Below are 117,302 nucleotides of genomic sequence, written 5' to 3' on the forward strand. Positions count from 1 at the left end.
GACAGCAATTGACAGGATTAGACAGTAACTGGGGCAATTTGTGAAGCATTTAGCACCTCAAGAGAAATATTTCCCTCTGGAATTTAAGAAATTCTAAACAGCACTAGATTGAGAGCGAGTACTGGACCTCTATTTGTCAGGTGACCAGAAAAACAATTCCCCTGCTAAAGTTGCTCTACGTTGAATTTGTGAGTATATGTTAACCTCTTCAACTTATATATCAGTATGGTCAGAATATGTCAGTGTTGTGTTTACAGCTTGCTATGTTACTCTCCGGCAGTCCCCCCAAAATGACTTAATGCAACTTTAAACATGTTGTACTTTAGCCTTTGTGGCTGTGGTGGAAATATTTGAGAAATTGGCAGTAGCAGTCAGAGCCGACTAAACCACTACTGATCTAACCATCATCCATCACATCACAGTGTCATTTCAACTGCAACCATTGCACAAACATGTTTATTTAGCTTACTTTTAGTTACTTTAGCTACTAGGCAGATGCAGAGCTCCATATGGCTGGGAAGAATGACATTAACCACTGTATTACTTATAACTCACCCTGTTATTCAGATAGGACACAAACAGTGTGAAATTGTGCTGGGTAGAAGTCACTGCTCCTCCAGTTATGCAAGCCTTCAAGCATTGCCAAATTAACCAGGGTATCTGTGGGAGCCGCTTGCAAGTGGAACCAAAATGAATAGAGTTTTGATCAATTAGAGCAAAAACATCCGCCTCCCCACGCCCATCCATCCGTCCGGCTGGCTGGACCGCTCTCCACCTGTGGGTTTCATTCAACCACCGAACTGAACTGGTGCAGCCTGGCATCTTCAGGCATTTTTCATTGCTCTCCAAGAGCACTGGGATCACAGCCACCAGGAAACCAAACAAACAAAAAAAAAGGAGTAGGAGATCTTACATAACCAACAGCACAGGATATCACACTGCACATGAGAAAGAAGATCATCCATTAGAAAAAAGACGTACCACTAGATTAACATACAAACCCAGTAGCACAGTGTCTTTGAAGCATACAGTGCATGCAATATTAAATTACTATGTAAAGAAGGACTCTTATTTGCAGTCATTGCATTATCTTTTATTACAATGTTTAAAATGATTAACTGGAATTTAGGATTCCCTTTGTCCTAGTTAGGAAAAATATTGATTATAATGGCCAAGCATCTATTTGTAGTTCAATCAAGGTTTCCTCAGACCTGTATCTGTATATTGTTAATCAAACAGGGCATCATGCAATCGATTATAACACATTACTTTAATAAGAGTCTAACATTTGAACAACACAGTGAAGTTTGACCTTAATATCTTCCCAGTGGTGTAACTGTGTGATGCAAACATACTGTACATATCCATGTGTTAAATGATGTCTGGAATGCAGTAAAGTGGGCTATGCCTGCTTCATGACCAATCAAATTAAAAGCATCTGCTTCCCTACGCTCCCCGCATTTCAAAGCACTTAGGTTGTAGGTGGAATGCAGTGAGGTGAGTAATGTCAAATTTCTCACTGTTGACTTTGAGCATTCAGACAGAAGATGATAGACAGTTACATTTTTTGTCATAGACTTGTTATTTATCCGGCAATAATGATATTTTGAATATAGCTGGTACACAGACGCAAAGAGAACAGTCCTGTAGTTCTTGTTCTGTCTCATTATTCCCACAGGTTTTTGTCCGGCCTAAATATCTCATCCTAATAATTCCCTTTACGATTTCTCACTTCCCTCTATAGCACATATCTTTGTTAATTCTCTTCCTATCTTTGTTGTCTTGTGTTTTTTAGTTTAGAGTTTTCTTGCTGCACACCAGAACATTTTGCACCTTTCCTATCCCATTCTGTCGATCTCCTTTCTGAACCATTTTCTGTGTGTTCATTATCAATGCACTGCTGATTAGCACATCACCACAGAGAGTGCCGGCTGGCCATTCATTCAGATTTCAATGGGTATGACGCAAATCCCTGGCCTGCTCGGTGCCCCGTGGCCTGAACCTGCTCTCTTGGACGGAGGCTCTCTTGCCTCTATATGCCTCAGCTGGCCCTCAGACAGGATAGAGCAGCTGAGAGAGGGCCAGAATCTCCAAATGTACCACAGGACGTCTCTTAAACACCTTTGGAGTCCTGCTGAAGTTGTCCTGGCACAATCTCATGTCTGATGTGACCTAAATGTGTAACACAAGCCGGGTCTCTTACATAATTGCTTTTTTTGTAGCAAGGGGTTAAAGTAAGATGTGACAAGGCTCTTTGAACCAAGCTTGTCCGTGCTACCCTTCAATTTGAATTTTGTTTTCCTCTGTGGCTTCAGTTTTTCATCAGTTTGTGTGGTATTACATTTGGCTACTTTTCAATCCATCACTTTTAAATGCAAGTATGGTAACATGCATTTCTGACATTATGAAACAAAGACAGTCAACAACAGACACCTAATTTTGTTAATGAACTACTAAGCTATTTTTTGTATTTCAGTTTGAAGTCAGTCTTCACATTCTACTCTATATGTGTAGGCTACAGAAATCTGAACTCTCATGAAGATCTTACATTAACATAAATAGTGTATTTTAACATCCAATAGCAGTAGAAGACAAATCCTTCTCTAACCTAATGTCTGGACCTCTGCCATTTACTACATTCACATACAAGTATAGTAGAATCATACAAAACAAATGATCATTGATCAGTTTCATAACAAAGTGAGAGACATGTGATGATGATGTTCATGGCTTGTGTCATTAAACTCAAACACTTTCCTGCCATCTACTGGCCTCACTAGGTATGAGGCACGGAAATAGAAGAAGGAATAAATAAATAAATAAACTGATGAGTGTACAGGTCATTTGGAGTTTCCAGCTCCTCCTGCATGCTACACAGTGGAGATGTGTCAGGTGACAGTGCTGCCAACAAACTCTATGATGACAAAATCCTTACAGTTACTGCTGTCGGTGTTTTTTTATAACTGTTCCACTAAAAGCTACAGTATGTCATTAAGACACACACACACTGATAATTTAAATAGACCAATTAAAAGCCAAAATGCAGAAATAAATTAATAAATATTTGTGAGAATTAAAGACACAATAGTTTAATTGATCTGTTCATGTGAATTCATTTTATATTTCAACACTGTTATTAATTAATTAAAACATGGCAGTGTTATTTGGACCATTTAAAAATATAAAGTGATATGTAGAACTAAAGAAGAAGAACCAAAGCAAAATATATTAATGACAGTGAGTGACTTGTTTATTCATGTTTTTTCATTGTAAAAGAAGTCAGTCAGTGCATTAAAAACCTGTCCCACACGCTTCACTGAGACACATTCCAGTGATTTAACTGTTCTACATATATTACAGTGTGGTGTTATCATGGGAAAATAACCTGTTATTAGTTTTACATAAACGATACACTGTGGACTTGAGACTGAATAAAAACATAAACACACACTGTAACATGTCCTGTAAAAAAATTTATTAGAAAGAAAGAACACATCCAGTCAAAGTCATGACATTTAAAGTACACAGTGGTGATAAGGAAGTAAAAAGACCAGTTGCAAGTGCGCTGTCAAAGATCAGACTGAAGCCAACAGTGTTTTTATCAAATACTTGACAACTGATGATGTTCAGGTGTGTCTGTGTGTCTGTGACGATGCTGCTGCAGCACAGGAGGAAGACGTCTGAGGAAGGTCATCTGGAAATGGAGAAAGAAGCAGAAGGAGGAGGACCAGTTCATTAGCTCAGTAACTCCACAAATGAGGTTTTGGTCATTATATCATATTTATACTTATCTTTTTTAAGTTGAAATACGTGTTGTCTCCGCTCCTCTCAACTCGTCTGCTCTATCTAAAAGATAAAAGAAACAGAATAGAGAACAGAACACTTAATATCAAATAATACCAGAATAATATTAAAATACTCATTTGAAGCACAAAATGTGACAATAACATGTGAAAATATGATAATAAAAGTGTATTTATCTTTTTAAACGATAGGGTTCACTGTCCACGCTGTCTCCTCTGGTACTGTTTCTTGTTCTCTGTCCTCTTTTCTCTAAAAGGCAAATGACAAACAAGGAGAGACGATGTAAACAACTTGGGCAGTCAGAAGGGTTTCTGTGTAGATGGGTTTTAATAATAATTCTGTTGAAATGTAGACTTATCTTTTTTTAAATGAGGGTTTATAGTGCATGTTGTCTTTTTAAAGTTGAAATAGGTGTTGTCTCCGCTTCTCTCAACTCGTCTGCTCTATCTAAAAGATAAAAGAAACAGAATAGAGAACAGAACACTTAATAACAAATAATAACAGAATAATATTAAAATATTCATTTGTAGCAGAAAATGTGACAATAACATGTGAAAATATGATAATAAATTTATATTTATCTTTTTAAATGATAGGGTTCACTGTCCACGCTGTCTCATCTGGTCCTGTTTCTTGTTCTCTGTCCTCTTTTCTCTAAAAGGCAAATGACAAACAAGGAGAGACGATGTAAACAACTTGGGCAGTCAGAAGGGTTTCTGTGTAGATGGGTTTTAATAATAATTCTGTTGAAATGTAGACTTATCTTTTTTTAAATGAGGGTTTATAGTGCATGTTGTCTTTTTAAAGTTGAAATAGGTGTTGTCTCCGCTTCTCTCAACTCGTCTGCTCTATCTAAAAGATAAAAGAAACAGAATAGAGAACAGAACACTTAATAACAAATAATAACAGAATAATATTAAAATACATTATTCATTATACATTTGTAGCAGAAAATGTGACAATAACATGTGAAAATATGATAATAAAAGTGTATTTATCTTTTTAAATGATAGGGTTCACTGTCCACGCTGTCTCATCTGGTCCTGTTTCTTGTTCTCTGTCCTCTTTTCTCTAAAAGGCAAATGACAAACAAGGAGAGACGATGTAAACAACTTGGGCAGTCAGAAGGGTTTCTGTGTAGATGGGTTTTAATAATAACTCTGTTGAAATGTAGACTTATCTTTTTTTAAATGAGGGTTTACAGTGCATGTCGTCTCTTCTCTTCTCTCCTCTGTAACCGACAAACTGTAGATAAAGGGGAATAAAAGTCAGCGACTTCACTAATGATGTAAGAATAAGAATTAAAATGCTGATAAAACAAAGAATCAACGTATACTTATCTTTTTTTATGAGGGGGTTCACAGAACACACTGTCCAGGCTCCTCGCTCCTCGTCTCATCTGCTCTCGGTTTCCTCTTCACGTCTGAAAGACACAGAACACAAAACATCTTAGATAATACACAGGTTTACCAAACACAAGATTTAATTAGCGTTTGTGCATGAGAGGGGTCACAGTCCACTGTGTGCTGTCTCCTTCCATTGTCTCGTCCAGGCTCCGTTCTTCTTGCCTTTCTTAAAGTCAGATACGAGGAAACAGCTCACTGCAACAACAACATAACAACTGTTGTAAATCCTGGTTTTCACATTTTCACCACTGAAGGATTTACAGTGATTGTGAACATGTTGAATTTAGACATTTGTTCAAAAGGCTGTCTTACCAGTCTCTGAACTCTGGACCTCTCAGGGTGGACCACTCTGTCCATCACTGGCTGGTCTGGTTCACTGGGAGAGAGAAGTGCAGGTGGGGTCAACATGGCCACTGGCCTCTGTCTTGCTGTTCAGAGCCTGTTCTTCCTTGTTGACCTGTCAGTTGTGATGTTGTCTGCTCTGACTCTGTCCCTGCAGCTGATGTGATAGTTCTTCTCAATCCCAGTTTAGACTTCAATGTGAATCTTGTGACTTCAGTGATGAATCAGTCCAGTTAGTAGAGTTGGGTGTGTTTGGAGCTCCAGAGACAACATTTAACCTTCTTTAGGTTAAGAGAGTTCGTGTCTCAGGAGGTCCTTGTAGATCCCTCCCTCACTTTTTCCACCGGTTCAGATACAGGCCAGCACCAAGAAAGAAAGAAACGTGCAAGACGCACGCAGCCAAAACACTGACCTGTCCGTCCCGGTGGAGCAAACTATAAACTACTACTACTAACAATGTCCAATAATAACAGAAAGTCTGTATGGTCCCAGGTGCAAGACGCTACCAGAGGCCCTCAGGGGGCTGAACCATCAGTCTTGTTGTCGGGCACAGGCCAGCACCAAGAAAGAAATAAACGTGCAAGACGCACCCAGATTGCTGACCTGAGCTCCATCATGTAGAAACTATTTACAAATGTACAACAATAGTCCATCAGTCCTGCAGGTCCGTGTGGGCCTCGGAGCAAGACGCTACCAGAGGCCGGGGGTCCTCCAGGAACTGATGTGGGATGACGCGTCACACTCTCAGGCGCTTCCTAGGAGGAGAGTGGCCGTCATCATCGGGCTTCTTCCTCTTGCCCTCCGTCGGAGCCGGGACACCGTCAGCACACTTCTTGGTGAACTGACACAGCACTGACATGAGAACGTGTCCGTCGGCATCGTAGTCACTCACTCTCCAGCAGTTGCTCAGCTCGGTGAGGTCTGGCCGGTACACCGTGGAGATGACTCTGGTGACAGTGCTCCCACCAAACTCCATGCTGCGGACACAGTTCCTCTGGTCGGTCCTCAGCACTCGGAGCTCTGCCTTCTCAGGATGAGGCGGCATCAGTATGTTTGCAGGAGAAGACCTGGAGCCCGCAGCGGGCACCATCAAACCTGCTGGTGCGCTCGTCAGACGAGTTGGTGCGGTGTTCTCCTTCGGCTTCTGCTCGCTCTTGGGAAACGGCGTGGCCACCAGGGAAGACAGGAAGACTGCCTGATGTCGGATCACAGGGAAGTCCTTCGAACCTGTCACCAAGCAGTGGTACAGGCTCGGGATGGTCTGGGACATGGACTCAACGTTGGACTTGCTCAGTGGACGGTTCCTCACGTTGATCAGACCCATCTGAAGGACTGGTGCTGTTGGCGGCAGCAGAGAAGCTACATGGAAAGACACAAAGGAACAAGTCATGAGTGTCAGTGTCAATTAATCACAATCAAACTACTGAGTGAGCACAGACGAGTTCATCATGTATCAACAGTGAACTTGGGTTCAGTGAGTTTCCCACTCGTCACCAATCACACAAACATCTGGATTTGCTTTCTACAGCTCAGTGTTATGAACAGAAGCTGGTTTGTCTCTGTCCTACTTCTAGTTTGGATTGTTTCACTTCAACATTGGATGCTCTACTCTAGCCACATCAGTGAACACACGCTCTGTCATCCGCCTGCTAAAAACAGGACACCGCGCTCTGACGTCAGACGTCGGACTCCTGCTGGTTCCGATGTCTGACGTCGTTCCCATGGCGCGTGCCATATATCTCATTTTTGGCATCTTTTAAAAAATGGCCCAGTCGCCATCTTTGTCCTATACTTTCAATGTTAACTCCAAGACACCTGTTCACCCCCTAAAACTGACGAGTTTCTCAAACTGCTCGTTCAGAATCACACATTTCCCAACCTCTACCTTAAATCTCGTGACAAATGACAGAAACTGTTTTAATGTTGGCCTTAAACATTAAATGTGCTCTACTGGGTTTTACCATAGCGGCGGTCCAGCACACGGCCGATGGCAAAGGTCAGCAGATACTTCTCACGTCGTAAACGACTCATTCTGAACTTTGCTGCCTGCAGATGTTCACACTTGGGGTTGTTTTATTAAGTCGGTAGATCAGCACTTGTTTCACAGCTCAACACTTGAACTTTGACACAGCTCCGCTCCTGTCAGCTCTCAGGTGCAGAATGAAACTAGGAGAATGTTGGACTCTGCTTTTATAGCAGCACGTCACCGCGTCACTGCTCATCACCATGACTACGGGGACGTATCGGTGATGAGCTCCAAACTAGTTCAATGAGGAAATATTCAAATGTCTAATTAATCCACTTAAATAAACAATGTGGTTCATTACAGTGAAGTCTGCCGTGAAGGACATAGTACTTCAATGTTGTAAGTGGCTTACGACAGAAATGACAACTACTCATTTTGTTGTACACGTAGCTAGCTAGCTAAAAACATTAATATTTAACACAAATATATCTAAGTCAGTTTTATGTAGGACAAATGTTAAGTTGTAACATTAGCATTCAGGTTAGCTACCCGCTACCGTTAAATAACATTAACTTGATAACGTTTTAGGTGACACGTCGTTGACCTCAACTTTAATGTAACTCACAATAACCGGAGCTTTTTAGAACGAAACGTTAGTTTAAACCTCAAAGTTACCTCCACAAAAGGCTCCTCCAAGGTAACATTGCTGTATTCAGTCCGATCTCCACAGAAGAACCGCGGCGCCAACTGTTCAGTGTCCGTTAACTTCGAACCAGTGTCCCGCTCTCTAGATACAGCCGTCCTCCGCCTGTTCGTCTTTAAATTGCAGTAATCCAGACACAGTTTGAGATATTTTTGATACATTTACAACCAGTATATTATATGTTACGGTAAATCACCATATTTTCAGTGAAGACCCTCTACATAACTCATAAGTATTACGGTAATGCAGCTCCATTGATATGAATGGACCTGGTCATTACCAGTATGGAGGCTGATCCCAGTGTGGGCCGCATTTCAAATCCTATTTATTATATTTCCAGTTTGTGGTGTAGCTCCATTAAAGCCAGTCAGAGGTCAACAGCAAAACCAGTAACAACACAAGTAGGACAAACCTTTCCAGGAATTAAATACATGAGATTTTTGGCATTTTTTATGAGTTTCCCACCAATTATTTTAATTTCTTCAAGAAATGCATTATTCATGTTTTAGTTTTCCATTACACATTGAAGCCTTACAAGTGTATAACATAAACTGACATATAATAACAGTATATGTAAACATATATTTTATTTCAAAATCTACATAAATACCATATTTTTAACATCTCCTTTCTGTAGAAAGAAGGAAATGTTTTTGTTTAATTGTAAAAGGTTTTAAACCGTAGATTTCAATGTATACTTCAACAAAATTTGTAATTTAAACCAAATTATACGATTACTTTTACGGTATTTACTTGCTTGTAGCCTTATGATATTTTTCCATTAAATTTTAGCTAAATGTTATGTTTTAACAGTAAAACTGTGGGTTTTCTACATACTATCACAGTAAAAAGTAAAGTTACGTACTGTTTCTCGATTAATAATAAAGTGTATCTATTACGGTGATATATTGTTTTGCATTTAACGAGGATATACCGTTGCTATTTAACTGTTTTTACCCGTAATTTCTACAAACATTTCTTACTGTGTATATTTTCTTTTTTTTTTTTTACATTGATTTTCATATTGAAAAATATCACAGCGTAAATTACAACTCAACATAATAATACACAATTATTTCTTTCTCATTTAAAATGTTCAGTTAGTTCCACCAGGTAGACGCCACCAAAAAGTGCATGTAAGACTGAGAAGAACGACGAAAATATGAAAGATGACTGAAGACTGAGATAATGTTTTCTTAATACGTTTCAGTTCTAAAAAGAAGTAGAGCTACACCATTATTTATGAATTACTTATTACCATTTATTTAAATTTTTACTTTACTGATAATGTTTTAGAGGACAAAATGAGGATAATGACATAAAGCTACATGTAGTTAAGTTATGTGTATTGTAGAAAATAGTAGATAAATAAATAAATAAATAAATGGCATGTTGTTGGAGGTGTGCTGGTCACAAATAATCGTTAGTACAACAATTTCGCGTTAATTATCACTTCATTGATGCTGGAAGGATTTTTTTTATATTATTATCATTTATTTATAATTTCTAGGAAAAGGGTGATGTTATTGTTTGTGACTTCGGGGTTTTTACAGAAATTGGTCATAAAGTGTCATCTGATCTTCACCAAAGTGATAAATAACAACAAACACAATATTCTTAGCTAACAAAACACAAACATTAGTCATGATCGTTCATGTCTTTGTTAAATAAACCCCTTAAACATGTACAGAGTGCAGAAAAGGAAATGGCAACAGTACAACAGGCAGCAATGTCCTTTCCCTTTAAAAACTTCCACAGATGGTTAAGCTCAAAACTAAGTTGAGTCACACATTGTGGCCAGTCAGCGTTCTTCAATTAAATTTCTTTCTTCTGACTCATTTTATGGTAAAAGTTATAGAACAATAATAGTGCACATTTAAAACAAACTAAAAAGTCAATACAGTCAATAGTTTTGGTGCTGCGTTCAGGTCACAGTCTCCCCTGCAGGTGTGTATCTGAATCCCACTTTTGACGTGAAAGTAGGGAAAGGTGTGTTCTTCCCTACACCCACCTTTTGCATATTGAACATATAGCTAACAATAATTCTACTAACAGCGAAACCACAGAGCACTAATTTGAACATGACAACTTGTGGTGAAGACATGTTTCTCACAAAACAATTAAATGCAATAGTATATTAGAATAGTATATTATTGCACTGTATTTTTTATAAAAAAGAAAAGTTATGTGCAGTGTAAAAACTCTATAAGATCAAATTAGACAGCAGTTTTAGCACTTTACATCATACTCAACACAGACAATATGTAGCATATAGGTGTTGTGTTCTTCTCACATGCACTTTTTGGTGGAGTCTACCTTTTGGAACTAACTAAACATTTTAAAACGTATTAAAACGTATTTAAAACGTAAACTCACTAATACTGAGAAAGAAAGTATTGGAAGGATAACTTGTCATTTACGTTTATTTTATGTAGGCTAATTGCCAATAAAGTGAACATTATGAGAAAAAATAGAGAAATGATTAGAACAAAACATAGTTCAGATGATCCATCAGATAAATTGAATCTCTGAATAATCATTGTCCGATATGAACGAACAGCTGCTCTGTGTAAACAAATGAGTTTAATTAGACATTTGAATATTTCCTCACTGAACTAGTTTGGAGCTCATCACCGATACGTCCCCGTAGTCATGGTGATGAGCAGTGACGCGGTGACGTGCTGCTATAAAAGCAGAGTCCAACATTCTCCTAGTTTCATTCTGCACCTGAGAGCTGACAGGAGCGGAGCTGTGTCAAAGTTCAAGTGTTGAGCTGTGAAACAAGTGCTGATCTACCGACTTAATAAAACAACCCCAAGTGTGAACATCTGCAGGCAGCAAAGTTCAGAATGAGTCGTTTACGACGTGAGAAGTATCTGCTGACCTTTGCCATCGGCCGTGTGCTGGACCGCCGCTATGGTAAAACCCAGTAGAGCACATTTAATGTTTAAGGCCAACATTAAAACAGTTTCTGTCATTTGTCACGAGATTTAAGGTAGAGGTTGGGAAATGTGTGATTCTGAACGAGCAGTTTGAGAAACTCGTCAGTTTTAGGGGGTGAACAGGTGTCTTGGAGTTAACATTGAAAGTATAGGACAAAGATGGCGACTGGGCCATTTTTTAAAAGATGCCAAAAATGAGATATATGGCACGCGCCATGGGAACGACGTCAGACATCGGAACCAGCAGGAGTCCGACGTCTGACGTCAGAGCGCGGTGTCCTGTTTTTAGCAGGCGGATGACAGAGCGTGTGTTCACTGATGTGGCTAGAGTAGAGCATCCAATGTTGAAGTGAAACAATCCAAACTAGAAGTAGGACAGAGACAAACCAGCTTCTGTTCATAACACTGAGCTGTAGAAAGCAAATCCAGATGTTTGTGTGATTGGTGACGAGTGGGAAACTCACTGAACCCAAGTTCACTGTTGATACATGATGAACTCGTCTGTGCTCACTCAGTAGTTTGATTGTGATTAATTGACACTGACACTCATGACTTGTTCCTTTGTGTCTTTCCATGTAGCTTCTCTGCTGCCGCCAACAGCACCAGTCCTTCAGATGGGTCTGATCAACGTGAGGAACCGTCCACTGAGCAAGTCCAACGTTGAGTCCATGTCCCAGACCATCCCGAGCCTGTACCACTGCTTGGTGACAGGTTCGAAGGACTTCCCTGTGATCCGACATCAGGCAGTCTTCCTGTCTTCCCTGGTGGCCACGCCGTTTCCCAAGAGCGAGCAGAAGCCGAAGGAGAACACCGCACCAACTCGTCTGACGAGCGCACCAGCAGGTTTGATGGTGCCCGCTGCGGGCTCCAGGTCTTCTCCTGCAAACATACTGATGCCGCCTCATCCTGAGAAGGCAGAGCTCCGAGTGCTGAGGACCGACCAGAGGAACTGTGTCCGCAGCATGGAGTTTGGTGGGAGCACTGTCACCAGAGTCATCTCCACGGTGTACCGGCCAGACCTCACCGAGCTGAGCAACTGCTGGAGAGTGAGTGACTACGATGCCGACGGACACGTTCTCATGTCAGTGCTGTGTCAGTTCACCAAGAAGTGTGCTGACGGTGTCCCGGCTCCGACGGAGGGCAAGAGGAAGAAGCCCGATGATGACGGCCACTCTCCTCCTAGGAAGCGCCTGAGAGTGTGACGCGTCATCCCACATCAGTTCCTGGAGGACCCCCGGCCTCTGGTAGCGTCTTGCTCCGAGGCCCACACGGACCTGCAGGACTGATGGACTATTGTTGTACATTTGTAAATAGTTTCTACATGATGGAGCACAGGTCAGCAATCTGGGTGCGTCTTGCACGTTTATTTCTTTCTTGGTGCTGGCCTGTGCCCGACAACAAGACTGATGGTTCAGCCCCCTGAGGGCCTCTGGTAGCGTCTTGCACCTGGGACCATACAGACTTTCTGTTATTATTGGACATTGTTAGTAGTAGTAGTTTATAGTTTGCTCCACCGGGACGGACAGGTCAGTGTTTTGGCTGCGTGCGTCTTGCACATTTCTTTCTTTCTTGGTGCTGGCCTGTATCTGAACCGGTGGAAAAAGTGAGGGAGGGAGCTACGAGGACCTCCTGAGACACGAACTCTCTTAACCTAAAGAAGGTTAAATGTTGTCTCTGGAGCTCCAAACACACCCAACTCTACTAACTGGACCGATTCATCACTGAAGTCACAAGATTCACATTGAAGTCTAAACTGGGATTGAGAAGAACTATCACATCAGCTGCAGGGACAGAGTCAGAGCAGACAACATCACAACTGACAGGTCAACAAGGAAGAACAGGCTCTGAACAGCAAGACAGAGGCCAGTGGCCATGTTGACCCCACCTGCACTTCTCTCTCCCAGTGAACCAGACCAGCCAGTGATGGACAGAGTGGTCCACCCTGAGAGGTCCAGAGTTCAGAGACTGGTAAGACAGCCTTTTGAACAAATGTCTAAATTCAACATGTTCACAATCACTCTAAATCCTTCAGTGGTGAAAATGTGAAAACCAGGATTTACAACAGTTGTTATGTTGTTGTTGCAGTGAGCTGTTTCCTCGTATCTGACTTTAAGAAAGGCAAGAAGAACGGAGCCTGGACGAGACAATGGAAGGAGACAGCACACAGTGGACTGTGACCCCTCTCATGCACAAACGCTAATTAAATCTTGTGTTTGGTAAACCTGTGTATTATCTAGGATGTTTTGTGTTCTGTGTCTTTCAGAAGTGAAGAGGAAACCGAGAGCAGACGCGACGAGGAGCAAGGAGCCTGGACAGTGTGTTCTGTGAACCCCCTCATAAAAAAAGATAAGTATACATTGATTCTTTGTTTTATCAGCATTTTATTTCTTATTCTTACATCATTAGTGAAGTCGCTGACTTTTATTCCCCTTTATCTACAGTTTGTCGGTTACAGAGGAGAGAAGAGAAGAGACGACATGCACTGTAAACCCTCATTTAAAAAAAGATAAGTCTACATTTCAACAGAGTTATTATTAAAATCCATCTACACAGAAACCCTTCTGACTGCCCAAGTTGTTTACATCGTCTCTCCTTGTTTGTCATTTGCCTTTTAGAGAAAAGAGGACAGAAAAAGAACAAGAAACAGCACCAGAGGAGACAGTGTGGACCCTATCATTTAAAAAGATAAATACACTTTTATTATCATATTTTCACATGTTATTGTCACATTTTCTGCTTCAAATGAGTATTTTAATATTATTCTGGTATTATTTGATATTAAGTGTTCTGTTCTCTATTCTGTTCCTTTTATCTTTTAGATAGAGCAGACGAGTTGAGAGGAGCGGAGACAACACATATTTCAACTTTAAAAAGATAAGTATAAATGTGATATATTGACAAACACCTCATTTGTGGAGTTACTGAGCTAATGAACTGGTCCTCCTCCTTCTGCTTCTTTCTCCATTTCCAGATGACCTTCCTCAGACGTCTTCCTCCTGTGCTGCAGCAGCATCGTCACAGACACACAGACACACCTGAACATCATCAGTTGTCAAGTATTTGATAAAAACACTGTTGGCTTCAGTCTGATCTTTGACAGCGCACTTGCAACTGGTCTTTTTACTTCCTTATCACCACTGTGCACTTTAAATGTCATGACTTTGACTGGATGTGTTCTTCTTTCTAATAAATGTTTTTTTACAGGACATGTTACAATGTGTGTTTATGTTTTTATTCAGTCTTCAGCACACAGAGGAAACTTATCACCTACTGTACATTTCAACCACAGTGTATAGTTTATGTAGATCTAATAACACGCTATTTTCCCATGATAACACCACCCTGCAATATATGTAGACCAGTTAAATCACTGTAATGTGTCTCAGTGAAGAGTGTGGGACAGGTTTTTAATTTAACTTCACAATATGTGAGTGGTTCTCACCCACATCATCTTTCTGAGTTTAGTCCGGTTCTACACCTTTCTGAAGGTCTGCACTGACTGACTTCTTATATATATATATATAAAAAAAAAAAACACATCTAGCTACAAGAGCCCCATCTGGTGGAATAAACAAGTCGCTCACTGTCATAAAGATTATTTGCTTTGGTAATTCTCCTTCAGTTTTACACACTGACAGTGGCGACTGTAAGAACTGTGTCTGCACTTCTTACAGACACAGTTTGATGGCAGCACTGTCACCAGAGACATTTTCACTATGTAGATGTAAATAACTTGTTTTCATCAGGGTTCATTCCATCACTGTCATTTCATGATGCCTTCATAGATGTGGAGAATGAGAAATATACCCCTATAACACAATTGCTTTACTTTTTAAACAAATAAATATAGATGCTTTGGAATGTAGCTTGTTAATTTAATTGATTTATTTATGCATTTATTTCTTTATTTCAACATATCTTCACTCATTGTCTTTATTAATATCTTTTTTTGAATTTCTACTACTCTAATACAACTTCTAAGTTGTTTTCCATCCTGCAGGTGGCTGAACTACATGCAGCTTTATGTCATTATCCTCTAAATGTTTTGTTCTCTAAAAGATGATCACTACAGTAAAAGAAATAAAGCAATCAATACAAAAAATACTTAATTAGAAGGCTCTTAAAGTCCGTTTAAAATAATGTGAGATTGAAGCTTTTGACGCTGAAAAGCAATAACAACTAATAAACACGAAGACCATTCACACTGACGCACCTCTTGCTAATCTAAGTGCGACCTCTGCCTTCAGTGATTCCTGTCTCTGTCTCTCCCCCCTCGTGTGTTTTCAAAAGTTCCCCTGCAGCTGCCGAAACCCGGGATCGAACCAGGGACCTTTAGATCTTCAGTCTAACGCTCTCCCAACTGAGCTATTTCGGCTTCTGCGGTACGCGCCGTGCGCTAATGACTGCAGAGGTCGCCCTCGTTACGCGTTGACTTCCACAGCTGCTTTCATTTTCGGAATTAATGTTGTATTTCATTGTCATCTGAAGCGAAAGATATCATTAAAGGAAGTACATGCAATGGTCTGATTGTTTTCGCCAGCTTTAAGCGCTGCAGGCTTCATCCCACATGGATGACCTCTTTAGACCTTTTTCTTTTTGTCCTATACCGCCGAGGCGCTCCCACGCAGCTACAAGCCCACGCAAGTTTCCAAACAGGACTGTGGCAGCTTTTTAACTAATGTGTAGCATTAACTTACTGGGAGGGAAAGCACGACATGAGCACCTCCAGGTAGTAAGTGATTACATGTAGACTGAATGCACTGAAACAGTAAAGGTAGTTCAGCAGTAAAATGGGATTTTAACACACCAGCAGATACAAGACTGTGAGAATTAACACATACAAATAGCACCACCTACTCACTATACTATTGTCAGCCTTCTGATTGTTAGAAGTGAACACATGCAGCCTCTGTTCTGCACAGACCCCAGAGAATGGCACTAACACTACGGTGGTTATTTATTGCAGTAATGTATGGTTGTATCCCGGAGGATTTGGTGTTCCATCAGGTACAGAGGGACTAATCATGTAAAGGACTCTATATATGAGCCTGCTTTTTGACCAACTGAGCCCTGTAAGAGCTCACTGTTTTGCGCTTTTGGACTAAATAAATATTAATATATTGTATTTTTCTGAATATCATATGCAGTAACGCATTCATAGCTGAATGCACACAGTAAATACAGACCTCAGTATTTCATTTTTATTGATATAATGTCACTTTGTATCCTGATACATTCACACAAAAACGGCACCATATAGACAATTTTGTAAGGAGAGCATATTCTTGGTATAAATACAGTATGACAGCTTATGTATATTTTTACATTCAGGAGCGAAATCACGTGGCCTCTAAATTGTCATTGCTCTGTTGTAGAGATAGTTACTCCCTTGTGTTTGCTTATGCACTAATGTTCAGTTGACCTATGGGACCAGATGTCTGTGTACTGACAGAGAGGAACTGCGTGCGACTGAAGAGCTCCTCTAATCAAACAAAGTCAGTCTATAATCACATAGACTGAGTGACTCACACTGTAGGCTTCGCATGGAATAAATCCAGATCTGACCTGTATTTACATCATGTACGTGTGTTATTTCAAAGGAGGACTGTTGCCAAAATCCCAAATTAACCACCAGGTCCCCTAAATATGACACATTCCCAAACAATATGCCTACAGTACATATTACTGGTGAGGCTGTAGGCTTTGGTTGACAACGTGAGGCGTTGACTGAGCTGAACAGAGAATATTAATGGGGTAACCGAGGAAAATGGGCACATTTATAAAATTAGTATAAGCTTAAATTGAAAACCCTGCTTTTATAAGCTGCATATTATTAGTCATGAAAGTGTACTCTGTTATTAAATAATAATAATAATAATAAAAAATACAGTTTGTAGAAATGTGTAACTCAAAGAGTCATCAAAACGTTGCATTGTAGTGTGACAAAAATATGAATTCACCGTGAGGTTAAATATTAAATAATCATTAGGAATATTTAGGCCCTGTGTATTTCAGCCTCAACTTTGGTTCTCCTCCTCCTTGTACTAAATGTTCTACATTCATTTATTCACTCCTAATTACAAGGCAAGTACATGTCACCTTTTGACTCTGGCAGGGGTAGCCAAGTGGATTTTTGAGGGGTTTACACCAGAGCTAGCTACTCCCGATTATTAATTATAATTTTCTAAATATTACAATAAAAAATTATTTTTTACTATTTAAAGGATGGTTAAACATTTCTATCCAAAGAGTCAAGAAGACTAATACCACTGTCATGTCTGGTGGCTGGTTTAGTTTGGCTTAGCATAAAGACTAGAAACAGGAGGAAACAGGTACTCCAGCCAGTTGATGTAATACAGCTACCAACACCTGCAAGTAAGTAGCTCATTCTATATATGTTTGTTTAGCTCAGACAAAAGTGGAAGCATAAAAATGATCAAAGAGTTTTTTGGAATATCATGTGCTTGAAGGGCATCCACAATGTTTAAAGCTGCCTTGGAGCATGTGAGCGGGGTCCTCTTCTCGCTAAACACATTCTTTTATAGCAGTTATGTAAGCACCACTATGAGAATGCTCTATCACACAAGTCCACATGTAAACAGACTTCAGTCTTTGACAGAGTGCACTTTATATACACTTTTCTCCAGCTCACTGTGCACAACAGCGACGTCAGTATCCTGTTTCCACTGCTGCCTGAGGTTGAAGTTAGCTGTTACATTTAAACATCTCCCAGAGGTGGAAATGTGTGGAAATGTCTTACTCCAGCTTCACACACCAGTGAGCTTCATAATGAAACACACCTGTGACTGGTTTTTAATTGTATAAGCCTAACCCATGTGTGTTAGTCTCACAGGGCTTCTGCCAGGCAGCGGTCAGTACCTTCACTTGCTTCCAGCCGCACCTGCCGGCTCGGTTTTCTGTTTTCTACCCAGGAGTTGTGTATGACAGTGCCGTCTGGCGAAGGGTCTACTTGGAGCAGGGAAACCACCCTCTTCTTAACCTTGGCACGAAGGGCACGCCGCAGCTTCTGTCGGGTGAAGGCATAAAGCAGGGGGTGGGAGACAGTAGTGCCATAAGCCAGAGCTAGGAACCACAGGCGCAGGCTGACCAGGGCGTCACTGGGGCCAATGCCAAGTATTAGCATGTTTGTTACAGAGAGGGGAGCCCAACAACCCAGGAAGGTAGCGATGATGATGAGGGACATTCTGAACACCCGCCTCTGTCGCTCTCGGCGATCCCTATGTCGCCGTACTGCCCGCCGCAAGGCAATGATGGCTGACACGGATGCCTGGACACCCACGGTGGCTGGCATGGGGGTAGCTGCATTCGTGTCAGAGGTGACCAGCGGTGCAGATGAAGATAGAGCAGGAGGAGAGGCTGCTGTTGGCGTGGGAGAGGGGGAAGAAATGAGCGGAGGGTGACTGAGCTGTTTACTACCATCTGTGGTGCAGTGCTCCCGTCCTACCTCCGCACCATCAATCATTCTGATCCCTGCTTTCTTTTTCTTCTGCCTCTTGTGATGCCCCGTGCAGGAGGAGCCTCTGAATCGTTGGCTCTTCTTCATGTGGGAGCCAATGCGGATGTTTAAAGCCCTCAGTATTCTTGAGTAAGTGAACAGCATGAATGTCACAGTGGTGAAGAAGATGGGCACCTGCAGGATGAGATGGTAATACATACTCAGACCTGTATGATAGTTCCGCCCACCAACACACAACAGTGTCATGTTGCGCCATGCTGGCACCACTGTTGAACTGATGCCATTCGAGGATGAAGACAAGGTTGCCACCTGCCTTCTCTCCTTTGAGCCTTCTCCACTGGACCTCAGCTGAACCTCCAAGAATGGGAGAAAAAACACAGCCACTGAGGTGACCCAAACAGCAGTCAGGAGCAGCGCTGCCCTGCGTGTTGTCAGCAGTCTGTTGGCCGGCCGCACTGAAATGTCATATCGGTCCAAGCTGATAACCAAGATATTGATGGCTGTAGCGACGCTGGCAAAAGTCACACAGGCTTCATGGAAGCAGCAGAGCAAAGCCAAGTTTTGTCCTGGGGGCAGGAGCACAACCACTACGGTGAGGGGCAGACACAGCACACACACCGCCACATCCAGCACATGCAGATTTACAGTGACCATATTGCTCACTGAGTCCACTAAATTGGATTGAGAGCAGTAGAGCACAAGAACGGTGAGGTTGCTGCTGAAACCCAACACCAGCTCCAGCATCAGGAAGGCAGTGAGCGACACCTGGAAGTCCAAGGAGTATGGCATGTACCAGGATGCGGAGCTGCTGGAAGAGGCCTCTCCTCCTTCCTCCTCAAGGGCTCCCATTCCCTCCACGCCGGCAACCATGCCAAGCCAGTCAGTGGTGGCTGGGCCTGAGGTGTAAGTGTCACCGTCCATGATGACCTCTTAGTCCTCATATGATGTATCTGTCATACCATTGATTAGCTCCCATGATGCACCAGGCTGAGCCTCCTTGATGCATAGATGAATAACAGCTTGGTAACAACTCTAGAAGGAAGAAACAATACAGACAGATGAGAAATTAACTGTGGAGCAGAGAATCCAAACTCATTATTCTCTGTCATAGCATCTCAGACATCTTAACATAACTTTATATAGAAAAGATGAAATCTAATTATCTATCTATCTATCTATCTATCTATCTATCTATCTATCTGTCTATCTGTCTATCTATCTATCTATCTATCTATCTATCTATCTATCTATCTATCTATGCCAGCCAGCATCTGCAGATTGAACAGGTGCTACATTATGCATTTATCCAGTCTTCAATCTGTCTCCTATCAGTGTCCCTGATTACCATTGTGGCTCCATCACTGCACACAAGACCTGCACGCATGCTGTCAGAACTGCAGGCCGCCACAGTTGGCCATCGCTAATGTGTACTGGAGCTCAGGGGACGAGGCAAATTGAATGAAGCTAAGTAATCAGACCCGCAGGCAATCAACTGCCCTCTCAGTGGATCAGCCAAAACAACAAACTCAGCAAAATTGGTTATGATCTCACCTCTGCCAGCTGAAGCAGGCCACATGATTTATTTAAAATATGTCTGTAGCCAAAGGAATATTAAGTAAGTGCTGCAAGGTCTTATTCAAACTGACAACTACTTTAGTTAACTTATGGCAGAAGCAGTGTGATATCTAAAGAGTTAATTCACTAAAATATACTGTGGAAGGACGTCTGCAGGAACACTGCAGAATAAACCAACAGCAAATGTCAAACACAATGCAGATCACAGGTAGAAAAAAAACAGATATGGTGAATTTTAACTGCAGTTAGACTGACTAAAACAACTTACAAACGTTTTACTGAAGCACATTTTACATATTGAAATATTTTGTTCTGTAGTTTAGGAAAAAATGCTTATAGCTGCAGTCAGGGGTCATTTAGCCTATCTTAGCATAATGACAAAGCACTGAGAAGCAGCTAACTCTATCTGTCCAATTCAATGCTCTTTAGTCATAAGTAGCAGTAGCTGCTGTTAGTCATTGCTGCAGTTTGCAGGCCACTGAGGACTTTTGTTATGCTTTTAACATTAACACTTTTTGTCATTAAAACAAAAAACCCTGCTCTCCTGCATGGAGGGAAGAGATCTTAACACTACACTATTGAACCGCTGTTTGCTGTAGCTTTTATAAAAAATCGCTACTGCACACAGATAACTACTGATTGCTACCTGCAGGATATCAGCTGAACTATTTAAATCACAGCTTCCTTTTGCCTGAGCTCACAAAGAGATAGAAATCTCTGCATCAAGGGTTTACAACAGTTGATGGCAAACCAGCGAGTGAGGAGCAAATCAACTATCAACCGCTGCACAACTGCACCATGGCAGCAAGACACTGGGCTGAGTGATGGACTCATTTTCTCCCTGTTACTGTTGTCACGGCAACCACGCTACAAGGGTCTTGATTAATGAGGGCACAGGTGCTATAGCATTTAAGCGTGTGTGACAATGAGCTGTTTGGTGACACCATGCTAGTGACAGTGAGACAGTGGAGCAGTGTAGCAGAGTTAAAACGTTTCTTTGCAACAGGAAAGAGGACTTGTAACATGTTGCATTCTCACAGAGAAGAACACAGGAGCCAAAAAATGCACATACTGGTACATCTTATATGTCTGCTGAGTGCTGCGGGAAAATGTTAACAGGAGAGTGAAACACCAAAAGCTTCTGTTACTTCTCTATGTCCTGAATATTGCCTCTCATGTTGACTTTCATATATTCCTGTTCTGCCCGGGCGTTGGCAACAGCAGAACACGGGAGGAAACGAAGTCCCCTGAGACTACAAATACTCTATAAACTATTGTACCACTGTGAATTGTAAGATATATCTAACAGTATAAGGATAAATAAAAGGATGGCTACCAAGGGGAAGTAAAGTAAAAGAAACAAGGAACCAAAAAAAAAAAAAAACAGCAAGTGAAGAATAGACTCATTTTCCTGCTGGTCTGGGCGTTAGCAGACCGGCTGATTGCCATCAGCGGCAGAATGAGAGCAAAAGGCGGGTTGATGGAAGGATGCTAGATGCAGATGGATAGAAATGTAGTAAGTGTAGAGAGTACAGAGTTTTAGAGAAGTCAGGGATTCGTTTCAGCCAGTAATGTATCACCTGCAAGTAGGACATCTGAAATGTCTGCTAAAGCACAAAATGCGTGAATCGGAAGGAAGTAAAAAGTAAGGCAAGCTCGCAGCACTGGTAAACAAGTCCCGGGGAGCAGAGGTGGCAGAATTTTTTTTCCACTCTAAAGTCTTACATCAGCCTTCCCCTAACTGCTGCTGGTTTCCTGGTTTCCTCCAGTCCCTAGCAGACTGCACGAGTCCCCAAAGACTCTGCTCATGATTACTTGAGTGAAACGCTTTGTGATGACTGCACAGGTTAGACATTAAGCACAGGAAAGGTGGACAGATAGTGCCATTGCTCTATAAAAAGGCACGGCAGCTGATAGAAACTGCAGGTCATAAACAGGTTTCCCTCAAATAATTTAATAATTTAATCTGTTTTTACAGGTTGTGCTTTTAGTGTGATTTCCTTTTTTAAGAGTAGGATTTCCATTTGAAATATAAGTAATTTAATTACATTGGTTTTCTCAGTAAGCTGAACTATACATCAGTGTTTTAGTCTGTCATTTCAAAGCAGAGGTGTGAAAAATCAGTCGATATAAACCTATTTTCAGTCAAGCAACGTCTCACGTCAACCTGTTTTTCACCATAAGATAGATATTATAAAATGTTCTCTCTCATTAAATGTGTACCTGGGGGTTGGTCTGGGTTAGGTGTTCTGTTCAGTTTCAAATCCAGATAAAACCACCACTCCTAATAACTAGCTGTGTCAGAGGCAGGCAAGTGTGAAAGTGCATTTCTTAAGATGGCTTCCTAATTAAGTTGTCCGTGAGTGCAAGACGCTCTTCAGGGAGCGCTCCAGGTGACTGTGACCACTTAAGAACTGACTGTACCATCTCAGCAACAACTTTAAAAACTGCTCACAAGATGATGCAGTTCCAACTGCACTTCGGGTTTCTTTAATCAGGATGAACATTTACATACATATACAGTATGTGTGATGTGCCTTTAGTTTCTCACCTCATTTTGTTATTTGATAATAAACTGATCTTATTTTATATGTCTGCAGGTGATGCCTGATATTTTCGATGAGGTTTACTGTGTATGCAAATGTACACCTAACCATATGCAATATGTAAACATATTCATTTTATTCAACACAGTACCTGACATCAGATCTGGATTCTAATCCCTAATCCTTTGTTTTGGATTCTTATTTGAGTTGCATTTCTATGTAAATATTTTCTATCTGCAAAAGGTTATTTATTCATGTGACTTGTTTATGAATGCAGCAAACCTATAGCAGCCCCAGTGGCTCAGAGTGCAATTGGCATAGTAAGATGTGCAGTATTTTCACCAATTGGAGCGTCTGACTGCAAAATCTGCTTTGATTCGACTCTAATGTTGCTGATCACTATTGGCTTCTCCACCTAAACAGTCAGTTTTGGAATGCAACCATTTACATCTGTTCCCCGGGGCTTGTAGACAGTTATTCTAGGAAGTGTAGGATACTAGCACGGGTTTAGAAAAAGCAATCAAAATTTAAATTAGTACATCACAAAACCCCACAGTCTGTGTGATCAATCTGATACTATAATGCATACGTATTCACTTCAACAGTGCAGCAAGGCCTCAGCATAGAGGGGTTGAATTGACATTCAGATCCACTGTTTTCCACAAAGATCTAAGTGATGCTCTATAACCTTTCCCCCTGCGGTACAGGGAGCCTAAAAAATTGTGTGACAAGAGCCTGTATGGCATGTATAATTGAACAGCTCCAGTCGCCTCAGCATGTCCCAGAAGTAGCAGCGCAAAGATTAAAAAGATGAAGGGCAGTGAGGATAATCTTGCTATTCATGTGAGACCAGCTGATGTAACAGGTTGTCAAAATCGAATGCAGTGAGAAGAAAAGTACATGAATAGAAACAGGGAGTACATTTTAATGTAGAAAATTCGAGTTCTTTCAAACACATTACAGGAAAATGGTGTTTATTGAGACTGTGTGGATGATGGGTTGAATATTTTAATCTTTTGCTCTTAGTGACAAGCAGATCCAGACAACTCTTAGTGATAACGCCATATCATTATGGTGATGTAAAAAGGTAACTTTCAAATTATTGAATTATTGTTGTTATTGATAAATTATGCAGCAATGGAGGAGTCTCAATGTGTACTGTCTAGTCACAACAAGTCTTTAAACTAGCTGCGGTCATTTTTACTATGTTCATCATCTAGCATGCTCGATTCCTTACTAGCAGGTGGCTTCCAGCGTTAGGTACATGAACCTTCAGCCACATTTCTAGCAATGCTGCTAGTAATGTGACACCTCTACCATCAATCATCAAGCATAAATGTGCTCCTCCTCTCCTAGCACATACATGCTGACATGAACTCCATACCATCGCACAGTTATAACAGTTTGAGGAAAACAAGTTTGCACTCATTAAGATGCAAAGTTATGCAGCAAGGTGCCTGAAAATATAATCAGATCATTAAACTCAACTGAGGAAGGCTGCAGGAGAAGTATGGAGTTTCTCTCATGCAATGTTGTTGGGAGATTAAGGCATCACTGGGATGGCAGGACTATAAAGGGAGTGTTCAGAGTGGGCATTTAATAATTAGACTTTATTCTAATGCAGGTGTAATGAGCTTGAGATTGTATATACTTGCAGATGCTTTTTGCAATCACTGCAATAGGAGAGTTCTAAAAATCTGTCTTCAGCGTCTGGCCTGCATGAGTCTGACTATTGTCGCTTTTGTTCCAAAAAATCACTAGTCAAGACAGTGCCACCCTAAAGCTCGACAGAGCTCTGATTCTAACAAAACATTACTTAAGACAAAGCAGTGCACAAGAATAGAAACTGCAGCATTCATGCGTGAGAGTCTGTAGTGAGTGGGAAACGAGTAACAACAAAACAGCAAGGCTGGAGCGATGAGAACACAAAACATGTAGCTACATACTCTGTCTACAGTAAACACTCACCAGCATGTAAGCAGATGTACCATTTAGTTGTGATGGTTAATGTTAGTATAAGCGACTAGAGCTTGTATTATGTCTATACAACTAAGAAAAGACCTGCGTAAATAGATGTAAATAGACTCCGTATTGAGACATCAAGCTGGTATTTGAGTGCCGTCTCCGGTCACAATGTCAGGCTGGGAGAGCAAGACACAAACAGACAGACACGACTACATTGGAGCACAACGCAGTGAGTTGTACAACTGGCCACCTGCTGAGTCCAAGTGGTCTAAGCTGTACGGTGAATACAGAGAGGACAAAAGTCCCAATGCCGCACTGGAATATATAGATTACAGGCCTGTAAATGTTAGGGGATTATTTCTCTATCAGCAGATTAAATGTAAAAACAATACAGGGCGTAAACTGAATTCTATACTAAATCTGACTTCCAGCTGGTTGTCTGCATTAAACACGCCAACTCTTAAGTGCACTAAACCTATGTATGACTAAACCCTAAGTATGGCTCTGACCTTCAAACATAAAGACAACTACAAAAGCAACATTATGTTTACCATTGCCGAGATTAGTGCCATCATGTAAAAGTGCTTACACCGTAAATCTAAACAAATGGTTTTATGTGCCAGTTTCATGTGTTATGGAAAAATGATGTACAGCCCTATACAGTTCAAAGGTTTGGGAAATTGCATTACACAATAGTAAAGAGTTTCCTAATGATCAATGAATGATTTAAATTGATAAACTTGCATTATCGAACACGAGGTGCCACTAGAACACAGCACTGACGTTTGCTGAGAAGTTATTCAGTCAACGCCTATATAGACAGATAGACCATTAATAAAACATTAGTTTCCAGCTAGAATAGTCAACTACATTTACATCTATACAGTGTTTCTGAATAATTTAAAATAAAACAAGGACATTTCTAAGTGACCCCCAAACCTCTGACTAGCAGTGAAATGTAAATTTCAGCAGTTATTAGACTTGACTTAATGGCTTATGCCCTCATTGCGAAGAAAAATAAAGTCCAGTATGTTTGTTGTATGTCACATGATGGCTCTAGGCAAACATAAATGTCCTCCAGACACTGACTTATCTCAGCACAGAGAGGGCAAGAGCAAGGTCACAGGTTCTGCTTCAATCTGAATGGTTTATTGACTGTTCCAGGATTTTTAAAAGCCTGTATTTTGGCTGTTGTTAAAGATGCATGCATGCCTTCTGGCCAATTAGAATTTCTGTCCAAGCAATTAATATTTTGGCTACTTTCATATTACAGCTGGAAACGGTCATCAAGACTGGAGGAATGTGGACAAACATGGCGACTGTGAGGAGAGAGAGGAGCTAAAGGTTTTTGTTTTTTTTAAGTTCTAGATTACATTTAAGTATTTAAGGTACTGTTTACCTTTAAATGGCAGCTAGGAGAAATGTAGCCAATAACTTACACATGGTAATTGAGTGCACCCATTGCCATTTGAGTCACTGACCAGAATACACTTCCTATTTGGCAAAGAAATCCATTATTCAGGCTGACTTTCCAAATGGGCTATTCAGGTTTGAACAAAGCATCCCGTCTCTCACTGAGGGCCTTTGTGTTGTCCTATTAGTTGAATTATTTATTGCTGAACTGAAACATGGACCTGAAATAGCCAGTTATTGAAAACCTAAGCTCAGTAAAGAAGCGGGAAAAGGAACAGATAGAGACAGAAAAGGAGTGCGCTGCAACTGACAGATGTTGAACAGAACGCCACTCGGTGAAAAATGATGATGTTGCTTAACTGCACAAGAAGGAAATCAGTGGACAATCGATTTGTGTGTGAGCTGGTGGCAGCAAGACACAAATGGGAAGATGATGCATTGGCATGCACACACGTGCACGTGCAAACTGGCTTCCTGGCTTCGTGTGTCCAGCAGGACTTTGTGTCTTTCCTTTATGTTCAAAATCAAAGCTGTGAACAGCAGAGACACAGCTCGAACCCCAAAGCTTTGATCGAGACTTTTATTTCTTCTCAGCCTCGACACTGTTCCAACCAACGTCCTTCTCTGTTACTCCTCACCTCGCCGGCTGCGTCTCACTGCTTCTACTTTGGCTTTCATAGCTTTTCCTTTCCTTCCTTTCTTTTTCCTCTTTGTTCCTGTACACATCACAGTTTGTCTTTTCACTGTTTTGTTCTATAACAAGCTGCCATATGTGATGGAAAAAACAGCTCAGAGAGGCACTGCACAAACAAACAAACAAACAAACTATGTGGACTGAATCAGAGTATAAATATGAGTCATTCGACGATATTGGGTTATGCTGCAGATCTGATGTGTGGAGCTTCATGTTGTCCCATCTGATAAAACGCTCATGTCCACTGTTTTACTGTAAATGCTTTACAAAAGGCAGATCCAGCATAAAGCATGTTTTTCTTATTCTTTCATTTGGTGAATATAAAATCTCAGAAAATTGTTTGCCTTTTATTATTATTACCATATTATCAGTGGAACAAATAGGTCTTCATTCAAATGGTTGCTAAAACTGTACAGCAATATTTTGGATACAATGAGTCAAAACAAGCCTGGAGGCAACACACTCTGTGCATAGTTGCACTAACTCCAAGGGGCAAATGAGGATGATGATTTAAATTGATTCTAACAAACAAAGGTTATGTTTAAATAAGTGTTAACAGTTTAACTAATGCATTTAAACTGTTGGGTCATTTCTCCCTTAACTTCCACATGCAGGGAACAAATGTATCCAGACGGTCACTGAGACTAAATTACATGTTAAAGGGAAGTTTAAGGCATTTGAAATATGTTCATATCATGTTTTTGCCCTGGGCACACAACAAACCATAAATGCAAAACGCAAGCAAACCATCCAAACAGATAACTGCACTCAGATGGTGAGATGTTTCTAGCGGACTGCAGGGAGGACTCCCTGGGGAGCGTGGGAGAAACACACACAGCCTCAGAGCCCGTAACTGTGTCAAGCACCTACTCCCACGCACAGCCCGAGGTTTCTAATGAAACCCAGATACCTCGGCTAAATCGATAGGTTATTTCGTTGAGCTCAGTGTTGAGCTCGGTGTTGAGCTCGGTGTGCCAAACAGCGCACGGAGCTGTGCGCTGCGCACTGCACATTAAGACGCGCAAGGACCAGTCGTCTCATCAAATAGGCTCCGCATGTAAAGTTGGTCATATAAAAGGCAAATTGTCCCTATAGTTTTTCCAGTTCATAAAGATAAGCAAAACATCCGCGCGACGGGTCATAGATTTGGATCAGCCTGTAGCTGCTGCGCATCGCTCAAATATAAACCAGCATTTTTATTTCAACATAGGTTAAAATAAGAATATTTACCTGCACATTCTTTTCATGCCAAACTGCCCTTTGTTACTGCCACATAAAGTTGTTAGTTAGTAGACTGGGTCGGTGGAGGCTACCTGTGTGCCAACTGATGCGTACACGACATTAAGATGTCTCTAAAGTGCGCACGGAAATCAGCGTTATGCTGCTTTTATAGTAATAAAAAAAACATTCTTTGGCAAAAAACTGCCCTCTTACCTCCGGCGCCGGAACCGTGCTCTCATCCATCCATGTCCGCAACCTGTGTGCGTGTGTGTGTGTGTGTGTTGGTGGGAAGCGTCGGGTTTGTCTTGTGTAGCAGCGAGCACATGCTCAGCAGCAGCAGCAGCAGCAGCAGCTCTACAGCACAGCTGAGTGGGACGGACACACGGCTGCTACTGTCTGCAGGAAGAGCTCCGGTTCCTCTTGGATCCACTGAGGATCCCGCTCACAGGATGACTACAGCTGACTGACTGACTGAAGCAGGATACACCAGATTTCATTAAGATGAATAAGATCAAACCAGATTTAAAGCTTCACACCTGTCTCGATTCATCTTCGTTGAGTTCGAACTTTATGTTGTACAGATGTTGCGCAGCTTGAGTAAAATGACTTTCTCTAGATGCAGCTATTTGGCTGCCACTTTGCACAATAAGACACAAGAAGGTGCGCAGAGCCTAATTGTCCTGTTAACATTGCACAATCATCCCTGTCACCTCCACAAAAGTGTTTTATGAAAATTCATATAGTACCACAAATACGTCTGTCATTGGTAGCAACCCGAGCTGCTGTTAAATTTGTTATAAACACAGTTTATTATAATGCTTCTGCCTCCATTCATCCATTAGGATGAACCACTGGACACCAACGACGCAGCTGCGCCGACGAGCTATGTGCGCATTGACATGACCATGTACACAAGGTGCGCTTCTGTTGTCAGAGTAGCAAACAGCAGACGCAGAAGTTTCAGCTGAATGTCTGTTGAATACCCAACTTCAAGATCATCCAAGACACCAGCAGGTGGATGTTGGTTTCCTTTTCCTGTCCAGCAGCACAAACTAAACGTGCTGCCAAACAAATGTGGTTTAGAAATGAGCAAATGCCCACTACATGCAGAACGCGGTGCGGATACAAAACACCATACTGAGCCCTTGGAGAGGGCGCGTGGCAGCAGGCACCTCATTCATTTCAGTGCAAACAGGCAGTGTATGGTGCATGTTCCTTTTATGATGTGTTGCATGTGGGTGTGCAGCTACAGTGCATGCATTCATGTGTTGCAGTGTGACAAACAATAGGAAAATACAGGTTTTTTTATCTCGTTCCACTTACACATCCATAGCATTCAATACATTAGTCGAGTTACTGTCTTTTAGGAAAATACAACTAAAACTGAAATCCTGTTGGAACCATGTTTGGCCTTGTCCTTCTCATAACATCTTCTTTAGATGGACAAAAGATGCCAGTGGACAGGAGAATGATTTGACCTACTAAAGCCTCTGCTTCAGGATAGATCAGAACCAATTTGGCTAAAATCTGTCCCCGGCTTTTTGCTACCACCATCCAAGACTTGACGGTCAAAGTGGCACTTGCCCCACCAGCTGTACTCGTCTTTCTTGGAATAATGGTTTGCTTCCGTCACTGCACCTCCTGCAGCTGCTAGCTCTTCCTCTGATTTTCTGAGGAAAGGGCAAGCTGCAGCTGACAGGACAGTGCAGGCCAGGGGACAATTAGGGAAGCGTGGGAGATAACTGGGCCTGTTGCCAATTACAGAGACTGATCAGGAACTGTCACCCCCCCACCACACACACACACACACACACACACACACTTGTGGATCTTAAATTGACTTTCAGGAACGGCAAAGTAAAAAAGTGTTAGTTTTATTTATTTATCTCCATAGGAAAAAGTTACAGTTGTGAGTAAAAGTGCTTTCTGAGGAATAAGTTGCAGTGTTGGCTTCTACATACATGACACAAAAACAATGTAACAGATCAAGAAAGTGACTGTGAGAAGAGACTGTTGCAATGTCTAACATGTTCCCAAAATGCACAGGAAACTGTGACATGACCAGGTAAAGATCACCTGTTCGTAGAAGTGACATCTACTCTTTGTCCTAAATCTAAGAATGGACAGTCGTCAGCATCAGCTCGAGTCCATCATTAGTGGGAGATCCTTCGCAGCAGCATGCTCTGCAGCTGCCTGATCCTGCTTTCCTGTGGCAGTACCAGGCTCTTCTCTGCCTGCTCCTCTTCCTCTAGCAGCTGCTCAATGTAGCAGGAGGAACCCAGCAAGATGTGGCCTGTGGCCTGCATGGAGAAGATGGTCCATCGCAGAGCCTCCCTGGAAGCACAGAGAGGGTAAGAGAGATGATACATACAGTATGTATGGCAATAGAACATGTGTTTTATCGAAGAATTATATATACAAGACAAAAGCACGAGAGACCAACAGCCCAAGGGGAAATGACAAGGAATGTTCAGAGCCCATGACGGTCATTTCTCATATCTCATAACACTGACATTAACAAACATCTTTCATGGCATAAATGCCTCATATTTGACTAGTGTGTAAATTTAATCCTCTCTGACAAAGCTCTGAGCCAAGCTGAAAACCAGCAGATCTCAATGGTGATGACATAACTCCTCCCAAAATTAATCTCAGTAAAATCTAGCCTTTGTTCTGCTGTAATCTGACTATTTTAAACTCTGCCACCCACACGGGTATACATGGTAAAATACGACTTTATACTTTACATATTAGAGGCTGCACTCAATACTGTAACTGGTGTTGATGTGTTATAAAAGCAGCCAACATACAGGAAAGGAACCGAATTGTTAGATGGTGGTTGCCCTGCAAAATGTGATGTGCTCTGTATTATGGATTAGAAACTGATCATCTCTAACAGGATGAAAATATTACTGGGGATCAGTAAAGTCACCAGAGAGATGCTTTAACATGAAGAAAAACAGACACATGAATTATATAATAGTTCAAACAAAAGCATAAAAATATCACAAGGTCTTGGATATTTGGCAGCCTCTTTCACTCACTTCAGCATCTTTTTGGCAGCGTAACAGCGCAGGTCATAAGACACAGAATAAACACCATACAGTGTTGCCTTTACATTCAGACATCCAATGAAATCCTTGGGGTTGTTCTTGTAGAGGTCAAAGGTCAGTTTGGCCAAATCTGTTCGGTTCTGCTTCCTGTGTTCACAGAGTTGATTTCTGGGGGGGCTGTTCTGTGAGGCGACACAAGAAAACACGAGGCAAATGACAATGAAGCAAGGTCAGTGTGAGGTCACTGGGAATGTCTCTTTGGAAGAGGGAGCGAGGTGCAAATCACTGCTTGCAGTGAATTGATTGATGTTAGGTGAACACCATTCACATGTGATTATACCTCTGGGACTGATTAATATTCAACCCCAGCCTTTATTTTCTCTCAAATAATTATGAAGGAAGAAACTAATCCCTGGTGTTCACCCCGTATTCTGTCTTTGCAAAATAAGCGACATGTTACTCCTTCATTCAGTTTTGAAGGATAACACATTTACAGTTCAGATTTGTGTCCAACCCATATTTACTGCTGCTGCAGTAAAGACCAATGTATCTGTATCTGTTTCGTCACTACATCAAAGAATCATTGCCATAATACAGTCAAAAAGCAGGCAGTCAATAGCTTCCTACTGCACAGTTCAGTGCAGCAAATGTCCAACAGTGTCACCTAGTGGGAAATGTGAGAAGGGTTAAACACATACAGGATGTGGGGTCCACTTCTGTCCTTTGTCCAGCACCATGAGGACAGCGTTTTCAGGAACTGTCTGGAAGAACTCCTCTGTGTCCACGCCTGTGCCGTCTTCATCCAGCACCAGGGCGCTCACACATGGTACATTCAACGAGTCACTGACCTGGGACACAAAGAGACAGCGAGTGCATCACTGGGGAGGTAAAAGTGTCACGGGGCCAGATTCACATTACTCCAGAGGCAACAATTCTCCCAGGGTTCTTTAGAGAGATTGAGAACGTTGCAGCAGTAAGTGAGTTACAGGCCAGGTCTTCTATACACAGTGTGTGGTTTTACTATTCCTTCAGCTGTCTGAGTCACTGACTACCTTAACTTTAACCCTAACATTCAACATCTCCTGCCTCTTTCCTCACCTTGTTCAACAGGTCTTCTAGCCCATCTGCCATGATGCCCTTTTTCACGCTGCGGTCAGCTATTGTGACCCTGAAGGGTCTGGGCCGAGGACCTCGACCAGAGAGGAGCTGCTGGGTCATAGAAGCACTGGCTGACACGCTGGCTGTTACACACCTGAGAAGAAACAAAAGATACAAGTCAATACAATCTGTACATGCCAAATGGGAAACCTTTCAATTGACTAACCAACTGAATGTGTGAAGCACTGCTCTTACTTAGAGAGGGAAGACGGAGTCAGAAGGCTGAAAGACTTCATGGCATAATCCATCTGAGACCTGCGACTGAAAGCAATATCAATTTAGCACCTAGTGTTTAAAAGCAGGGTACCAATGTCATCACTGACAATGTGTATCATTATTAATAGAGCTCCTAGGAGGTGCTAGATATTGTTCTTTAGCAGTTGTTTACTGTTCTCAGCTTAACATTTCCCTGTTCCCAACTCACATGTGATGTACTAACCAATCCAAGCAAAGAGGACTAAGAGTGAAATTCAAGGGAAACTACACAAGTAGAATTAGCCAAGATTATTTTAAACACTTTTAAAAATATTAATACTTGTAAATATATATATATACAGTTTATTTATACAGTTCATTTATATATAAATGAACTGTATAAACAAGGTTGTATCTTGTTCATAAGGAAAGCGAAGGTTACGCATGAATAAACCACACACATTTTACAATAGTGTCCTGATTTATAAAAACATAAAATAATCTTACAGTTCTAGAGATGAAATTCCCCAGCTGCTGTCCTGATGCAGTCCTTATTGTGGTGGTTTTACTCTTGAAGTGCTGCTCCTAACGCTGACTTCACCACTAAACCTGTGTGATAATGTTCACTCTCTCCCCGTTGCTGTTTCTTGCACCACTTGGTCACTGAACTTTGTGCTCATGACTGTTGAGCTAGTTGCAAGTCGGCAGCTTAATTGAGTAATTCTCCATGAACACTCCCACTGACCCTCCCCACTGAAAGGCCTGGATACCAGTTTGTCATGACATTTACATTTTACATGAAATACGTCATGGTTGTGACAATGTACAACTGATTACATTAACCCCCCACCCCGCATTTACCATTGAGTGTTATGTTGCACATAGTTTTCTGCTATATTCAGGGTTTTTTTGTTTTGTCTTTTTTAAACTAAACTACTTCTGTCCTTATGAAAGCAACTCATACAGAGTGTGTGTGTGTGTGTGTGTGTGTGTGTGTGTGTGTGCGTGCGTGTGCGTGTGCGTGCGCTCTGTGGATTATCTACATTAACCTGGCCATTGTTTTTGGAAAGGCATTAAGGGTAATTACCCAAAGCTTAAGCCACCATTATTTATGATGTCAGAAATCACTGCGTGGCTAAAGAGCAGTTGGTACAAGTGGTAAGAAATGGTTTATCATTTTAATTTTATTCTAGGTCTTGTTTCATAAAATTTTACAAAGTTTGAAGATTTGTCAAATCAAATTTAAAGTAAATTTGATTTTAAATACAGTTTTGACTTAGCTAAAATGTCATAAGGCAGAAAAGTAGAGATGTTGCTGATTTTTCCCTTTAATACTGGAAAATAAAGTAAATAACTCATAAATACAGGTATTCACTAACCAAAAAAAACAAAAAAAAAAAAAAAAACAACCCTGTGGCTGCTTTGCCATCCTGTATACTGTAGACTTAAACAGGTAAAAACTAGTAGCTAATCTGATTGTTTGTTTGGGTCAGAGGTTAAGAGTTTATGTGACAGTGCTGATCACTGAAAAGCACCACCTTTGTAAACTTCCTAAATGAGGTCATCATTAAATGTTCACGTCATCTGACACGTTGCCTGCGTTGTGCCTGTTTATGAGGACGAGGTGTGCCGAGCCCATCACATCACATTACATTACACAACTAAAGCCACAGGTGATCTGAGATCAGCCGTGTACGCCATTAAGGATTGAACTTACAAACTGAGACAGAATCTTAATGTCATTTTTAAATCTACACATTCAGCTGAGGTCTGTAAAAAGTTTAAAGATAGCTGAGTGTTTAGCCTTTTACCTGCTGCAACAACAAACCCAGTGCAGTTAATGGCACCAAACTTTAGTTCAGTGCAGTTCACATTTACAGCTGAGCAGCACAATGAATTCAAAAGTAGGAGTTTTTAAGTACAACTACAAAGTACAACTAAGAGAACATTAGGGAGGAAAAAGCCCCCAGAGAGGACAGTTTGATACGAGAAGATGTCGGACAAAGAGAAGTCAGCGTGTGTTTCTCTCCTGACGGAGGAAAAACACGGCGCCACAGCTGAACGCACAGGTTTCTGCTGCTGTTCGAGGTGTTAAACTGCATAAAAGGTGAACACACGTCGACATTAAATAACTCAAGCAACGTAAAGCCCCGCTGGAAAAAGGGAAAAGAGTAAAACCCAGCCACTTACTTTCCCCGGTGTACTCCTGCGCTCAAGTGTCTTCACCGGCCCGTCGCCGCCTCACTGACGCCAATTACCAACACCTGGTCTGACTAATTAACGCCATTTAAACGAGAAGCTGCCAGCGAAGAAGAACCCCGATAATTAACCTACAGCAAGACTCGTCTGTGCCACATTTCTAACTAACAGTCGAGACTAATAACCTGGTTAATAGTGAGCAGACTGATAACCAGGTTATTAATAACCAGGTTAATAGTCAGCAGACTAATAACCTGCTTATTAATAACCAGGTTATTAGTCTGCTGACTAGAAGAAACCCGACGAGGACGCCGTGCGGTCAAGCGACGAACTGCAGGTAAGAAACACCTGCTCACATGACAAAAACATAAACATAAATATAATTATTGTAAAATTCACTGAACTATTAGAGATTAAAACACAGTGTTCTCAAACCTGTTAAAGTCTCTGTAGGACAGAGTTCAGACCCCTTGTCGTGTGTTCCCTGGTGGTGTTGGAGGCACAGAGACATCAAATGATACACAGACAAAAAGGATGAATGTTAAAAACAGAAAGTGAGTCAGAAGTTGATTTGTCTTCTTCTTCTTTATAAACTCATTCTCAACCCTCACGATCTGAGTATATTTCATCCACCTGACTCAAATATAATCTTCAACAGGAAAATACTGCATCTGTATTCACATTCACTCCCTAGACAATGTTTGGGTACATTTAGCTGTGAATACCACTATACTGTCATACTATTATATACTAAAATTTTATATTTTTAAATTATTCTCAGCTGGTTTTTAATCTTCTTCCACCACCAGTAATGTGTTTGCGGCATGTTGATGTTAAACTTGCTGAAATGTTGAGTAGTTTAATCTGTGGCATCACATTTTATTAGATTCTTCTTATGTTATGGATGAAGTTCTCAGTTAAGCCTTAATTTAAAAAAATACTTTTTATATAGTATATATAGTATTAGTATACTAATTCTGCTACATCATACGTGCGATGGTGCAGTTGAAGCAGCTGTATACTGTGTGCTACCAGTGTTGACAACATCAGGTTTATTTCTTGTTTTATCAGCAACTACTGTAGCAGAAATAAATGTGTCCAAGCTAATCTGTGAAACAACTTTGAACACAACTGAAAAGGCTAAAAAAAGACTGTGGTGTCTCAGAAGTCGTCACTCATTACATAAAACACGGTAGCCCTGCAGTTATATTTCTATTATGACAACGTCCTAGTGATGAAAGGAGGGCTGCTTTTTTTTATTATTATTAAGGATTGTAGTGCGGTTTTACTCCTTTATTTTAAATATGCAAAACATAACTTCTAGAAAAAAACTGTCAGGTTTTGTGATAAGTGTATTAACAGCAGTGATAGGTGCTAATGTCTAAATAATTGCTTTATTATTTGTATATTTTCTGGAGTAGTTTCTGTTGTTCAGCACTGCATAGTGGCTAATTTATATGTGCTGTATTCTGTTTCACAGTAACAATTGTTATTAACAAGTGTGTGTGTTAGATTCAGCGTGGCTGCATATTTGATAAAATATCAATTATATATATTATTATAGTTATATCTGCACAATATTGGCCAGAGCTACAGTATTATTCAAGCTGTAGTAGCTAGAAGTGATACATGAAATACGTCAAGGTCACGACCAGTGTAGAACTGAACAAACTGAAATGTAAATCAGATGAGCAGTTTTTGCACTGCTGCTTCACATTTCATGCTCAGTGCAGGAGCACAGATGAATCACGCCACAGATATTAGTCTAATGGGGAACAGATAATGCATGAGACTTAAAATAGCTGTGACTTGTTTGTGAAACGTATCCAGTATTAGTGAACAAAAGTCTATAGAAGGGGTCTGTTGTCAATATCCTGCCCATGTTTTTGTCCTGTTATCACACATCAGACCACGCTGTGGGTGACGCAGGCTCATTTGGCTCAGACCCATTCATTGGTGTTTTATGGCTTGCTGATGCTTGTAATTATACTAAACATGCCTGATATCTCTACAGAGTAAAATGAATTGGACTTGGGGAAAAAAATGTGATGATCATATTGGATTTAATTGAACAACCTTTTCTTTGAATTCAAGATTACGCATGCAAACACAGAAGACAGATTTCAGAACCTGATCAGAGTTTCTGGTGAATAATCTTTGAGACAAAAGACCAGCTTCATCTTACATTGTTTGACTTTGTTTGCAGTGTCCTTCCATTTAGGATGTTTGAAATTATTCTCAGTAAGTCCAGAGTGTCTTCTTTGTGTATTGAGGTAATATAATTATTAAAGACAAGTATAAAAGTAAAGCTAAGCTCTAAAGAATAGATACTGACTGCAAGGACTGTTTTCACCCAAACTAACATTGTTTCTAACCAGGTGCCAGTGCCACAAATGTGTTAACTCTGCTGTGAAGTGAGATTTTCTCCATCAAACTGCTCCCAAGGGCTTTTCATTTCCTCTTGCCTATTCGTGCCATCAGTTCTGCATTTGCCGCAGCCTTGGTCCTCATGTCCTGATTCTTGGCCAGATCGATGAGGACACTGAGGATGCTGGTGGGAACATCGAGGGACAGGGCGAAGCGGGACCCCTGCTGGGCTCTTTTTGGCACCTGGGAGGCTGGGCGGGGTGCTCGTGCCCGCCTCAGCACCCTGTGATGCTCTGACCGGAGCAATGAGTTCAACACTCCGCTGTGGTTTAGGATGTCGACAGCCAGCACATCCCTCTGTGTGTCTTCATCGAGTTTAGCAAGAGCAGAACTGCTTCTCTGGCTCTGGACAGACAAGGGCAGCAGCAGAGCCAGGCAGAAGCACGCATAAACACTTAACATGGTCAGCACTGTCTGCAGAGAGAGACGGAGAAAACATCAACCAGTGGCTCAAAATTACACAACTGTGACACTGCAAGGGTTCGCTCAGTGATTGCAAATTTGATTTACCCAATAATTACACTGTGGCCAGTTATTACTGAATTCATATCAACACCCCACTCAAGTCCTAAATGACAACAGTGAAACAAATGGTGTGAACAGTGGGGATGCCACACAACAGTAAAATAATAAGAGTTGAACTGAAGTGGAATATCAACATCCATAACCTGTAAAATCCAACCAAGACTTACATTTGAGCAGCCCCGACCAGTGCACATAAAGTAGGCATGGTGCAATAACTGGCATGAAGTAGACATTTGTGCAAGTTTTAATACCCCATAAATAATGAATGATTAATACACCAAAATATTTACCCACTTCACCTATGAAACAATAATTCTTTGACCAACTTTTTTTTTTATATATCATGCAATATTTCCTGGACTTACACACAGGTAAACCTGTGTGTGTGTGTATATATATATATATACCTATATATATATATATATATATATATATATATATATATATACATATATATACATATATATATATATATATATATATATATATATATATATATATATATATATATATATATATATATGTATATATATAGGTATGGTCAAATGTTATAATCACAGTCCATACTTACTCGGTGTCACCCGAGTGAAAAGTTAGTAACTTGACAAAAGGCACTTCTTCCTCTGATCCAAAGCTTGGCTCAGCTGAAGTTCTCTTTTATGGGAGCCTCAGAAATCCTCTGATACGGCCTCTTCTGTCGCCCGGCTGCTGCTGCTGCTGCTTCAGCTATTGGATGAGCGACCTGTGCAACACGCCGCTGGATGTTCAACTGGAGTTCTGCCTTGTCCACGGCTTTGTCTTCCACCACGTTGGTCTTAGCTGTGACACTGCCCCTTCCACTCTGTTTATCTTTCACATCTCTACACCCTCCCCTCGCAGCATCTAATTTCCTCCACGTTCATTGCCATCTTTCTTTCTAAAAATAACACTATTATCACGATAGTTTCCCTATAATAAGGTGGATAGTTGTCTCGTTCTGCAGTCAAGTCACAAACCCACCAGATCCGTTCACAAATGATTAACAAGCTGCAAAAACAAAGCAATTATTAATTAGCTAATTATGTCTTTTATGTCATACAGGGGACCTCAGCTGAGTTGATGGACTTTTCTGTAACCTCCAACCATACCTGTAGGATCATGCAGAAATAATCTAGCCTGTCACCTGAAATACAATATAGTGCTTCCACGAGAACAAACAATATCCTATATCACAAGTTCACTGGAAAAATATAATCAATTCAACACAATTTAAAAAGTGTCACAGTTTTACTGTATCAGGACCTTGATCAGAGATTCTCAGGCAAAGAGTGAATCTTTCGAGCATTTACTATACATCTGTATAGTTGAGCAGAATGTGAACAAGCAGCCTCTGTCCCAAAATCCACAAAGAGCAGTGTTACATGAGTGAGCAGGCCTGAGTTTTTTAACATTACTGTGGTTAAACTCTACAAGTATTTAGTCAGGAACCACAGCCATGTGCAGTGTCACCTGTTAGTTTAGGGAGAAAACTGCATTTTTAAAAAATGTGTTCTTAATAATTAAGTAGAAAAAAAGGAACTGAAAGATGTGTTGCTTAAATTTGAGATTTCCAATGACAGGCTTTCTTCAGTATCTACTAACCAATATAATCACTTCCTACTGCTGTAAAATTCTCAGATGTGATCTTCAGTATCTTTCAGCCATTTGTGTTTTCTTGCATGTCAGCTTGAAATACTTGCTGGGTACAGAATGGAGGGGGGAAAAGACTAAGGAACAATCACAAAGAAAGTCTTCTGGAGAACAAGAAGGAAGAGGCAGCCAGGCCCAGGAGGGAGGCTCAACAAGACAAAGCCTACCTCCTTTTCTGAGTCACCTCCAGTACAACCCATCAAGGGAGTTATCCTCATCTGACTAATGATATGAATAGTGTACGAACAGCCGGATCTTGATAGTTGGCCCCTCAGGAGCCCCCAGAATTATGATCCATCTCACTTACCGATAAACAAACATGGGTCACATAAATGTCATCCAGAGGCAAACCGAGATCTCCAAAGTCATACCAGTAACACTGTTGTCAGAGATACAGAATGACGCAGAAGTATGGAGGTTGTTATTCACAATACAACATACAGTGCATAATCATCGCAGGTCCTGGCTTTAACACTCACGCAGCCAACTGATGTAGACTGTGTACACTCAAACATTTGAACAGTGGAGTCCTGATCCCTCTGCCAATTTGAAATATTTTATAAACTGAACTGTTACCAAATTATAAATGGTAAATGGTCTGCACTTATATAGCGCTTTTCTACCTAGATGGTACTCTAAGTGCTCTCAGTGCTTTTACACTGTCAAAAAACTACAACAAAACCAGTATGCAGATGAATATTACACTTAAATGGTCTGCTGTCTTTGAGCGTAACGTGTTTTGTATTAGATATTTTTACAAGCAATCTGCAACATACCGTGTACACTGAATGAGAGAACACGCAGGATGTGTTTAACAGTATTTTATTTTTGTCAGAATGGGATCTTCTGTTATGTACAATAGAGGACAGCAACACGCTAGAGAAAAGATAAATATACTCCTGCTCCAAACTGGCTGTATTCAGTAACGTGTACTGTGTCCAGCAGATGATAACTCTAAATTCAAGTCTGCCCACTATCCCCTCCCCTCCAAGTCAGGTCCAGGTGATGCCCATGGCTAACGAAAGGAGTAATCAGTGGGCAGGCAGGGGGAGGGACTCCAGGAGAAGACAGAGGATGGGTGGTTGTCTGTGCTGTCAAACCAACATCTGGACAATTCTCAGGTGTTCACTTTTACAGTGATAAGAGAATGAAAGCGGGATGTGGTTGAGGAGGGAAATGAAGAGCAAATGTGGGACACACGGAGCAAAAAGACAACTTATCTTAAAACCTGAGCCAGTACATGGCACTGCGCATTCTGTTGTAGTCGGGCAGCTGCTCAACAGGGCCTGGTGGGACAGAGACAGAGAAGAGAGATCAGAAGATGTGCTCACAGCACAGACTGCGACTTTCCTGCAAAAACAGTCAAACCACAGCAGTACTCACCAACAGCTGCCACAGCAGGGCACTTGTCGTAGATGTATTTAGAGCAGACATCACGTACCATCTTGGGGGTGACAGCCTGAAGCAAACATGAAGTGCAAGTCAGAAGTCATCCTGAACAAAGACCTTAACAATTTAAAGAATATAATGTTTTTTGTCAACTCACATCAATCCGAGCATCCCACTCTGCCAAAGGAATACGACGGCCGTAGTTCAGGATGTGTCTACCAATGTCGTCGCTAATTGGAGTTGTTCCTAAAGGACAAAAAAAAAAAGTGTGTTGGTTATGGTAATATGCATGTGTTTGTGTATGTGTGTGTAAATGCATAATAAGCATGTTACATACCATTGAGCTGACCAACCAGGCTGGCCTTCAGGGCGTTCTTGCCTCTGGCAACATCACTCTCTGTCACTGTGGTGCACAGGTTCATCCTACAAGGAGCAAAATATTGAAGAGCAAGACTCAACATGTGCATCATCTTGCTGTATACCTGAAAGTTGCACAAGCTGTTTTGTTCAGTGTGTGTGAGAGTTTGTGACCTCATCCTGAAGTCATTACTAACCAGGCATTCTGGGCCAAATGCATCATGTCATCAATGTGGTGTTTATCAGACACAAAGTAAATTCCCAGTAGGCCAGTGTCACTGTAGGAGCAGTGAAAAGTCTGGAAGCTGTGACACAGGTTCTCCTCCACTGCCAGGCGAGCCAGGCGGCTGCTCAGATGCTGCATGTGAGAGGATAAAACAAAACTTGTTATTTTACTGTTCTTCAAACTGTGCACACCAGAATCAAGTAATGGGTTGAAAATACACTGCCCTGTCTAGAAAAAAAGTCACCACTGAAATTTAACTAAGAGCCTCTCATTGGATAATTACTGCATGGATGATTATGTTTCAGCTCACAAGTTATTTACCCCTAACTGAAGCAGTGAGTAGCTTCTCGTTTCTTAAACAACCATGAATCTAAAATCAAGAACTGCATTATTAAAAACTTAAAGGATAGTGAGGAACCATCATCTTTGAGGGGGAAAAAAAATCTTGAATGATCGTGATCAGCAAACGTTTTTGGACAGGCAGTGTTGATTTATGTTAAAAATCAGAGAGCGGGGACTGACGGTACAGTGATACTGTTACCAAAAGTATTCTATGACTTATATAAGATCTTGTTCTTCACCCCTGACCCAGCTTATTAGAGAGGACCATGATTTACTCCTCCATAATGGTCACTCAGGACATTAACAACTTCAAGTTGGCAAAACTTAAAGGGTAGCACTAAAACACACATTCACATTTTTTACCATAACAGCTGTTTATTTTATCACACTTATCTTTTATAAGCTGCATAAACTAAAACACACCTGTACAAAAACATATTTCACCAACCTTTCCACCACCATAGGTGAGGTCATAGCTGCCAACAATGGAGTTGGCTAACATGAGGGGCACAATGTCTGGGCTGGCAGCACTGGCCCCCTCCACAGCAATGGCAATGTGAGCCAGTGGTAAAGCATCATCACGCACACGGATCTAAGGGGATCAGAACAAATAAGAGATATCTGAATAAGAGAAATAACCTGTGAATATCAATACAGGTCTTCCATTTTCATTAACAAACCAAAGAATTGTTTTTTAAAACTTTAGGTTACGGACATGTATAGTAGCGGAGATACTAGAGGATTACAATAAATAAATAGCCAATCAGCAATCTCACCTCACTGCCTGTAAATCGGCAGGGTGACAACACAGGGACGGCATCTCCCTCATATTGAAAAGACACTCCACTGAAGTGATCTTTGGCCAAACTGACCAGCTCCTCGTGCTTCACGCCTTCAGATAAATAACATGGGAAAACAGAAAATCACAGGCTATTAGAGTACCTCCTTACAGTGGGTGTTATTCCAGATCATAACTACACAATATTTCTGTCTGACACAACGGTCATTGGCCATTAAAACCCACTGCCAGAGACCAGCTTCATATAATGTGCTTTTACGTGTGACTATTCAAGCGTTATCCATACTTCAGAGCACATTAAATCAAGTGATTAATGCAGCTTAATGCTAATGGCAGTATCAACTGGGTTCCACCTTGACGTAAGAGCAGCAACAACTTCACCATGTTTACAGTTGTATCCAGCTCTCTCTCAATCTTACTGATCATTGTCACCAACCAACATGTTATGGACAGTGGAAAATATTCACAAAGAGAAGAGATCCTACCTCCAGCAGCAGACAGCACCATGCGAGGGGCTTTGTAATGGCTGTTGATGTAATCCACCAAGTCCTGGCGGGTCAAATTCCTGAAGGAATTAAATACGAATTCTGTCAATAAGTCAAGGATGTCTTTTTGAATATTACAGAGGATACTATGATGCAAAATGGCTAAATAATAGTGTTGATGTTACTACTTCTGAAAGCATAGCCAATGTCATTACAACACTGCACTGTTTTAACAGAAATATGCATTTGATAAAAGCAGTACTGAGCTGTTTGGAGCTTAAGGCTAATGTTGAAATGCTCTGTGTGTAAAGCAAGCAGTTCCTCCTACCTGGCATTGCTAGGTGGTCCCAGCACACTCTGTGCCAGAGGAGTGCCCTGGAAGGCTGTGGCATGCAGCAGGTCCAGGCAAACTTCCTGCAGGTTGCCCTCAACTTCCTCTAGCTCATTAAGTACCACGGCCCTCTGCTGTTCAATCTCTGCCTCATTCAGCGAGCAGCTCTGCACCACCTCTGCCAGCAGCTCTACGGCTGAGAAGCATAAAGGAAATATGAACGCTCACAGCTAAAAAAAAAAAAAAATACAGTATGCATATGCTTTGTGCCAAGAAACACTGAAAAGATACAGTAACTGCCCCATGTAGGACAAGACTGAGTAAGAGAGAAATACTCTGCTAAAAAAAAATTAAAAAGGAACACACATCAGATTTCAGGGGGTAAAAAAATCATGCTGGATATTTATACTGATATGGACTGGGCAGTGTGTTATGAACGAAGCGATATCACATCGTATGATGGGAATTATAATGATCAACCTATAGACGGCTGAATTTTTTTTGAAGACACCTTGAAAGTGTGGAAAAATGATGCAGCTGATTAGTTCATTTTACTGACAACAACAGACGATGTCCAGAGGTTTATCTCCTCCCAGATCTGGTCCAAGACATAGCTGAGCTCCCGGACAGTCTAAAGTGCAACCTGGCGGCACTGGATGGAGCAAAACATAATGTCCCAGAGGCCTTCTACTGAATTTTGGTCAGGCCAGGGTTAGTCAGTGGCATCAATTCCTTCCTTTCCAGGAACTACCAGCATACTTTCACTACATGAAGCCAGGCATTGTCACCAGGAGCAACACAAGACCCATTGCACCAGTGTAGGGTCTAACAGTGCGTCCAAGAATTTCATCCCGATACCTAGTGGCACTCGGGCTGCTGTTGTCTAGCCTGTAGAGATCTGTGTCACCTGTGAAATGCACAGGGGCCCAGAGGCACACCTGACAATTCTAGTGTTCCATGGCAAACGTCCATCGGGCAGTGCGCACAGAGCCCACAAGAAGACGTCTGGCCCTCAGGCCAACCTCATGAAGTCTCAATTGTTTGGTTAGAGAGATTCACACCAGTGGCCTGCTGGAGTCATACAGTAGGGCTCTGAGAGTGCTCATCTTGTTCCTCCAAGCACTAAGGAGCAGATACCGGTCTTATTGATAGGTTAAGAACCTTCTACGGCCCTCTCCAGCTCTCCTAGAGTAACTGCCTGTCTCCTCTACTCTGTGCTCCTGAGACTGTGCTGGGAGTCACAGCAAACCTTCTGACAATGGCATGTATTGATGTGCTGGAGGAGCTGGACTGTCTGTTTAACCTCGGTAGGGTCCAGTTCACCTCATGCTACAAGTAGTGACACTAACATTAGCCAAATGCAAAAATTGTTTAAAAAAAAAAAAAAAAAACATTTCAGAAAAGATGAAGAGAGAAAAAATGTTAGTGGCCTCCACCTGTAAAATCATTCCTGTTTTGGGGGTCGTCTCATTGCGGCCCCTCTAGTTCACCTGTTGTTCATTTCATTAACACCAAAGCACCTGAAACAGATTAACAACCCCCTCTGCTACTTAACTGACCGAATCAATATCCCAGAGGTTTAACTGACTTAATGCTAAACTGAAAAGAAAAAAAAAAAAAACTAAAAAGTGTTCCTTTAACTTCTTTGAGCAGTTTAGTAAAGTGCATCTTCAATGCAAAGGGGAGTTTTAGAAAATCACTCATACCCCAGAAGGAGGTGACAGCTGTTTGTACGTTTGTTGAGAGATTTCAACATCATCAGCAATCTGTGCATTTTCCATAAAAACCATGCAGGTAGACTCATGATACAATTTGTGAAATTAAATCACAGGCCCTATTCTTAAAAACCATCAATTACTTTATTCCACAGCTAGGGATGTCTTCTAACCTTTAGGCAAGTCTTTGGCTAGGGTCTTCATGTAGTATGCAGTGTGCTCTCGGGAGGTGTAGGCACTCAGGTGAGCACCCATCGACTCCACCTGCTGCTCCAGGGCTGTCTGAGGGTGCTTCTTGGTTCCCTGGAGAGCAAGAAGAAATGTTGATGCAAAGAGCTATGATTATCACTGTTTAGCATCACTAGCTGTACCTTAAGTGTACTAATTTTAAATATATGCAAGTGACAAAAAAATGAACAAATAGTGACTATACTCTGCAACACTGAAGGCACTGAGTAACAAGCCAATCAAGGTAAGTATGGCTATGAGGGCTGGATCCAAATATAAGGATATTTGTTCGTTGGAGAGGTATTTGGTTTTATGTTTTGATATTTGAAATACATTTATGATTGATAATAATTTAACTGAAACTGCACTGTTAAAATGTGGAAATACATAGGCTACATAGGCTCAATCACTGCAGTGAACATGGGAACTTGCAATATGATTTGGATTTATTAGACTTATTTTATTGGGAAAAAATGTTCTGCTTATTAAAATGTGCATGCTGCTGCAAAACTATGCGTTTTCTCTTGTATGAAATGTTGTGTTATGTGAAAGGTCACTGTGCCTTGTACCTCATAAATGAAGTAGAAAAAAAATTATCTGCAAAAACAATTTAAATAGGAGATTTGAGGAATATGGGGTCTACCTTGAAAGCCAAGTGCTCCAGGAAGAAGCCTGCCCCATTGTTCTTCTCACTCTCATAGCGACTACCGGCACTGATCCACAATCCAACCTATAACAAAGAGACATTTAAAAAATGGGAAACATATTGATATGCAACAATTGCCTAAGAATCTATGGTCCAAGGTGGCAGGCTATTGCTGTTACTTACAGTGCATGTTGCATGTCCAGTCTCCTCAGATGCGACCCTCAAGCCATTGTCCAGAGCTGTGAGGCGCGTTTCTGGGACTCCCAGCAGGCTCTGGGCATAGCTGACAGAGGCCTGTCCACGCCTCAGAGACAGCAGGATGGGCTAAAGAGGTGGAGACACCAGAAGTGATTTTAAAATCCTGTAATTTAATAGTGCTGTTAACATTCATTAGTTCATTAGGCACGTCCACGTTTCTTGTGCTTCATAGCATGAAGGCCTACAGATATGTGAGCATATTTGAACGCTTTTCCAACATCAGCCATAGACTGCTACTTGTTCTTAGATAACAAGAAAGGTACGTTTCAGGACAGGTCCTATTTGTCTGTTATTACAAAATACTAACTCCTCTAGTAGTACATGTATTGCCTGTGTCATATTGCTATCACTAGGTAATACATATTTCAAAGTTTTTTTAATATTAAAGTAAATATTGCATTTGCAGCATATGCTCTTTGAAGGGTCTATTTTTTGCACTGCAAATGGCTACAAGTTTCAAAGCAAAGTGAAAGCAGTAACTGAGCAAAGAGAAGCTTATTTCTGGGCTCTACTTTTGATTACAACTGCATGACTCTGTCTTGTTGACCAGTTCACATGCAAAGGTTTGACCAAAGACATCTAGACTGACAGCTGAGTCCACTTTATCTACCAAATGATACTCCTCAAAAGAAACCAAACCAGAGCACAACAACAGTAAATTATTATTTATGTTGTAAAAATGTGTAAAAACGTGCAGCTTTGTCTACTTTTTGTGTATCACGTGGGATTGTAGGAAAATGGGAACTACTTTAACTATTTTGGAACTACTTTAACATATTATATATGTTTTTACATTATATTTAACATTACCACTAATCTAAAATGACACTACAATAACACGCCATTAGGTATTCTCAATAATTGCAGTTAATACCTATCAGTAGAGTCATGTTTTACATTTCTAATCACAGATACTAAAAATACTTTATTAATAATCAAACATTATGGTGATCAACAAAAAAGACAGACGTGTCAGCATCTGTCTTTCCAAAGTCAAACGCTACATAACGCTGCTAGCCGCGGTTAGCCAGGAGGCTCAGCTGCACTGTGAGGACAAGAGAGGGCAAGTAACAAACACCACAGCTTCTGACCTTGTGAATGAATATCGGCGACTGAAACTATAGCTGGTAGATCTCAATAACACGCACATAAAGTGGATGCTAAACACCAGCTGGTTATTGTAAGCCACAGCCAATTATTTGACAGTTGACCTTGTATTCGCTGCTAGCTAACTGATGCTAACCGGTTAGCTATCGTTAGCCAGTTAGCCTGTTAATTTAGCAAACTGTCGACACTCTTACTTCAGTTCAGCATAGTACCAAAACAAAAACAGTACTGGTAGTGGCTTAGACTTTTTATATTGCAAAAAGCTTTATGCCTTAAAATGTATTCTTACACTGCGGGTTTTGGCGAGGGCTCGACCCACGGTGCTCCCAACTCGGCACACGGACGCCGCCATTTCTCAGTAGGCTCACAGAAAGCAGGACAGTGGGGGCTGAGCTCGCTTCTTCTTCGCCGTCATCTGAAAACGCGTGTTTCGTCTTCAGCTGGAAAATATCGCCGCCAGCTGGTCATTATGTGTTCCTGTTGAGGAAGAGGTCCGTCATTGATAATGAAGTATATCCATTATCATCCAGTATATATATGAAGTATATCTACTTTGGATTGTCTAGTTCCTATATATATATATATATATATATATATATACTTATTATCTTTTAACTGTCCCCTCTAAATATTTTCAGTGTTTTTTCTGTACTACCTGGCCCCTGTATATGTATATGTCTTTTCTGTATTTTATGCAGTTCATTTCTGTATTTGATTGTGTTTCCTAATTTTGCTGCATTGTTTTTCACCAATGCACCCTGTTGTCAAATTGGTGAAGTTATTTTCATAATTAGCTTCTGTTTGTCTATTTCCTGGTACTCTCTAAGTCGCTGTGCTTTCAGTCACAGGGCCACATATGTTATTCTGTTTAAAAACGTGTAAAATGAAAAACAAAACATAGTAAATTATTAACTCCTGACTTTATTGTGAGGTAGGCCAAAAAACCCTGCATAAGCAAATTTCAAACTGAATGAGCATGAGGAATATTCAGTCTGGAAACCCTCTTTTCATTGTTCTTTTAAGCAGTCAAGGTGCATCGTGGCTGCTTCTTCGGACTGTTTTGACACCATAAGCTCCAGAGAATGACCTTCATGCTTCTCTGTGGGACAGGGATGGACTTTGTCTGAGCAGATTTTTGTGACTTCATCTTTTTTCTTCCATGAAAATACAGGCTGCCCCCCAGTGGGTGGATGAATGGCCTTTATAGTCATTGGAACGTGAAGTGCAAAGGTTTCAACGGGGTCAGTCACAGGAGTTTCAGGTGGAAGAAGAGGAGGTGGTGGCAGAGCGCTGCTGCTGTTGTTTTTGAGCTGAGTCTCTGCACTCTTCAACAAGACTTTTGCTTTTACTTTTTCTGCTGCTGGGTCCCTCTCCTTAATGGCGCTCTGGTGTTTCATTGCCGAGCGGTTCGAGGGCCGTTTGATCTTGAAGCCCTCAACAAGTAGGTTGACTCCTACATACTGTGGTACTTCTACTGCTGCCTAGAGAACAAAAGTGACACCTGAAGCATCCTGTGTAAGTATGACAGTTTGAGCCACTATTTAAACTAAAAAGAGTAAGAAAACTCTTCCTCACCTGCCTATATATGAGCTCAAAGTCTCCTGTGTTTGCGAATCGATCAGCTCTGCGTTCCAGAATGACTCGTAAAGTGTCCTCTTGTACAGCAGTACAGAGGCGGGCTGTCACGGGGGTGGAAGGAGCCATGGTGGGACTGGCATTTATTTCTATCAACCACGGACGCAGGTCACGACCTAAGGAAGACATGTTGAAGTATCAAATCTAACATATGAACTTATTCTACTTCCATATTTCATTTTGTAGCTCCTAAAAAGCAGTTTGACATGTTTGTTGACACAAGCAGCATAACATGGTGTGGTGTGTCATTAAAAGTGACCGCATTCTACCTAACATGAAATCAGCACCATAGAGCTCAAAGGTGTTTTTGCGTGACTCCATCAGGTCCTGTGTTGTCTGTAATGCGTGTATGAGAGCCTTCTTCATCCCCGGGACTACCACTGTCTCCCACTGAGCACCCCGGCCCTGGCTGGACAGAAAGATCCTGAACTGGTCATCTGACCACATGTTGTCTGCTGGGATACCTCGATGTCTTTGTTGGGAGGGCCTCAGGTGCTTCTGAATGGAGTTATTGCACAGGTGAACAGAGCTGTGAGGATGAGGAAAAGAGAAGTTGAGGCAAATGACAGGAAACAGGTTACAGTTCATTTAAAGAGGACTAATTAGTCAGAGATATGACAATAGACAAAATGAGAATAATCCATCCTGTCATGGTTTCTACTGTATTAGTATGACCTTAAACTACTTCTGAATCTTCCTCATTTATATGTGATATCAGAACAAATACTATGTTATTATTTTGAAACTTCCATGTGAATAGGAAAATAGCTTTTTGGTTCACTCAAATTGGTTGTTTTCAGTATTTGATTAATATGGCACATATGTAATTTTTGATTGATAACCCAGCAACCCTACTTTTAAACAAAATCTGACAGGCAGTCCTTTACAATCAAGTGTTTTTTATTTTTATTATATTCTTAAGCAAATCCTGTTAGAACCAATAGTAGGAGCACAAGTGTATGAGTAGGTTCTCCAGCTTTTGATTGGACATTTTGCATGGCAGATGTCAAAGACATCAAAGACAAAGACAAATATACACTAATTTAAATATACCCTGAGGAGATGCCTAACTGCCGTTTTCAGGTTGTACGTGGGCATAAATATAGATCTCCCGCCTAAAATGATACTCATCATTTTAACCGATGTTGCCTTTTTCGATCTCTCGCTTCCCCTTTTGAATGTTCATTTTGTTTCACATGCACTTCTTACTTTTTTTTACTTTTCTCCCATCACTTTAGCGGTATGTCTGTCTCTTACCTGTCCATTGTATCTAGTGAGTAAGGTTGCGTAGAAAAGCGCAAGTAACACTTTTTGTAGAACCACACGGTCAGCGGGTTCCAGTCAGTGACCAGGAACCACTGGCGCACATCAAACTTGGTGCCATGGACCAGAAATGGACATTCCACGTACTTCTGCACCACCCACTTGCTTTCCTTGATAAGAGTTGGATTAACATTCACCAGCCTGAGAATCTGATCCAGACGCTTGACACATTTAATACCTTTAGGGCAGACACACATAGCCATAGTCAACCAAGGGTTGTCAGATATTATGTAAACTGTCTGACAATGACAACATCTCACCTCTGCCCCTGGACTTTGCTCCAGGTTTGATGATCCAGATGTTGTATATGCCATCTATGTCCAGCTGTGGACTGACCACTGCCAGTCTCTGCAGCATGGCCTTGCAGCACTTGACAAAACGATCACTGTCCTCAATCTGTGCTCCATCACTGAGGTAGAAAACACATGGAGCAGAGCTGTGGGTTACGATTAAGGACTCCTTATTCCTTTTATCTCTGTCAAACCCATACACAATACTCACTGAACAACAAGGCAGTAGTTTTTGATGAATTCTGCCCACTCCTCCTTTGTAAGTGTTTGGGGCGTCTCCAAGCTAATGTCTATGTCTCTGTGCTCTAGACTCTCTAGGAACTCCTGGCAAACTCTTAGTGCGCTCTCAATCATTTGGGAAAGGACGACTGGTCTAGACTTGCTTCTTTTCCTCTGATCTAATGGCAGAGAAACGCAATTTTATTTCTTATCTCTTTATTTAGCTGCACTGGGAGAGTATGCAGTTGTATGAGACATGTTTGTACCATGAATGGAGCGAATACTTGAGCTCATCGCCTCTCCACAAACACCCTGCTCCCTCTCCACGATGTATTTCAAAAGACTCGCGCAGGCTGTCCTCCTGTAATCCTCTACACAGAGGGCAGAGTTAGAAAGCTAATGTTTCTGATCTTACCCTGTAAGTGAAAGTAGAAAAGTAAAAGAAATAGAGCTCAGGTGAATAAGTGATAAGATCTGACCAATGAAAGCATGCTTTTCATCCTGTGCTCCTAGTCTGTAACAGCGAGGGAAGAATGTGTCTGGGTCAGCCGAGTCAAACCAGTGCAGGTTCCTCAGGTTCACACACAACCCCACCTGTCAGAGACAACAGGACTACTTAAAGTTGGCGTGACAGGTTGTTATGGAGGAAATCATTTTCTGTAATAATAGCTGCACATATACCTTGGTGGTTAGGGTGCCCGCCTTTGCAAAATGATTAATTATCTGTTCTTTTTGCAAACTGTTGGCATTGATGACGTCTCTACGGTTTGTCCAGTAGAAATAAACCATTTCGTTCCGCACCAGGCGTGACTGAGGAGGGGAGGGTCTGTTAAATTTTAATATTACAAAAGCTAAAGTTTTGCATGGTAATCAAGGTTAGCCTAGCCTCATGTCGGGGTACAAGCTAAAAGAATGGTTTTACCATGAGTTCATGTAGTCCGTCTCGATTCAGCCCTTTCTCAACTTCATCAGAGTTGTCTGAGAAGAAGAAGTGATCTTAACCAACTGAGTGATGTAACTACACTTACTGGAAAATAGAGATATAATATCTGAAAGTCCGATTTTAATCTACAGTGGCTCACCACCATCATCATCATCGCTGTCACCAGCATCAGTAGAGCTGGCTCTGTCATTGCTGTGACGCTGTCGTGCACGCTTGTTGGGGCGAGGCATTCGCTGCTCAACCCAGCCTCTGGCCCTCAGTGCCTCCCTGATGACAGGGTAAGGGCCCTGGACAGAGAATATCTTATGCATCTGAGAGAAATGAAAACAGCAATTTAAATAATGCATACGTTTGTGGATCAATGTTAACTACTGTATATGTCTGCAGATTTTCTTTTTTGTATTTAGTAATGTCAACTAACCTTGACAGCTTTTTCCACGAGGGCCTTGGCTGTCTTCAGTCTGTCTGGGTGAAGAACAGGCAGGTTCACAAAACCATGCTGAACTTTTCCCTCAAGAGCTAAGAGATAACCACACATATAAAGTAGAGTCAATCAGATATAAAGCTTGTTTTGTAAATTATACTTTACATTAGTGATGACACTGTTTGTGTTGTTGATGCAATATGATGAGTACTAAAACAAGAGCAATCCTCTTCAACATGTTGGTTCCTGACTATAGCTATACCTACTTGTATGCTGGCTTTTAGTTTCATCTTCGTTGCACCGTGGAGCCACAGCTATTACCTTTTGATCTTTGGATGGGCCTCCAGTTTTTCCTGCAATAAGAGTAACATCACAATTGTTGTGACCCATACCGTATAATAGTACTACACACATGTAAATATGTTTGCAATTTGTGGCAGAAAGCCATGTTGTAAGCCTAGTAAGATCACAGCATGTAGGAGTCCAGAACATTCACACTTGGATACAGTTGTTTAAACAGCATTTACAAATAGACTGATTTACAATAGGCTTGACATCTTTAACTTGAAGCAAAAAAGAGCAAAAGCATGAAACTTTAATACATGGCAGAGTTTAGACATTTAGGCTCCTGTGAGCGTGACCTCATAATTAATTCAACATTTGTGACCTGAAAGTCGACTCTATGAATACAGAGGCCATGTCATACAGTAGTGACTTTACAGATTTCAGTTTAGAAATAGATCCTATAACAACAGGATAGAACGAAACACACAGAAAACCTATGTTATTAGTCGAATAAATAACATTTCTACAATTTAAAGTGAATTTTGGTAGACCTGATAGAAGACCAAGTCAGTGAAGTAGAGCATAGTCTAAACCTGTGTTATACACCCAAGTGATTCTCAGTATTATATCACTGGAACTTCACACAGGGACATTATTTTGTTTGTTGTTCCTTTATTGTGTCTCTTGTTCCTTTTCGACTCTCACCCCTGTCTGGACATGGTGCACAGCGTTGGACACACTGTCTGGACCCGGCGGCCTCCATACTGACATCAGCTCTCATTCTTCAAGGGAACCTTTTCTTTTGGTCGGCTTCATGCTTTAATCGGACACGGACACAGTCTAGCATTCATGGAGAATTATACAGTGTAAATATGTGCAGTATGAAATAGTATGTAGGCTACATAAACAGTAATCCTAACTCAGAGGGCATGGATCTCAGAGAGTAGAGCAGACTCTCTCTCCAGGTGCAGTGGACTATAAAGTAGGTCAAGTAGCTGTGCAGGAGGAAGCTTGACTACACCTGTCAGGTTTGTACCTAACACCCCAGACGTGGAGTGATACCCTGGTCTGATTTCCATCAGTTACCTGTTGTAAAGAGTCCCAGAACTGGACACATATCCCAACAACACAAATGTCTTTGCTATAATCCTACTGCTTCTGTTTTCTATGGAGATCCATCACATCAGTCTACACAGCAGCTGTTTATAGTTTTTTTACAATACACCCACAGATCACAGGCTACAGCGTTTCATAACTAGCATCAGGTGCTCTGCAAACAAACGGCAGCCCTCTCTCTTTACTAAACTTGGACAGCTCAACGTGGCGTCTCTTCTGAACCTGTGTTCCTCTTACCTGCTGGTGTCCTCAGGTGGACTAACACTAACACTAACACTAACCCTAACACTAACCCTAACACTAACACTAACACTAACACTAACACTAACACTAACACTAACACTAACACTAACACTAACACTAACACTAACCCTAACACTAACACTAACACTAACACTAACCCTAACACTAACACTAACACTAACACTAACACTAACACTAACACTAACACTAACCCTAACACTAACACTAACACTAACACTAACCCTAACACTAACACTAACACTAACCCTAACACTAACACTAACACTAACCCTAACACTAACCCTAACACTAACACTAACACTAACCCTAACCCTAACACTAACACTAACACTAACACTAACCCTAACCCTAACACTAACACTAACACTAACACTAACACTAACCCTAACACTAACACTAACACTAACACTAACCCTAACACTAACACTAACACTAACCCTAACACTAACACTAACACTAACCCTAACACTAACCCTAACACTAACACTAACACTAACCCTAACCCTAACACTAACACTAACACTAACACTAACACTAACACTAACACTAACACTAACACTAACACTAACACTAACACTAACACTAACACTAACACTAACACTAACACTAACCCGGCTCCCGGCCTGTTTGCTGTTGCCATGACAACGCCTGGTGACGCTGTCTGTAGACAACAACAAGGTCACGGGAGCTCAAAATGTACAGTATTGTGGTTTATTATTAAACCCTGTTCATGCCGTTGAGAGTTTGTCACGTTATTTGTTGTCGTAGTATGCGATTGACTCTTATTAACGTTATATTTCCTTATGATTTTTTGGTGAATTTAAGTGTACAATGTTGTGCCTACTCATGTTAAAAGGATAAATACTTATTTCTGAATTAATACAGTACAGTTCAATATTTGAACTCTAGTCTGTGTTTTAAACCACGTAGCTACAGTTTATTTAGACCATGTATCAATGAATCTATGTATGTTTGTATTTAGTCTATTTCTTCTTCTGCACGGTCGCCATCTTGCGAGGGGCGTGGCTTGTGTACGTCAAGGTATCCGCCCCGGAATAAAAAAAAAAAATCCCGCACAACATTTAAACGCACACAAGTCGCTGAGGACTCGCTACATATTTAACAAAGCTGTTATAGGTTACAAATAGTAAATATATAACATCACAGGATATCACAACTCGTGTAGCAGGTAATCATATCCGTGTTTGTAAACTGCGTTTTCACATCCGACGTCAGTGTGTCCTGAAGCTAACATGCTAACTGTGACTTGCCAGGCAGCTGGAGGTGCTCTAGCAGTGGAATGTGTGGAAGAACCGCCTGCACTCTTGCTCCTGACGAGCTGAGCCGAGCCTGCGCCTTCAGAAACCGACGAGGGCAGCGGAGACAGCCCCGCTGGAGGGATGGAGATGAGGACAAGTACCGACCGTCCTATAACAGGAGTCCTCAGTCCATGAGTCCAGTCCTTCTGTCCCAGAGGCATTTTGATAAGGTAAAACAAAATCGCCCTGCAATGTCAGGACACAAGTTTGGAAAACAGTTGTTTTCTAGATAACAATAGGAGAGATGACCAATTAACTAGCAGTAATAATAAGGTGATCTGCCATTTTCTGTGTTTTATATAACATAAACAATGAAAATAAATGTCTTATTAATATGTTTTCTTATCAGTGGAGACTTAACAGTACACAGAAAGCTATGATGCAGGAACAATTCATCCTGAGAAAACAAATTACCAGAGACATAAATCATAAACCCTGTCACAGTCTTGTTAATATGGTAAATGCCATTGTATAGGCTACTACTTTGTTACACTGGATAACACCGTATGGCGCTGACGCACATATTCTGTGTCCTCAGAATGCCCCTGTGGATGAGCGTGTGTTGGCTTGCATGCGCTGGGGCCTGATACCTGCTTGGTTCAAGGAGAATGACCCGAGCAAAATGCAGTACAGCACCAGCAACTGCCGCAGTGAGAATATAATGGTGAAGAAATCATACAAGGTGCATACAGTTTAAGACACTGCTACTTTTATGAACATGTAATGTGCTGTATGTTTGTGTGCGGGTCTGAGGATGCAAGAGTCTGTGATGACTTTATTTTCCGTCCATAGGATCCCCTGTTAAAAGGACAGCGATGTGTCATCCTGGCTGATGGTTTTTATGAGTGGAAGAGACAGAACACAGAAAAGCAGCCTTTCTTCATCTACTTCCCTCAGGGGTCTAGACAGCAGAAAACAGAGGATCAGAGTGACCTCACAGCCTCAGTTTCCAATAAGAAGAAATCTGGATGCCCATCAAAGAAGGCCTCTTCTGGCTTGACTGAGGTTTGTATTGCGTTTGTCATAACCATATAAGCACAATCATTTGCTTTCATCCAGAACCAAAGTAGATAGAATGAGGCTATGGTGGAAATTGCAATGGGTGAAAATTTCCTGTGTGGGAGAGAAGCCAAGGATTACACACGTACATGTGTCCACCAGGTGTTTCTTTGACATTCAAAATCTCATGCAGTATACAAACATGTGGTTAGATTTTTTTAGCGCTAGGTTGTGGACTGTAAAACCATAAACCGACTATGAGTAGCACTAGTTCACAGCTCATTTCCTTTTTAACTTTTGCTGTTCGTTGACCAGGAAGAAGACCCGATTGAGTGGACTGGATGGAGGTTGCTGACCATGGCTGGTCTTTTTGACTGCTGGATCCCCCCAGGTGGTGGAGAACCGCTTTACACATACACTGTAATCACTGTGAACGCTTCACCAAACCTGCAAAGCATCCATGGCAGGTAAGGACACCTGATGAGGAAACTTGCCCTATTTGGTTTTTGTGTCTGTATGAAATCCTAAATTACTGTGTGGTTCTGTTCTAGGATGCCAGCAATTCTGGACGGAGAGGAAGAAGTGAGGAAATGGCTTGATTATGGGGAGGTGCACTCTCCAGATGCCTTGAAACTGCTCCAATCTAAAAACATTTTGACTTTTCACCCTGTGTCTTCGGTAGTCAACAACTCACGCAACAACTTTCCAAAGTGCATTGAGCCACTGGATCTTAACAGTAAAAAGGTATTCGATTTACTGTGGTACTTTGCCTATTGTGATTGGGGAAATGTGTTAAATATGTTCCAGCTAAGAATTCTGACCAATGACCCACAGGAGCCCAAGTCCACAGCCGGCAGTAAGATGATGGTAGGCTGGCTGAAGAGCAGTACACCTTCAAAGAGGAAGGAGCCCAACCCGTGCGAGAGCAAAGAGCGTGAAAGCAAGGCAGAGACTCGGCACAAGGCTCCAGGTGCTCTTCAGCAGTGGCTTCAGGGAAGCAATAAGAAGCGAAGAACTAATTGAGGATACAAACGGGAGTGAAAACGACAGTTTAAAGACTATTTAGGTCTAATCTATTCCACTTTATTGGTTTTACAGGTATAATAATAGGTTATATGTTCAGGGTATTTTTTGTACTGTGTGTATAATACAATATGCAGCACAGACTTTTTTTAATAAAAGAAATAAAGACAGTGTGCTTTATTCAAGATTTTTATTACCCTTATTACTTGAAACGCAAAGACATTTCTGAAACAATGTAGATGCTATGCATTTATCATATTAATAATAATGATGAATGCCAATACTTCCCCTCACTTCATTCGTCTCAAAGTTACAGTATGTATGCTATCTTTATGTATGTTTCTATCTATAATGTATTTCAAAGGTTTAACATAATACAGACAGCTAAAGATCTGATCAGTTAAAAGAAAATGTCAAGCACTTAAATTGTTTGCCAACACGAGCAACTGGCAGAGTCAGATATGGAGATTTACAACACAACTTTGTGCATTCCCCGCACCTTGATTGAGAGGTTTGCAAATATACAAAGTCTTGCAATAACTGACAGTAAAAAGAAACGTACTAGCTAATAGTACTCAGTTATAAATGATATTTATACTTGAGAAAAATCTCTCTCCTCTCCAGGACTATCAGGCAGAATGACATGCTGTCTTGATTTGGTTCTTTGCCACATCAAACATTGTACCAACAGTAACTGATTACAAGACGAACCTTCATTTCTCCAATAGAGGAACAGCAAAAATATGTTAGGGACAGTACTTACATCAAGGAACTGGGTCTGAATTCACACTATGTCCTCAACCTGAGCTACAATTGATTTTATTGTGACTCCTAAATGAGATGTCTGAACAGGTCTTCAGTTATTGTGAATGACAGCAAAGTGCAAATTAAAAAATAAAAAATAAAGAAGAAGTGCACACTTCTCTTGTTGAATGGATTTTCCAATGCTAGCTATGCCAATTCAGCAGACAGCATATAGATGTGATCCACACATGCACCATCACACATTCTGATTCTTCACTGCTTCAGTTCCTACTCCCTGTTTTGTGTATGAGTTTATTTTTAAGGTTGCATGAGGTAAAGTGAAACTACGGTAACAAGTGTTTCTGAGAGTGAAACAAATTTAAGCCACAATACAAATTAGTAAAATTAGAGAGGGGGAGCGGTGTTTTTCCTCTATTCATGCAGTAGTGTTGGACTGTAAAAAAACAAAGAAAACAACCACCACTGCTCAAAAAAAAAAACAAACAAAAAAAAAACTTACTAGTACAGTATAATACAGTAAACTAGTACATAAATCAAAAATTAATGCTTCTTTACCACTGAAAATATCCAAATAAAAGCAGTTAGAACCAAAACTGGGTATGAAAGCAGCGATATACATGGAACTGAAAACGAGATTAGCCCAAACCACCACTGCTATGAAAAAAGTACATAGGAAAACACTGGGAAGTAATGAGCATCGTACAAGTAAATTCCGTAATGTTTCCTTAAGGTGTTCTTTGGGCTAGGAGACTCCTATTTTATAGAAAATGTGTTTCATATATGTGCAGCATGTTTGTGTGTTGTAGTCGTGGGATACTCTATGAGGGGGATGCTGCTTGTATGTTGGGCATTAGGAATTAACACAGTGGGCCATGGGAAAGGGGATATATAGACAAGGCAAGACAGGGTAATGAGGGCAGTGACAGCACTCCGATGGTCCTCAGAGTCCTCAGCAGCTGCAGGTCTCTGCTGACGGCTTGGCTCGCTCGTTTCTGTCCAGCTTTATCGGCTCAGGGAACTCGTTGTACAACTCCACTTCAGTCTCCTGAAATCAAACAACAGAGTTGAGCGTGTGTCCTGCTCAGTAACTCCCAACTCTCAAGTTAACAGATGTTGTGATGTTACATTTTTTAAGACCACAGGGTCAAACTGCTAGCACTAGGATTTCTTGCTGGCGCCCTGTTACCTGTTTAAGAGCGTTGCGTGCAATAGTCTGGAAGGCCTGCTCCACATTGATCGCCTCTTTAGCGCTTGTTTCGAAATATGGGATGTTGTTCTTGCTCTGACACCAAGCCTGTGCTCGCTTGGTTGTTACCTGAAACGCAAAGGAGCCGACATTATGCTTGGAAAAGCCACACGTATGACAATGTTTGAGCCAAACTATGATTTAATTCCAGCTATTTTTCCATTACACTATCTTCAAACATTACTAACCACAACCATATATGTCCTAGGCAACATAAAATAGTGCCTTGGCAAACATAAACAATAATCTGATAATGTGGTTTTACCTGTCTATTCTCCAAGTCAATCTTGTTGCCAAGCACCACGAAGGGGAAATTCTCAGGGTCTCGAGGACTGGCCTGGATCAAGAACTCATCCCTCCAGCTATCTAGGGTCTTGAAGGTGTTGGGTGCCGTCACATCAAACACCAGGACGCAGCAATCTGCTCCACGGTAGAACGCTACGCCTAAGGACTGAAACCTCTCCTGACCTGCTGTGTCCCAAATCTGAGATACAGAACAGGCAAAAGATAAACATCAAGGGAGACACAGGGTGTCTGCAATGAAATACACTGATCTGATCACAGCACATAAATAAATAACAACTTTACTGTGGTGTTCATGGTTCGTATAAACCAGATCTCCCTAATTCATTGCCTGTATTTTATAGTTGATACTAAGTCTACAAATATCTATGGTACGAATAAGATAACTATTAAAAGAACAATGTCACCTCACTTTAGAGATACACATAACCTGAATAAACCAGTGTTTAAATTATTAAAGCGTAATTCTAAATACAAGGGTGGACTTCAATCAGTTCAATTCCACCATGGAAAAAGCTGATGTTCAAAATTGTTGAGTGATCTTGACGATACAGTTAAACAAACTACAGAAAAGTAAAATAAATAACAAATGTCAGAAATAAACCTGAAAGTCCGATATTGTTATTATGAGTATTAAAAATCACAAGGTTTGTTTTATAGCATCATTTTCACTTTATTCTATCATTTATTATTCTCTTTTGTGATTTGTGATGTGATGTCATCTTTCTGTAAATGATTTCCTTAGTACCTGCATTGTGACCAGTCGGTCATCCACCATTACTTCTTTTGTCAGGAAATCAGCACCTATTGTGGCTTTGTACTGGTTACTGAACTTCTTATTCACATACTGGTTCATCAACGATGTCTTCCCAACTCTACAAAACAATACATCGCAGGACAGTGAATAAAAATAGAATGATAGACATTGTAGCGGTGAATTGATTAAAGAAACACTTCAAAGGTTCCTTCAGAGAATGTAATCACTCACCCAGAGTCTCCGAGGATGATGACTTTAAGTAGTACTTTCTTTCTAGATGTCATTGTCTCACAGCTGTAAAGACAAAAAATGTTTTAGAGTGAGGCAAACAAACTGCTTAAACAAGTTGATTACAGCCTTGTCCTGCTGATGAGCTGTTTGATATGATATGATATGATATGATATGATATGATATGATATGATATGATATGATATGATATGATATGGTCTGAGTGTCTCAAAGTATACTCCAAAGAAATGGTCCAGTTCTAGGAATGAACAGGGCCCTTTTTGCTTGAATATTCTTCACTTTAAAAGAAAGAAAAACCCACTAAGAGCCATGAAAGAGGCTAACAACATGCTGCACCGCATTGTTCAATTTGAGGCTGTGTAAACAGTTCTTGTACCATTTTTTTCAAAATGCACTACAGAGTGCAGCACTGGGGCCTTTGAGCTGACATGACATCTGCTATTTTTGTCACCACAGCCGTCTGTAAAGCACTGATTTTGTTATGTTATGCTTCTGTCAAACCATTCAACTGAAAGACGTTGTCCTATTCCCAAGTTACCATTTTTTAACGTTCATTTAGCTGAACACTGCAAACTGCCGAACTGAAAATGAAAATGAAAATAAAACACGGGTCTAGTTACTCTAAAACATACTGCGTGATCTGTATCTGTCCAACCAAAAGTACTGGTGTTATCTGCACACATATTTAACACATTTTGACTAAACGACTAATAATCACAAAAACTTTTAATTGTTAAATTTCCAAATAATGTGCACAAATTACCCACCTTGTGCACTAAAACCCACACGTGATCAAACGTTCACTACAAGATAACATAAAGCTTTTCTGACTTTGGCTGACTGGGCTTTGTAATAATAAACCACCCAATAAAGCTGTAATGACCAAAGTCCGAACTCTATAACTGATGGGATTTAAATCGACATTACAACGAGATTAGATCTTTGAGAGAGCATCGCAGGAAAGCTTTTATTTCTACGTCATTTATCGTTTACAGGCCCAGTGTGAACAAAAAGCCACTGCTTGAATCCATGGAGTGCTATTATGAAGCAGAAGTAACACCGTGCTGCCGGTACGGCTCTCATAATCTGCACCCCATGACACTGTGTCAGGGACTGATCACATGGTTTAAAAACAGGACTAACGGAACCATGACTTGGCAAGCATGATTAGCACTGCGAGTATACCGACAGGATTCATTATACATACCGGTATAACCCGTGATTGTGATCAATCTGTCTGCGTACGTGGTTGTAAATATTAACACCTTGTTGTGGGATATTAACATTTTACCGAACGACCATAAACACGTCACACACTCTTGTAACGGGCTAGCAAAGGATAATAAACCTTACATCAGTAGATCAGATGTCAGATAGCTATGAAAGCAAATTATGAAAGGCACAATCAAATCATAATGGTTATTGAATATTAAATCTTTTCATAACAATCTAAGCCAGATGTTTACGACTCTGTGTGCACTTACAATTAACGTTACCGTATCCGTGACTCTTGTTAATTTAAGCTAACGTTTGGTTAGCTAAACGGGGTTAATTAACGTTAACGTAATGTTAAACTCAGTTATCAAGAGCTTATATTGTTAATGTTTATCATTAGTAAAACCAGTAAGTAAAGTCACCACATACCAACCTGAGCGATGATCCCGCGGTAAAGAAATATCAAGTGGACTTTTCCTTTGCCTCGGTCTGGAAGCGTAAGCTAACGCGCAGGCTAGCTAACGGGCTAGTAGCTCCTATAAATGTCTGCCGTAACAAAGCAACACGTTTAGAGCGTCGACAACTAAATAATCTCTGATAGCCGGCCTAGCAGTCTACCCTACCTATCAAACTTAACGGTGCCACTGCCGATCTATACCCTCTTCGTGTCACAGAAGCGATTCCGTTTCGCCCTGCTCCCTGTTGACGCTTGCTTTTCCCCCGTCGAGCTAACGTGCTAGCAGCTAGCCGAGCTCTGTTCACTTCCTCCAAAACAAGGTCTGACGGTGATAAGTGACGTCACACGCTGGTCACGCCTTGTTGCACAGGACCTGAGCAGTCACACAAACACAAAGTTAAAAAAAATAAAAATAAAAATACTCATTATACTCATACTCATTTATCCATGATGCTTGCCTCTTGCAGGTGAAAAGTGTTTAGCACTGTGGTTGGACAGGGGAAAAATGTTACCCTCTCACCTCCCTACATGTTTATGTCCCTGCTGTCCTTCACTTGTCCAACCACTGGCAGCGACTTTTTATGTCTGACAGTGGTGTCACCTACGTATCACCAGATATGCAGCAGTTTTGCTGCAAATCTGTGTCTGCAGCTGTTGTATCCCATTAGCAGCTGATCACTGGGAGTCACTTACTGACATATGTTATCATTACTAACAACAAAAACAGCATTAGCTGTATTGGACAGTGACCAAATTGGCAGAGAGTTTGATGACTTTGTTTGATTATGTTCTTTTCATTTATCGTACCTGACAATAAGAAAGAGGGGAAATAATTTCATCCTACATATAGAGAATTAAATCCTCAGTTACATTTAACTCTATAGTTAAATAATATATTCCAATATTGTTTAAGCTATACTTGTATGCACAGAAAAAAAGATTTTGTTGCAATACTCTAAGTATTAAATCTTAATACAGCATCAGATTTCTATTTTGCTGCAAACAAAATGCAAATCTCTGTTGATCACAGTCACTTCCAAGTTCCATTTGATTAAAATGTGATCAGTAGCTCCTCCTGCGCCTAATGACAGGCAGGATGCTGGTTTTAATACATGACTTAGATGTATTTAGCTATAAGCCCTGTGATATGTCACATTGCTGGCGCATCATAACTGTGGTTTAGGTTAACCCAGTTCCACTGTTGCGTTATTGTCAACTTCGTATACAGCCTACCTTTAGATCTACCCGTATAACATTCTCCCAACTGAGTTATGTCGGCTTTCTAGCAATTCAAAACCTGCATACAGTTGTGTATTCTCAGTTTCATAAGTCTATGAAGTTAGTCAGATGCTGTATGAATATGTTATATTCGTCTCTCAGCTGACAGTGAACTGACACGGGTGCCTCCAACAGGCTAGTCAAAATCACGACGTTTCATAGTTGAAGAATCCAATAAAAGATAAAAAAAAAAAGCATTTATATAACGTTTTACTAGTTATATTTAGTAAAAATATACTTTTTGTCGTTTGAAAGGTAATATTAGGTGTTTGTTAATTGCTAGCTTCAGACGTACTGTGCTTCCGACGTTACAGAACGTCGTAAAGAGCGCGCCGTGACGTCATCGCGTCGGACTGAATGAAGCGTCATCCTTTCTGATGTAGAGCGGCGCGGCGGCCTTTCTTTGCTGCTCTGCATTCCTCCCAAGCTTTCCGCTTTTATCCCGGTTTTATAGTTCGTATCATCTTTAACCATGATTCCAATGTCGCCATTTCTCGCCACATTTGTGCTGTTGCTGGCGGCTTGTAGCTCGCAGGTTACAGCGGACGGTTTGGTGAACGAGGAGGTGAAGCGGACAGTGGACCTGAGCACACATTTAGCTAAGATCACCGCGGAGATCGTGCTGTCCAACCAGGGACACTCTGCCGTGCAGAGCTTCATATTGGCGGTAGAAGCTGACCTGGCGCCGCACCTTGCATACATTGGAGCCTCGGTGAGCCAAATATCAAAGCCCGGAACAACGCCAGCACCTCAGCCTGTAACCAACCAACCAACTAGCTAGCCTTAGCCTGGTAGCTTTGTAGTAACGGTCAAGATCCATATACTTTAGCTCTTGAAAATCTAGCAGTGCCTAAATGTTGTGATAGTAACCGTGTTACAGAAACTAATGGTAGCATGCAGTCAAACGGTGCTGGGTTGTTTTAACTTAATTCATTTAATATCAGTCATTAGCCATGCGATGTGATTCATTGTGGTCCTGCGAGCAGTGGGATCTGCAAGCTTGGAAGCTTGCAAGAAGACAACGTTAGCTAACGTTTGCTTTACTTTCGAGTTGTATATTACTCAATGTGAGATATTCACGTTAAGTCATTTGCTTCGATAAATGTCATGATGTCATAAATTCATTTGGAATTGTGTGGAAGAAGATGTTAACTTCCGCAGCGCTGCACGCTCTGTCAGTGGCTGAATGACACGTATGCGCTGGACAGCTCACTTCCGTGTGTGACTGCGCAGGCCTGCCCCCTTCTACTATGAATGAACAGGTTGAAATGCTTAGTGTTTAAAAGTGAGGTATTCCAAAGCCCTGGTATGAGCTGCGTTATTAACTCTCTCTTTTCCTGTATTTCACTTGTAAATTTCATGTATATGCTAAGACATCCATCTTTCTGCAGGTGAAGGGAGATGAAGAGGAGGATGGCACACTTGAACTCCAGCAGACCACAATTAAGGGCCAAAGGTAAGAGATCAAACATCTTTCTGATCTAACCAGTTTCCATATTTTACTACTTGTTACACGACTAAACTACTTACAGGCATAAAACATAAGACATTTTTGCAGCATTTTCCTTGCAGAATGTTTCACTCTTTTTTTTGTCCCCACTGAATTTGCATCAAAAAGCCAAAAATACCCAAATAGCATTTTGTAGTTCCTGAGAAGATGATATTTTACAGTAGCAGAATTAAAATCATGCATAATTATCTTATCTGTGCTCCTCTTTGTCATCCATTTTCCATGCAGTGGGGAGTTTTACAAAGTGCAGCTATCCTCCAGTCTGGCGGCTGGTGCCCAACTCAAAGCAAAGGTGGAGATGACATTCAGCCATGTCTTGAAGCCCTTCCCCACACACATCACCCAGGCTGAACGACAGCTGGTGGTCTTTCAGGGGAACCACTACCTGTACTCTCCATATCCCACCCGCAGCCAGACTACACGCGTTCGTCTCGCTTCCAAGACAGTGGAGAGCTACACCAAGCTGGGCAATCCCAGCAAGAATGATGAGGTCATAGAGTATGGACCCTTCCGCGATGTGGCTCCGTTCAGTGAGGTACAGCTCTGACCAAATTTGGTCTGCATCAAGGGACACTGCAGGGAAGTTGCTGATACAATCTGTGTTGTGTGTGTTCTCTACTATTCAGGATACAATGAAGATCCATTATGAAAACAACACACCCTTCCTCACCATCAGCAGCGTCACTCGTATGATTGAGGTGTCTCACTGGGGCAACATTGCTGTAGAAGAGACGGTTGACCTGAGGCACACGGGAGCCATCCTGAAGGGGCCCTTTTCACGTTATGATTACCAGCGTCAGTCAGACAGCGGCATCTCTTCCGTCAAATCCTTCAAGGTGTTTTATTAAAGACAAAACATAGTTGTCTTCCTTGTTTTGTTTTTTTTTTTTTTTACTGTTTGTATGACCATCATGATAATAATGGCTGTTTATGCTTTCCCTTAAACAGACTATCCTTCCTGCCTCAGCCCAGGATGTCTACTACAGGGATGAGATTGGGAACATCTCCACTTCCCATCTGCAGGTTCTGGACGACTCAGTGGAGGTAGAGATTAGGCCTCGTTTCCCTTTGTTTGGAGGCTGGAAGACCCACTACATCATTGGTTACAATCTGCCCAGTTACGAGTACCTCTACACCTTGGGTGAGTTGATTTCTGATGGCACTGACTAACCTTGAACGGTAATGGTGGGACATCTCAGTAGGGAAAAGGTTTCACGATTTGAGTCAAAGCTTCTTATTTATAGTTTTGTTGTGTCTTTCTAATGCATCATAACATTTTATCTCTTAGGTGACCAGTATGCACTGAAGATGAGACTAGTTGACCATGTATATGATGACCAGGTCATTGACTCACTCACTGTGAAAATCATTCTTCCAGAGGGGGCCAGGTCAGTGTTTGCAATAAACTCACAGTTTGTCAGATTGAGTTGGGGGTTTTTGTCAGAGTTGAAAAAACTTGTAATAAATGTTTTCTTCTGTCTTCTATCAGAAACATCCATATGGACACACCTTACAAAATTGATCGTATGCCAAACCAACTACATTATACATATCTGGATACATTTGGCCGACCAGTGCTGGTTGCCACCAAGAACAACCTGGTGGAGCAACACATTCAGGATGTTGTGGTAAGACAAGTGATAGAAAAGCATACAGTCTTGTGCAGCAACAATTGTTAAGGGTTTATTTATATGTAGCAAAGGTGGCAACCACCTCGACTCATGTGACTTGTATTTATTGTTATTAACCACAGACCTACACAATAACATCTGTAGTTGAGTTTTTTTCTTCGGCTTCTATAAATGTTAAAACTTTACATTTCTTTATTGTGTAGGTATCTTGAAGGCTCAGTAAGAGCTGTAAAACAGGAAATACATGTAAACTGTAAAAAAAAATGTTAGAATGACAATCTCAGAAATCTATTCAGAGAAAATCCAAGCATTTTCATTTTTGCAAGTGTCATACTTGTTCCCAGGATATATGACAGATGTACCGAGTGCTGGTGTGATGAACCTGTCTGACATGTTTTTATTCCTGTACTCCCTCAGAACAAATAATATAATTCACCGCTGCATCCCATTTCAAAAAATCTGATTTACAGTCTTTATTGACAAAAAGCAGTATCTGTCACAGATATGAGGAGATTCTGGGTTTTAAAGTTTAAAAAATTTGTTGGCCTCATCAGATCCACTGAAATTGACAGAAATTGACATTTCTGTCAATTTGATATAAACTGTGAAGTTTTTCAAACCTTAAATTCTAAATTTCTTTTCCTGTGTTTCCAGGTTCATTATAATTTCAACAAGATCCTGATGCTGCAGGAGCCTCTGTTGGTTGTAGGAGCTTTCTACATTCTTTTCTTCACCGTCATCATCTATGTCCGCCTGGACTTTGCCATCACAAAGGTATGACGTATTCATGTGTATATATCAATGTCTATTAAGAGAACTTGATCCTTGCTGGTCAGATGCTTTATGATCCTTTCGGTCTCGTGTCTTTACTCACATATGCCGTATTCTACTCACATAAGCTGTTTCACTTGCTAATTCTGTCACTTCATTCCTTTGTGTTTTGAACACAGTTATAACTTTTTCTTCTTCGCACAGGATCCTGCTGCTGAGGTGCGTATGAAGGTGGCTTCAATCACAGAGCAGGTGCTGACACTGGTTAACAAGCGTCTTGGCCTGTACCGTCACATGGACGAAGTGGTCAACCGCTACAAGCAGTCGCGCGACACTGGGGCTCTCAACAGTGGTCGGAAGACACTGGAGGCCGACCACCGCACTCTAACCAACGAGATCAGCTCGCTGCAGGCTCGCCTCAAAGCTGAAGGTTCTGACCTGGCTGATAAGGTGAGTGATGTGTGTTTGAAATATTGCATGTTAAATAAACTGCTGGTGCACAGTGATGCTCACTCTCCTGTTCCCCCTCCCCGGGCTCTCAGGTTGGGGAAGTTCAGAAGCTGGACGGCCAGGTGAAGGAGCTGGTGTCTCGCTCCTGCCAGGAGGCGGAGCGTCTGGTGGCGGGGAAGGTCAAGAAGGAGGCTTACATTGAGAGCGAGAAGAATCTGACCAGCAAGAGACAGGACCTCGTCAGCCGCATCGACAGTCTGCTGGATGCCCTCTAGACTACTCCTGCCACACTAGCACTCACAGACAGACACACGCCGGCCCTGCTACAGCATACAACCAACAGTTTGTATGTATGAGAATTAAAAGAAATCTGACACAAATGCTTACACACCTTTTTTTTACCATCCTTAAACCCCAACATGGACTATTAACATCTCATCTTAAAGTAGTGATGTGTTTATCCAAACACTTGTGCCTTGTGATAAACTTGAGATCACTGCATGTTCAGCTCTACAGCAGCTACATCACAACAGCTTTTTTGTTTCTGTTTCTTTGGTTTGTTGAGCTACACTTAAGTCTTGATTTTCATGTTCAAATCTGGAGTGTTTTTTTTTTTCCTCCACACTTAGGTATGTATGGTTAAGGGACTTTTTTTGAAATGAACAGCTGAAGGGCCCAAGTGTTTCCAGTCTCATGTCTTTACTCACATTTGCCGTATTCTACAGTTTATCACCTCTACCTCTCATGTATACAGGTGATAGTTTTTCCGATCGTATCTATTTTGCACTTACAACTTTTTTTTTTTTTTACTTGGCCCTAACTGGCATTTATATTTGAAGAAATTTGAAGCTCTGAATCCATGTCATCCCAAATGCTTGTCTTTGATGTTTCTCAGTCATATTTTCTACATGTTGTATTTTTTTTTTTTTTTTTGTAAGTGGTATTTGGTGATCATGAGATTAGTGAGAACATGAGATTAGGTTGTATGTGAGAAAAGACATGGGATGTGGAACACCGAATTTCATTATATCGGCCAATGACATGGACAGCTGTAATATTTGAAATAAAAATTTGAGAAACTCATCATTTAGCGTGTTTATTTAATTATACTGGAGGTGTATAGTCTTTAAGCATGTGGACATTTGGTGAAGCAGTACCTTTAGTTGATCAAAAGAGGGCACACCTGTGTTAAGAACCTTTGGCCTTTAACAAAACTATACTTCACACAACATGTTCACTCTGTCAATGCCATTGAATAGTCTGCTGTCAAATACACACAAATAAATATGTCAATCTGACAGCTAACAATAAAAATAGGCCACATTTGCACTGAGACTGGTGTCTCTTTTGAAAATAGCACTTAGAAGGGAATTTCCAGCACTGTTGCATTTCTTGTTTCAGAGTGACCCCACCTATCACCCTGTCCTTTCCAGTCAGTGGAGCAGCCAACCTGCCTCAACCAGGATAAACATAAGGGTCAGTCTGAGGTCATCGCTTTCCCTCTGAGGTCACCAGGGGTCTTGGCAGGTCATTTCCTGCTCCATAATAACAGGCCCCGTTCCCGTCACAATGATAATGTTAACATATTGTATGTGCCATACAATAATCATTCTGAAAATACACAGCAGGGGGAAAGCAAAGACAATGTCTGTTAGCACTGATGCTTGGTGCTGGAGAAAGGCCACACAATGGCAGTTTTGTTTGTGTGTATGTACTTGAGGGGAGATTTGAAGCGGCGAGAATTCGGAGAGCCGCAGAGTCTCATTCTCACAACAGGGGACTGCGGCAGACTGTTGCTGCTCGCACACGTCCACCTCAACACCAGAGACTGAGCTCACGTCTGCTCTCCACTCTGCAGCGATGCTATCGGGGCACCAAGTTTGAATGTTGCACTGACAAGATTGAAAGATTGTCGCAGAATAGAAACACCGTGGATTTGACTGAACTGAATCAGGCACTAGTGTCAGAGATGTCCTTGAAAATTATTTTATATAAATTTAAAAAATATATGAAATTCTTCAGTATTCGTTCACATCCAAGGTTAAACACTTCATAGAGATAAACTCTGAGATGGAAGAAGTTTTACAATCAGTGATTTCAACAGAATTTGGGGACCAGAAAAGTTAATGAGAAAACAATACAGCTCGCATCACTGATTTAGTTTGCAACCACCTTTCATGCTTTTTTTATAGTGGTACTTGATATAGCAGATAACAATATCACACAAAGGATATAATTTTGCTTTAGATGCTTTCAGTGGCAGTAGGCTATTCCTTCTCAGTAATATATAAACACATTTGTCAATTTGTGGTTCCAGCTGTAACTAGGACCAAGTTGCTTAATAACTATGTTATTCATCAATTTTAAAGATTTTCTAACTCCTGCTTTGGCTAATAGAGTATTAAAATGTAGAAGTTCTGAGCATTTGATGACCCAATTTCATGGCTTACCCACAAAATAGGCCAAATTGGAGTTATTAAATGTCATAATACCAATAAATGTCTCTGAATTGCATGTTAGAATGATCTGTCAGCGGGTGTCTTACAGCTGGACTATTAGCTGCCTCGTAAGGAGGCATCACTGAATATAGCTGGACCTTCAGGCTTATGCCATTATGCATTTAGTTGTTGCTGCATTTGCTTCCTCATTTGGCTGATGTATCACTGAGAGGGCACTGTGTTGTGTAGTACCTACTACCAGTGCTTGGTTGTTTGGAGGCCTTCCAGTCTACAGTTCCAACCCTGTCCGCTGGCCCAGGATGTGATTACTGGTCACAGAAGAACTGCGGTTTATCTGTTGGTGTAAGCCGTGCAGAATACTGTTTAAACCGGATTTCATGTGCAGCACTGTATCCTGATGTGGCAAACTGTGTGTGTGTTTGAGGTGGATGGTGGGGTATGTGCAGGGTGTTGGGACTGGTTGGGCCATGTGGTTGAGCTGTCATGGTCCTGTCTCAGGCACTAAGTGGATTATTATCTTCCTTTCATGAAGTTTAGTAATGATGCAAAGTGTGTTCTTTCTTTAGCTGCCAGAAAAATAATGAATATGCAGAAAAAAAAAGTGGAGTCAATTTAGGTATCAGTCGAAGGGGTAATCCACAAGCCCTGGGCCTCGTGACGTGGTCGTGATTGATTACATGGAGGGCTCACCTGCAGCACTCTCCCTCTTAATCTTTCTCGGTCTAAAATACACACACAGACACGCGCATACACACAAAGAGAGAGGCAGAAGTCACCAGTCAGGGAACAATATCCTGCTCAGAAGACCCTTCACAGCACACTCTCATAAATCACTGAGACAGAGCCACCACCCTCACTGTCAGCATGTTATTATACAGACACACACTCAGGTCCACGCTCCTCACAGCATACATTCATTCTTTCATTCAGTTCAGTCAATCCTGCTATCCAGCCATAAAAGGATGTCATCAAAAAGAAGAAATATGAGTCGAATCTAAACTCAAAATTCACCTTCCAACTCACACATCACCTGCGTTGATTTTCCCCCCTGGCTCTGCTCAGAACACACGTCTTTACAACAACAGCTCTGTGTCCCGCTCTACCCCATCCCTCCAACAGGCCATTCCTCAGTGACAGGGTGAAGGCAGGAGAGGGCGAAGCAAGGGGTGGTTGAAAGCCCTGCGGCTCAGGTCCTGGGGCTCTGCGTCCTGTGCAGGTGGCAGGTGTGATCTGGCCGGGTGCAGAAGTGCGAGGGCAAGGAAGAGGGGCACAATGAAGGCATCTGTGGCCCTGTGTGCAGCTGCAAGAGGCAGGGAGGAGCGGGGCTGACAGACAAGACGGTCAGACAGTTGGCGGAAGGGAAGGACAGCGCAGAGAGCGCAGAGACGGAGATGGGACTTCAAACAGAGGATTGAGCCTCAAGTGCAGAGAGATGCATTCTTCTCTAGCATAGAGGAGGTGGGGATGGAGGGAAAGATGGATGGCACAAAAGAGGACAAGCATCAAAGTCCAGTGACGTGTTCATCTTGTATAGATGTTTACAGCGTGCACGCTGCCGCTTAAAGCCTCTGTGCTCCGCCTATATTTGTGCATATTGATGTCAGCCCCCCTCTCTGTATGGATTTGTATCAATGAGACAGTAATCCTCTTCCCCTGCTGACCTTGTGTGCAACTGTCCACAGCTCCTACTAAGACCCACTGATCTCTGCCACATGGCGCTCCATCAAAGCGCTGATGGTCATGCCTCTCATGGCAGGTTTCGCTAAAAGCCACGCCTGCAAGGCTCGTATATGTCCCTCAATGCAGAGGATAAGCGGCAGATGAAGGTCTAACGGTACTTTAGACTTTGTATCATCTCGGATCACATGAAGGCGAGTGAAACAAAGCTGCTCTCTGTTAAAAAGCACTCTCCTCTGAGCGCACACACACATACACACACACACGTTTCCTACTTTCTCTATCAGACCTGATTAGAGTGACAGGGGCACTTCCCATTGGCTGTGAGAGTGGCCCTCTCCTTCCCAGGGCAGCCAATTTCCCCTACTCCACAGCTGATAGGAAACTTTGATTGTCCACTGAGCTCACAAGACAAAGAGATTTTTCCTCTTGCAATCCACATATCGCTCCATCACATGTCTACCTAAAATCTCCCTCCCCGCTTGCACTCTCCTCCTCTCCTCCCACCATCTCTTCCTCTTAAATGTTCTCTCCTTATTTCCATGAACTCATACTCAACTTTCTGCCGTGGGTGGCAGATTGTGAGTCCATTAAACTGGCACTGACTGCTTTGATGGGCAGGAAGTTTCACTTTATGTGGTGACATCTGCATCCTGTGACACAACCCTGCCCTGTATGCATGATCTACTGTCTTGGCTTACCACTGTCCTCTAAAAGCATTCCTATAATTTAGCACTGTGAGCACAGGCGGATGCTGCTGCACAAGCATTTGCATACTGGAATGTGCTCATGTTTGGTGTGAAGTGAACTGAGAAAGACGGCGGAGGCACTCGGAATAAACGAGGCATCCAAACATGTACAGAGACCCAACAGGAAACATCTCCCCTCTCTCTCTCTCTCTCTCCCTGAGAACACACTTCCTGTCAGAGGTCCTCTAACTTCCTGTCCAGTCACCGGGAATCCCAGCTGGAACATTCCAGCTGTGCGCTGCTCTCCCTCCCTCTCTGGACTGCTTGGTTACAGTTTCTTAGTTGCTCAACTCTTCAGAGACTTCTATGCAAAATATATGTCACATAAACACACACAGAAACGCACACACTCCCCACGGGATTGTTCTTATAGTGCTACTACATCACCTCCTCGACAGGGGTCGCTATATAACAGCGCATTTTCTCCGTCTCTCCTGCAGCTTGAATCTCCATCTCAGTGCTGAGGATACTGGGCTTTTCTCTCTGGTCTCGTCCGAAAGCTCTCATTTCCATTACCAGTGTTCTTGGCGCAGCAAAAATGCGCAGAGGCATTAGTCTAATGGTATTAAATGAAATGGCACATGCATGTTTATGAATGGGTCTCCGCGCGGGGGCCATATGGGTTGGAAAAAGCAGGTTTGGTGACTTTGTGTATGACCTTTTCGCAAAGAGAGCTAATCCCGAGCTATAATAGACTCTGGGACCGATATGGAAAACTGCTGCACCGTTATCTCGGTTGTCTAGGAGACCATCAGAGTACCGGGGCCGGTGGAGATGCCTCGGTATTAAAAGGGGAGTGTGTGTGTGTGTGTGTGTGTGTGTGTGTGTGTGTGTGTTTGTGTGTGTTGGAAAATGTTTTCTTCTTTGTCATAAGTGTCACTTAGAAATACTGCATTATATCTGGTGCTGGATCATGAACGTGCGCAAACATTTTCCTGCCGTGTTGGGGCCCCAACATTTTTTTTGTTTGTTTGTTTTTTTTTTTTTACAGCGTGCTGAAATTATAAATTCATGTTTGAACACACAGAAAAGGTCAGCAGTGAGAAAGGTGGATGATTAAATGTGATCATTAAATGCAAAACGTTGAATGAAACTGCAGCTTGTAGTATAAGATGCAGTGTCCTACATCACAGCAGTGATGGGTTGTTTAAACCAAACAGCACAGGGAAATATTTGTACTGTTATTACGGGCCTACAATCTCCGAGGCCTGTGTTCTGTGGGGAGAAGTAGGCATCTGCAGGCCCTCTGACCAGACACAACGAAATCAGAGAAAACTAACGATGCACGTCGGGCGGCTGAGCCTGTTGTGAAACTGAAGATAATGCTATCGTGTTTCCACGTGTTTATTAGAAGGGAACCATTTCAACCATTATAGTAGGAAATTGAGCTCATCACATTATCTGCATTTGAAGCTGTTATCTAGAGATAACCTAAAATATATGAAAAAAATAAATAAATAATCGAACTTCAGTGTTTATCTCCAACATCTTTAAGTTTTATGAGTTTCCAAATTTGTTACAGTCATTTACAGAAATGTTCTCCAAAAGGTGTCCTAAATTTAGTACACGCAGAGCAGTAGATGGGACTAATAAGACAGATAAGCATCGCATCGGCGTGATATATGTTTAATATAGCTTGTATTGATATGTAAAGTGTGTGTACCAATGGTCTGGCCGGTGCCAAATAGAGCTTATATTGGCTGTACTGCTGCACCGCGTAAAATGTGTAAATATTTCTCCTTCCCTGCGCCTATCTGTCTCCATCAACCTGCGGGATCCCCTCCCCACGAATGATGCATTAGATGCATTGAATGTATTTGTTGTGCAAGTTTGAAAAGGCGGCGATAATCTGGGAGAGAGAGATAAGGAACACCAATTTATTCAGCAGCACTTTGGACCCCGCTTCCAGCCTCGGTCGGTGCTGACACCCCAAGCAGTTTGCTGATAACGATTAGGCCATTTATTATCTTCACAGAGAACAAAGATTGCGTGGTGCCGATGAAATATTACCCCTGGTAATAATCAGAAGGAGAAGGGCCCTGGCATCTAATGCAGTGTGCATTTAATATCATCGCTGACGAAAAGCGTCCGCACACTCACCGAGTCTCGTGTAGAACATGCAGGAAATTGATTAACAAAACAAGTGCAAGCAGACGAAATGCTGCAGTGAAATGTATTTATTGATATAGATAATTGGTGTAGTTTTTACATAATACGATGGAAAAAATAAAATGTAAATATAATAATAATAATAATAATAATAATAATAATAATAATAATAATAATAATGATGTATTGGTGATAACAATAATAAGAATTGTTATTAATAACATTAATGCCTACAATCTAGCCTAGTAGCATTTGTATTTCACTTTTACTTCACTTATCAGCTCTGCTAAATTAATGTCAGACCCATCATAAATACTACAAAGTCACACTTCACAATTAACTGCTCATTTTAAAACAAATGCATTGCGTCATTACATTAATGCTGAGACTAGTATGGCTACTTGTTTTTGTTGACGAGGAACTTAACTATAAACCAAGCACAGAGAAAATGATTAAAAGTCAAACTAATGCTGCAGCTTTAGAATAATCGCGCGTTTCTTCATCCACAGTCCGGACAACAAAGAGAGATCATTTAAGGCCTATCATACAAAAAAATATAAAAAAGCTTCCACTTGTGTACGAGTCGAAATATTTGGAGAAACTTAAAGCAGAGTTTGTGGGTTATTTACTTTCCTCACTGCAAAACCAAGCATTGTTTTTGTGGACGTGCACTCTGATTGTCACACCTTTGCTCTGATGATTTTCACCATTGAAACAAACTCTATTTACTGTTTCATTCTGTCAGACACAGTTTATACCCCCCCCCCCCCACACACACACACACTCCATCCACACACCCCCCCACACTCCATCCACACACACACGCACACACACGCACACGGCCTTTCTCCATCGCCTTTACGCGTGCGTGCGCACTCTGGGGAGCACAAGCCTTAGTCGCAGAGGTCCTCGCGCCTCTTGCACCTGCCTGGCTCCAGCGCCGCGCACGAGCCCAGGTCGCGTGCAGGAGATTTTAAGGGCTTTGCATGTTTTACAAAGTTGTTGTTACTGTGTGGGATATAAAGCACAAAAGGGTGGTGGGGTGTGTGTGTGTGTGTGTGTGTGTGTGTGTGTGTGTGGGCGGGGGAGGACTCCTAAAATCTCCCCAAGTCAATTAGGACTAGGAGTCTGGCAGACCTTCTCAAAAATGAGTGACAAATAAAAGTGAGAAAGACAAAACGCGCACAAAGACGCCAGAGCAAGTGTCTGTTTGTCTGTTTGTCTGTGGGACTTCAGAAATAGGAGCCTGACGGTGTCTGAACCCAGCTGTCCAAGTTCAAACGGAACTTTTCCTGTTGCCCACAAATGACTCTCAACCTCACAATAATTATTGTGCATTCATCACCTTGCACCTGGGATAGATGGGGACAAAGGGGCCTGCAGGAAGTCCTCATCGCAATACTAATACATTATATTTAGCTCTTTTATTCTTTTACTGGCTGGAGAAGTGAAAGGTGTGCGTTCAATTCTCGCAGCGCCATCACCACCAGCCTGTGCGCATTTCTGCATTAAATGATGCTTTTGAGGCCCTGTGGGACCCTTGTTAACACAATAAAACGTTGGAACAAGTTGAACTCCACTGATCACCTCTTGGGAAACAGGTATTGCTGCCAGTTTCTGTCTATTTAACCGGGACCCGGAAGACAGGCTGCAGGCTGACGTGCCATTACGTTGCTGTGTGTCTGCAGCCTCTCCTGCGGCCACAGAAGTTTTTCTGCTCATATTCACAGAGGTTTGGATGCAGCCGGAGACAGCAGGCAAAGGCACACGTCGCTCTGATCCACCGAGAGCAGCTCCGGGCCACCGCTGCTCACACGCAGCCTCGACAGCATCTTTGAAGAAACACACGGCAGGCCGACCGAGCAGGACACCTTTCCGCACCGATTCGCTTGTTTTGCTCCGTTATTTTTGGAGAAAAAGCGCCGAAACCCCCGAGGAGGAGTGGATGAGATGGAGCCACTTTCTCCGGCTTGACTCAGAAAACGCAGCGGCTGTAGCTGAGCCAGGTCAGTCAGCTACTTGTGTTTTTTATATTCGCCTCCATGGCTCTCGGCGTTTAAAATAAAAATAATAAATGGTTAAAAATAAACCTTTGGGTGTCGTCGGCGGTTATTAGCACAGTCTGGAGCAAAAACAATGGGCTGTTTTTCTTGACACTGCTCGACACAGTTTCCATAATGGATCATAAATGATGCTGACTGGTTGTCAAGCTTTGTTATTAAAATTGACCTTACGTGTTAATAATATTTAGCTTCAGTTTGTCATTGCCTTTATTAACTCCCACAAACCCTCACACATAATGTAGTTAATTCTGTAAAGTGCATCAGTCTGTACTCGTCTGACTTATTTTTGTTATATTCACTGGCAGCGAATACGTCTCTTTATGGCTTTTTATACAAGCACTCCTCATGTACAGGCTATTATTTTATAAATAAGCGAAGGATTTAAAAAAAAAAAGCCAAAAATTGATCCAAGATGAATTATTAATCCTCCAATACTGCACGTACACATTTCGCAGCATCCACGCGGTCGTGGAAGTGTTACTACTATCACTAATCACTTTCATTGTAACCTACTTTATGTTGCCGCGGGCAAAGGTGCTGCAGACTATTCCTGGAATAAACCCTCGATCACCAAACGGATTAATGTATCATCACCGTGATATTAGTGACGACAAAAGTATTCAATTGTCACGCCGTAGCCCACAGTGCGTAATGACTCGAGCGATCCTCTTTCATCAGCAGAAAGAGCAATCACATCAGTACAATGGTGAAGCGGAGACAGGGGCGGGCTGGGGGTCTCCGTAGGCATGCAGGAGCTGGAGTCAACACACACCGCACCTTTCTTCACACCAGCCTCCTCCTGTCTTGCCTGCGCGCAGATTCATAGGCTGTTTGTGCCTGATTCAAATTTGGGTGAGGTAACTGTGCGAGCGTGGGGCCAAAATATATGGAGCTTAAAAGCTGTGAAAGAAATGTGGTGTTATTTATTTATTTTTTATGAATGGCTGAATTGGTGGATGAATGATCAGATTTCTTTTTAAAATACTGCTGCTTTTCTAACACTTGCTTAAAAATCACAGTTTCTTTGTGGAACCATTAAGATCTCATCCATCAATGTTTTGCTTTTACAGCCTCGATAAGGAGGTTTGAGTATGAACCTCGAAACCATTTTCTGCACCATAACCTCGTTGTTAAATGTGCAGTCTGTGTGTTATGTCCTGCCTTATTCCAAAATGTTATTATTCTGAGCTCAGACTGCTTAAATGGGAGTGAGTGCTGCTCTCATAGCAGCGTCCAGGCCCCTCTCTCTGCCGTTATGGTCTTGTGCCTGGGTGCTTGTGCCTGTAAAGCCCCCTGGTGCCCTGGCTCGATCTAATTAGCCGTGAGTAAAGGGGACAATAATGCTTCAGCTGGTTTGTGTCATTCTCTTCTCCCTGGCTCTGCTTATCTTCACAAGCCCCACTGTGGCTCTTCACACTGCCGCCCCCCCCACCCCCCCCATTCCCACACCAAATACACACACAGAGTCAGATGCACACACTTGCACTGTCGCACACCTACACTCTGGATAATGATGGATGACCATGCCCAATGGGAACAAACAGGTAGATAAAGCCAATCCCATTTAATAACAGCGTGGATCGGAATGATAATCTTGTTGTTCATTAGCTACTGTGGCTGCACAGTGATACAGTTGTTGCACACAGTTCTCACCTGGTGCAGGAGGTGTTGTGAGAGGGATAGTATTCTCCAGTCTGGGATAGCATCCCCGTGTGAAACAATACTTCTGTGTCCTTGAGAAAGACAGAGGAAAAGCGACGGCCCCCTCCCCACCTCCACCTACTACATATTCTCTGTCACCCTCTCCCATCCTTTGTTCCAGCACAGATACAAATGGGATTAATGAAGGTATAAATTACTGAGAGCTAAATCCTGCTGAGTAATCCATTTGGCAAACGTGGAAACAACAATGAGCGTGCCGCAGCAGCTAGCTTGAGCCTGACCCACTCTCCAAGGCCCACTGGTTAACACAGTCAGAACTGAAACACAGGCATCCCAGATGACCACTGCAGGGTAGAGTAGCACGTCACAGTACTCGGAGAAAAATGTCTTTTCACCACTAGCTTCAAGAACATGAGCATCACTGGCCAGCCGGCCATGTTCAAACTGAGGGACTTCAAGCATGTAGCCTATGACAGCAGCATACGAGGGTTCTGTTTTATTAAATATACAAATAGTGTATTATTGATCCATTGTGCACTAAGATATAATATTTATAACAGGACAGTGAATAACTATGTAAAGGTAAGATGTTCTCATGCCACCTGCAAACTGTGCTAGTTCTGTGCACTGGAATCCCAGTTATTCAGGTAGAGCCCCCCCCACAAGCTCTAATTTGTTGATTTTGGGAGATGACAAGCTCAAAGAGCCGAGCTCATCAAGTCGCTGCCTCTGGCCACATGCCAGTTATTTAATGACGGATGGTTGACACACACACATTTACTCTCCAGATATAACATCAAATCAGAACAGGCTTGACCTGATGATGCCATCAGAGATAGGAGGGGTCTTCTACCTGGAGACCCACCTTCTGTCCAGGTAGCAGAGAGCCTGCCAGCTCCAACCCCCCACGACTCTTTGACGTCAAGTCTCGGCGTCGGCGTGGCGGCCAGTCTAGGCTCTGAGCAACCTCAGATATTCTTCACACACACACACACACACACACACACACACACACACACACACACACACACACACACACACACACTGCACACACCTATGTGCAGGTAGGCGTGAATTAAATAATAACGTTTTATGCACGTTGCTTAAAGCAAATGTAAAAAAAAAAATTTCTATTTTGTTCCTACAGCTTTTTTGGGGGGCCAAACTCTAATAAACATTATTCATTTCTAAATCAACACTACAAAAATATCTTTAGAAATCAACAAACAGACCTCATAATGGTAGCAGTAATTTAAAAAAGAGGCAAGACGCTGCTATTAAGGGTTTGGATCGCATGTTTTGATTTGTATTGTGAATTTTAAATGAGCGTGTTAAGAGACACTTTGATGATCGACAACTGGTTTTCACAGATGAGGCCTTGAGCCCATCCCTGGTGCCACCAGGTGAGAAAGAGGCGCCATTAGAATGCAAACTGTGTTTGATTGCTCTGACCCGCAGACAAAACCAGTGTTTTCACAAGAGGAATGCCCTGCTACTAATTAAAGACAATTACGCGCTCCCGACAATGGGGCAATTTCGGGGTCATAAATCGACTCCTCCTCTGTTGGTTTTAGAGGTGCAGATAACGCTATTTATTTATTTACATAACAGCACTACGAGAAAAGCAACACTTACAATTGTTGGTAGTAACGTGAACTATAATTGTTAAAAGAAATAAAACATTTTGCCGATGATTGCGAAATGTGAGCATCAGCACAACCCCATAACATTCTCTAAGGTGCTTTATATTGTCAATAATGTTTTCTAGATGGGCACATGTAGGTGAAGTTGACTTAGTACGTGATTATAAATTTAAATCTTCATTAAAGTGAGCCGTATATTGTGCAGACTGAACTTCCCTGCCTGTTAAATGTCTGTCTTTCGGCTCATAACCGCCGCTTTAAAAGGCAGATTATCAGATATAATATAATCAGGCGATTCCTCATTCAGTGTGAGTTTCGGGAGAGAGAAAGACCCCCGAGAAAATACACTGCTGATTGAAAAGTCTTTTAGTTTTTCGGTGCAGGAAAATGGAAATTGAAAGAAGCAGAGCAGGGATGCAGCGAGCCAATTGTGGCAGGGCTGCCTGTGATTGGCTCAGACCGAGGCCCCGCCTCGACTGGCTTGATATGGGAATTTACTGGCGCCAGCCGCATCAGTCTGCGCCACATCTCATTAATGAGCCCGAGCACTGCACGGATCAGGAGGTTTACACATCCAAGCTGTATTTGCCGTCAGCTGATTGAAACTGCAACAGGTATCCAGAGGAAACACAGCCTTTTTTTTTTTAACTCTCTATGCGAAGACGGGGTGCGTTGCTCCGACAGTGAGGCAACTATGCACTTCTTAGTCTCTGACCTGTAGTCAGGTAAATCATGCAGAGTTGATTCCATGTGTCAACTGCTACGATCAGAGAAAACACTTCTTATTTTTTTTTTTTTTTTTTTGCATGGGAGGAGAGGTGGAGCGGCCACGGTGTGTATGAATTAACATTTTGTTTTTGTCTCATTGCAGGTATCCCGGAGGGGAAAGCAGCGGACCGGAGTATTTAAGGATTCTATTTCTGAAGTAAATAAACACAGCTGAGACGTTCACAGCTCAGGAACTATACTGTAAGGAGGAATTATTTTCCCACTGGAGGTAAATATAGCCTTAAAGTAGCCCGACACACAGAGACGCATTCAAGCATCCAGAGGACAGGAGCTCGGCTCAGTCATGGAGGTCGCAGCGGCCGATCAGTCTCGGTGGATGGCGCACCATCACGCAGTGCTGAACGGCCAGCACCCGGACTCTCACCACCACAGTCTGAGCCACAACTACATGGAGCCGATGGCGCCTTTACTGCCCCAGGACGAAGTTGACATGTTCTTGAACCACTTGGATTCTCAAGGGAACCCTTACTACACCAACTCCCGGGCAAGAGTCACATACAGCCAAGCACACGGTGAGATGCGTTCAAGTTTAGTGGCACTATGCGCACAAGCTGTTTGGATATGTGGGACATTTAGGAATATTAAAAAGCACTTAATTGTATGAAGGCATTACTATTATGTTAGATTTTTATAAATCACATTTGTAATCATTAGTGAGAAACCTGAGCATTATAAATGTGTGTGTGTGGAACAGGTCTATTATTGAAACAGAAACTGTGTTAAAGTCATTAGCTCCAAAGGTCTTCACGGCACTTCTGGGCCGATTCACCAACATAAAAGGAATTTCTAGCAAATGACAGCGAGAGGAAGGGGAAGTATGTCATTTAACCCCTCTCTGTTGGGGCTGGGGTTTCTGGAGGGAGAGAGGGAGAGGCACTTCCCGGACATAAAATAAAAACCGCAAATTTACTAATAACAATCTTTAGTCCGAGAGCTGCAGGCGATGAAAAGATACTGCTCTGACCAGGAGCTCCTTTTTTTGTTTTGTTTTTCTGAAGTCATAGACCTTTACAATTAATAGCTTAAATGAGCGGGACTACACTCATTTGATGGGAATTATTTTGTTTAAATTAACCGGTTGTGAGAAGAATCTATTTATTTTAAATTAACTGCGTATTTTTATCTACATCTGGGACTAAATGTCGGACTTGTGTAATTCTGGACATTTGTTAGGTAGGCCTAAATCCTGTCTGATGTAGCGGGTGTGTTGAAGTAAAGTCTTTATTATAACAGATCATTTTGAATTTCAGCTCGCCTCACTGGGAACCAGGTTTGCCGTCCACACCTCCTCCACAGCCCCGGCATTTCCTGGCTGGACCCAGGGAAAGCAGCCCTGTCTGCTGCCCATCACCACAACGCATGGGCGGTCAGCCACTTCAGCAAACCCGGCCTGCACCCCACCGGCTCCGGCTATCCCTGCAGCAGCACCACCGGCACGGCTCCCGTCTCCTCACTCACCCCAGCGTCCCACTCCAGCCCGCACCTCTACAGTTTCCCCCCTACCCCTCCGAAAGACGTGTCCCCAGACCCCGGGCCTACCTCCCCGACCTCCACCTCGACCAGGATGGACGAGAAGGAGTCGATCAAGTACCAGGTGCCGCTGACGGACGGCATGAAAATGGAGAGCTGTAGTCCGCTCCGCAGCGGCCTGGCCTCGATGAACAGCCAGGCCGCGGCCACGCATCACCCCATCCCGACCTATCCGACGTATCCTCTGCCTACACCCCACGACTACAGCGGCAGCCTCTTCCACCCCGGCAGCCTGCTCGGCGGGTCCTCCTCCAGCTTTACGCCCAAATGCAAGAGCAAAGCCAGGTCGAGCTCAGGTGAGTTTCACGTGTGTGTGTGTGTGTGTGTGTGTGGGGGAGCTTCTCTTTCTTTTTCACGTCTGACCACAGATCAAACAGATCCGGTCTAATTAAATGCTTGCGGTTTTTTCAGCTGAGCGGTGAAGCGTTGCACATTATTGTCGAGTATCAGTCCATCTTCAGTAGACATATGCTGCTATTAGTCGCCGGCCAATAACATTATTATAACCTATTCTTGTCACACATTTTGTTTAGACACATGTGTTGAGACGCATTTAATCCATTAATGAAACAGGAGGCCTGTTTATTCTGCAGCCGTCAGCTCCGTATGTTCTTAATGCTGATACAACTTTTGTAAGCACGACCTGTTGCTCCAGTGGATCACTCACAAAAAGCAGAATATTTCCATATCTGATCCATCTCTCCCCTGAAATCCCCGTCCTGACAAGTCTTATCTGTGTCCCCTCCACTTCAACCGAGAGGTGAGGACAGGCGCACTTTACTTTACTGAAAGTCCAACGAGGGCCGAGATCAAACGTGTGTGCAGAACAGGAGAGATCACATCTGGCTCGACTGAAACAAGTTTTATTAGTGAAAAATAAACGCGATCATTTCAAGCATTCAAACTTTTTTTTTTTTTACATTCTTCTTTAATGAAGCTGCTCTCTGGCTTGTTATCATAAGCTCTGTGTTCAAATGGCTTCTTCGTGTCATAGGTTTGTTTTTCTTTTTTAAATGTGGCCTTTATTGCGTTCAAAAAATGAAGGAGTCACGACGCCCTGGCTCCTGCCATATCCTGTATACCTCCATGTGAACAAATCACGACCTCCACCCCGCCCACCCTCTCCCCAGTACTAACAAAGCAAAAGGCGACAGAGCCCTGCTGTTTGTGTTTTTAAGCGCGGCCTTGGCACCGTGCGTGGAGGCAACCGAGTCCCCAGTAGAGCTGCTCCTCTGCTGCTGATGTGTAGATTAGAGGCATACTTTGGAGAACAGTGCATTGACTAGTCCAGATTATATCCACGTAATAGGTTTTCCTTTTACAAAAAAAAAAAAAAAGCCAGCAAACTTGTTTAGTATAATACACACAGGCTATTTTCTGACTGTCTGGACAAGCACCTGGTTCAATCTGCTGCACACTGGGAGTAATATTTAGACTTCATGTCTGACATTAATGTGCAGACATTTGAAAAACAGCTCAGCTTGGTAATGGGCCTGTAATTTCCCTACATTGTTCCAGCTGCTGTGCTTTGAAATAGTGGACAAAAAGTCACAACACACATCAGAGGCCGTTAACAAGTTGCTCTAAATGTAGATGCGTAATTATCAATACTGTCATCCATTGTTCCTGTGCTTTTTTTTTTTTAATGCACCTGGGGAATGTTCAATGTCTGAAAATGTGAGCGAACGCGAGCTGCTGTAGCTGAGAAATGTTACACTGTGACATTTAAAAAGAAGCTGGCCAGACTGTGCCTGAATCAGTAACACAAACATATCAGCTACGGCATTAAAAAGGCTCTTATCTATCAAAGCCTATGTCCAGTGCCAGTAATGGTGATTGATTGTTGTACAAAATGCCACAATGACATTTCAGCTGTCAGCTCATATACCTTACAGTACTGTGGCTTCCTGTTGAACTAGCCTCAGACCAGAACTCCTCCTCCTCCTCTCCGCCCTACCTTTTTCACGCATAGCTTTCATCTTCCTATTTTTTCATCTTTCAACACTATACATTGCGTAAGACATCAGCACATCAGTCGCTGCTGATGAATATTTAAGGCGCTAATGACCTCAACTGTAATGTGGCTGCTGGACTTGCGAAACACTCAAGAAGAAGAGAAGGGAGGTACAAAAAAAAAAAAAAAGCACAAGATGCATTTCAAAAGGAACATAGCTTTGTGCTCAGGTCAGATTCTATTGTAGAGCGAGGGTGGGAATTTGGGTGTCGCTGGCATTATAACAGGAATAATGAGAGGATGCTCTAGGGAGAGAGGGATACTTGAATTAAATGAATTGGTCGGTTTTAGCAACAGGCCGTTTGAAGTCAGTCAAACCTGTGTGGGAGAGGAGAGCATGTGGGAATAACTAAAAAAGCAGGTTTTTCTATATTATGCTCAGGAAGTCTGTGTCTGACCCAGTCACCGTTTAAGAATAACACAAACCTCATCACAATAATGCTGGCTTGATCAGCATCGTTAATTGTTGCCAACTGGCATGCAAGGTTTTCATCAGAGACTGCAACACTGTCCGGCACATTTAATACGACCAACACACACTTATGTTTCCTCTTGTGGGTGCCCACTGAGCTGATGAATAATGTAGTCCTAATTTGATGGTGTGTCTCATTCTTCTTGTTGGACACCTCTGGACATGTTCTGGCTGTTTCTGGCCTCCGCACTCTGTATCGGTTTACATAGAGGTGTCTGTGTCCATGACAGCCCTGCACATTGCACGCTGATATGGACATTGTCACCATAGTGAGACAGATTTTGACTTCATATTACAGGGCCATCTGGGGTCGTTCAGCATTGTATAATTGCCTGATTGAAGTAGACAGCTGCTATATATTTTTTTCATTTCTGTCAGATGGTGAATTTTTTAATTATATAAATGTTGTTCTTGTCTCGTTCTCTTGAACTATATGCAGAGGGCCGTGAATGTGTCAACTGTGGTGCCACGTCCACTCCTCTGTGGCGGAGGGACGGCACTGGCCACTACCTGTGCAACGCCTGCGGATTGTACCACAAGATGAACGGACAGAACCGACCACTTATCAAGCCCAAACGTAGACTGGTGAGTTCTCCTTCCATCGCTTTGCTCTGAGAGAAGGCACCCAAATATGAGCACAAAGCAGATGCCGGCTGCACAATTCCAGGAAAGTTATATTTTCCCTATGATCTTCCTGGAATTGTTTGTCCCTCTCACCCTCCGATGATCCGCCTTCATGGCCTGTTACAATACTGCTACTATTGCCATTGTTCCTGCTATCATTATTGCTGGTACTTCTGATACTGTTACTGATACCAATGCCCATGCTGCTTTAGTTAACACCATGCTTGAGTAAATGAAAAGCAGCATGAACACATAGCAGTCTTGTAGTTGATGTATCTCTAGAGCTGCACAGCCACTTCTGACATTAACCCTATAGTGAAGCTGAACACGTTTCAGTGGACGATAATTTAATTATTTCATGGCTTCACAACACTTTATAAATACACGTATTTACATTTTTAAAACACCTATCTGTCTATTGCTATTTAATATTATTTTAATTGTTAATCATTTACAGCCGCTCTTGAACCATCCGCTTTAGCCAAAAATAAATACATAAATAATAATAAAAAAATAAAGAAATAAAGCATCTTTACTTTAAGTGGTTGTCAAGAAATAAATAAATATAGATTGTTAGTGTGTTCTCTAAAAATGTGTGCAAATATCAGGAAGTAAATATAAAGTTAAACTATTTTGATCTTGTGTTAGTAGAAAAATAGATGCTAGTTTAATCTTATAAGGTAAATTAAAATAGTAACCCAGTTAACAACCACAACATAACAATAATAATAGAAATGGTGAATTGCGGGTTTTAATACCAAAAATAAATAATAAAACACATGAGTTTAACCATAATAGAAGACAGTGTAGACTTTTTCATTTGCCAAGGTTCATTATGGCTGCAGAGGCAGTCTAATGGTCTTCAGTAACATTAACAGGTAATTTAACTGAGTCAAATAGAAAGGGGTTGTTTCTTTTTAAATATATATATTTTTGTGTTGTTCCTTGAACACCTCCACGTCGTCCCTCCTCGTGAAAAAAAAAAAGTCCATTACATTTTCCACTGGGTCAACCCATGTGGCTGTGTAGGTTTTGCATTTTCAGCTCAAGTGTTTTTCAGAGTTGTGTTCAAAGGGGCATCCAGTTGTTTCCTATCCGGATATCTGCCCGGCCCAGATAAGGAAGTCAGGCTCCCGGCTGTTTCCGCCCTCAACCAGCGCGCTGCATTCTCTGTGGCTAGACTGACATATACTGTAAAGAGATTATCACAACAGTGGAGGAGCCGCTTATGTGTGAAGAGGCAGAGCGTGAGGGGCGAGGATTGGAAAAATAAATGGATTTATGTTCTTCTCTTGTTTGTCATTCTCACTGGGTAGACTACAGTCTTAATGCGCAGCGGCTTTTTTTTTATTATTTTTTTATTTTACAACACAAGTGACATACTTTTAGCTCTTCCTAAAAAAAAAATAAAATAAAATAAATAAGTCCAGGCTTATTGTTGCTCTGCTGGTCAATAACAACAAGCCCACCTGAAATTAATTAAAAGAAAAACCTGGATGCAGCTTGCGAAGCAAAGAGCCAGAGGGGCGCTTGCATGTAAAACTAATGTTTCTTATTATGTGTGAAGAATTGATCTGCAATGGATGCAGGAGCGCGCTGCCGGGCAGGACACCGGCTCTTGCACGAACTGTAGCCCGGTTTGCCTGGATAAGGATAAATAGAGGGTTTACACAAGGCCCGCATTATAACCTGTTAACGCCCGCGTACTTATTTCTAATCAAGTAAATATCCCAGTTAACGACATGCGTTTCCACAGTGGAGCAGAGCCGCTGCAGTCTAATTAGAAAACTTGATCATGGTCGTAGCGGTCTGCATACGTGCAATTGATTTAATAGACGAGTTAACTCGTTGTTCCAGTCTGGGTGTCGCTTCTTTTGATGCTTTTTTTTTGCTCGTGGTTCATGGTTTCAAAGTTGAACCATCCTGAAAATCTAAGTGTCGCCGTTTGATTTAAGAAAAACCCTTTCTGTCTCTTATTAATTTGGTGCTGGGGCAGAAATCGCTAATTCCTTATATGCAGAGTCGCTGCTGTGGTTTTAATGAGAGATCTGACCAATGATCTGATCAAATGCTTTTGTCGGCGTCTAAATAAGCCTAATATATAACTTTACGATGTGTTTTCTTTCCTCCAGTCGGCTGCTAGACGCGCAGGCACCTGCTGCGCAAACTGCCAGACCACCACCACCACCCTCTGGAGGCGCAACGGGAACGGAGACCCGGTGTGCAACGCCTGCGGCCTTTACTATAAACTGCACAACGTAAGTAGCCCGAGAGAGCTGGGGGGGGGGGGGGGTGAGCTGGTCGTTAACTGGTCAAGTGGGCGGACAGCTCGTATCGATTGAGGAGCAGAGAAATCTGTGCGAGTGTGGAAGCAAAGCCTGCTCACCCTGTCGAGCAGAACCCACCGGTCGCCCATTTTTTATTAATCCATCGTCGTTTCAATGGGGGGCGTTTCTCCCCGGAGAGACTGCAGGGTGGGACTGTCATTCAGTGTAACAGCGTCGGTTACATTGATGAGGATTTGTCTGAGGCTGCTCCTTTCAGCTCCAGCCTGCTCCTCACCCCCTATGTATTCATACTGACCAGGATGGTTGTGTTTGGTTTTAAATTAGACAATAGCAAAAAAAAAAAAAAAAACGCCCCTGACTCACCTCATAATGGAGCTATATATGCAAAACAGCTGCTCGTTATTTATAGCATTCATTTGACTCTGGTACAACTGGTGTTGAGCTGCCATGGAGGACATGCATGTAAATCCTGATGGAATACGCAACATTTTTAATTATGAGCTGATGCAGCAAAATAAAAACCGTAACCACTGTACTGTAGTATTCACGCTGTGAGTGCAGCTTTTGTCTGGCGCCGTCTGAGCTAATGTGCTGCTCTCCACAGGTCAACAGACCCCTGACCATGAAGAAAGAAGGCATCCAGACACGCAACCGCAAGATGTCCAGCAAGTCCAAGAGGAACAAGCGAGCAGGGGACGGCTTCGATGAGCTGTCCAAGTGCATGCAGGACAAGGCCTCACCCTTTGGCGGTGCACCCGGCCTGACCAGCCACATGACTCACATGGGTCACCTTCCTCCATTCAGCCACTCGGGACACATGCTGCCCACTCCCACGCCCATTCACCCTTCATTTGGTCACCCCCACCACTCCAATCGTTCGCCGGTCTGGGCTGAGCCTCACTGAGGCCCCTCCAGACCAAGAATTCCTCCGTCTGTAGGAGCCACCACATTGCCATTAACACTAAATGGCTGAGAGCTGCTCAGAGTTGTTCCCGTCATGTACAGTGGTTGGAGGGAAGTTGGACTAAATGACTGAAGGTTGTGTCATGCTTGACCTCACCGATGGGACGCTGCAGAGAGCAGGACTTTAGTGGACTCTGTGAAGAGCTAATGTGACGAGGGGTTTGTTAGTCTCCGGGTGTCTGAGACTTGCAGGAGCGGAGTGAACGGAGACGCCTGTCATTCTTTTTGCTTATTTTTACTAAGTCACTTTGGTACCCACTTCTCCTTGACCCTGTAAGAGGAGACACATGAGAGGTCTTAAAAAGAACCGCTGTTTTCACCTCACGGCCATCTCATCATATATCGACATACGTGCACCCTGTCCAGTCCCCAGGCTTTCCTCCACAGCTGCCGTGGACAGGCAGACAGACTCCTCACTGCTGGAAGTCTAAATGCTGGCTGACAGCTACAGGGTCTGCACACCTCTGTTACAAACCAATCAGGCTGAGACTACATTACCCAAGAACCAGTGCGCTCCTCACATGCTGGATTGTACACCACCACAACGCTCACCTGTTTTTAATAATGGACTTTTATGGAAAAAAGACACAGTAAATAGAGTGTTTATAAATGCTTAATTGCTATTATTGTTGTTATATTTGATGTTATAATTATTGCTACGATAATTTATTTTCACTCTCTAAGCTTTCGTCAAAGACACATGGAAATTGTTATGATTTTAATTTCATGGTTATTACGTAAAGAAAACACTGACCTATCTTAGACAAAAAGTCCCTGAGCTGTACGTTTTTATCATTTTTTCCATCTCACAGACGTAAAGGAAATAAAGTTTAATACCGAAGTCCCATCTGTCACTGCCTCTTCAGTTTAGTCTGTGTCTGTCATTCCTATGTACATAATCACAAACACACATCTTTAGACAAAACTGTCCATTTAATGACGACTGCTTGATTATTTCAACCATAACTGATATCAGATGTATCAAGGGAAGCTCTGTGATCCCTTAAGCGTGGTAATGCTTTGGACAGGCTCCTCCTCTAGCTGTGATGGCGCGTTGTTAAGAGAAGGCCTCTTTGTGGAGCTGGGGCCTCAGGCTGGACCATTGTACCCAGACATCAGGCTCCAGCAAAGGGCTCCCAAGTCACACACAGTCATACATATGCACATATCCACATGCTCATGCACACACTTTGGGAGAAAAGGAAAAAAACAAACACAAACCCTAATTCACCACATTATTTAACCAAAGAACCCACACAAACACTCTTATTTATCTCGAACGGTCCATGATTTTCTGAAATAATACTGAGTCATGAGTGCAGTTCGGTGGGAGCCGTACTCCGTGTCTGTCGGAGTAGTCCCCTCTTTTGGAGTGAGAGGAAGGACAGCGGGTCTTTAGTGGGAGAGAGGAGAGGAAGGAAAGGCAATCAGGCGACCTGAGCAAACACGTGGGGGTCTGCTCGGGCCCTTTGCACACAGATGTGCACGCAGCTGAGGCTGCCAGGAAACAGGCGTCGACTCTGTTTCTCTCTCATCTCGTCCTCTATTTCTTTCTCTTTCTCTTTGTTTTGTTTATCTTTGTCTTTGTTCCTCTTTCTGTTCTCCCATTTGTTCTGTTTGTCTTTATTCTCCTTCACTCTCTACGTCGGTCATTCTGTCTCTCCTTCCCATTTGGGCGATTACAGTAAAATCATGGTGCTGAAGAACCGAGCCAGCCACTAATGAGTCTGCTCGATTAGGGCCAATTTGGGGTCATCATCACTGAGTTCAGCATGCCCTCACACACCCACAGCACAAACCGTCCGATTAAACAGTTTAAGCTAAAAGTGGACTACAACCCCTCCCTGAACCCTCCACCCTCCTCACATCTGCTGGACTGCTGTGGACGCAACATGGGGTTTCCCACAGACTCCATCAGTTCAAATTGGAAATAATATTTATTCTGGAATTTATATATGTGCTGTTTTGTTATCCAGTGTGGCTGGAGCCCTCTGTTGTCAGCTTATGCTACATCACAGCATGCACAACACTGACTGGCTGTATACACACGGGTACTCGGCTGCATCTTAGTGTCTGTTTTCAGAGAGGGGGTGGGATACCCCGATCCACTTGCTGAACACCAGTGAAAATGCAACGCTTGACTGCCAATAAGCAGTCTAGCCATCTGTGTGTAGCACAGTGCTGGGGGTACTGGGCTGTGTACAGGCCACGGTTCCAGCGGGCTGTGTGCTGCAGCAGCCAGCAAACCTGCTTGGCCGGGCTTGGCTGGACTCCCGGAGCCTGAGAGGGGGAGACAGAGAGAGCCAGCACTCTTCAATGAGGCCCTCCAGAGGGAAGGAGCAGCCCTCCCAAAAATAATACAGCAGTCTGCCAGGCCAGCGACTCCCAGAGCTCCACTCGCCTGAACATGTATGTTTACAGACTGCACATACACGGACAGTGTGTGACAGCGTTACGCGCGTCCGACACAGAGGCAGCGTTCATGTTTATAGGCGGCAGCGCCACATTTTAGCTCCAAGCCTGAAATGACATAAGGTAGCAGCCACATGACATGCACACTTGCTCTTGAAATGAATGCTTGGCTAGGTGCTTTAGTCAGCGTGTGCCACCGCTGCTCCATTTTCTACTCCATTAAATTCATACAGAATGCAATGTGAGGGCTGTTTATACGTTGACTCACTAACTAGACCAACAGCTACACTGAGTAAGACATCCCCTCCAAACTAACACCATGAATTATGTGACACAAAAAGAGCCATAAAATAGGACGTTACTTATCTTCATTATCAGAGTGGCGTTCCATAGAGGAGATGAAGAGGAGGGATCACAGATGCAGCGGCGGGGTGAACATGTTGGCCACCTAGATCAGTGCACTCAGAGGTTTACGACTTCAACCTGGAACTGGATGTTTCAACTCATCCCGACTCCCTACCTCCTTCTAGTCTCTCCCTTCTCCTTCTAGTGCTCTTCCGTTTGTCCTCCCCCACCATCTCCATCTCTAACCCCGCTCTGAGCTCTATGTAACTCTCCATCTCTTAATTCCCCCCCTACACTACTCCCACTCTTTTCTTGTCTCCCACTCCCACAGCGTATTTGTTTTTCCATCAAATTGAATTAGTGGAATCAAAAGGTATCCCGACCATCTCCTCACAAAGTTGAGTTAGGGAGAGAGAGACATAGAAGATGAAAGGAAGGGGAGCGCAGTTCAGATGCAGGTCTCTTAGTGCGTGTGTGTGTTGGAGTGGGGGGTTGACCTTTGCCTGGGCCTAACTAAAAAAGCATCCCTCCTTCCTCAGACCCCTAGAAGGATATTAAGGCTGCAATATGGGGTAGTGTTTAGATAATACAAATGTGGGATGTGTATTTCAGCTTTTATTTGTCATAACGTTCCCCAAGTAAGTAGTTTGTTTGTTGACCTTGAGAAAAAAAGGAGAAGTCAACCTTTGCTATGATCAAGCATAAACTCTTAACTGTTTGAAATGTAATGGCTACCAAGTCATAGTGATTGTGCTGTGAAGAGACCCACACGTGAACTTCCTCTTTTCACGGATGAAAAGAAATTCATAGAAATACCCCTCTAACACTGACAGTAAAAAGGTGGGTATGCTAAAAAAAAAAAAAAAAACACCTGATGAACACAATTCACGGAAGCCATTGCAGATACACCATTTGACACTTGAACAACTTTTAACACTTCTAAAATTAATCAACCATGTGATTGGCGCAGGTTTGACAGCAAAAAACTGTCAGTCAGAAATAAACAGACCTGACAGCAGATAATCACTGATGACCTCTGATGACAGGAAAGAACCGCATCCTGACCTGCTATCGCATCGACTCTCACAGACTATCTACAAATGTCAGAAATTATTCAGGTAAAGAGAAAAATGTTTTGATCTCGGATCATTTTTGTCTCCTCCATGATGTCTTTTGCCAGGTATCCTGCCACACCTTTTCCTCAACTTTAAGGCCTAAGTTTGAAAGGCTGCTAGTTCCAGCTGCATGTTTTTTTCAAAGCAGTAAAGAAAAACAGGAAGCAAGAAATTCAAACAGGAAACACTTATGTTGTACTATTAGGACCAATTAAGACTATATAGGTCTGACAGAAACAGTAAAGAGAGATTGATTAGTGTGTACAGTATTTAGGTGTAATTCTCTGCAAGGTTTCATCCCACAAAGTAGCATTCTGTATTCAACAAGAGCACCCTACAATCAATCACCTACTGGCTTTGTCAATATACTGTATACTCTATGTGTTGATTTATTTGGGCTAATGCAACAGTTCTGCAATAAACCCTGTAGTCATAAAGGTGATAATATTCAGTTTTTGGTCAACTCTCTGATAATTTGTGGTGCTGCTGAGATAAAATGCTTAGCTTAAAGTGCATTTTGAGCTTGAACCGTGCTGTTAAAATTACTGCTATGACAAAAAAACAAAAACAAACAAACAAAAAAACAAACAAACAAACAAAAAAACACCCTGCCTTACCCTCACAAAAACTACTTCCTCATTTTTTCACCAGCATCAATTGGATAGTTTGATAATATGAAAGTAGAAAAGTGAGAGACGAAAGCAGCATGGAGTGTTTCATATCATTCCTCTGTGGCTGGAGATGCACCTTTGTGCCACAGTTTGTGGTTTTAAAAAAGGTTTCTGGGTAGCGCACACTAATAATGAAATGTCTTTATGAATAGTGCATAGTGTTACAGGTCTTTGTGGTTGCTATTTTGTACTCCCAGATGGTTCTCCCCCTGTCTAATTCATTATTTTCTTGTCAGGGATGTTGCTGCCATATGTGGTTCGGATCCTCTGTTTGCACACAAGCCCTGCTGATATTAGGTGTATACAAAATCCTGGCCCATTCAGCTCCTCTATTCACACAAACTTGCCACATTTCAAGCGGAGAAATTTAGCATCAGTTGTCTAATTGAAGTTGAGTACAAAAAAGTGCTAAAAAGTAGCTGTCAGAGGCAGGGTGTGGTAATGAAGAGCACTCCTCCCTTGACTCACCCGAAAAATGAGGTCAGTCTCCTCTCACCTGGGACAAGGAGCATTCAGGATGTTCACCTGGGACAGGTAGTGTTCTGATCTCATTCATGCCCTGTTCTGCTGCGCTGAGGCCCTCCTGCTCACCTGCTCCAACAGACAAATTCATCCCCACTGTCTAAGGACAAATGAGTCCATTCATCTGGAGGCTCTCATTGACAAACTGGGGAGCAGGTATAGTGCTAATGCCTATGAAGGCTCAGGGGAGCGGGCCTCTGGATCTGCCATCCTCTTCCGCACCCATATAATGTCCTTTGCCATTCCCTGCCCCCGCACCGCTCGCTTTCACTGGCAGGTAACTAGAGAAAGGTATGAGTGGGGGAGTCGAGGGCACCTTGGCCTGTGGCCAGGAGTGAGAGGATGAGGCCCATGTGCCTACTCCTGGATGGATCCTGTGGACACTCCCACAGGGACCGATGACCAGACAGACAACGGAAGGACAGTGGAGGACAGAAGAAGCCCACAGAGACCTGCTGTGTCCTGCTCAGACTCTCAAGCTTTTCAGCTCACTATTGGAGACTAAAGATTGTTGCTTGTGTGGTAGATTAAGTGACAGAGCTGCTCTGTGGCCGCCCTGAATTCACTTTCAAGCCTACTTCCTTCTCATGGACCAGCCTGCCTGCATAACAAAGCATACTCTAAACGCCTGGACATATTCACAGAGCATCTGGATCACTTAAAGGTGTAATACGCTTTTTACGACAGACAGCACCAGAAAAATGCTGACACGACAGCTAAGTCTTGCAGAAGGAGCCTGTGGACCAGACCTTGTTTCAGCTGGTCACTCATGCAAAAAAAGATGCATGAAGGGAGGTCATTATTAATGGACTTTTCTTGGTGTTTAGTACAACATTTTGTTGTTTAACTGCCAATGCTCATCGGGGTAATGCAGATAGAAAAACCCAAGCCATACACCAGGCCAATTTTCTGAGGAGAAAAATCACTGAAACACAGTGTGGTTCATTTTAAAAAGTGTAATATGATTAAAACCTTAAAAGGACCACAAGGGCATTCTGGAGATGAGAAAGATGAAAGTGTTATTTCTAAAGGGCAAAATTGTGGATGTTTTATTAGATCCAAATAGGAGATAAAATGGGAAGAAAGAATGTTTTTGATATGTATCACTGTATCAACGCTTTATTCTTTTCTCTGAGTAAGCAGAAGTCTAGCACGTTGTAACTGACACCTCTTGTTTTTTCACAATTTTAACACTATAGTTTATTTAAAGTGTGTTTTTACCATGATAAAACGGACACTTTGGTTATTGGTTTGACAACCTGCTATTCAATGTGCTTCCTTATTCAGGTTTTTCTTTACTTTAAACCAGTTTCTGAATAGGAGACATGTGCAGACCTGCGGCCATTACGGAGTACACGCCACAATTCGGTGGAGACAGAAATTATCAGTACAATCGCACACGCACACAGTCACTGCAGGCCTATCTGCTGAGGATCGGTATGAAAAAGGCGTTGTGCTCACTCATTGGCTTGGTGGGATGTTGCAACCCCAGCACCTAACTGGTCCTTATCTCCCTTGAGCAGACTGCACAGCTTGATATGTATCTGTCATATTTGTCGGAAAGAAAGACACCGCAGTGAGAGCACGATGAGTCAAAAAAACAGGCCAGTGACATAAACTCACTTCCCTGCGGTTTCTGCATGACCATGATCATTTGCTTGTCTGTGTCGACTCCTTACTTGAGAAGATGCTCAACACAAACACAGTTATGGATGCATGACATTTTGCTCTTGTGTTGGAAGTTTTCTTGCATGTGGGTATGGTAATACACCTGATCACTGACTGTGCCTACATGCCTGCACAGGTGTATATTTTGGTAGTTGTGTCGTCCTGTACGAAAACACGAAGCTGATACCAGACTGTCATCATTCCATCATGGACATCACCATAACGACAGATAAGGCCCGGTCGTCATAGCGGCCTTACATCAGCTCCATCAGCTGCTGTGGCTAGCTAAGCCTCTGACTGTGAGGGTATGAGTATCTATCTGAGGGCTATCTGGCCTGATAAGAGCTGGAAAAGAAACAGCAAAGAACACGTTTACCACCGCGCTGCTCAGAACACTAAAGGTTGCAAAGAAAATATAGACAGAGTCAACAGAGAGAGGCTGTAAGTGTCATAGAAAAGTTTCTCTATAGTTGAACACTAGCGCTGACACAAACTCACTCTTCCCGTTTAGGTACAAGCACACATGCAAGCAAGAAATAAATGCAATGCTCCCCTGATTCTTTGTAACATCGCAAACATGCCATCTCTTCCTCTAGCCTGGTTGGGTTGTTAAAGGGGCCTGTGATCAGGTATAATCATTTTTCTCTCGCTCTGGTTGAGTCGAGTCTCTGTCCCTGTGCTATATTTATGCCACTGATTGACTTATAGCTTGCCAAACCATCCTTACTGTAATTGGCATCATACACAAAACAAACACGTTATACACACTTGCATTGATGCATGCATGCATACAAATACAGAGCATATAATCCAGCTAATCCACCCCGCCAATTGAGCAACTGGTAACATGGTTAATCAGCCATGTAGAAATAAAGACAAGACCAAATTGACTGATAGAATTATTCAATTTACCCTTCTGATTAAAACTTGTTACCACAGCCATGGTTCACTGGAGATCATCTTGAAAAAAATGCAACAACACATGAAAATTAATTCAAAGTCAGTGATGTAAATGGCTTTATTCAATTATTGGTGCAAATAACAAGCTCTGCAGCATGATAACTGGCACCAAATTGGCTCTAAAGAAAAATTGGAAATCATGGAGCCACTTTCAAACTCTTTAAAAGGGCAGGACAGAGTTCTTGAAACAGGAGACACTTTCTCCAAACAAGGGAAGCACTCTCCTGAAAGGAAAGAATGGCCATTTTACAATGGCAGAAATGCTCGCTGGACACGAGCTCATGCAACCCTGGGTCACTTCCCAACAGCCCTTGCTCCCGGTGTGACATCATAAATGGCGTGGGTCAAAGTAAAGTGTGCTGAGACAGTAGGGTGCAGACTGAACTACAAGTGGACAGAGGCAGAGAAAGGCAGAGTGAGACAAAGGAAAAGTGTGGTGGCTGAGAGAGGGCCCTCTGATTCGTTTCCTTGGCAGGATGACAAAACTGTGCGGAATGCAGTGGAGAGGGGAAACCAAAGTGATCAAGAGCTCAAGAATGAAAAGAGAGGGAAAAAATAGACAACATACAAGAGGAGAGAAGCCTGCTGAATAAGCCAGGATGGCAGGACCTTACATTGATTAATTTCCCCTTTTCCATCCTATTAGCATTTTCTCTTAACCGTACTACCTCTGCTACATGCTCACTGTGCCCAGTTCAGTAAAAAAAAAAAAAAAAAGCTATTTCCAGCCAGATGGAAGAAATACAATGAGGGGGAAGGTAACTTGCGGTACACTGACACATAATGATGTTCACACTGAAGACACAGAAGCAATCTGTACCTGCCAACTATGCACTAAAGTCAACGAAACTTTCAAGCAGAGTTACAACTAACTTACAACTAGAGTTCACAGACAAGCGTGCATACACATCATTCACACAGCACATTGCACACACTCACACAAACACACACACACACACAAACACACAATTACAGCAGAGAGGGCAATGGGCTGCCTCTGTCAGCCACATTTCACAGTGGCCTATCATGGCCAGGCATACCCGGCCTGCGGCCAACCACTGCTTATACACTGGGTAAACACTAGCACTTCGGCCGCATGGCGCCTCGCACACACTCCCAGAGTGCCATCCAACATGCAACCTCAGTCACAACTACAGGCCGTGTGATTAATCGAGTGTGAGCAGAAGATATGACAGCATTACTGAGCATCAGTGATAATGAGCCACACACAACCACTTTGTTTCCCTTCAGCTGTCTTTGAGCCCAGCGCTTGTGTCCATCCTTTGTCCCCTGACTCCGAACCCTTGTCAAGCCAGCTAAGCTTTTTGCTCACCTTGGCATAATGTTTCAGTTTTAATTTGATAGTGATGAAATGCTCTGCCTTGGTAAAGTATTTTTAATACCTCCATTATACTTTACAGGCAGTCTATAGTGAATACTGGCACCAGATCCAAGTTTTGAGGAGACACGGGCGCTCACGCACGCACACACGCACACACACACACACACACACACACACACACACACACACAGAGTATCAAAGGACTGTAAGAAAATGAGAAAGTTTGTGTTGCGTGCTCCCAGTGTGCATTAGATTTTTAATGGCTGAAACAGTGAAGCTGACAGAGATGAATTCTGTTCTCCATAGTGTATTTTGTGATATGGCGATTATAACAGAAGACTAAATAGAAGCCCCATGTTTACACAATGCTAAGTCAGGTCATGAGTCATTTGCAGTTATTCAACAGTTTGAACGTAGTTTGGCTTTATTATATGCCCATCATGTGACAGAAGTCAGCCAGAGTGCCCCCCCTCCACGGCTCCATAGCTCCTCTTTCCTCCTCTGCGTGTTCTCATCCCCCTCTGTTGCTCCCCCCCCCCCCATCTCAACCTTCTGCTGGCGCCTTTATGGTTAGTTAAGGATTGCCACAGGACATCATGTGACAAACAAGCAAACACACACAAATGTGCTGCTGTGTGCGCACACACATAGACACACACACACACCAGCAGACTTACAAGCATGTAAACTACAAGCACCAACACATTCATTCGTCATTCTCTCTTGCATTGACTTCTTTCATGTGGGCTAACTTGAATGAGCAGTAGAGCGTCCAACAATAGAATCCATTCTACTGGCAACATCAAGTCTGTGTGCCTATGTGTGTAAGTCCCAGAAGTGGCCAGACACACCTTGAGGCAAAATGTTATCTCTTACTTACTGCAGTCAGTCTCGCTATATCTAGGATTTGTTTCTTGTTTTTTTTAACGTGACAGGTTAATTTACACTAGTTATGAATCAGAGTGTTTCCAAAGTATTTGCATGGTTTGTCCTTGACGACTCCGTTGCCATTAATATTTCTGAGAAATAAGACAGTTTAGGCTTCAAACACTTTGATTTATTTGGGGAATTTCTCCATTTTGTGACGTATGGATGTTGAAACGACAGGAAATATTAATATCTTGAAAGAAAGCCACTATGAGGATAACACCCTGTTGATCCCTATACTCATTACTCGACCTCCTTACCTACAGTATCCAATCCAGCCCCTGCTGCCTTTGAATCCCCCCCTTCTTCACTTTCCCTCCTTGTCTGGCAGATCTTCAATGTCTGAAACTCTAGACAGCTGGTTCTGCCCTTTCTACAAAATTTAGGAAGCCATTAGCAACATCAAATCATTACTTCAGGAAAAGGGAGAGAGCGATGCGTGGGGAGGGGAGGAGCACTGTCGACAGAGAGGAAAAGAACAAGAGAAAGAACAAAAGACACACATAGAAACCGAGAGATATATCAGATTTCTCCTGTTTTCACTCACCCCATTAGAATAATGTGCAGGGGTCTATTTTACTAATACATAATGGAATGAAACCATAATAACAAGTAAACTAAAACAGTGTGTATCCATTGTAGTGATCCTCCCGTTAATGCACTGGATACACACAGTGCCTCTACCTTTGGTAGACTTTGGAAAAGCACAAGCAAACGTTCCAAACTAGTAATAAATTCACCTACATCAAACATTAAATTTTGATTAGAGAAAGACAAAACAAGCCTATGATAATTGTCAACATGTTTAAATCGTGTCTGCACTATGACACACTAAATAGATTAGATGAAAGGTGACATAACTGTTACCTGTTAAATAAAGGGCAGGTGATTCATTCATTTTTCAATCTTATGGCTCAATCTATTACACAGAAAATACAACAAACTTAAGAGAGGACAAATGAAAAACACAAATACAGAGAAAAATATGTCCGTTTAGTTATTTAGCAGTTGCTTTTATCCAGACTTACACGTGAGATACAAAGCAGGTAAAATATCTAAGCCAAGGAGATGAACTTTAAGGTAAAGTGCTCTAGGAAGTTGCAAAGTGCAAGATTATTTCTTTTTTTTTCCCTTTAGGATTTAAGTGAAGAGAAATGTTCGGAAGAGTTCTGTTTTCAGCAAGTTTTTGATAATTGAGAGTGAGGCAGCTGAGCGTGCAGTGGGTAGTTCGTTCCACCGTCGTGAAACCACTGAGCTGATCTTTTGAGGTGAGTCGAGGGGACCACAACAGGTTGTTCGCATGCAGAGCGCAGTGGATGGGAGGGATTGTAGACCAGGATGAGGGAGTTCAGGTAGGCTGGTGCTGTTGAGTTGACTTTGAAGGCAACTGTCAGGGCTTTGAACCTGCTGCTGGCAGCTACAGGAAGCCGGTGCAGAGTAACGTGTGTCCTTTATGGCTGAGAGGCCATGTAGGTCGCACGTCTTCAGAAATGTCTTAGTCATGTTTCTAGTCATTCATATACGTTTTGCAATGACTCTTTGTCAAATATGGTGAAATCATTATATACCTACCACATCTTTGTAACCAGAAGACGACCCAGAACTGCCGCTAAACAAACTGTGAACAAAACAGCACTTGGCAGCATTTGCTTTTTTGTTTTCACATCACTTTTGCTTATCACAGGCAGTTTATAGCTACTTGTAATCAAAAATAGCTCTGATAAGAAGTAGTATATGACACTGGAGTGTGTTTCTCTTCTCTGAATCAGCTGAAAAACTCCCAATGTGGGTTTCCAACTTTGAGGGACACACAGCAAAAACAAGGCGGACAGACACTCACTGGCAGCCCAATGGTGACCATGAACTGTTCTCTTTGGAATGGGTGCTCATCAAGAGGACTAAGAGAGCAACTTGAAACTTCATTACACTATTCAATTCAGTATATTTATAAATCTCAACAAAAGCCATTTCAACAATACTAGAATATGTTGAATATATTATCCAGTGCAAGGGAAAATGACAGTTTAATTGGTATTAATTCTACTTTGGTCTTCTTCTTTCTTTGATCCCTATGAACTATATATTCTTTCTCTTAGATCCTGATCCAATACAGACACTAGTGTGAGAATTAAGATGCTCAGTTTTGTGGTTGGTTGTTTGCAGATCAGTTCCTTTTTTTGCAGATAAATTCCTTCACAAATTTCTGAAGATCTAGGTGAAGTGGCTTGATGATAAAAACCAAGCCTCGGGCTCTATGCATTATGAGTGCATTGACACATACACACACAAAGTTGTTGCCAGTCACTGGTGATTGTGTAGTTTTGGTGGTGTGTTGTGTTAAGCATGTTTATTTACACGCTCCGTCCCAACTGGACAGTTGTTATTCGATGTATCCACCACAACCAGACACAGTCTAAGCAATTCGATTTTACACGTCTTTCATTTATCTATCTGTGGCAGTGATACAAAACGTGTTAAAAACACAGCGTACTAAGGAAACGTTCTCTACTGTCCCCTGTCATGTAAGTGGGCTACTGTTGAGTCTGTCTTCTTAGCAGTAATGAATGGATAGCCCAGGCTTTTAGCTTTATCAGATTCACCAGCTTGTTGGAGTGATTTTTCACATGGGGTTAAGGCTTCATTTGGGTCTTCAGCTCCATCAGTATTTTTTTTTTCAATTTCCAGAGGTAGATTTGAGTACTACAGAATTTTTTTTTTAAAGCTATGTTTATTTGGCACAATGAGGATAGGACTCTGTGTCCGTTTATCTGCAAATACTGCAGATCAAGGACAGCACAACAAGGCGTTTGATGTAATTCCATTGTGATCCTCAATGTAAAAAAAAAAAAAAGTTTTAATAGAGGTTTAAGTCCAGGTGCCTCTGCCTCATACTACCTTATCAGGTATCAAAATATGAAAATGTTACCTATAAAATATCAGTACAAATGACTCATGAACATAGTACATACACAAACAGACACTGAGCCACTTTTACCTTCCTTCTGGGGCTGTGGCGGTTACTTTTCTGGATACTTTAATTGGAACGTACTTCCATGTTTAAGAAAAACTACAGAAAATTTCATTGCAAATGCACTGATCCAGATGAAGTATCTATTCCACTTCTTATGTCCTATAATAAAACAGACTCTCACTCTCAGTCTCTCTCTCTTTACTGCACTGTCACCCCAACACTAATCCAGTTCAAATGTAAACAGGCTTAGGTCTTCATTCCTCACTTAAACCATATCGAATGTATCAAAGCAGAGGCTCAGTGGTGTCCCTGGTTGCAGAGGGGTCAAACCACGGCCATGCGGGGACACACACACTACTCAATTAGCCAGAGAGCCAGTTAGTCTGTCTGACCAACACCATGTGCGTTTCTGCGTGTGTGTGTGCCAGACGGAACCAGCCGTGGACGTACAGTACGAGTGTGTAATCTTGCAACGTGTGACTGAATGTAAATGGCGCTGTGTACTGAGTTAATAGGTCAGTTCACGGTTATAAGGGGCTTGTGTATACTGGGATGTGTGTGTGTCTAGCAGAGACATAAAGTCTCAAAGCTTCATCAGCTAGAAAGGAAAATATGTGAAAGGTTGTCTGCAGGCTAAGGACAATAATGCAGTCTGTGTCTGCAGCAGCATTATTTCTCTGGTTAAGTTGGACGCCCTGGAGGAGTCCTCGATGGCCTTGAGAGTGCATCCCCTCTTTTTCCAGCAACCCTCCTTTTTTCCCTTTTAAATATCACACAGAATACAATCCTCTCTTACATCAGATAAACAAGAATTGTATAAGCTGGTTAAAGCTACCTTTGTCTTTCATTTAATATCTAAAAGTAAATAGTTGATAAAAAGTGGTAACTGAACACAACTAGTTTACTAGTTTACAAAGCCACAACTTGTAACCAGGAAATAGATATGTTTAGACTAACAGAAGAGCAAAACTTGTCCATTTTTTCCCTGGGGGATGAGTTTTCTCTAGATAAAATCCTTGCACCTACCCTCTGACCTTTCCATAACGTGTTGGCGCTTCCAAGGTTGGTACATATGTGGGAATCAACCACAACTACAGCTCTCATTATTTATCTTTCTCGTTGTATCGTGAAACGGGAGGAGGAAAAGAAGGGTCCCAGGAGACGTTACAATCACAATCAGTTCTCTTGTCAAGCTTCAATCTCATCGGCTACAAATATCTTACTGCTCATTCACAACGCTGAGTCAATTGGATAATATCAAATGAATCAGCATAAGATAAACTACAGTTCAGCTCCACAAGTCAGTCACAACTCAACCAAACACTCAGTATGTTCAACTAAAATAATAATATCATTCAATTTTCTATCGAATTATCATCAGGGTGATTTCAGTCTGATCCACTAATCAGTAATCAGTGTCAACATATTTTGTGGGCTCTGGAGGTCCCTGTGGGCTTTTCAGTGTAAGGGATCCTCCTCCCAATCCCAATCCCAAGCCCATCACTCTTCTTCAGGCACTCAACTGTCAATCTGAACCTGATCTGGGAACCCAGCCTTATCTGATTCCTCAGGGTTCCCTGGAGGAAAGAGGGGTAGAGATGATGGGGTGTCCCAGCCAAGCCAAGCCAAGCCAAGCCATGTCTACATACCTCCCCATAAACAAACTTTCACTCAATGATGTGATAATTGTGAGAATATATGTTATAAATGTTGGTAAAGTGAAGAAATTAAACACAAACTAGACACAGGATCCACCGTATGTGATCATCGTCACAATACACATTAATATGATGTTGAAAATGTCTTTAGCCATTAGCCGTACAGGTCTGTTAGCCACTTTTAGCCACAAAGTGCCATGAAAAACCCACCTACGACCAAAGAATCACAAATGTAAGAGAGTGGAAGAAATTATTTTAATATCCTTTATTCAAGACTACAACACTTTAAGAATACTTCATTAAAGGTAAAAGATTCACACACAAAATCTTCCTTAGTTAAAAATAACTAAGCGAACTGCAATAAAAAATAAAAATGCTCAATAAGTTATCTCTAAAGTCTACTTTTACACACTGCTCTCTAACTTTCCATGACTGGTAACTTATAATATCAAATGATCATTCTCTATTTGTTCTCTTTTTGGTTGGATCATTGACACCATTACAATGCATTTCTTAGAAAACATTAGGCAACACTATAAGATTAAGAACTAGACTTACAGCCATTACGATATATTAAGAGACCGTCCTTGACTCAAAGGGTAATGATAAATAATAAATCAGCAGCATTCTGAAACACAAACTTACACTTAAATACATCAGTAACTTCCCAAAAGTAAAATGACCAAGATATGAATATTTTGATATAGAAGGGACATTTTGGCTGCTAACCAGCCATTGCTAAACTAACAATGTCACAATAGTGTCGATGTAGTAACTGCCCCAGTTAATCTGCACAAGATTATGGCACGAACTGATGCAGCACATCACAGCTATAGCTTGAGCAATACCCCCATAACTTGATGCACATGTGCATAAACCAACAATAAAGCACACAGAGGATTGCTCAAAACACAATAAGAAATTAATGAAGAATCCGTAAAAGGAGTTGTGTACTACACGTGAGACGTTGGGATCCACAGGTTAAAACTTTGGGCCACTGCATATGAAATAAACTTTCAAATTGTGCTTAGGTGTACAAAATCTTAACTAAAGTGCTGCAGCCATGTTCTAAGGCTCGCATCATGTAATTAAAAACTCCCTGGGATAATTTTGATATGTCAGCTTTAATTTAAAGGCATCACAAAAATAAAATAAACCAACATTAAGGTCTTTGAAAATACAGACTCATTTCCTGTTGAAAATGTTATTGATGATATTCATGATATCCCAACACATTCACCTAGAATGCTTTGTCATTGCGTTTGTCCGCCTCTCTGTGTGTATAACATTGTATTGGTGTGTTGACTTGTCTCCCTCCCTTTATCGACAGATTCCATCATGCAGAAATAAGCTCTGTCAGGTCTTGTAGCTAATCGTCCAGAGGCTCGTCCATCAGACACAGATTCAATTGGAGGCTTTTAATTAATAATGCAGTTTATCGGGGGGGGACATCAGGCGCTGGGACGGGGTGGGGGACACTGGGAGCTCGTCTTTGTAATTGGGACGCCTGATTAGGCTCCGAAGGAAGCTTTTAAGCTAGCAAGGTTATCAGTGCTCCTCCCTCTGCCTGTCATCATCTCCTCAATGTGGGCTCCCATTTCCCTTCGCTCTTGTCTGATTACTTATTTTCTTATCTTCGCCTGCTGGTTCCTCTGTCTTTTCCTATTCTAATCTACTCCTTGCTGCCTTCAACAGGTATCTGGTATGAAATTCCTTCAGATGGCTGTCTGTTATACTGTATACATCAAAATACATCATAATACACTTTAGATAATACTTCACTGAGTCAGACTCAGGGCTGCAGAAAGTGAGGCCCAGCACTCAGGGAGCTGGACAGCTCCTGTCCGGTCTGATGTGAATGGAGACTTATTGATCCTAGCAGGCTGTGTTAAGGGGGCCTAGTGCGTCTAAACCCGGCTATACTCCCTCTCCACATTCTGTTTGTCCCTCTTAATTACAGCTACACTATAACGGATCCATACAACTCCCCTGATACTCAATGACTTTCTCTCTCTATTTTTTCTAAACCCATTCAATTCTCCCAGTCGCCTCCTCCCTTTTTCCCCCCATTTTCTCCCTCAACCTCCACCTCTCTGTCCTCTGGGATCTCTGGGGTGTTATCTCTAACGGCAGTGTTTGTAAGGCCATGGCTGATGTATTTTGCTGTGCTACAATGTGTTCTTTCAAAATGATTCGAATTGACCAATAGCAGATTGCACCAATGAGGAAGCGCTCACAGCTGTCAACTAAGGCTTCATGGTGTTGAGGGCTACGTGCCTTTTATACCATAATTAACAACTACATTAGATGGCATAATGCTTATAATAGGGTGTGTTTCATGTGTTTGGGGATAAGATGTTGCACTAGCATATCAAAGACACTATTTTAAGCAACTAAAAGCACGATGGTAATGCAAGATCAGTGAGTTAAATAATCAGCCACATAAACTAAATCATTTCCTCATGCAGATATTCAAGGGTCTTAAGGTAAACTGTAGATAAATTCACACACTGCTAACCTCTCAGATAATGTCTGGATTAGGTATCAAACTAAAAGGAAAGCAAGGGGGAAGCAGATGAAACAGTGTTTAATTTTACTGTTGTGAATTACTGCGTCTGACAGATCAAACAACATTTTTGTTAGTGTAGGACTACAACATGTCTTCCTCTCTCCCTCTCCGTCTTCCTCTCTCTTGGTATGCTGTGATCTCTGAGGACCATCCCACCCTGTCTCTGCCTCAGACTCTTAACCCCACCTTTGCCTCCTCAAAACTCTGCCTTAAACTATGACTTCAGCACTGCCCTGACCTTAGTTTAACGCTCATCCCCCCATCTTTTCAAAAAGCCAATTGCTGGAGCATCATGTTGCTTTTATTATGCAGTTAACTTAGCAAAAAGAAAACATCGGGTACACTTAGACAAAATGTCATAGTTTCAATTTGTTCCCGTAATGAAACCAATAGCAAACATTGAGATGACTAACGGCAATAACAAATTAATCACTGTGGACAAAAAACAAACCAAATTTCTTTCCATGTAATAAAACACATTAATGTCCCATGTGACTAATATCTAACAGGGAGATAATGGTGTTAGGGGTTGTGCCGGGGAGATCTCTGATCTTTGTCTGTCTGTTTAGAAAAGATACATAAATCATCAGAGAATAGTCTTAAAGTGTGACACAAGAGAGAGTAAGATAAGAGGAGCAAAGAGGGAGGGCTGGGACAATGAGAGGAGTGCTTACATACCACTCTATTTATGACAGTGATCATTCAAACACTTCACTCAGCACTTTTAAATGGCGTTACTCCTGAGTAACACCCATCTGGTAATGTATGGAAAATATACAATTCTGCTAATAAGTCATAGTCAGTCCATGATGTTTTTAATACATACTACAAAGTTTGCAGCTTGATCAATGGTGTGACCACTGTTTAAAAAAATGCACGTTTTTTTGTTGCATTTCAAAATGAGTTTTCATGTTTTCCAAATGTTATCAGCAAAAGAGAAAATCACTCTAAATTTGGTTATTGTGTCTGAAGAAGAACTCACCATGGAGTAAAAGTAATACTTGCTTGTGAAGCTTGGGGATTTTTTTGGACATCTTTGGAGCCAGGTGTTCATTTCTGTAGGGTTGTTTCACTGCACTTCCTAGAAATCAGTTGCCATTAAATCAGTTTGTCTAGTCACATTTTATTTGTGTGAAGCTTACTTACATTTCAAATTGTCTAATTTCTTTTTTCTTTTTTTAATTTCTCACAATATGAGCAACAGGTCCGTAATTTATATTAAAGATTTATTTTTTCAGCAGATTTATAATAACATAACATTTCAATCTGTATGTCATGAGTTAGCTGTGGGAGTTTCTGTTGTCAATTAAATATAATCAGCCAACAAACAGAGTGCTGAACTATTACTAAATATTTAATATTTAGATCTGAGATCTGAGAAGTGTTGCAGTGGCTTTTGTTCTCCTCTTGTATTTGCCAGTATCTATGGTGCACAATCACACACGTCTCAATGCACTTTAACCTGTAATTTGTGGTACAAAACCAAGTCAATGTCTTTTATTCAAATGAGTTAGCCCGACAAGCTACTGGTTTCTTCAAATCCTACCCGACTCTGTTTTGGTGTTGTGTGGTTTTAAGGGGTTGGACCAGGGAGTTCTGTCCCGCAGCCCATCCGTTGGCTGGATCCTAATCCAGTTAGGGCTGAGGGGGTCTGGCGTTTCCCGTCTTGGCTGAGCAGGCTGTGCTAAATGAGGTTTTTACTTGCCCGGGGGTGCCCACCTTTAATGGACCATTTTAAATAAAGACATGACGCAGAGAGGCAGACCCGCACAGAGAAGGCTGCAAGGATGAGAAGAGAATGACATACAGTGACAGTTATTAACAGGTGAAGTGATCAGTCGATCACTGTTCAATCAGATAAAAAAAGTCTCTGACCAAGATGACAAAGCTGCATCTTAAGCACAAAGAAACAAATTTATTAATGTCTACTGGAAGTCAGGACATTAACATGGAATAAGCCTGCTGTAACGCTGTATATCTCTGACTCAACATGGAGGCCTCAAAGGTCTATACAGGGCTCAGTTCACTTCCGCTTTTCCTCCAATGTAAAAAAAAACTATTGTGTGTCTGAACGTATTTATAAGCTGTAGCCACTTTGGTACAGTTAGAAAATAGCTCCATCTATATCCCTGCTCTCTCTTTCCCTCACACATACACTCACAAACAAACAGCCCTCCACTCCACCCTTTCCCACTGGGTCCATGGGATGGGCAGTGGACTCAGGGGAAATAAGGAACCACATAAACACACACAAGTGCACACATGGAAAACACAGTGGTACTGCAGCGCCATTCAGGCCTCTGTTCTGCTCTGTCCATCAAAGCTGTCAATCTCAGGGTATTTCTCATTGCTGCCCCCCCCCCCTCCACAGACCTCGACCCACCTTTAAAGGCTTGCAATATTTGGTCCTGCATGTTGCCATGGGAACCATCCAGATGTTGGCCTCTGATTAGCTGGCGACGGTCAAATGAAATCAGAAGAAGTGTGATAACATCGCAGGGCGACAGAGACTGAGAGAGTGGTGGCTGGGGTTGGGAGAGGGTGGAGGGGGGTGGCATTAGTAAGGGGTGTGCACAGACATTCATACGCTTTAATGCAATTCACTGGGGAGTGCTATTTTTTTCTCCGGAACATTTTGATTTTCAGTCAGCATAATGTTTGTTTTTCTGGTTCTGAATGTACAAACAGCACCAAAGAAGAACCAAACAGCCACAGTGTGTTTTCTGAATGAACATTTGTATTGACTGACAACAGAGCACCTTTGACTCTTCCCCGTTCTCCTGGGAGAGTGAAAATAGAAACAAATGGATGGAGTAGAGCAACCTGTTAATCCCAGAGGCTGATGTTAAGTGACCTATATGACTTTGAATTTAGAGTGAATGCTCTGCTTTAAGTCAGATTCCATGTGTGATACAAACGGCTTTTAAACAAACTCAAAACACAAACAGTTCTCCCCTACTTACCACACAAGTACCTAATCACATCCAAAGTCCCATTTCCTGTCAATGAAATTACATTAAACATCTCCCTCTAGGTCCTTGTCCAAAGTGACCCCAAACTCGCTGTGACTGATAAGGGTGCTAACTAGGTAAAGGCCGAAGCACTTCTCAGTGTTCAGTCAGTGAAAAAGACCTACACTGAAGGAAACACGGGGGAGCCCGGCCCTGCCTCTGCTCACTCCATTTTCCAATAAACTCCAGCAATCAGATCAGCGTTGCTTTAAATGGACGACTTGATGGCAGCAGGCTGCATTAGCCGCTGGTGTTCTCCCAATGCGATTAGACAAAGACAGTGACAGTTTCCAGCCAAAAGAAGGCAGGTAACACACACAAACACACAAAGCAAAGATCACATTTCCTGGTATTCGAATGCACAAAAGCTCATAATATAGATATGGATTTAAATTTACGTAAAAAAAGAATGGTCTGAAAATGAGTGGGGATCTCACCCTTACACACACACACACACACACACACGCGCACACACACAGTGACACAAACACGCACACAGACACATTGACACATGCAGGCAGGACCTCTTGTGGCCATTTGTGGTGCTAATTGGATGGTCTGAGGCAGATGTCATTATTGTTGAGCAGTCAGTCACATGATGTTTCCAAGTTGTTGGACAGTCATTTGGGTGTATTAGCAGCTCCTTCAGGGCAGAGGTCATGCCCCAAGGCAATGTTATGTTCTCTGTGTGTGCTAGTAAAGAAGTGTGTATGGATGTTTGTGTGAACTGGTGATTTATGCCTGTAGAACGACTCTTTCTTTCTAATGGCTCCCCTGCTTTGAGGACCGGCCTTTTATGGTCATATTATTACCCCTGATTGTTTTTATGCACACAATGTGGGACTTTTCTGCTGTGCGTGTGCCTGACATTAGAACATGGCAACAAGTTGCTAAGTGCAACAGGCAGTGTCATAAAAATGGTTGCCATACCTCAAATACCTCTTTGAGGGCAGCCGCTCCTCCTCAGGACTTAAAGCGGAGAGAATGGTCCCTCAGTGTGCTTATCAGGTAAAATAAACCCCAATGATGCAAAGTAATGGCTGGGTTATATGAGAATGTGTGTTTGTGAGGTAGAGACTGGAAACTCTGCTGCTTATCACGCGGCTAGACAGAGAGGAGTGAGACTGTACTTAACAGATTTAGACGGTCAGTGAAGCCCAGCACCTGGACAGAGAGAGAAGAGTTATATCTCAGGTTACATGCAGACAGCCCAGATTAAATGGGAGATACTGAGAAAACCTGGACGGGTCAGCAGTGGTAAAACCTTCAGCAAGAAAGCAGACCAACCTGAGCTTTTTCTCCGGATTCAGATCACATCATATGTGTTCACTTTGCATTCAACAGCTTCAGCAGTTCTACTCCGCCGTCAAATGAACCCCTCCTGCAGCTGGAATATGTGCCAGATAGCTCAAAAATGTAGATGTAGATGGAAAGATTTATAATGAGTTTACTCATGCGTCACTCCGTGAGCTGATAAAAGTAGACCACCGGCTGTGTTTTAGTGTTTTATGTTGGAAACACATTTGTGCAGCACTGCGCTACCTGACGCCTTCTGATCCTGTGGCTGATGATGGACTGCGGATCAGCTAGTTAATTTAGACCAGATAAAAGCCTCTAATCTCCGTTGAGGTAGATTACTGTAATAGCAGCCTTTCTCATCTTTTGATCTTTTTTACTGCTGCGTCGGTTCATTTGCATGTGTCAGAGATACAGCTTTATTTAGGGCGCTTATTAATGGGAACAGGAGGGATTCGAGATACTGAAACCTGAGGCAGATTAGCACTGACCCCCTGGATCCTTCATACTGTTTCTTCACATACATTCATGAGCACATTATCTGTGTATGCAGGTGCACATTCACATCTTCATATCCATATCTTAATACTGTAAATAAACATGCATATATATAAAGATATATACACCGTATATGTATATACAGTATTTATATACATAGATGAGAGAGGTGCGCAATGTACCTAATGATGCTGCATGTGCACAAACAACAAACAGAAAAGAACACAAACTCACAAAGTCACGTACAAACACATGAACACTGTATATTTAGAGATGCAGGGATGCAAACGCACAATAACACGCACATTTACTACGAGACAAACACAAACATTCCTTCATGCCTGCCCCGCACTGACAGCATGTTCTAAGCGTTCTCTCAGGCCTCGGTCTGTCATCCTCCTGTCTCTCCCTGGCTGCTTCGTTGTGGCAGATATGGTCGATGTGGACGTGTACTTTGTCCAGATCATCCGTGAGATGAGATGAGAGGAAGTGGGAGGTATTGTTCTTCCTGTGGTGCTAAGCCCCTGGGCGATTACCCTGTCAGGAGGGAGAACTCAGCGCCGGCGCCGACTGCCACAAACCAGCACTAAATCCCAACTGATCGCAAAAGAGGCCGATTTTACACTTTAGATTCCTCCCATCTCTTAATGCGGCCGATGAGGCAGAGGATCTTCGCCTCTTCCTCATCTTATCCGCGGCTGCTATCCTCCTCAGCCGGCGGCGTCAACCCCTAAGCTTGTGCTGCAGGGATAAGACTCAACGCCTTGTCAGGCCAGATCAATGTGATTTTACAATGCAGTCCGAGAGACGGGCCCATATAGAAAGAGTGGTTAAACAACAGCACACAGCCCCTTCCACATGTTCAAGCACTGCTCAAAAGTGACTCTTACCACTTCCGTGTATGTAGCTTGCTCAAATAAGACACCACAATCTAACAACAATCTTGTACACAAAACCTGCCAACTGCATGTCCTAAATCTGACTACCTCACACATACCTGCACTATCTCTCCCCTTTCCTCTCTCTATCTTCAGGTTTATCAGTGGGGTTGATCTCCCTGAATGCCTCATTGAACTCTTCCATTGGTTTATCTTATCTATTTTCTCAGAAACACTCCTCGGGACAGTTCTTCAAATTCCTCCTCAAGTCAAAGCATTTCTATTTTCTTTCTTTCTTTTTTTTTTCTTAGCAATCACCCTGAGGGTAGGTCCCCTGAAGATGAAACTATCATGTGTGTATGTATGACAGAGGATGTTTATGTCAGAAATGAATTAACAGTGATACGGTAATGATCACATTGCATAATGCAGATGCTATTTTTATTGCATTTCATTCTGTGAATAGAAGTAAAAATGTTTAGTTGGAAAGAAGGCTCAGGGGCAGATTGAGTGAAGGTGAAATGAGAAATAACAGAAATATCGTTCCCCATCAGAGCATCCAGCTGCATGATGACAGCCTCCTCCCTGCCAAGTCCTCAGACTGATTTCCTGTTTGGGTTTGATTATCATACAGGGCTGCGCTAGTATATCATCCCCTCCCTGTTTTCTGCTCTCCTCTCCTTTAGTTTTACGAGTGACAGTTGGGAATAAAGTAGAGCGTAAATCTCTGGCAGTAATAAAGCTGCTCAGGCCAATGTTCCTTCCTAATGCTGGTTCGTCTCTCCCTCATCACAAATTTGTACTTTTTACAAGACAAGCCCCGACTGCTTTTTATTGCTCCCACTAAGTCATCCTCAAGTGTCAGTTCTCAATCCAGGTTTAAGAGCATTGGGATATCCACAGTCTAGCACAAATATATCCTTGAGTGTTAGAATACACATTATAAACACATGCATAGTGTTTTCGTATGCTTGACCCTACTCACAAACGCACCTCCATCAACTTTTGCACATACTCATACACACACCGTTCCCAGCCTGACCACATTCCAGGAAAGGGCGATCATGAATCTTAACCAGGAATCTGATTCCTGTGCTGGTAAAGCAGCTTGTGGCAGCACTCCTCCTGTCCCCAGTAAAGTCATGCCTGGGTGGGCAAGAGAACCCCACACCTCCCTGACCTCCATTCATCAGCCAGGAGGGGAGTGCTCGCCTCTGCGCCACTGACTCCATCCTAAATCTATCTGCCACACACACATATACACACACATGCACGCCCTCAAGCAGCATCCAACTTGTCGGAGGCCCACAGGTGTCAAAACATGCACAAACAACTCCAAACAGCCCACAACCATCTAATCAGTCAGCTGTTAGATAATGCTGTCAAGTGGGTGGCTATTTAACTCCTTGACGTATCACTTACAAATCCCTTTTTTACTGCTCATTTACAGCAGGGAGACGGGACATTTGCCATTAATTCAGGAAAACTTGGACATGATCAGAAGAGGACCATGTGAATAATCTCATAAACCCAGCACAACATGGTCACTGCTCCAAAGAGCAGATTATTGACCTGAGATGCCAAGGCATGTCTTTGTATACAGAAGCAGTATCTTTTGGTCAACTGTAAGAGGATTTGGGTGAGCGCCCACAGGTGGGTCTTGGGGAACTGAAATGTCCCCAGATCATTCCAGCATGTAATTCACAGAAAACTGCAAGCAGATCTGGTTTCACTGATTTACCTTATCTGCACAATCTTTACTCTAAGATTTGTCATAATCAGACACTCAGTGTAACATACAACAGTATTTTTAAACATAAAAAATCAAGACTGATTCACAAATTGACATTCCTTATAATAATAAACTCGTCAGCCAAAAGAAATACACATTAAAGCACAGTAAAGTTGATCACAGAGAGACGGACCAGCTGTTTAACCAGCTGAGATTCACCAGATTTACTGGGTTGTGTCTCCTCTTTTCATAACCAAATGGTGGATGTACATAATGCATTCTGTGCATTCTGCCAACAAACCAAAGAAATGTAAAAATGTTTCTATTACAAACAACACATTGTGGTTTCTTGACACAGATCTGAAAACCTCAGTGCTTTCACATGTAAACTTCACTCTCAGATGTCACCAGCTTACTGTGCAATTTTGTAGCACACAGTGTATACAGCCCCTTTCAGCCACCCACCCTTTTACACTAATCTGATAGAAATTTCCCATGTCACTCTCATGTCTGAATGAGCACTAAACGACACAACCTCACTACGTTAGGCCCTACTAACGCTTCTGTATCACTTTCAGCACAGCAAGTCTGAGTTGAATACTGTCAGATTAAAGCTGCTACAGCAGCAGCACAATGTTAAATATAGAGTGAGCGGGAAAGATAGGGATTAAAGGTGTGTTTTACATTATCACCTTCTAAGATCACTGGCATAAACGTATTATCTCAATCTTCATCTTTTGCACAAAGAAAATAAAATCAGTTGAACAAACTAGAAAACACTGTCAGACAGCTCCTTCTCTGTTGCTGAGGAGATTCCTCTCATATCAGATCAGTCTATAAAAACAATTTTCCCCCCTTCGGAGAGGCAAGAGAGGCAAAAAACCTCAGTAATAATCACTTTTATTTTCATTAATGCCAGATGCATGTACACATAAAACAGTGTCCACCAAAACAGTTTCTAACCCATTTCATATTTGTGCGATGTCACACTTAATCTCTACTAATATTTAATAATAACATTATTGCTGAAGTGTATCAGTGGATTCACTGAGAGAAGAGGGAGCATGTACAATGACTTCACAGTGATGCTGATGATGATCATTACAACGTTAGAGGCAAAATAAGTTTTAAACTCCGTCAGTGATGCAGCCCGTGAGAGAACAGAAACCATGTTCTCACCTACTGTCGTATGTAATATTTTAACTCACACATTTTAACTGTCACAAGGTGCCAAAAACTGAATCTGAACTGTGTCTGTTGCCGAAAATGAGCTGTCATGTTACTAATGATGCTGCTGAATAAGAATGACTCCAGAAGCAAAGAGCTGAAATACTTCCCTGATGACTACAGACTGCCTTGTTGATTTAAACCTAACCACTGTTTTAATTGGAATCCACACATCTAGAAAATATCGACTGATATCACAATTTTACTGATTATTTTGATAGAGCATGCACAGCACTGACCACTGCCACAAACCACAGCATTTAGAAGATAGTTAGTTTAGTTTCCCTGGAAACGTAGATAGAATAAACCAAAAAGAACCATAAAACCTGATTTTATGATAATCACACATGAAAACACGCTTTTCAAAAACTGGAAACCTGCCTCACCTTATCAAACTGCGATGCTAACTGTGATTTCCACTGAAGATGCTAAACACATTTCAAACAGGCCTAGACAGTAACCAACAGCCCACTAAAACATCCCAAAACTCAGGACCTGCCAAAATAAGAAATGGTTCCCTGGAGTTTAAGTTTAAAAAATGCACAGTTAGCTGGTCATTTGTCCAGTCAGGGCATGTTAGGTCAGACAAACACAGACCCTGAGGCTGCCATAATGTCAGAGGCCAAAGCTTGAGGACCAGTAGTGTGCATGAAAACACTCCCACATGTAGCAACAAATGTAAACAACAGAGCAGTTCAGTAGCATAGGTTTTTAACAAATATGTAAGGACACTGTCACACACACACACACACACAGATGTCATCCTATGAGTGTTTTTCTCATAGGGGTGGGACTGTGGGAACCATATTGTCACTTCCTGTGCCTGCGGGCCTCAGCCAATCGTCATCAGATAAGAGCCGTGGTTCTGCCAATCAGAGCTGGTCCTCAGCTTCACATGGTGGGACAGGGGATGCGATAAGGACATAACTTGCCAGGAAAAATGTCTTGATCTCAATTGTACCCCCTTCAATCTGACCCTCTCCCCCCTTCCCACCAAAATAGTTGTTTGGAGACAAGGTTTCTTTTTGTCTTTTGCCCCTAATTATGTTCCCTTTCATCTGCCCCCACTGTTCCCCTTGACCTCTACTCTAGGGTCAGTGGCCAGGATATCCCACTCTCCTTTGGCCAATAATGTGCCTTTTAGGGTGGATGAAGAGGGGCATTCATGCCAGGGCAGACAGGAGAGCAGCGAGGAGAGTAATCACTCCATCACACTCTGCCCCCGTCTGTCCCAGCTCCTGCCCAAACACCCAAACAGCGCGCCTCGCTCATTACATCAAAGACCTGGACCCGGACTGAAGCCTCAGCGTCAGCCGTGTGCAGCACAGAGGGGGACTGTGTCACAGCCAGGGAAACAGTCACAGGGCTGCACCATCGTAGTTGTGATGAACAGTGGAAACCCCCCTGAGAGTTTCTACAATCACAATTGGTGATGCAGGGAGGATGACTGCTGAGATTCATAGAACTCTCTCATGTGGAAACACATAGTCATTAAAAACACCTTTAATTACAGCCTGAACAATGAGTCATTAATGAAGTGTGTGGGGAATTCTCCATTAGCCAGTCAGTCAGTCACACACAGACCTTATATACGTTAGGACTGTTCCTGAGCTGATATCACAGGTGGTGGTCTGGTTTATGATCTATTCCCCGAACAATGTCTGAGCTACACTAACTTGAGTCAGGCTATGTCAATATTATGAATGTATTTTAAAGTGGAGTGTGCCAGAGGAGTGTCAGAGTATATCTACAGCATGTCTCCGTGTATCTATCTGGTTCTACTTTACTGTAAAATGCTACAGGGCCTCTCTTGACCCTGCATGCAAAGAACAATAACCAAAGTGCGGGGCAGTATCTTAAAACATTCCTCAAAAAGAGCTGTGGAATGACTGGAATTCTGCCAAAATCTCCTACTTTGTCAAAAGCCCTGAAACCCTAATGATATAAAGAACAAATGTACAGCAATACAGCAAAGTCAGCTCTCTGTGTCAGGTCTGACACACTACATGGAAGTGAAAAAACAATGTCAACTCAGAGAAAATGGAGGTTTTCAATTAAGGAGCTTCATTTTTAGACTATGATAAGTGTCGGTTTGCAATATGCTTGTGAAAGAAGACATTTAGGTCAGAATTTGGAAAACCAAAAATGCTGATCATCAGGAAGGCCGTGATGGTCTGGCTTCATCAGCAGTGTGGCCTTGTGCAGCCACAGGTCTGAATAGACCTCAACCAGTCTGCCTGCAGTCTCCCAGCCTTTAGAGTTTCACTGTGATCAATAGCTGGATTAATTGCTGAAAGGGCGGGGGAGGAGGAGAAGAGAGGAGGTCGTCACAGCCTAAGGCAGGGGAGGGTTTCAGAAGGTGGGGGTTAAGATGGTGCTGACAGGCAGGGAAAGCTGGAGGGATTTAAAAGGCGAATGGAGGGGAGCTGGAGTTGGAGTTGTAAGAGCCAGAGAGGGAGCTTCTATTCTCCCCTCCCTTTCTCCTTTACCCCACCCCAGGTCACCTGGCAGTGCGCAGGGCGGCGGGCCGTCAGATTAGGATCTGAAAGGGGGAGATAACGAGTTTATTGCCCCCTGGACGGGGCTGTTGGAGCCAGGGAAGGAGGGGGGCAGGCCAAGAAGGCTGGGGTGGGAGGCTGAATGGTAATGGTGGGCGTCTGTGTTTGTTTTAACCAGGAGAGAAAGATGCAGCCAGGCAGGGTCTTTACAAAAGAGCACCCCAGCAGGGCAGTAAAACCCACAGGCACCATGGTTAGAATACCAGCAACACCACTCAAACTACAGTTTCAGCAGCTCATCCATCACAACATCGACAGTACTCAA

At 42.2% G+C, this 117,302-nt stretch overlaps 9 protein-coding genes and 1 non-coding gene across 19 annotated transcripts; 3 read left to right on the forward strand and 7 right to left on the reverse strand.

Annotated features, from left to right (window-relative positions):
• Positions 1-15,465: 15,465 nt before the first annotated feature.
• Positions 15,466-15,538, reverse strand: trnaf-gaa. The gene has a single exon. It is a non-coding gene; the product is annotated as a tRNA-Phe (tRNA).
• An 812-nt stretch (positions 15,539-16,350) lies between these two features.
• On the reverse strand, positions 16,351-28,434 carry LOC113155472 (G-protein coupled receptor 22-like). 2 transcript variants are annotated; one of them, XM_026350235.1, is made up of 2 exons: positions 28,268-28,434; positions 16,351-19,672 (listed from the first exon to the last, which is right to left on the reverse strand). In XM_026350235.1, the coding sequence occupies exon 2, from the start codon at positions 19,559-19,561 to the stop codon at positions 18,011-18,013; it is 1,551 nt and encodes a 516-aa protein (XP_026206020.1). In that variant the 5' UTR covers positions 19,562-19,672; positions 28,268-28,434; the 3' UTR covers positions 16,351-18,010. The 2 variants fall into 2 exon arrangements, with proteins under 2 accessions (XP_026206020.1, XP_026206021.1); XM_026350236.1 differs by lacking the exon at positions 28,268-28,434 and adding an exon at positions 28,064-28,209.
• Positions 28,435-29,915: 1,481 nt separating this feature from the next.
• Positions 29,916-34,827, reverse strand: cidec (cell death inducing DFFA like effector c). 2 transcript variants are annotated; one of them, XM_026346972.1, is made up of 6 exons: positions 34,651-34,827; positions 32,461-32,526; positions 32,206-32,359; positions 31,806-31,955; positions 31,099-31,289; positions 29,916-30,388 (listed from the first exon to the last, which is right to left on the reverse strand). In XM_026346972.1, the coding sequence occupies exons 2-6, from the start codon at positions 32,511-32,513 to the stop codon at positions 30,208-30,210; spliced, it is 729 nt and encodes a 242-aa protein (XP_026202757.1). In that variant the 5' UTR covers positions 32,514-32,526; positions 34,651-34,827; the 3' UTR covers positions 29,916-30,207. The 2 variants fall into 2 exon arrangements, with proteins under 2 accessions (XP_026202757.1, XP_026202758.1); XM_026346973.1 differs by lacking the exon at positions 34,651-34,827 and adding an exon at positions 32,968-33,130.
• Positions 34,828-36,761: 1,934 nt separating this feature from the next.
• LOC113154811 (urocortin-3-like) lies at positions 36,762-37,935 on the reverse strand. The gene has a single exon (XM_026349190.1). The coding sequence runs from the start codon at positions 37,486-37,488 to the stop codon at positions 37,111-37,113; it is 378 nt and encodes a 125-aa protein (XP_026204975.1). The 5' UTR covers positions 37,489-37,935; the 3' UTR covers positions 36,762-37,110.
• A 2,150-nt stretch (positions 37,936-40,085) lies between these two features.
• On the reverse strand, positions 40,086-47,573 carry LOC113155051 (cytochrome b-c1 complex subunit 1, mitochondrial). The gene is made up of 13 exons (XM_026349529.1): positions 47,452-47,573; positions 45,981-46,121; positions 45,795-45,881; positions 45,097-45,226; positions 43,206-43,404; positions 42,878-42,957; positions 42,370-42,485; positions 42,042-42,185; positions 41,223-41,383; positions 41,006-41,091; positions 40,826-40,914; positions 40,663-40,738; positions 40,086-40,565 (listed from the first exon to the last, which is right to left on the reverse strand). Exons 1-13 carry the CDS (start codon positions 47,512-47,514, stop codon positions 40,501-40,503), a joined length of 1,437 nt encoding a protein of 478 aa, XP_026205314.1. The 5' UTR covers positions 47,515-47,573; the 3' UTR covers positions 40,086-40,500.
• Positions 47,574-48,080: 507 nt separating this feature from the next.
• On the reverse strand, positions 48,081-53,770 carry LOC113153336 (tubulin monoglycylase TTLL3-like). 4 transcript variants are annotated; one of them, XM_026346920.1, is made up of 15 exons: positions 53,635-53,770; positions 52,987-53,098; positions 52,263-52,349; positions 51,994-52,037; positions 51,712-51,883; positions 51,552-51,607; positions 51,311-51,439; positions 51,109-51,223; positions 50,896-51,000; positions 50,622-50,808; positions 50,381-50,529; positions 50,055-50,298; positions 49,067-49,326; positions 48,738-48,913; positions 48,081-48,643 (listed from the first exon to the last, which is right to left on the reverse strand). In XM_026346920.1, exons 2-15 carry the CDS (start codon positions 53,060-53,062, stop codon positions 48,170-48,172), a joined length of 2,274 nt encoding a protein of 757 aa, XP_026202705.1. In that variant the 5' UTR covers positions 53,063-53,098; positions 53,635-53,770; the 3' UTR covers positions 48,081-48,169. The 4 variants fall into 4 exon arrangements, with proteins under 4 accessions (XP_026202705.1, XP_026202702.1, XP_026202703.1 ...); XM_026346917.1 differs by having other exon boundaries at positions 51,994-52,091; XM_026346918.1 differs by having other exon boundaries at positions 51,994-52,091; positions 52,987-53,121; positions 53,635-53,764.
• Positions 53,771-54,724: 954 nt separating this feature from the next.
• On the forward strand, positions 54,725-58,246 carry hmces (5-hydroxymethylcytosine binding, ES cell specific). The gene is made up of 7 exons (XM_026348775.1): positions 54,725-54,850; positions 54,936-55,150; positions 55,519-55,662; positions 55,773-55,985; positions 56,295-56,446; positions 56,531-56,723; positions 56,814-58,246. Exons 2-7 carry the CDS (start codon positions 54,962-54,964, stop codon positions 57,000-57,002), a joined length of 1,080 nt encoding a protein of 359 aa, XP_026204560.1. The 5' UTR covers positions 54,725-54,850; positions 54,936-54,961; the 3' UTR covers positions 57,003-58,246.
• rab7a (RAB7a, member RAS oncogene family) lies at positions 57,179-62,299 on the reverse strand. Of its 2 annotated transcripts, none has more exons than XM_026348776.1 (6): positions 61,972-62,299; positions 60,305-60,367; positions 60,065-60,191; positions 59,279-59,497; positions 58,954-59,082; positions 57,179-58,812 (listed from the first exon to the last, which is right to left on the reverse strand). In XM_026348776.1, the coding sequence occupies exons 2-6, from the start codon at positions 60,355-60,357 to the stop codon at positions 58,717-58,719; spliced, it is 624 nt and encodes a 207-aa protein (XP_026204561.1). In that variant the 5' UTR covers positions 60,358-60,367; positions 61,972-62,299; the 3' UTR covers positions 57,179-58,716. The 2 variants fall into 2 exon arrangements, with proteins under 2 accessions (XP_026204561.1, XP_026204562.1); XM_026348777.1 differs by having other exon boundaries at positions 61,968-62,299.
• A 1,331-nt stretch (positions 62,300-63,630) lies between these two features.
• On the forward strand, positions 63,631-68,238 carry rpn1 (ribophorin I). Its single transcript, XM_026349402.1, has 10 exons — positions 63,631-63,985; positions 64,665-64,729; positions 65,012-65,318; positions 65,410-65,619; positions 65,732-65,924; positions 66,072-66,171; positions 66,273-66,411; positions 67,069-67,188; positions 67,390-67,635; positions 67,728-68,238. Exons 1-10 carry the CDS (start codon positions 63,746-63,748, stop codon positions 67,908-67,910), a joined length of 1,803 nt encoding a protein of 600 aa, XP_026205187.1. The 5' UTR covers positions 63,631-63,745; the 3' UTR covers positions 67,911-68,238.
• Positions 68,239-76,342: 8,104 nt separating this feature from the next.
• gata2a (GATA binding protein 2a) lies at positions 76,343-89,518 on the forward strand. 4 transcript variants are annotated; one of them, XM_026348574.1, is made up of 6 exons: positions 76,343-76,635; positions 80,869-81,298; positions 82,037-82,612; positions 85,230-85,387; positions 87,559-87,684; positions 88,319-89,518. In XM_026348574.1, the coding sequence occupies exons 2-6, from the start codon at positions 81,070-81,072 to the stop codon at positions 88,616-88,618; spliced, it is 1,389 nt and encodes a 462-aa protein (XP_026204359.1). In that variant the 5' UTR covers positions 76,343-76,635; positions 80,869-81,069; the 3' UTR covers positions 88,619-89,518. The 4 variants fall into 4 exon arrangements, with proteins under 4 accessions (XP_026204359.1, XP_026204361.1, XP_026204360.1 ...); XM_026348576.1 differs by lacking the exon at positions 76,343-76,635 and adding an exon at positions 80,503-80,611; XM_026348575.1 differs by lacking the exon at positions 76,343-76,635 and adding an exon at positions 80,509-80,722.
• The last annotated feature ends 27,784 nt before the right edge of the window (positions 89,519-117,302 follow it).

This window comes from Anabas testudineus, chromosome 5, assembly GCF_900324465.2.
Source record: "Anabas testudineus chromosome 5, fAnaTes1.2, whole genome shotgun sequence".
In the NCBI taxonomy this organism is placed as follows: Eukaryota; Metazoa; Chordata; class Actinopteri; order Anabantiformes; family Anabantidae; genus Anabas; species Anabas testudineus.

Bases quoted from the DNA above. Each gene is read 5' to 3' on its own strand.
- LOC113155472 (XM_026350235.1), bottom strand. From the start codon at position 19,561: ATGGACGGTGACACTTACACCTCAGGCCCAGCCACCACTGACTGGCTT.
- cidec (XM_026346972.1), bottom strand. From the start codon at position 32,513: ATGGATTATGCCATGAAGTCTTTCAGCCTTCTGACTCCGTCTTCCCTC. The intron at 31,290-31,805 runs GTATGTGTTTAA...GTCGCCTCACAG, and splicing joins AGAAGTGGACCCCACATCCT to AACAGCCCCCCCAGAAATCA. The intron at 30,389-31,098 runs GTGAGTGAAAGA...CTGTGCTTCCAG, and splicing joins GCTGCCAAAAAGATGCTGAA to GGAGGCTCTGCGATGGACCA.
- LOC113154811 (XM_026349190.1), bottom strand. From the start codon at position 37,488: ATGTTAAGTGTTTATGCGTGCTTCTGCCTGGCTCTGCTGCTGCCCTTG.
- LOC113155051 (XM_026349529.1), bottom strand. From the start codon at position 47,514: ATGGCGGCGTCCGTGTGCCGAGTTGGGAGCACCGTGGGTCGAGCCCTC. The intron at 45,227-45,794 runs GTAGACCCCATA...CTTGCTCTCCAG, and splicing joins TGGAGCACTTGGCTTTCAAG to GGAACCAAGAAGCACCCTCA. The intron at 42,186-42,369 runs GTGAGATTGCTG...TGATCCCCTTAG, and splicing joins GCCGATTTACAGGCAGTGAG to ATCCGTGTGCGTGATGATGC.
- LOC113153336 (XM_026346917.1), bottom strand. From the start codon at position 53,062: ATGAGAGCTGATGTCAGTATGGAGGCCGCCGGGTCCAGACAGTGTGTC. The intron at 51,608-51,711 runs GTGAGCCACTGT...TCTTCTTCTCAG, and splicing joins CAGCGATGATGATGATGGTG to ACAACTCTGATGAAGTTGAG. The intron at 48,644-48,737 runs GTGAGGAAGAGT...TTTGTTCTCTAG, and splicing joins TTGAGCTCATATATAGGCAG to GCAGCAGTAGAAGTACCACA.
- hmces (XM_026348775.1), top strand. From the start codon at position 54,962: ATGTGTGGAAGAACCGCCTGCACTCTTGCTCCTGACGAGCTGAGCCGA. The intron at 55,151-55,518 runs GTAAAACAAAAT...CTGTGTCCTCAG, and splicing joins CCCAGAGGCATTTTGATAAG to AATGCCCCTGTGGATGAGCG. The intron at 56,447-56,530 runs GTAAGGACACCT...GTTCTGTTCTAG, and splicing joins CTGCAAAGCATCCATGGCAG to GATGCCAGCAATTCTGGACG.
- rab7a (XM_026348776.1), bottom strand. From the start codon at position 60,357: ATGACATCTAGAAAGAAAGTACTACTTAAAGTCATCATCCTCGGAGAC. The intron at 60,192-60,304 runs GTGAGTGATTAC...ATTGTTTTGTAG, and splicing joins ATCATCCTCGGAGACTCTGG to AGTTGGGAAGACATCGTTGA. The intron at 59,498-60,064 runs GTACTAAGGAAA...TCTGTATCTCAG, and splicing joins ACCGACTGGTCACAATGCAG to ATTTGGGACACAGCAGGTCA.
- rpn1 (XM_026349402.1), top strand. From the start codon at position 63,746: ATGATTCCAATGTCGCCATTTCTCGCCACATTTGTGCTGTTGCTGGCG. The intron at 66,172-66,272 runs GTCAGTGTTTGC...GTCTTCTATCAG, and splicing joins ATTCTTCCAGAGGGGGCCAG to AAACATCCATATGGACACAC. The intron at 67,189-67,389 runs GTATGACGTATT...TTCTTCGCACAG, and splicing joins TGGACTTTGCCATCACAAAG to GATCCTGCTGCTGAGGTGCG.
- gata2a (XM_026348574.1), top strand. From the start codon at position 81,070: ATGGAGGTCGCAGCGGCCGATCAGTCTCGGTGGATGGCGCACCATCAC. The intron at 81,299-82,036 runs GTGAGATGCGTT...TTTGAATTTCAG, and splicing joins CACATACAGCCAAGCACACG to CTCGCCTCACTGGGAACCAG. The intron at 87,685-88,318 runs GTAAGTAGCCCG...TGCTCTCCACAG, and splicing joins TTTACTATAAACTGCACAAC to GTCAACAGACCCCTGACCAT.